A 144,179-nucleotide genomic window follows, 5' to 3' on the forward strand; every position below is an offset into this window, starting at 1 on the left:
AATGCATGAATCGTATACCTGTAAATAAATATGAATTAATTTTCACATTATCTTTTCATTTTTGATTCTAGTGTTAGTAATACGTATATCTACACTGTTTTGTATCATATAAGACAATATTGATGTTGGTACTGACAGACAGACGATTCATCTTGTAAACAGACGATGTAAACTTACGCTTTCGATAAATACGGTACAGTACTGTAAAGGTATTTTCTCTTCCTTGTGATTTTATTAATAACATTTTCTTTTTTCTAGTTTACTTTAATGTAAGAATATAATATATAATACATACATACCGTGCAAAATTTGTTTTAATTGATTGTTTATATTATTGGTAAGACTTCCGGTCAACAGTAGGCTATTTAGAAGAATCAAAAAGTTATAAGCAGATTTTCGAACAACGTGGGGGGGGTCGGCGCCCCTAACCCCACATTGTTGAAAGGTCAACCGTACTTTCTTTGGCTGGAAAGTCTGAATGCTTATCTGTCTAGAAAACTGAGATTTTTTTTTTTTTGACTGATTTGAGTGCTCTTCTGTAGACGATAGAAACCTGTGATTATCCTTTTATCATTATAAAACAGTTAATGCCTATATTGCAAGATGTTATTTAATCAATTCCCTGCTGGTTTAAATAGAAGTAGAACTAAATAGTAAATTTCACTATGCGTGCGAGTATGAAACAGAAACACTTGCACGTATAGAAGAAATTAACAATTACGTGAAACAGTTGTATGAAACAGAAATTGACAGATGCACGAGGCTAGATAAGCTGATAGAAGCAAGAGGCTTTGCAAGATTGAAATTGACATGCACGTGGTGTATGAAACAAAATGAAAATGATAACTAATGCACATGAACAAATAAAACAAATATTCTCAACATCTTTCAGATTTTTATCAGTAAAAATTTAATTCAACTACGCAGTAGTTTCGAAGTCAGTTCAAGCATCAAATCTTACACTAAGAATAAAACAAACACGAATGCAGAGACAAAAGCATACAACTTTCACTTAAATTGCTGTATTTAAACTTTAGTTAGTTTTGTATCGATAGTTGGATATTGGAGATCGTAGACAAACTTTGAGCCATTAATGTCAAAGTTGCAATCGTTTGTGACACAAATTTACATCCAGCGACTCCTTAACCGATCGGGCCTCCGTTCCTTAGAATCTATTTTGATGATTAATACGATGTGTACAAGGCTGACGTTTCGCCTTTCTATCGATTGGTGTCAATGGACTTTCATTATTGATTTCTTCTGCCAACACGTGTTATATCAACTTGAAATCCAATCAAAGTTGCATTCAAAATTAGCGAACAGCTACAAAAATCTCTTTAAAGAGAATCAATCACACATTGTTGCTCAATATTTTTGGTAAAGAGCGCCACTAATAAGTCCAAAGTGGGACATGTAACGAAGCCATACAAATGTATATCGGAGTTGTTGCCAAGGGTAACAACACGTAAAGTGCTTGTTAAAGCAGAAGTTACAAATAAAGAATTTGTCATTGTTGTCGATTTCGTTCTCGAAAGTAACACACTGTCAACTGCTCTGTTGTTCTTAACGAAAACAGATAATTACAGAAAACAAACTGATGAGCGCCAACGAGCGAAACGTGATTATACGGGAAAATGTTTTGCCAAGATGCATGCCAAGAGAAAGTGCAATTATTAATGTAATTTTACGTGCTCCTGAGTTTCTTATACCTATTAAGATGCTAAATAAGATATGATAATACTTTTTTTTGACGAATACCTCTGAAGTTCCACAATATAATGTTTTTCACAATTTACATCAACAGAAACGAGAAACTTCAGTCATTAATTTTGTCTTTTGAATAAGCAGACCTAAATTTGAAATACTACGTGATAGCCTATCAAAAGAGACGTTCATTCTGTAACTTGTTCCTATAGAAAGTGTAATTATTTCGGCTTCTCTACTTTTAAATTTTACTTCCGCTTAGAAAGATCCGATTAGGAATGCAAATTATTTTGTGAGGTTTAAATTACTAGTCCCCCTAACACTTTTTTTTTTTAATAACTAGCTTGATACAACTTTTTCTATTAGTCTCAAGAACTATTTGCATATTCTTAGAATTCCATAAGACACAGCTGACTTTTCGTATGAGAATATCTAACACACTTCTTTGTTCGTGAAACTCGGGCTATTTTAATTTGTAGATAAATTCGTGTGAAGCAGATGTAATGAGATCGCAGAGTATCGAGGAAATAAAGATGTAGATGAGTGTTGGGAATGAGATGTCAGAGATGGGAGCAGGGTAATGGAAAAAGAGGAATTATCGCTTGATGTTGGGATTAATAACTGTTTATTTACGCTGGTGCGATAGAAAGCATGTTTCCGTGAGCTTGGAAGTTGGTTGCCATAGCAACTGGTCTATTATTACTCCAAAACTACTGTGAAAAAAAATGTTTGTTTTTTTTTAAGTAAAAGAGAAAATATTAGGTATAGAAAAATAACTTTAAGAAATGAGAGTTTCACAATCAGTTAACTTGTGGTTGATACTGCTTAGCACGTTTTCTATGTGATATCGAGTGATTTTCGCGAATATTAGCTTATGATTTACAAAATATTAATTAGAAGTGGGCGAAGACGTTCAAAAGACAACCTGATTATGATCCTTTTTATTTATTTTTTATTTTAAATTTTATTTCAAAGATCTTGACAGGTTCGTAACAAACATGTTTTCTGATTTCGCTCCCTTAACAATTCTTTCTTCACAACCCTTAAAAAGTTATATTTATTTTTTAAGGGTTCTATGAAAATTCACCGAAAATAGTTAATCGTAAGACAGTTTACCGAATGGCAATTCATCGAAAAGACAATTTAACGAATAAACAATTCGTCGAACAATAGTTCATCGCGCGACAATTCGTCGAAAGTGTAATTCATCGAAAAAAATTCCCCGATAATTTTTTCGATGAATTATGAAGGAATTCATCGAAAAAGTAATTTTCTTGCGAACTATTGTTTAAAAGTATTCGGAACAACAACGAACGTTATTCAAGATACAGACAACATATATAAGTAGTCATCAAGACATAATAATTATTCCCCGTGTGGTGGCCGGGATAAGAATAGCTTCACTATAGCCCATGCATGTCGAACGAGGCGACTAAAATGGGTACTCAAGGAGGGTAATGGATGGCAATGCTGTTGCCAATGAACCTCTAACTGAGGTTCGGCTATTGCTGTTACCCTCCTGCCATGATCAGAGCTTTAATTGCTCAATAACCTTATTTCTACACTGTCCTCTACAGATAACGGGGAATATGAAAAGCATTCTTGCTTCGCCCATCTAGCAAAAAAAAAAAAAAAGCAATCAACCCCGTGTGGTGGCCGAGATATGAATAGCCCCACTGCAGCCTATGCATGTCGTAGGAGGCGACTAAAATGGGTACCCATTTTAGTCGCCTCGTACGACATTGGCCAGCATTGCCATCCATTGGTAATGGATGGCAATGCTGTAGCCAATGAAGTTCTAACTGAGGCTCGGCTATTGCTGTTACCCTCCTGCCATGATCAGAGCTTTAATAGCTCAATAACACCCTATCCTTACATTGTCCTCTACAGATAACGGGGAATATGAAAAGCATTCTTGCTTCGCCCATCTATCCAAAAACTAATAATAATTATAATTATTATTATTATGTTCTTGTATATTAGAACAAATTTTGTAAGTGTACATACTGCTTCACTGTGTTCACAATGACTTATCTCTAGAAAACAAATTTTGTTCTACCAAATTTTGTCACAGTAACATTAGTCAGATTGTAATCTCAACTGATACAATTAATATAAATCGTGACTATACACTTCCATTAAATTTCATCCAGCCAGAGTGGAACTGAAAATATCATTTCGGAACCTCTTTACGAAAATGTTATAGTTAAAGTAGTCCAGTTGGAACTAAAACTGAACCGCTCAGAGAACTTCTTGTACAGCCAACTTCTTCGAATTCCACAAGTGAGAGAGTTATTGTAATATATAATTTCAACACTTTCTCCCCTTTGTAGCCCCGAATATAGTTGAACTGAAAACTGGAACGGTTTGACAAATTTTTGTAAACATTTTAAACACCAAATCGGTGTAAAATTCATTCCATAAAACCTGTGTGTGTGTGTGTGTGTGTGTGTGTGTGTGTGTGTGTGTGTGTGTGTGTGTGTGTGTGTGTGTGTGTGTGTGTGTGTGTGTGTGTGTGTGTGTGTGTCACATACTTATATTCATACCTATAGTTGACAGACTTAGATTCAAATCCCGTGTATGGCATAAATAATCTCTCTTCAGCTGAAGCCGAGTTAGCAGGCCTCATATAGAGATGATAGAATTTTCCTCCGGAAAACAGACAAACCATTCCCATGAATACACATATTTACAAACAGGAAACAGTTATCGGAGAAAAAAGACAACAGGAAACCATGTAGTTCTATAATTATTCGCGAGTAATGTAGCATATTGCCGACCCACCAACCAATAGATTGATGTGAGAGGATGATGAGAGGGTAATAATAATAATCATTATTTTTACTACTACTACTACTAGCAATAATAATAATGCACCTACTAATAATAATAACTAGTAGAAATGTTAGTAATAAGTGCCTTTAATTAGCAAGGATTGCATGCGATAAAGTATCCATGTCGATATAAAGATTTTTTACATGATCTTTTCTAGATTGTGTAAAGCACATAAAACACACGAAACTCGTATACTGACCGCAAGGAAATCCCTCAAAAAAAAAAAAAGAAGAAAGAAATAAAATGCTTCCATAATTACACCTTTTCTTGCGAATGAGGACTGCTGCAACTTGAGTGCCACGAAAACAAGTAATAAGTAAATAAGTGGGTAGTTGAGCTAGTAACTAAATTGACAAGAAGGTAGTTAAATAAGCAATTCAGTTAACTGGAAGTTGAATTAAAATAGATAAATAAGCAGTTATGTTAACAACTAAATAATTTGGTAAGCAAAAGAAACAAGGCGAATAAATGCAAAAGGAAACAGTTAAACAAGTAAAAAATTATTTCAAATTGTTTGCAACTAAACAAACGGAATAAATTGCTGCATGAATAGTTTAGAGAAGTTACAAAAATAATTAAGTATGCTAGTTACATAAGTAACTGAATATTTAAGTTACGTAAACAAGTTAGGCATAAAGTACACAATCAAATGAACATAAAGTACACAATCAAAAATATAAACAATATATTAGAAGCAATGTAAATAAATGGCATAAAATTCGAAAATACATAAGTTACATAAATGCCAATTAAGCAATTAATCATTCAATGCATAAAACAGCAAAGAATTAAGTAAACAAGTTGCATAAATGCAAATCTAAATAATAAAGTAAATAAATAACCAAAATAAACAAATAAATTACATACATAAGTAGTAGTGATGTAAGCATAGTAAACAACTAAACTTCGTTGAGGGTGGTTTATTGTGACCATGAAAAATGAGTCAACCATTAACAATTATTTTGGTGGGGGGACCCAATTGAAGATAATTAAGCGTCTGTAATATATGCTATTAAACAATATTAAGGACAATTAAAGACAACAGTAGACTACCAAAAATATTATAAAGAATTGGAAGACCAAGAAAGAGATGGCATGAGACCGGAACAGGCTCACTTGGCCTAAAATCCATGTTAGGAAGAAGAAGAAGAAACGATATTGTCATCCTGGTTGGCTGAGTGGCTAGCGCATCAGCTCTCCACCCAAAAGGCTGCAGGTTTGAATCCCTCTGTGAGTGTTTATAATTGTCTATAGAAATACTAGTTGTGGTGGTGGGTGATAGATTGCGTTGATGTAGTTGCGATTCGTTGGTGGATTGAGCGGTGGAAACAAACAGTTGTAGAATAGGTGCCCTCCCTCGATGAGTCTTTGGACTCCCTGAAAGTATTACGCAATAATAATATTAAGAAATTAAATAATTTATTTGTTGAATATACTTAAAAAAAAGCTAATATTAACGAAATTTATCTTGTTCTTTGTCTGCAAAATCATCAAAATTTTAACAATTAAATTTCTTGGTTCATAGCCCAATTGGGCCAAGTTGATGCAATTGGCTTAAGGTTAACCTTATTGGGAAAAGCAGGACAAGGATAGTCCAATGGTCTTTGCAGTGTACCTGCGCACTTGCACGCTGTATCTAGTTGTTTTGTAAGAAAGTATTCATACGTACTAGGATTTTTGATATAATACTAATTCTAAAGATAGTGTAAGATTGTTTTTCGCTTAACGAACCATGATAGATAGACCTTGAACAGAAATGACTGCCTTTATTCATTCGTACGAGTTTACCTCAATATTGAAAGCCATTGAAACCTCTACTAATAGAGCTTTGGTTATATACATGGTGGCCATAAAATAACTTTCCCTCTTTGGAGGCATCTGTAGCTAAAACCAATAAACAGAATGAGGCCAAATTTTATATTGAGACTTTTGAAGGCATGGGGAGATGATTTCCGTGAAAAAAAGATTTAGTACCAAAAGTAGCCGATAGGGGAAATTTTGGCGCTGGAGGAGCCGAAAACAAGCGGATAATTATAATAAAGGCAGATAAAATGTAATAAAATTATAGATAGGAAGTTAGTAATGATGTAAATTTTTGATGTAGTACTATCATATCCTGTACACCCCTTGAGGGTACATATCAGGAATTTGATAATGATGATGATGATGATGATAAAATGGAATAATAACATTTCGACGGTGTAAGCGATAGCCGCGTCACTCATTCCAGCTGGTTCCCAACTTGCATGTCTTGAAGGAGAACATAAAACGGACTGTTATGAACATCCAATCCGACTCCTTACGCTCAGCTGTAGAGCATATCGCACACTGGATGCAATTTGTTGTACACAAGAAAAGTCAGCACATTGAAAATCGTGTGTGGTCCAGGGGACCCTGATTCTGATGAATAAAACATTATTTCCTCTGAGTTCAATCACTACATTAATTTCTGTGTCTCTCGCAAGTTGTTGTTTTAGTTTAGTTATTATTATTCCATTTTATCTGCCTTTAATGTAATTATCCGCTTGTTTTCGGCTCCGCCAGCGCCAAAATCTCCCCTAGCGGTGACTTTTGGTACTAAATCTTTTTTTCGCGGAAATCTTCGCCCCATGCCTTCAAAAGCCTCAATATAAAATTTGGTCTCATTCCGCTTATTGATTTTAGCTACAAATGCCTCCAAAGAGGGAAAGTTTTATGGCCACCCTGTATTTTCATCGTTGAAAAATTTTGTCATATATAATTAATAAGGGGACCAACACGAAACCAAATGTAAGCTGTTGCAGTTCTCTAATACTTAACATTTTTTAATATTAGACCTTTTCCATTATAAAGCTTTTCCATTTGTATTCGGTTGGAGAGATATTGATTTGAATCCTATCTATCAAGCCCAAGAATGGAAACTTAGGAAGACTTTTTTCTCATGTGAAATGACTTAGTGGGTTTTATATTGAAGTGGGAAGATTCTCCCTCAGGGAAACTTTCGAAATATAAACAAGCCAGTCGGAGAATAAATTGACAGACATATACGCCTAGACTTGTTGGCGTTTCTTAACGTAATAAGGATGTCAATCTTATTTATTAAAGTAATACTATAAAGATAACATTAAAATTACTTCGACGATAAGGATTACGACATAAGTAATTCTAATATCAGCTTTGTAGTATTAATTAAATACTGTTAAATGTCTTATGATAATCACTATCTTTGCTTCCATCCTCTCTACATTACGAGATGACTTCCTAGGATGCTCTTCTTGTTCTAGATTAAATATTTTTTTGTTTTCATAACCAATGAAGACACACAATGCTTTTAATTACAAAAGACCTTTGACAACTGCATACGGTGAAGTCAGTTATACCAATTATGCTCTGTCCGTTATACACTTACGGAAATAAAGCACTGATAACCCTTAAGGTTGGAAAGTACATAAACCATACAATATAATGGCCTTATTCAAGCGAGCGTTGTCTAATGTTTCAGTAACCTTCCTTCGCCGATTCTTGTCCCCACTCTCAAATGAGTTTTTCGTAGCGGTATAACCGATGCGATTATTTATTTGAAGATATCATTTAGATTAGGCTATCAGACGAGCCACTGAAGAGTTGAAAATATCCCTTTTAAAGGAAGGGAGGTGGGTATAAATGTCCATTATGTACCCTCTTGGGCGTATAAAAACTACGGAGTGCTTATCTGTTAGCGATTTAGCACCAGAAGACAGAGGCGTTGCTATCATCGCAAAGATGTCAATGGCAGTCGTAATTCTTCTTAATGTGGGAAAGACGAAACTTCATCTATGCTAAATGCATTCGGCGGAGGAGTGTTGCTTACTTGCTGCTCGAAATAATCGTTACGATGCCGCATTCTCGCGAATTAGCTCACCGCATTCGCTAAAGATGTCCGTATTACGGAGCATAAATAGGAGTTTAAATTCTACTCGGCAATGGGAATATCTTGAAGAGGGTTAGTAACTATCATAGAAGCAAGCATGTTCTAATATTCCGTTTGGAGCTAACTATATTTTCACGGGATTACTCGTCTCCAGTTATAACACATACCTCTGAATCTATCTGTGCAAATTGCTCATAAATATCACATATGATCTTTGCTACAGCATTTGGGTTACAATAAGTGTCCGCTTATTACACATGCGCAGATAATTCACGAAATTGTTAGCTATAAACCAAACTGTATGGGCCTAGTTTAATTATGTAAATAATATATTTGCGATGAGATGATGAAGGATTTTAGAAATGTAAACGCTGTTGTGCAAATCATTTGCATAGAACAAAGGAATATATTTATATATACACTCGTGAGCCAAAACATTAGGATCACCTATCGTGTAGTGCGTGCTGTATCTCCTTTGGCCGAGACAATCGTTTGCACCACTCATGTCATCAACTTCACTAGACCATGAATGTGACCAGAGGTATTACGGACCAACTAGACAAAAGAGCTCCTGGAGGTCAATGACTGAGTGATCATTGGTGTCAAACAAATATATTCCGCAGGATTCAAATCAGGAGAATTAGGCGACCAAGAGAGCACGTGGAGTGCTTGGAGTTGTTCTTAGAGCCATCCCTGCGAGCCTTGTAACACGAGCGTTATCTTGCTGGAAAAGTCCAAATCTATCGGGCCACATTGTCACTATGTAGGGTAATGTCTAGTCTGAAACAATTCCCGAGGAAAAAGTAGCAGGCAGGACGTCTTAAATGAGGATGAGAGGACCCAGTAATGTCCACGTACACAATCTTTATGCCAGCATACCGGTACTATCTGCCTGTTTTCGGCCAACAATAAAATCTGGTTGGCTGAAGTAGGTTGGATGATAATAATATTTTGGCTTACCAGTGTATATCGATGTAACACCGCCTATATTTGCAACCTTCCTATTTGAATAGAGAAAGATAATAGACTATGTTCGTACCCAAACTTTTGTATAGTGATGTGCCTTTGTCCTTCCTCACGGTCCAAATTGTGTGCAGGTTTGGCATTATTCTAAACTCAGAAAATGTTGCGCTGACTACATACGCAAAAAAAAAAAAAGTGCCCACTCTTTGAACAGAGAAAAACTAATGTTCGAATGATTGAAATCTTGATCGGTTGCCCCTTCTTATAATTTTTGAATTATACCACAAGATCCATTTTTCATAAATATTTTTTCTTATTTTTCTATCTTTGAGTTTTGTTTTTTATTTCATCCAAAAGGATCTAAAGATGGAAAAAGTTCGCTTACTGCACATTTTGTCAATCGAATTTGTAAAACAATTCTTTGCATAACTTGAATATACCTCGAAAAGTGGACCTCTTTAGTTAATATTATTAAAACCATTTGATTTCGATGTGCTGAAATCTGAGAATAAGCTGAGAGATATCATTAAATTTTCGAGACTCTTCATTCTATAAAACTGAATGTTTATTTAAAAAAACAATAAAGATTGAAAAATGCATTTCTTTCAAGCACAAATCTAACATTTTAAATGATTCGATTTTTCTTTAAAAGAAACCCATTGGTCTCTCTTATTAGTTTATAAATCTTTCAAGCAGTTCAGAACTTTACTTTCAACAGTCGTCAACTAAAAGATGGTTGAAATCCTGGAGCAAAGAGTGTCACTGTTTCCTGTGCACAGATCTTTATTTTTTTTTCCCGCAGTACCATTTGTTTCAGGGTCATTAGTCATGATAGGGCTTCTTCCGACACCGTATCATATGATGGATGCTTACTACAGCTCAGAAATCTACACTTGGGTGATGAATTGCAATCTAGACATGTGACAATTGCTAAGAAAAATAAAAAAAGACTTTCCTTTTGCTTCTTGGTCTTTCAGGTGTCTACCCTCTGGGTAATGTGACACGAAGGATTGAAGGAGAGAAAGAAATGGAAGCATGATAAAGCCAAAATGAACAAAGTAGAAACAAACAAGAAAAATGGAAATAATTTTGAGAAATAGGAAAGGAAAAAAACAGACAATAAAAAAATGGAAGGAGAAAGAGATACATGAAAGGAACGACAGTAGTCTTTCATCTAAAATAAGTTTAATGTAACTTGCCATCAATAAACAGACAGAAGAAATAAAAAATATATTCAATATCCATATCAAACCCTGTGGAGATAGAATTATTCACTCTATCCTAGCCAAAATTATATTTATGAATACTAGCTTATCTGTAATAGAAGCAGCAATTGAACCTAACAGACAATAGAATATGAGGATCAAGAAAAAGACGAAAATTATAAATTAAAAAAAAAAAAAGAAAAACCCCAAAAAGAGATGAAGAATTAAAAAAAAAAATCTTCTTCTCCGCTTTTCGTTAGGCCTATTACGGAGCTTCCTAAGCTCTTCCAAGCCGTACCCGCCCCAAGGATAAGGTGGCTACGCTATGCCTCCCGGTGTGTCCTACGTCTGTAGATGCGTGTGTTCATGGGACCGGTTTACCTGCTTGCGGGAGGAAAAATCCTGCAGTCTGCGCCCAAGACCGGCTAACTTGTCTATGTCTGCGAAAGATCCTAAGCTCCTCATGTCAGCTACGGAACTCAGTACCCCCCAGTTTTTCTCGATATATAAATATATTTTTTCATTTATTTATATTTGCTTGTAATATTTAATTTTATCATCAGCAATCCTACACAGTTCTCTTATTTTGTATAAAAAATAATAAAAATCCATCTTGTAGCACTTAGGAGGGCGAAGGACGCTAGCAGACTGTGTTTACCACAGTGTCATATTGCTACGCGCGGAAGCATATACACGTCATAGTGAGATGCGAGCTATTAGCGTAATGCCGCACTGTCCGTCGCGCAGTTCCATTGTTGTTTATATGCAGTTTGTGCTAGTAGTAGAGTGTTCGCAGTGCTTATCGTGTTTACTCCGTCTCTTTAAATATTTGGACATTACAATTAAAGACATCACATTTGTTATAGTTTTTATTTTAGAACATTATTGGGGTTATGATAATGGATTTTATTTTTAATAATTATGAATTATACGAAACTATAATTTTATCGGTAATAAACAATATTTTTTCATGTTTAATTTTTTTTTTAATTTTTACCATAATTTTGATATTTTATCCAAACACGTATACACTGTACTTACAGTGCGTATGTATATTTCGAAAATTGCAGCACCCCCACGACTTCAAGCCACGAGTCGCCACTGAAGACAATATATAATGAACACAAAGAACACAAAGAAAATAAATAATCATAATCTAGATAATAGAGGCGACGTTGGAAAGATTAAAAATATGAAGAGATAAACAGATATATGGATAGTGAGTTAGAGAGAGAGCATTAAACGAAATAATACGTAAAGAAAAAAGGCAATAAGAGATGGAAAAAAAATTGTTTTATGGCTCTTTTATCGTAGCTTTCTTTCTTGGTTTGGCCGATGAGTGATCACATATCAGGACGCCAAAACCTGCTGATGATATCTAACTTATGAGCAACATATTCCAGTTAGCTCTGCGTGTTCTCGGCTTCTTCCTTATCAACGATCAAAACCGCGGATTGTGTTTTACTTATGCCAGTGGCTCCCTCTTGTTGTACTTCGTTTGTAAGGACTCGTGTTGAACAACAAATCGGGATTATCTTTCATGTAAGTGGACTGATGAGTGGGGAAATAACCATGTTATCTCTGTCCCTGTCTCGACTACTTTTCCCTTAATTAAGGTAATGAAATATGGTGCGATATCCAAAAGATGCTGTGGCAACGTGGAGTTAATTAACCCTAGATAAGCTAGCACAGTGCAGCTGTCTTTTTCCAAACCAGCACTTAGACATGAGAATGATAATCACGTGTACAGACCTTATCTAATAATCATAATGCAGTTACAAAAGCTTAAACACATATGTCTATTATCTCGAGGGTTGCATCGCGTTACGAAAAGTCGACTTCCCTCTCGAGCAAGTCAATCACAATGCAGGCTTTGTTACGAGAATTAATTTAGAATCAGGGGATTTACTCTTGACTTCTCTGCTCTTGTATTTTACGAGATCATTCAACTCTCTATTGTATCCGATAATAAAGGGACGATTGAAGTTCGATAAAAGTTAGAGACTAGCAAACGTAATAATAGCACTTCTATGGCTTGTTGTCGACTGCTTGCAGAGCAACATAACCCTTGCGATTCAAATGCGCTAAACGTTGTAAGAACTCTATAAGCAATTCATTTTAAACATTTCTATTATTGATAATTTTAAAATTAAAAAAGATGATCCTTTTAGATTTTTTAGTTTTATTTTTAAAAGAACGAAACCTGATTATCATAACTATTACCGTGGTGTTCAAAATCTAAGGATAAACTATTTCTGAGGTTTACAACCTTAAATTCAGAGGAATCAGCTTGTGGCATTTTATAACTGACAATTTCGAGTACGAAGTGGGTAGACATTCAAATTTTCGAATTGCACGCAAAGGGATCACGTGATAGCACTCAATAGAATAAAAGGCAAACGGCTGCACTAAGCGAATTGGTTTGTAAGGAACTTTTTCGTGAAGGATTAAAGTTACAAACTTCAATGTCTTCTAATGTTTCAAAGACATCATCTAGATGATTGTACGCGGGGAAGAATTATTGGAAAGCTTTGAGAAGGGCACAGACTTAATGATATTGCCAGAGAGTTTGCAATCTCGTATAGCGTCGAATCCAGGCTGTGGGCAGCGTTTCAAACCTATGCAATGTGTTCCAGACGTTTGATAAGAGGTCGTCCTCGCTCTACAAATGTTTGGTTTTAACAGCAAAACTTAATCGACGCACCACGGCAGGTCAACTTGAAAGCAGGCTCCATCGAAGCACACTTACGCAGATATGTCCGCAAACTGTTGCAAGACGTCTGTGACAAGTAGGCCTGTAGTCTGCGTCTCGACAGTTCATCGTAGAGCACGTTTTTGGTGGTGGTGCTTCCATAAAAGTTGAACAAGACACCAATGGGCTAATATACTCTTTACAAGTGATAGTCAGATTAGTGTTTCCTCCGATTCTAGACGACACTTGATCTGGTGTGAAAGTGATACTGCTTACCATCGCAAGAATGTTCTAAATGGATAGATACGGCGGCGCTGGGGTCCTAGTGTGGAGACGCATTATGCTTAATGGACGCACTGAGCTATCAGTACTGGAAAAAGGGAACTACGACTGGTGAGCGTTATTGTAACGAAGTTCGTCAATGTCACGTTCGATTATTCTGGTGCTGTAGGCGAAGAATTCATTCTCATGGATGACAATGCCACACCACATCGTACACGAGCAGTAGAGATACTTCTTGAAACCAAGGATATTAATTCTATCGAGTGGCTAGCACGCTCCCCATATCTAAACCCCATAGGACAAGTTTGGGATCCAATAGGGAGACGCATTGCTGTTCGAAATCCCTCCCTCCAGAAACAAACAAGGCCTTATCCTTGCTCTGAAGAAGTGGACCAGTTTGCCTCAAGAACTCGTGAATCACTTGCTGCTAAGCATGATACGACGTTGTGAGAGCTGCAACGCAGTTCGAGGTGGACACATTTCCACAATGAAATGTCTCTCCATAGCTTTACATTAATTATTAATTCCTTAACGTAGTTAGGAAATTTGTAACTTTTGCGAAAAACGTATTAAAATTTAATTTGTACGAAATTCATAACACATTTTTATGTAACATAATTTATTAATATGCTGGAAATAAATTGCTGTCCACATTTGCCTGTAGATGTGAAATTGTTTCTATATACTGGAGTGTATAAAAGAGCGAGCTTGTAACGAGAGGGAAAAAAGCTAGGGAAATATGGCTTGTTTTCTTTTCAGTTTTCAATCTGTTCTTACGAAATCGAAAGCCTGCAGTCAGGTGATGGTCCAGCGAGGGAACAAAGGCTCTCCTTCCCTACAGATGCGTCACGCCCCAGTGAGATGGCTGTTACTGAGTAATGACCTTTCTCAGAGCCATTCGTTTCTTCAGCTTTTCTTTGTGACCATTGTATGCGCCTAGGAGTTCCTACCAACTGTATTAACGAGAAAACGGAGTCTTAAACCTATTGAACAAAAAACAAGAAAGAAAGAAAGAACGAAAGGTAAAAATGTTAGATTTATTTCTCATCACAGTTAAATAAATACAATAACTTATAAATTCAAAAAAAAATCACAATAACTTTATGACTTTCTATCCCTCTAGAAGAGTGAGCGAAGCTCATATTAGCCCTAAACTAACTTTTAAGGTAGGTTGGGTAGCCAGTCTTCATAAAGCCTTCACTGAGAGCGTGCGCAAGCTAGCAAAGAATTAAGACTTTTCAGGGGAGAAAATAGATAAACAAATGCTGTCGTCTCGTGGTCCTAGACTCTAACATTCGTATTAATGTCTGTAATATAAGTTCTAGGGTCTTTGCCTTATCAATCGTGTTTGAAAGCATGTGATGGCTTTTGATTATCTTTCTGATATCTTTTCCATTTCTCCATGTTCTAAGTAAACTTTGAAATTTGCAACTATCTAGATATCGCGTCCTGCCGTTTCTGAAGTAAATGCATCATACCAGATATTTATGTTTATATTGTCCAGCAAACTACTAGAAAATGAAATAATCCGAACATCTGTGTTACTTTCTCTGTCTCAAGAAAAGCAGTTTCTTCAAACATTTGTATGTCTACTTCTTCTCCTTCAGAAGATGCTTTTAGTAGTAATGGATCAGAAGGAGTGTTAGTTGCCTTTCCTGCTTTTTTTGTTCGACATCATTCATGGTTACTTGAGAATAGTACTTCTTCAAAATTGAGAGGTTTCTAACAGTTTGAACTGTACAAGTCTTGGGTATGATTGGACGCAATGAAGTATTAGCTGGAAAACTGCATTGAGATCGAAATTTGAATCCTGAAAATTAATTCTAAAAGGTCCTAATAACTGCTTTCCCATTTCATTCAGGGGAAAATGACTGCGAATTTTTAAAAAAAGGCTTAATGCGGCACTGATATCGGTTTAAAAAAATTATATTGGCGATACAAAAGAAAACATTGCAATCCGACGTTGCTCGATAGTATTCAAGAGATACATAACCTCGTCCATTGTAATGCATTCTGTCTATTGTAGCACACATTTTCTCGACGTCTTACAGAAGAAATGCAACACTTAGTAAGTGAAGAAACGTGGCCAGTAGTATCTAATCATTGTTCTGATTTTGCAAGCGGAATGAAGCTAAAATATTCTGGGATTTCAAAATCCAGACTGACAAAGGCTTGGAATGTAACACACCCGATATCACATATATCTACAGGCACATCACGGTTTGAGTTAAGAAATTTAAAAAAAAAATGTCTAAAATGACAGTTAATTGAAATAGAAATTGTACCTGCAAAACATGGGTTTTACAAACCGTTTAGTGTTTTGTTCTGTTTTGTCTTTGTGTTCAATTCGATCTACGAATGTTAAACATTTACAAAAAGAAGACAAACATATCAGAAGCATAATTTCAGAGTGAAACGGAGTTGTGGTAACTAAAGAATTAATATAATAATTGCAACTGACAATTTTACCAATATATTCACCTTCTAGTTTTAAGTAAATCCGTAGAGATCGCGAGCATAAAAATATTTTTAATTTATTATTAATTTATTTAATATTTTACAATATCTTAATGCCCACAGTTACTTCATCAGATAACAGTTACTTCCATGATAATGATGCGCAACGCCAAAGCTTGAGATCATTAGGAAACTTGGAAGTTGTGTTATTCGCTGTTAGGTACATGTAAATAATGAGCGAGTTATTCAGTAATCTAATCCACTATAATGTTGGTAGATTGGTTTTATTTTCCAGTAATGAATACCTGAACAATTGACAATGCTAAACGAAAGAAAATCACGTGATCATCAAATGTTATTTTTCCTGCTTGCTAACGACGCCACAATCACAAATGTTCGATTGCGTGTGAATTCTAAATTTACTTTTAAGCTGTTGTCAGCGCTTGCAATTGTTTTTCAAGTAACTCAAGCGTTTTAAAAGAAAGCCTTGGAGATGATTTGCGATTAGATAGATTTTCATTGAAGGAAACGGGATAAGATCCACAGAAAGCACAGAGATCTTCCGTTCTTTATTTCCCAGTGTTTTGGATTCAATCATCATTGAATAAGAAATTCTATTTCCGATATCCTGCATACTACCTTTTATATTTGCACTGGATGTTATCATTTTCTTGTCTGATGCTTTCCGATCTTCAGCCATTGTTTGTGACTTTTTAATATTTTTTCTTTATTTAACTTTGTTAAGCAAATAGGAAAAATGGGAGATGGCTCAGCAGCTGATTTAAATATAAATAGATGACTGAGTAGTGTTAAAATATACGATAGTTTGTCACTTATTGGATAAACAGCGCTGACTTATGATCACGCATTTCAGTATGTGTACTTTTTTCTTAGCTTCCGGACAGCTGTAATGTATTCTCTCCTTCTCCTCCCCCATCTTGTAGAAAATCACATAAATGGTTCGTCGAACAACTGCAGAATAAGAGTTACAACTTCAAAACATAACGAGCAGTCATGGAAATGACAGGATCGTTTTTAATATTTAGTATCTTTATTAAAAGATTGAGTTATTTGAATAATGATCCGAAATACGTAACTTCATTTAGAAACTGTTCATCCAGATAGAAGTCGTAACATGTGCACAAAATGACGAGAGAAAAAAAAAACTAATCCAATCAGGTACTTCCGCACCGTTACGAAATACCCTTAAATATTTTATTTACTTAATATTTTCGCGTCACCTTAAATAGATGATTTTACTTTTACCGATGCCTTCAATCCTATTTGAAGTTGCTGTATAAGTCCGATCGTTGCACGGAATTATGAAAAAAAAATGTTTAGAATAAAAGGTATTGATTGTGCAAACTCGTGGAATTTATTACTATTCTTAACATGGTTATTATCATCATCATCATCATCACTACAACTACACACTTTCTGATTTGCGTTTTGGAAATCCAGAAAAGCATATCCAGATATTGGCAAACTCTAGAACTATCCATATTCAAGATTTATGTTATATCTGTTAATTGCAAAGGAAAAATCTTTCCGGCTCACACATGAAACGCCGAACTGCACTTTAGTTGCCCCTTGCGTTCCTAGACGACATTCGAATTCAGGTCCTTCCAATGAAAGGAAGGAGCTGGATTCGACATAAGAGTCAACTTGACATAATAGCCAGCATTCTGTCAAGAGTGTTCGTTAGCTTTAAACATGGTCTGCCCTCTCATTGTGGGTCAACTACAGCTTATATAAATAAATAGCAAGTTACCATGCAGGGTCTAATAAATTGGATATATTTTCGAAATATTGAATAGGAAAGAAATCTCTTTGATACACATATATAGATATGCAATCAATGAATTATTGATGACTGAGAGACGTATGGCCCCTTTAAAAGGATGCAAAAAAAAAAAACTATTTTTGCAATGTGCAAGAGTGAGAAATCCTATCCACAATGCAAAAAAGATTAAAAAAATATAAATAAATAAATAAAAAATAAACCTGCATGGAGAACTAGTATGGTACTGTGTACAAGTCAGAGAAACGGAATTCCTGATTATCTAATTAAAGACAAATAAATCAAGTTGGAAACAGAACGACAGAAGAAAAGTTCGACACTCTCGATTCCCTCACCATGGTTGTTCTTTTTTTTATGCAGAAACAGCTTCTGCTGCATTTTCAATCCACGTATGATGAAAACGCAATAAGTATGATGAAAACTTATAACAGTAAGGTAAACTGATAGTAGTTTTGCGTGCAGTACATAATTTTTATTCCCAGTAGGGGACCTGTTCCATCACCAACATGTATCACATCATATTCATGAAAGCCATTTGTTCCCAAATGAAAACAGGCATCGGAAATGCTTAGGAATACGGGTTTCAGGGCTGGTTGTTGGAGCCCAATTTCTATTCGGAGATCTCATTCATCTCGTGGAGAACAAGGAGCTCCACCTTACCCTTAAGTCAGTGGAAATCTAAATAGCATTCGATACTAAATCCTTGTTCTTCAACCTGTGGTCCGTGGAAATTTCTTAGCGATCCGCCAAAAATTTCTTCGTCTCGCAGGAACAACGCTCCAACCACGTATATCAAATTTTCTAACATCTAAGCAGCATCAGATGTCGCACTAGCTAAAAATCGTAATTTTTTAACATTGGATTTAATAAATAAAATACTATCTACATTGGTTTATGTTTCTGTCTTAGCCGTCAGCCGGTCGGCGAAATATTTCTCCTGTTTTCTCCGGTCCGCAGGTGAAAAACGTTTGAAGAACGCTGCTGTAAATCATAGTTTCTTACATACCATCCATGACGAAGTTGATGTGTTTCCTTGCGTGGAATACAGATTCTTATCAGAACCCTTTCTTGTACGAAGAGGGATTAACAAGAGCTACTGCTGAGCCTTGTTCTTTTTTTCTCTAGTACTGGAATCGGTTTTACAAGAAAGATTGACGACTCTTATTCATTAAGAGGTATGGCCAACGATGTCGTCAAAAACTTCGGGATTCTGATTTCAATCATATTTTCTTCGGCGTATTGTATAAGTTCAGCGTGGTCAGTAGAATTCTTGAAAATCAAGAAAAAAAAAATCAAACGTTTTCAAAAACTCAACTCCCTCAATCTTCCGCTGGTTTGATACCTTGAAAAGTTTCGTTAATATAGTACTCTTCTTTGGAGTTCAGTGCTGCGTACGCCAAATTACTGATGAAAATTTAACACATTTGAATCGAGTTATTTCTCGTTTAGTAGGTAAACAAGAGAAATTAAAACGATCTTAATATCTATTGTTGCACCACTCTCCACAACGTAAATATAACAAACATAACCGAAGTATATTAAACAAACGTAAGGAATTTCTTCATTTTCTTTCCAAGCAAAGATGGTGGTGGAAATGTTCGCACACATTGTCTGTGTGTCCGTTATCCTTAAATACTCACGATACATTCGTACCGTGGTCGGGTTAAGGATTTTTCTCCTATTTTATTAATTTTATATGATTTTTCGTATTTTTATTTATTTGTTACGTAGTGCGGAAACTGGTCTAGAGACCAAACGTTTCAAGCCACTTCACACCTCCTATAAGCGGAGAGATGGTCTCACACCTGTTGATGAAGTACATTTCCCACTAAACGATGAGGTCCACGAGCTTCAGTTGATCTCAGAATCAATGTCGTGGGCATTTGGTTTGAAGAGGTGCTCTTTACAAATATTAAAAACTGTTCAGTGACTTAGCCTGGTGTGACTTCAGTGACTTTATATCTGGTCGCCTACGGCCATCTCCCGGTGAAACTGATAAAATGAGACTCGCCTTAAACTGTATAACCCATTTTGCTAATTGTCCACCAGAAGTTAACTAAAGTGTAGAATAAATTCCAAATGTTGAACAAGTTGCGTTAAGCTTACCTCCAAGTTTTAAGGCAGGTACGTTATAAGAATGAAAGAATGTAGAGATGATATAGGATCGGTATTAGTTCAGTAATACAATTTGTAAGCTTTATATTAACAGAATAACAGTTATATATATATATTATATATTTATATATTTATAAATAATAACTCCTCAGACTGAAATTGTATTCAAGCCTCCTTCGATATGTTGATCTTTTTTTGAGGGGGGGAGGGCTGTCCTAGTACACTTTATAGTTGGAAGAAATTTTGATAGGAATTTGAAATGAATGTCCTTATCTAAAGAATTATTTTCGTGATTTGATGGCAGCGGACAAACATTTCACACTTCCAGTTTAGATCGGAAGTATGAAACCGTAATCCAACGTATGAAAGAAGAGGATCAATCATTGAAGTACACCCTTAGTGACATTACAGGAGCAGTCTACAGAAAAGAAAACTTGGGTATGGTCTCCATTAGAGGTAGGACTGATTCAAGAACCATATTTTAAGTTGCTTAAATGGTACACTTGTTTTGCGTGCAGACTCAATTGAATCTATCCAAGTAGAAATTTTGATGGCCTTCATCTTACCTAATTAAACCACTTCATCACTCAAACTCATCACTTTTCTGCTTTCTTCATTTTCTTCTTATATAGGTTCACTGTTGACTTCTTTTAGCAGAAATTTCAAAACTGTCAAAAGGTGCCCGAAAATAACTAATGGAAGCTAAAATTATTTACGCATGACGTTTAAGATCAGCGTAAACATGTAGATCATGGAACTAAGAGAGAGAGAGAGAGAGATTAACCATAAATAAGATCAATGGATGGCAAATACTCAAATGGCCAATGCTCTACTGTATTCGTAGTTAGACATTTAAAAATAAAGTGCATCTTACTTTAGAATCAGATCCTCTTCTGACAGTTGCGGGCCTCTGTGCAAGAGTACAAATGTAGACCTAGGCTCCATATGTCTAAATATTTAAAAGTTATAAATCAAGCTAAGAAAAACTGTTTAATAAAATATGTTCTATCCTCCTACCTTGACAAGTACATCTTCATAACGAAAAAAAATTTTTTTTTTAAATATGTGTAAAGAAATGGTTCCTTTAAATCGCTGAATATCAATGATGCCTGAATTTAATTATCACTGCGCATGTCTAGACATTCACTTAATTGGTAATGAAATAGACATGCATAATTCATAAATTAATTTATCTTTATTACATAAAATATTGCATACTTCTGATCAATCAATATCATTCTGCTGAAATTAGCCTGACTCTATTCCTTTTCGTTAGCCTTTTCCTTTACTTAAACATCGATGATAGCTTGCTTGAAGATAGCGGCTCTTTACCTACTTGAACTATGACATGAATACGCAACAAAGTCAGGTTTCCTCAAATGCTATTTTTCTTTCATAGTAATAAGAAGTATCCACTGATGCATTCGTTTTGTATGCTTAGTTTAAAAAGGTCTTTTATGATTAAACGGTATTAAACTCAAAATGAAAGTCACTTCACGTTTCTTTTCCTTTCTTTCTCTTGTTTCTTACTGTTCCTGATCTGCATTTCGGTTTTCTTGAAAGAGGTTTTTGCAGTGTAATTTCCGTTCAAGAGGCAACTGGCATCAAACTGTAGCTGGATCACATAATAGAGATAAAATAACAACCATTCTATCGAGAAGCTGTAAGGAATTATTTTAAGTAAAGCTTGTTTCCTAGAAATATTTTATAGTCGTTTCGTAATAAGCATGGCATATGATTGCAGAAATTCATCGATGTTCTACAAGTTCTGACAAAATCATTACAAGGTTACGATAACGAAAGCCAATTGAAAAATTAAACCATTTCCTTTGAAACAAAGAATAGTTTCAAAAAATCAAATATTATTATAAATAAATAAAAAAATATATATTTCTAGTAATATAATTATAATTATAAATAAAATAGTGTTAATATGATAAGTAATAAGAATATTCTCTTTTATTAATAAAACGCACTTAGACACCAGTTTTCAAAATTACTAACTTTATTATAAAAACAAACGTGCGAAAGAGTAATTGAAATTTAGACTAATTCAAATACATACAAATGAACCGTGGCATAAACTGGGCATTATAGAGTGGATTTTCATTTAGGATCTGGAGTGAAAACAAACTATTTCCTGATAGAAAAATTCTTGCATATGGATGGAATACATAATTTAAGCGATGAATTCAAGTGTCCATCTATCGAAGACTAGAGGCTGGCTGCAGTAGCTAGATGGGCGCATGTGAGTCGTTCCGTAGTTCAACGACTCGAACCAAATCCAACAGTCACAAATAGCATCCAGGAGATACAGTAAAGGAAGGATATGGACTACAATAGTAGTTGATCACCGATCTCTTCGATTATCTGGTCACCGAAACAGGAGTCCTACCCCGAATCAGCTACAAACTGACCTAGCATCGGCTACAGAAAGAACATTCATATCTGCTTCTACTAAAAACACTCTTAGGCTTCGGTAAGGTAACCAGTAAGCTAGGCGACGGGTGGTCGGGGTCTAGCTATCCCCACACCACATGAGAGAACATTCGAAATAGACTAAGCTTCACGACAACTAGACCCAAGACCAATGAGGGTCAGTATTCAGTATTATTTACTGACGAGTCCCGATTTTCTGTGTAAAGCGATAGCCAGTGTACTTATGGTGAAGGTAGTGCGATGATTTCGGGAGGCATCTGATTGGTGTAGCTCAGTGGATGTGGCGTTTGCACACCACCGCGCTTGGCCGCACGAAGGAAGGCTTGGTTTCGAGTCTAGTCGGCGACTAGAGGAAATTTTTCTAAGCCTTTTTTCGACCGGTTCCCGAGTTAGTCGATCTCTGGCACGGGCAAGCAGGTTTTTCCTCACGGAAACTCGGTTTTTCGTCCTGTAAACTCAAGAAAATCGACCGTAGAACCCACATTATTTCAGACATTAAATATATTGTGTTAGGGTTAGAGACCACGAGATGGCGGCACATTTGAGCCGTCTCTCTTCACTGAGTACCACTTAATTAGTGATAGCCTTGAGCCATCTGTCGCTGATTGGGTACCAGTGGAGATTGAACTGCCCACTCAGTCTCCAAAAGTTTGATAGGGCTAAATGGCCTCGCCTACTCTCGTATACGGGAATAAAAAGGCGTTAGCTGATTTTTTTTTTAGCTGATCTGATTGGGTGATGCACGGATTTGTAATTACGATAGGAACCATGAATGCTGCAACTTATAGAGACGATATCCCGGATCCGTATGTTCGCCTGTATGTTGATGCGTTTGGGGAAACAATTATCCTACAAGACGATAATGCTTGTCCTCATCGAGCGAAGCTCACTGCCCAATATCTTCAGGAAGAGACTGTCGAATGTTTGGACTGGCCAGCCAGGTTTCCTGACCGTAATCCTTTGAGCATATCTAGGATGCTTTAGGAAGACGTGTTGCTGCTCCAGTCCTCACCGAAACCTCGAAGGACTTAGGAGACTTTTGCAAAATCAGCGATTGTTATTACCAACTGAGCTGCAACTTAGTGAAGCTTCGTTATGGGCGCTGTAATTGTTGTGTAAGGCGATTACATTCCTAATTGAGGCACTTGGACAATCGCATTATGATTGGTCATTTACTCTTACTGAGTGTACATTTCACTCATGGAGTGAAATCTAACAGAAATAAATTGTATTTCAAATAGACAGGTCTGATGACACACTCATAGTTTATTTTATGTTAATTGCAAGTTTCCTAGCTTGGAACTAAAGAAATTTTTAGATGCAAACGATGTTAGCCACAGGATCTATGCTTTGTATAGATAAATAAATGCATTTTCAGGTAAATTTCACGATATGAGATGAATGATAGATTGTGAGATTGATTCCTTTTTTCAATAACTAGTTTAATCGTTATTATCATTATTGGTATTTACGCACACTGAATGGATAGTATTAGGTGTCTATTCCACTACAGTGAGTGACATTGCGATTGGCCACATGAGAGAAGCACACAAGTGGTTTCAAAAGGCAGCTGTTATGGCACGTACAAAGCAGAGAGATGATTGACTTCCTTACTGCAGTAGATGACAGTCCAATTGAAATTCATGCCTTCTGATAAATTTATATGTACGAATATTGTTGATGTGAACAGGGTTAGACTCTGAGGTCCTCCTTCTTCATGATGACCGACCACACACCAGTCTGTTCGAAAGAGATGCAATTGTAACCTTTGGATATACTGACCTTTAATAATCAATACCTTCAGCTCTGCCGCCTTCTTATCACCTGTTTGGCCCTCTGAAGGATGCATTCCTTCATTATTGCGACCAGCGGCTGAAACCGGCAGTCCCTGAAGAGTTCCAACGTTGGAGTAACGACTCTTATGACCTCAACGAACAGCTTGTCGCTCAGCAACGACTAAAGCGTATGGAGAATTATGAGAACTTGGTTGAAAAATAAGACAAAGATGACGAAAGATGGGATGATTAAATGATGATGAGTCCGAGTTTCCAGCAGGCAAAACCATACTGACTAACTCATCTGCGCTTGAAAAATCCTCTTACAGTTTGTTTGTATCCTAGATGGGATTAGAACTTCAATCCTTTCAACCAGAAAATATTTTCGATGCTGACTGAGTTACGAAGGATTTAATTGATATTATTTATCTATATTTTTCTTCAGGCCTTTAAATTATTGCAAATATAGCCCAAAGAGGTAGATAATATCACTTAAATTTAAATAACAATTTAAATCATTTAAAATATGGTAAAATAATACCAAAATGCACTAAGAACCAATTAAAAAAATGTGTGTTGTTCGTTCGCCCTATACTTGTGAGACAACAGCTATATTATGAGCCTCATTTATACAATCGGAAATTCACTTCTTTACTATGTGCAATCCATTAATTCAATAGAGCCGCAGAAAAGAAGAAAACAGATGCAGAAGAATACGCTTACTGCTCATAGCTGTTTCTGCAGTAATTCCAAAAAACCCCACCCTCACTCTTCAGATCTGAAAAGCCTTCAACTCTGGATGTAAGCTATATCGTCAACTTCCCCATCGGGGAAGGCAAGTCAATCCACAAATTTGAGAATTCCATATCCACATACTCTTCACAATTTCCCTGAGTGAATGGACTTGCGGCTCTGCAAACAGCTTGAGTTACGGGAATGTTATTTTGATTCATATCAATCTACAGCACTAATATTTTTTCATATTTTTCCTTACTTCCCCTTTGAATATGATGGATGGTCTAGACACTTTGCATTAGCAATGCCTGCATATTAACGCTTCATCTTCTCTTCATTGGTTATTTGGTTATATGTAAAAATTGCTTTAATAAATTAATTTTACATATAACCAAATATAGCAATTTTTACATATAACCAAAATATAATATAAATTAATATAATTATATTAATTATATAATATAATTAATATAATTATATTAATTATATAATATAATTAATATAATTTTATTGTTTTATTGTTTTAATAATAATATTAGTAAATCTTTCACCTTTTATCCTTACAACGTGGTTCACGTTGGAATAAAACGTAAACAGTTTTGTAACCTTTACCCACAATGCCATAGAATAGAAAACAAAAGACAATCGAATCGCGACATGCTGATGTTTCGAAGTTTTTGACGTTGATACAGTACAGTATATATATATATATATATATATATATATATATATATATATATATATATATTTCTTATATTTATTTGAGATAAATTTTTAAAATATTAATTTTTCTATTTTTATTTTTATATTTATTGAATTAGATTGATTATTAAAAAAAACATTTAATAATTATAGATTAATTATAGATTTTCATTTTTTTTACGATTAACGTAATAATAATTTTTCCTTTATCATTAGAAGACGAAATAAGGAAAGTTAAAAGAGAAAATGAAAGAGTATTTTCTCTCGCAATTCCTTAGTGCATCAAATCTATTTTTCCTTCATAAACCATGGAAGTATACTTTTATCTGTTTTATTGGTGAAAGCAAAGTCGCACCATCAATTCTTTAATTCCTCTCGGAACCTTTAAAAGTGGGACTCTGTCTGATGGAAGATGGTGGAAATTACGTAGTGCTTGTACGTGTCAAGAGAGCATCGTTGAAGAAATTTATGACTGTGGGTCTGGCACCACTCTCCGCATAAAGCTGTGTCGATGTTTTCTCTGGGAACAGGCAGTACGCTCCTTTCTCCAAACATAAACTTTACAACGATGCTATTAACTTTCGCTTTCTCTATTAACTGGGAACATCTCATTAACGAGAACCTATTAGCCCTGCTAACGGCTCAAAATTCAGGAGAGGGGATTGTTCTTTATTGAACTAAAATATATCCATTTATAAATAGCTCAATATTTGCACAATTACATGGCCAACACGTGTAGAATACTTGCCCGTTTCTCAAGCTCTGGAGCAGAGTCTACATGAATTATTATAATTAACCTGCAATACACAACGCTTATCTGTTTTCCCTTTTTAATATTTAAATTTAGAAATTAATAAAAAGGTGTTTTAAAATTTTCTACTATACTAATTTTAAATCATTAAAATTAATAAAATATTTAAAATTTTTTATTTTATGTTTTATTTGCTATATAATTATTAAGATAATTTAATATAATTTTATAAATATTCAATTTATATTGAAATAGTGAATACTTTGATAATCCAAATTAAAATTTTTTAAATAACTATTTTAAACTTAGTAAATTACCATAAATATTTTTTTCTAAATGGAAGTATAAATAATACTTAAATACAATGATTATTTATTTTAGTTAAAGATTAATATTCGAAGGTCAGTTAGCCGATCTCACACGGAGATAGCAGGGGGGTTTGCTCCCGGAAACTCGGGTTTTTCATCCCGCATACAGACAAATCGGCCCTTCAGAACACACGCAATTTACAGACAAAAAATACTAGCTGTGGTGGTGGTGCTGGTGGACAGTAGATGGCGCTGATATAGATGATTGGTAGTAGATGATCGGTGTAGTGTTGGAGACTGAGAGTTGTACAATAGGTGTCCTCCCGCGAGTCTTCGGACTCCTTGGAGGTGTCACGAATAATAATAATAATAATAATAATAATAATAATAATAATAATAATAATATTTAATTACGGTATAATCTTCTTTGTATTTCACCCAAATTTGGGAATCTGTTATATATTAAAGTGGGTTGGAAAGGACTGGATAAGTTTTGGGTGTTTGTCGAATGAGTTCATCTACTGTTTATCCACCGTTTACAAATTTTACAAATATTCAAGTCACAGTTGAATTCAAATTAAAATATAAATAAATAAAACGCAGATTTATTCCTTAGTTGCCAGTCAAGATTTAAAATTAAAATAGCTGTTTCACAATGAAAATATTTTAATTAATTAATATTTTTCGAGAAAGAAAAAAATAGAATAAAATATAATAGATTTTTCTATTAAAAATCTATATTTTATTCGAGAATCTCTTATTATTATACCAAAATTAAATCTTTAGAGGTATTTAGATTAGAATAAATAAAAATAAAAAGATTTTTGATTGCATACCTTTTTGTTTTTTTAGACTGCAAATTTGAAAATGCTCTCTGCAGTGTTTTGTTTTCTAAAATTATGAAAAGTCCTTTTTAGGACTTCCAGGGTAACAAATGGCAATGCTGTAGCCAATGAAGTTTTAACTGAGGTTCGGCTATTGCCGTTACCCAGCTATGACTAGGGCTTTTTAGCTCAATAACATCTCATCCACACAGATTTTCTTCATTCAGATGACGGGATAAAGAGTCAAGGACTCAGTCCATCGCCCAGTTCTTTTAAGAACTTAAGAACTTTGTTTTCTAAATGATACGAATAAATCAATCGACCGTGAGATGCGGTAACTGATTCATTCAATCCAATACCCTTGGAGGGTAATGGATGGCAATGCTGAAGCCAGTGAAGCTCTAACTGAGGCTCGGCTATTGCTGTTACCCTCCTGACATGATCAGAGCTTTAATAGCTCAATAACACCTTATCCCTACACTGTCCTCTACAGATAACGGGGAAGATGAAAAGCATTCTTGCTTCGCCCCTTTAAGCCAGTCCTTATCCTTATAAGGACTTGATCTCTAAATCACACTTACTCAGGCAGAGTATTTAGCTCATAAACTTTTCCTCACACAGCAATCCTTATCAGATAGCAGGGATTATAAAAGCATTTTGCTTCACCCTTATAGTCAGCAGCGTCTTGCGTTGATAATTCAGCGAATTTGATTGATTCATTCAATCCAATACCCTTGGAGGGTAATGGATGGCAATGCTGTAGCTAATGAAGTTCTAATTGAGGCTCGGCTATTGCTGTTATCCTCCTGCCATGATCAGAGCTTTAATAGCTCAATAACACCTTATCCCTACACTGTCATCTACAGATAACGGGGAAGATGAAAAGCATTCTTGCTTCAGTCCTTTAAAAACAAAATGGCTAAATTATCAGGGCTGATAATTTAGCCATTTTGTTTTTAAAGTTGAATTGAATAAAAGAAAATACATAAAACAAATTATGTAAATCTCGAATACAATAAATCCGATTGACTGAATTATATATTGGAATGGAAATATCTCGAATACAATAAATCCGATTGACTGAATTATATATATTGGGCAATATTGGAATGGGAATAGAACTATTTTTCATTTGTAATTTATTTAAGAATTTCAGATTATTCAAATGCATACATTTCAATGCTTGTTTCTCCACTTGCAGTTCATGGCTTTCAGTCATCCTTTAGCGATTCTTAATACGGTTAATATCAACGTACGCGCAAAAAACAATTGGAGATGAGATCGAAGCCTTTGGAAAGTGCTTTAATTTCAACTCATCGGATCTCCCCGAAGATTACATTTTGGGGTAATGAACCCGACAGCCTATCCATCTACTGCTGGCTGTACAGTAATGTTCTTTTGATGAGCCAGGCTGAAACCTTCGTTCTGCGATAAGTTTTTTAATCTCTGCGTTTCTCCCTCTTCCCCACACATACACACAGGAATACAAACACACGCACATCTACATTTTCCAATAATTTTTCATAAGTTTTTAAGAGATCCATTAGCAACGCCTATTTTGTTCTTCTAAGACTTTAGTTTTAAAACAAAACTTAATAAATGTTTCAACATTTAAGGAATCTTTTTTTAATAGATAGATGGGGAGCTATACAGTACTGTAGCCTAACCAAATGAAATTCTGTTCTCTTTCAGTTTCTTATATCTAAACTTAGAAATTAATAAAAAGGTGTTTAAAAAAGTTATTCTATACTAATTTTAATTCATTAAATTTAATAAAATATTTTAGGATTTTATTTTGTATTTCATTTGCTATTTAATTATTAAAATAATTAATATAATTTTATTAAATATTCAATTATTTACAATTCAAATAATTACTGTTGTTTGACATTATAAGATACTGATTTTACTTTCGTATAGTTCTCTGTTTGGTATTCTATCCTCCTTATAATTCACCTTTGCTTTTTTTTTAAAATAAAAACCAAAGAACATAAAACAGTAATACGCACGCTATAAAGACCCACTAGGTCTTTATAGCATGCGTATTCTTCGTAGTTCTCATATCTCCTATTCTCCTAGATTCCCTTCTATTGAAGAGAGCATCGTTGAATTCTTGTTTTCTTTTACTCAAGTTTAATTGTTGACTACTTTTGATATAAGCCATTATCGTGAGGGCTATTTGTTTTATGGCTTTCAGGAAAATATTACGGAGAAAACGGTGCACATATGTATAATTCTTACTTGTTGAAATAACTTCTCTGATTATTTAAAAAAAAAATAACCTTCAAGAGTTTCTTGATGTTTTATCGACCCCCTCTATTTTACTATGACGTAATTATAATAGGACAAGCAAAAAAGACGCTTATGTGAGTTTTTAGATTGTTTATTTTATAGTTTCAGTGTTTATTGTATATAATATAGTATATATTATTATATCACTGGTATTACTAGTAATATTAATATTCTGGTATTAATAAACTACTAGTATTAATATCACTGGTATTACTACCAGGGCTGCTCAACTCTTCAACATAGAGAAGTTTAGTTCGTGAATGAATAACGATTGAATTGTAATATGTATGTTGATGAATTTTAGAACATTAACGCTCACTTGTATGTCGATGTCAAAAATGAGACTGGGATCGAATACGTGTAAGTATAAGTAAATAAGCAACCGCGCACGTGTTGCCATCTCGCTCCCGCCGCGCCGGCCGGGCGAGAACCACCCATCCGTTTATTGTAAATACGTCATTTTGACCTACTTGATTGACTTCCGTAACTATTTTCATGACCTTGCTCCATCTTACAGGTCCAATTCATGTCACTGTTCCCACGATTCACTCTTAATTGCGTTGTCATTCAGGATGGAGGTAATCCAAGTTAACCGAATTAAATATTACACGTACAATGATGTCTTATATTTTTCTATCGACCCCCAATCAACCCCTGAGCTCGAATCACCCCTAACAATGTTACATCGATCCCTGGGGTTCGATATCGACCACTTTGGCGACCATTGGAGTAAAGTAATAGAAATGCTGAAACCTTTCTCAAACACGGGAAATCTTAGCCAATATTTAGACAATAGTAATCAATAACTGTCAAACTAATAATTTGGCTTACACCTTGGGTGTATATTTTACATAAAAAAATACTAATAATCCTATTTAAAAATAACAACCCCCCCATAATTCTGTTAAATGTTATGAATATGACAATCGTTTTCTTTATTATATTAGAACTGTCGCAAGTCGACCATATTCTACACTAAAACTCTTTTGATTTCAATGGATGAAACACAGTATGGGATTTTAAATATTTGTAATGATGGATTGTTAGAGATATTAGAAAAATAACATCATTAAATACATACAAGGAATGCACTCTTAGCCTTTCATTTTGTCTATATATAATGTAGAAGTGGTTTAATCCTACATCTTATCAGCCATAGAATTGAACAACACAAAATGTTGTCCAATTCTATGGCTGATCTGAGATATTAAAAGCTTTTTCGAGATAGGGGATTAAACTTACTCTTTTATTTTTGATAAGTGCTTCATTTATGACTTTAAAGTTAGGTTGGTGAAACGAAAACCTTTTTCGTTTTCATAATCTCTGTTAGTGATGAAACGTGCAATATTTCCAAACAAGATTTGAAGTTGTGAACTTATTTTGATGATCTTTTAAAATGCTCGCAAGTTTTCGATGAGTTTATAATTGGATAAGGTTCGTCTGTGGCTAGGTATTGTTTTTGCAGTCATTCTACGTAATACAATATCTTGTTTTGGTACAATGATGGTTAAGTTCAATCAGATGTTCCCTATTGCTTTAAATTGTTTGGCGATGTCTAGACTTCGATTCTTATTTTTCGTTGTTATTCTTATTTTTATGCAGTTGTTTTGATTTTAACCCAAAGAACTGAAGTCTATAATTTATTGTTGGGTTCGAAAGACTGCAACCAGCTCAATTTCATTCACCATTTGATGATGTGGTTTTGAGCCCCTATTTTTAATTCATTTTTATTCTCGGAAAGAGTGGAATAGATATGGTTCTTAACATTCCAGCCCTATAAGGAAGTGTAGGTGAGATAAAATAGAAAGATATCTATTTATTGTATTTCAAGAATAATTATTTTGAGGAATAACTGTTATATATATATATATATATATATATATATATATATATATATATATATATATATATATATGTATATATATATATGCACTGCCACCCTGCGGATGAAGAGAATTAATAATTCAGAGAGGATTTGAAATCCTATGAAACTGGAAAGATGGAAAAAAGTACTGGAAGAGAGAGGTATGAGACTGAGCAGAAGTACGACAGAGTATATGTGTTGCACAGTGGGCGGCGAACAGGAGACAGATCTCATCAGGAAGGTGAGGGACTTTAGATACTTAGGTTCAACAGTGGAAGAAGATGGAGGAGCTGAGAAGGAAGTGGGATGCAGGATACAAGCGGGTTGGAGGAACTGGAGGGAGATGGCTGGAGTGTTATGCGATAAGAGGGTGCCGATCAATCTGAAAGGCAAAATCTATAGGACAGTAGTGAGGCCAGCTATGACATATGCTATAGAAACTGTGACCCTGAGGGAAAATAACATCAGCAGGATGGAAGTAGCAGAGATGAGAATGCTTAGGGGGGATGTGCGGTGTGACCAGAAAGGATCGTCTGAGAAATGACTATGTTCAGGGACGGATGAGACGGTTTGGTCATGTGATGAGGAGGGAGGGAGAACGAATATGTGGGAAGAAGGGTCATGCAGATGGATGTGCAAGGAAGGCCGAAGCGTGGGCGGCTAAAGAAGAGATGGAGGGAGCTGGTATAAGAGGACTTGAGGATGAAGAACTTGGATGTGGTGACAGCCCAAGACAGGAAGGTGTGGAGGAGACTCATCATCAACAGTGACCCCCCACTTAAGTGGGAGAAGCTGCAGAAGAAGAGGATTTGAAATTCTTATTTATTTAAAGGATACACCTATAGTCTTTATAAGGACTGGCTTAAAGGGGAGAAGCAAGAATGTTTTTCATCTTCCATGTTATCTGCAGAGGACAGTGTAGGAATAAGGTGTTATTGATTGAGCAATTAAAGCTCTGATCATGGCAGGAGGGTAACAGCAATAACCGAGCCTCAGTTAGAACTTCATTGGCTACAGCATTGCCATCCATTACCCTCCAAGGGTATTGGATTGAATGAATCAATCACCGCATCTCACCATAATCAAAGGTCCGATACACCTATGTCCTTATAGTCCTTATAAGAACTGGCTTAAAGGGGCGAAGCAAGAATACTTTTCATATTCACGTTATCTGTAGAGGCTAAATTACTTAAATTAGCAGTGAGTTTATTTTAAATGGTGTGTTTGTTGTACACACTAAATGATAAAAATATTTAAGTTCTATTCAAAATTAGAAGTGATATTTTTCAATTATAATAGTTACATATAAATTATATAGAAATATAATTATTTTAATGTGCTATAGCTGATTTTACTTAAAAATTAAAAGTAAGCATAAGTGTCATCTGCTCACTCCTTTAAAAAATAAGAAATACTGTAGGTTTTTTTATTCCACAGAAAATATTTCCGAGTAATTTTCGTATACGCTTTCAAATTGCTTGTTTAATTGTTAACTGAATTTTATTCACTCACCATAAAAACGTTCATTTATTCACAGAATTTCAAAATCACTTTATCGATGCCTTTCAGTCTTTAATAGGATTGCTATAAAAACTGCTATTTAATGGAAGTCCCATGAAAAATGATGTCTCCAAGAACATTATTTATTTTTGTTTCATTTTGTTAAAACAAAATGTCTACGTGCTCCGAACCGAAGTACAACTAGAGCTGTGATCAATTACTTGTCGTGCGCGTGGTAATATTTTACAAATAACACTGGTTTATTGACAGTCAAAAATATTGTACTTCGAAAACACGGAAAAAAATACGTAAGCATCTTGTATGGTGTTTGAAGCGATTAAGAATTATGGCAATTTGCTTCTAGCAATGATTCCATTTATTTGCCTTCCACACAATTGAGATAAATGACAGCAATTTGAAGCTTCGAAGTAGATTTTTTTTTTTTTTTTTTTTTTGTAATTGTCGTTTTTACTAATTATGAAGATCACGACGCAGTTTTGCGGATGTTTCACTATATGTTCTTATACGTTAATTTTCTATAATGTGTGGTGAGTGAAAACAATTCGTCTTTGTTTCAAAATAATAATATCAAAGCACCGACCCATAGTTAATTTGCTGACAGTGTTTGTGAAGCAGTGCAGAAGTTTCGTTCGCTCCAAACGGATATGACGTAAGGTTTTCTTGACAACGAATTCCACTATTATTTTAAATATTGGCATGTATTGCCAGGGGGCGCTTTTTTCTTGCACATTTCACTTCTGAAACCGGAATTGCTAGTATTGTAATCAAAAATATAATTAAAAATCGTTTCAGAATTATCCAACATAATAATTTTTTTACTTAAATATTTTCTTTTATTTATATATGAATTTTATTGATTTAATGACATAGTTTTCGTAGCGTTTCTTTCGTATTATTTCTTTAAGTATTTCGCAATATTCAGTTCTGTGTACTTTCATATAGGCTATATATTACCCACAGGCATAAGAAGAAGAAAAATAAATTATAGACCAGTGATCGGCAACTTTTTAGCTGAAGATCCGTTTTGATGAAAATTGGATTCAATTGAATATTTCGAGAGTTACACCTGAAAACAAGGTACAATAAGAAAAATAAACAGTGAAATAATTTTTCTTTTATTATAAAGTTGAATGAAACAAATTAAGTAAAGTAATTATGTATCATGAATATAATAACAAAATAAATTTTCCTTCTTGTTAATAAAATTAATTATTACTATAATCTTTTTAATACGACTTTGTTGTTGGACTTTTTGAACCAGTTTGTCATTATTCGGTGAATACGCCGTAATTTCAAAATAAAAATCATTATTAATTAAAAAAAAAACTACGATTTATAATATAGAATAATTGTACAGATGCTAATCTTTTATATTTTTGATTTACTTTACATTAATATTAAATAATAATTATCGTGGTATTTAATTTATGCGAAACTCGGGTTTCATCGGATCAGAATAAAATACGTAATTAAGGTGCTTCACTTGGTAACTCGAAACACTCCAATTCAGCCCACCCCAAGTGGTTTGAGGCCCTCTTTCTTAACTGCCTCTGTCACGCATTCCTTGTTGGTCTTTTCTTTCCAACCAATATATAATTAGTTTATTTAATTCACTTACGATCGTTTTCAATTTATAAGATTTACAATGACACTGGTTTTGCAGTGTTTTCTCTATTGTTTTGTGTTCGAAGATGGTGCACGCGTATATTTCTCAGTTTAATAGTCTATAAAATTTTACATGTAATCCTATACTCTGCGATGTCTCTAAGATATTAATAAACAGAAACAGGCAAGATAATTGCAATAAACTTATTTGTAAATAACTGCTATTTTAAAGGATATTTTAAAAGATATTAGTAAATAACTGCCTTTTTAAAATTTAATTCTTATAAACTGTAATTTAAATATTTAATATAAAGTAATATTTATACGAACTATGATAAATTTTGCGTTAAAATTGAAATATTTTGATTTTTTTAAAAAATTATTCCCACACCATTATTTATATATATGAGTATAACTATATTATTCATCAAATTCATAAAATTACAGTATGAGATGAAAAAAGATGGCGGCTCGTGTTGTAGTGTTCAGTGTCGTGTATTATTGATAGTGAATTATAATCGGGTTTGATATGTTTTTAGCGATTTATAGTTATGCTTAATCATTAGGGTTAGTAGTTAATTGCTTGCTACCATAATTAGTCACATATTTTCCTCAGTGCTTTATCTAGTAGGTAAGTTAACCTTTTCTTTCTAAAACAACGGCGATACGCTAGGCTTACTGCCATCAGCATCGCCATTGTGTTATAGAAACTGTCTATTACCATAGTGCGGTGGAAATGGACAGCATGCACTGCTCCGCAGAACAACTTGCGGATCCAACCACAGATGTACCGTACGAGGACCTCACCTTTAAACAGCTCCTGGCCATTTTCAAGCACATTGGAAATCTGCTCCACACAAAATGGCCTGGCAAGGTAGTAGTTCATGAAATCCAAGAGGTTGATGCTGACGATGCTCAGCTTCTTGAACTGCTTCAGGGCGGCGCTGCTGAGGAATCAGCGGCGGCTGATGATCATTCCCGCACTGACCATGCTGATGCTAATTTTCAGGAGGTTCGCGCAAGCAAAAAGCGAAAAACCGCGACCTCTGAATCACCAATAATGGATGTTGTAGTAGAAGATGGCTCTGCTGCAGACTCTCCTACCTCCGCAAGGGAAAAGATCCCCCCGATTATTCTGCGTGAGAAGAAAAAATGGATGACAATAAAGAACATGATGTACAACCTAAAGATTTCGTACAACAATGCAAAGAATATCACAGATGGTGTCAAAATCCACCCCAACACTGTCTCAGACTACCGTAGGTTGACAGCAGAACCGAATTCTAGAGGGGTCCAGTACCATACTTATTCGCTCGGCTCCGAAAAAAATCTTAAGATTGTAATCAGAGGCGTACCTGAGGATGTCTCCATAGATGAAATCATTGCGGATCTGCACTCGAATGATTTACCACCAATCAAGGTCAGCAGAATGACCAGGAGGGACAAGACTCCAATGCCACTGGTGCTGATCGAAATCAGTCAAGCCCACAAACACATATATGACTTGACAACCATCTGTGGATTGAAAATCTCGGTAGAACCGTTAAGGAAGAGAGCTTCTACTGGGCAATGCCACAGATGTCAAAAATTTGGGCATGCCCAGAAAATGTGCAGGGCAGAGTTCAAGTGTCTGAAGTGTGGGGTTGGTCACCCAACGAACACCTGCTCTAAACCAAAATCTACCCCGGCTAAATGTGCCAATTGCGGCGGCCCTCACACATCCAACTACAAAGGATGTTTACATAATCCACGTAATAGGAGGTCAGAAGAGGGAACATTCTCTCCTTCCATTAGCTCACCTACATCTGCAGCTACTTCACAGTCTCCTAAAGTTCAGAATAAAGATTCAGAAGCCCATCTGCCGAAAACTGAGTTCCCTCAAAAAACAACTCTAAAAAGGCAGTCCAGGTCATATGCGGATGTAACCCGCCCTAAACAGACATCCCTAGAACAGCCAGCTTCACGCCCAAATTTGACAGCTATCATCACCGCGTCCCTGGCAAATATGCTATTAGATTTCAGCAGATCTAATCCTTCACAAAGTTCTACTAACAGATTCCTCAAAGACACCCAAGTCATCATTTCAGCGCTCACTAATGAACAGTAAAAAATTAAAACCAGAATCCTTAGAGATAATAGCCTGGAATGCCAACGGCTTAAGAAATAAGATCCTAGAACTTAAAAATTTTGTCCATAGGCATCGGCCAGATGTTCTATTACTAAACGAAACACATCTAAGACCAGCAGACAATCCCAAAATCTACGGATATCAATCATATAGAACTGACAGATCAACCCACAGAGGTGGAGGCACAGCAATTTTCATCAAGAACTTTATCTCACATCACTCCATAAACCTTCCTCCTACCTCCACTCTTGAGGTCACTGGCATTGAGATTCTCACGAGCTCAGTAGGCAAATTAAAAATTTTTGCAGCATACCATCCACCACAAAAATCATTACTATCTTCTGACTTGAATGCCATATTTGATACTGGAGAGCCTACCATTGTGGCAGGGGATCTAAATGCCAAACATCCTACCTGGAATAGCCACTCCACTAACAAAAATGGACAGATACTACAGAACTATGCTGATTTCAACAACCTTCACGTAATAGGCCCTGCTGATCCCACCCATCACAACACTTATGGTAGGGCTGATGTATTGGACATTGCCATACTGCAGCACATTAGACTCCAATACAATTTAATGACAATCAATGATTTATCATCAGATCATAACCCAATACGATTAAAATTAGGAAATCTTGAAAAATTATCTCCACCCCCTCACTCATTTATTCCCTGGGAAAGGCTCTCCAAGATGCTTCCAAAATATATTGGTCCTGTTCCCATCATTAAATCAAAAGAGGAAATTGAGATAGCTGTCAAAAATCTAACAGAACAGATCACAGCAGCCTGTGCAGCAGTTACTACCCCTGTAACTACCCACAAACCCAACCATCTGCCCGAAGATATTATGAATCTGATTAGGGAAAAAAACAGGGCTAGGAAAAGATACCACAACACTAGGGCACCACAAGACAAGCGGATCTTAAATAGGTTAAATTCTGCAGTGAGAGATGCACTCGCAACTCATAGATCTCAACTCTGGGAAGAAAAACTGACCTCCATCTCCACTGATAACCACTCTGTATGGAATCTTATCCGTAAGATCAAGAACAAAAACAAACCTCTTCCCCCTCTACAAACAGATTTAGGCCTCATCCACACTGATGCTGAAAAAGCCGAGGCAATAGCAAATCATCTTGAAAAACAGTGCAAACCTGCCTACGACCACCTTGACATTAGTCATATTTACAAGATACACCGTAATGTCAGATATTCGCTCAATTCTGCTCCCACACAATCCACTCAAATCACACCCACCTCGCCTGCTGAAATATATGCTATTGTTCAGAAATTCAAAAATAAAAAGGCTCCTGGACCCGACGGCATCTCCAACAAAGTTATAAAACTTCTACCTCGCAAAGCTATTGTTCATTTAGCAAACACAATCAACTCCATACTTCACTACAAGTATTTCCCTTCCTACTGGAAACTGGCGTACATAATACCAATTCATAAATCTGGAAAGGATCCCACTCTGCCACAAAATTACAGACCAATCAGTCTCATCTCTAATCTCGGAAAAATTGCTGAGAAGGTAATTCTTACTAGGCTTCAAGATTCAGTACTCCAGTTAAACATCCTGCCTGAGGAGCAGTTTGGCTTCAGACAGTTGCATAGTACCACTCAACAAATACACAGATTGGTGGAACATATCATTACAGGTTTTAACTGGCGTCAATGCACTGGGGCTGTTTTCCTAGACTTAGCCAGTGCATTTGACAAGGTTTGGCATTATGGTTTGCTATACAAGCTTATATCATCCGGTGTCCCAATCGGAATCATTCAACTCATCAAGACATACCTCTGCGATAGGCGCATGCAAGTGAGATTAAGTGGAGTAGTGTCTGCACAGAAACACATCTTGGCTGGAGTTCCACAAGGATCCTTATTAGCACCGATCTTATTCTCCTTATACTTGCATGATATCCCACACAACCCATTATCTTCAATTAAAGCTCTTTACGCTGATGACACGGCGATATTGGCCAGATCATTAAAGCCTCATTTAGCCATCAAGAAACTGCAAGAAAACCTACTACAAATAGAACAATATTTTGCCAAATGGCGACTCCAGGTGAACCCTCAGAAGAGCGTAGCCGTCTTATTCTCTAGAAGATCAGTGCTTCCTAATGAAGATATTCTCCTGTTTAACACAAAAATTCAGTGGAAAACAGAGATCAAATATCTTGGTGTAGTAATGGACAGAAAACTGACTTTCAACTCCCATATCAAGACTCTCTGTGTAAACACGTCAAAAACCATAGCCCAGCTCTATCCGCTAATAAACAGAAACAGTAAGCTGAGCACCAGAATCAAACTTCTCATATATAAACTGATGGTTCGTCCAATACTCACCTATGCCTCACCTGCCTGGAGCCATACTTCAAACTCAAATATCATTAAATTACAACGCATTCAGAACAAGTGTCTCAGAATGATCCTGGGCGCTCCATGGTTCGTCCGAACTGTCCGACTGCACCGGGACACGGAGGTCCCCTATATCTACACCTTCATGCAGACTATAGCAACCAAATTCTTTTCAAAGGCAACTGTGCACCCTAACAGACTGATCCAACTGGCTGCTGACTATGATGCTATGGACTACTCGAAGCACAAAAGACCTAAAGCCATCCTCAAACCCCTCACTGAGGATTAATCTCCTAGCCTGCTGAGGGCGAGCAATTAGCTCATAAACTCTTTCTACTCACAGTCTCTATTAAGATAGCCGGGAATATGAAAAGCTTTTGCTTCACCCGTTAAGCCAGTAATGTTACTAGTGTTACTAAAATTACAGTATTGTCAGTCTACTCATACTCATAAGGTGTTGAGAATGCATATTTGGTTAAATTTTGATATTGATATTAATTCAAAAACGATATAATTTTAAATCAAAACGATATTAGATCACACAATTCTAAATAATAACAAAGATGGATGCGTCTCTAAGATATTAGTAAACAGAAACAGGCAAGATAATTGCAATAAACTTGATATGTACAGGGTTATTCCTTCAGGAAACTTGGATTTTATCCAGCATACAGATACATGCGGCATAGAACACACGCAATCTATAGACAAAGTAGTGTTGGTTGACTGTACATGGTAGATAGGAACATTTGTTTGTAGAAGGAGGATAGCATCGTACACATGTGTGCTGTATTATGTGGAGTGCCCTCCCACGATGAGTCATTGCACTCCTTGGGACTGTTACGTAATAATAACAAAACAGTAATCTCCTCACCCTTATCCGCGGGGGGGATACGTTCCAAGATACCCCGCGGATTCCTGAACCCACGAATAGTACCAAAACCTATATACCTATGTATTTTCTTATACATACATACCTATGATAAAATTTAATTTAAAAGTTAGAGATTAAGTAAGAGTAGGAACAAGTAAGAGATTAAGAACAATCACTAATAATAAAATAGAACAATTATGACAACATACTGTAATAAAGTTAGAATGTGAATGGAATCTTAGCAACCTCATCATGTGTGTAGCTTTCTCCACCTTTGCAACGAGTTGCCCTGGGTTGGACTATCTATGAGATCAGCTCAACTGCCTATTACTAAAAGAAAGAGCCAGCCATCCAGCTTCATTTCGGCGATGTAAAATTACATAGGCAAAGTCGATATTAGATCCAACATTATTTCTAAACCGAATGTTTGTACAGCCTATGAAAGTTTCGTAAGTTGACCTTTCGTACGTTAATATTTTCGGATGGGGTTGACCGCGGATAAATGAAACCGTGGATAAGAGGGGACTACTGTAATAATAAGTATTTGTTTCCAGTGCAGTGACAACAACATTACTAATACGATGATACATCGTATTATGCCATCACGGACACTTTAGAAAACCACGTGTGGATTTATTTTTATACTGAACCTCATAATACGTTTCAACAGGACAATGCCACCAGAAATTTAGGTGCGAAATTACTGAACGAAAAGATTAGTTGTTAAGAAACAACTGCAATAATTATAATTAAATTACGAAATGAAATAACATCTTCATAGATAAGGTTTGAAGTAAATAACTCCTATTTTTAAATTTAATTCTTATAAACTGTATTTTAAATTTTTAATATAAAGTAGTATTTATAAGAACTATGATAAATTTTGCTTTAAAATTAAAATATTTTGATTTTTTTTAAAAAATTATTCCTACACCATTATTTATATATATGAGTATAACTATATTAATCATCAAATTCGCACTCATGAAGTGTTGGGAATGCTTACTCAGTTACATTTCATTTTGATACTAAATCGAAAACGAAACGATATAATTTTAAATCAAAATGATATCAGGTCACACAATTCTATATAATAACAAAGATGGATGCTGCGAACGATAACAAATAAACTTTTTTAAACCTTGGCATCTTGGTCCAAATATATCTGGACCAAAGATGTTGAATGGAGACAAAAATATCTACATTCAATCATCTTTTTGGTTCAACAATGCTATTAAACTAGTTGAATGTTTTTTTCCTTTAAATGATGATAAAATAATCGATTAAATCGATCCCTTCATTTATATAACACTATTAGTTTTTGTATATGTGGTAGAAAATATGTGTTACAACACCAGTTATTTTCCCTGCATACCAGAATACGCAATGGGTATTTGTTTCTATATTAAGGTACTTCAATCTTCTTAGCTGTCAGAACTTGATATTAGACATGTTTGCTTCTGTGTATACATTGTATCTCCATCCATGTTTTATCAAAATTGTAATACAGTAATCATATTTTGCCTATACAATACTCCATCTTCATTCTTTCTTTCTTTCTGTAATCTAACATATCTTATTTGTTTTCTCTTCATTATTAGCAATTATGTTGCAGCACACACTTATCTTTGTTCCTTCTATTATCATAATCCATTCTACTATACTCTGTATTTTAACGACTTTCTTTTTCATATCTACATACAGTATTTGTACTGCTCTGTCCTGTTCTGTTTATATAGTATACTCTCGTCTTGTTCTATCTAAATGTGTACACTGTCTTCTTCTTTTGTTTATTATTCTGTTCTACTACTCAACCGTTTGTTTCTGTCTCCATTGCACTTTGTTATTTTAGGCTAGTTTGTATTTTAATGCTTCCACCTTGTTCTGTCTACATTGCACTCTAACATTTCTTTTTTTGTTCTGTCTGCATTGTGTCGTAACAGTCTATCACAGAACACTACAATCTCTACAATCTAGAACACTACAATCGTATCCCCTACAATTGATGTTCACTTTATTTCAGATTTCATATTATTCTTCCTTAAGATAACACTACATGATTCTTCTATCTACATTCTATGTTTCTTTTCCTGTATAATCATGTCCTATATTAACCTACTTGATGCACATGTAACCCTTCTTCCTTATATAGGCGACAGTGTAACACACCAAACAGTCCTGCCTCCTTTATAACTTCCATGTTGCTGTCTATTATCAGCACGTATTTATTCGTTCTATTTTCAGGTGCACTTCATTACGTATATTTCTGTTATCTACACAGACGCTTATGATTATTGCACTTTTTTTTCTATATCCCGAAGAGGTGATATTTGTTAGATATCCTTAAGACCGTCCCTACCAAAGATCTGACATCTAGATAAGGCGCTATTTATAAGCAATGCATTCTCAGATTACTTAAAGAGCTTCGAGGCAATTCACATTGGGCGATTGCTTTTAGTTTTAATAAAAACTAAAGGCAATCAAAAATGACAATCAGTTTACAGCTGGGCATTGAGCGTGCTGTTACCCGGATGAAATTATGCGCTGCATCCATCTGTTTATCTAAATGATGGATGGCAGCCATTTTCGTCGAAATACAACACGACACCAGGCAAAGTATCGTTCGCTTAGAGAGATGACTCACGTTCTTACATCGTCGCCATCATGAGAGCGTCTCCGAAATAATGGGGTGCAGATGAAGAAAAATACACATCATCAGTAGTGGTTGTGTGCGACCCATCCCGTGCATGTCTACTAATACATTATTTCTACCTATCCCCCTGCTTCGTGAGTAGCGTTTATGCCAGGGCATTTGTCAGCTGTCTCAACCCGGGCGAAGAAAATACGCATTTTGTAATTTCTCTCTGTATTTTGTAGCGCTGCGGCCTTTGCTTATTTCTCTCATAAATTCTCGTGGAGATGGGAGAAGGAGTAAAAAAAAAAAAAATTCTTTCCGACGGGGATAGTGCACAGACTGATAATAAACATAATTTCCTTGTCACTCTTTTGCGTACAGTTTTTACAAAGCTCAATTAAGATGAACAAAAATCGACGCAATTAGTTTTAGATTAGAACACAGAAAAATGTTTGGAGGACGTAAATATGTATGCAGTTAAAAAAAAAAAAAAAAAAAAAAAAAAAAAACTTAATTTGACACCTTTGGTTTTTATTCTTTTAGTTCCATTCATAACTTTAAAAAAATTGTACTCACTTGAGTTTACAGAAATAGGTACAATTAGTGATATTTGTAAGATTATCAAGAACAGAAAAATCTTATAAATAGAAATTTAATAAACAGAAAGAAAGAGATCAATAGAAAGAGAGATAGAGAAAAACGGAATAAAAAAAGATAATGAAAAGAAGAATGTAGTGAGTACAAACTATTGTGCAGTACGATCGCCTACGATAAAATAAAAATAAAAATACGAAAAAATAAATTTAAAAAAATACTAAAATACGTAGGTGGCCAAAGTACTAACGTAAGGTTTAACATGTAAGTTGTTTTTATATAACGCCTACCCATGAAATTTTGTAAATCGATAACATGTTAGTACTTAGGCGACCTAAGCATTTTTTAGTATATTTTTTAAAAATTTATTTTTCCGATAAAGAGCCAAGAGACTATTTTTTCCGGCGACATAAATTATAATTTATGTCGCCGGAAAAAAATAGCCTCTTGGTTCTTTATCGTAGTAATAATAATATATGAGTACACCAGTCTGGCAATTCGTTAGTAAGGGTATATGTAAGTTCGGTTCACTTAAACCTTGATATTCCAGGTCCACCTACTCACTGGTGAGACCTCAATAAAGGTCGAAACCGGTCTGAGTAGTGACCTCTCCTGATAATGTAAAACAGTAATACATCTCTTAGGAGCTGCGTTTTACATTATGAGAAAATATTAAGGATAGTTGCGGGACTTGCTCCACCTTTGCTCCGAGTTGCCCTAGTGTTGTACTACCCAAGTGATGACTTACACTTGGACTCGCCGATAGTTCTTCGGCATGAAACTCTTAGATTTCGATGGATTTCGATCTCCGAGTTTCGTACCCGGCTATAAAATAATACGGGATTTACTATTCCCCCCCCCCCTTAACTTAATTTATTTTACCGTATTTTTATTTTATTTTATTATTTTTTTACGTAAAGCCTGTGTAGCTCAGTGATGAACATTTCCATGCATTTAATGTAACATATAATATTCTAATATGTTCATTTATGGTTGTTGCTTATTGTATGGTAAGTTTGGTTATTTACTCTTGAGTTCTCTTCTAAAAGATGGAACTTGTCGAACAATTCCGTTATTAATCATAATTAGGGTTGTGTAGTTTGTTATTTTTATGTAGTATCATCAGAAATATAGTTTAGGCACACATGATTTTGAAATAGTAACTGTCTCCACTGTTGTAATTAAATAAGGAAAATGCCATGAACTCAAAATTAACCTGTTAGTTCTACTTTTTGTGATTATCCAGTTGGTTTCACATTAGAGGTTTTTGTTTTTACTTAAATGTACAGGCTGTTTCAGTGATATTGCATCTAATAAGGCTTTGTCAAGATTACTGTTGAATTTTTTTCTTCACCACTGGATTTTTTTTAATGGTTTCTTGTGGAGAATACTTAAATGTGTAAACTGGATATTTTATTACTTTACTAAGGTGAAGTTTTGATGTTTTCAAACTATATACTATGTTCTTGGTGCTCAGATGCCAGGAAAGTTTTAATACACCATTTTTTTCCTCCCTCTTATACATTGTGTAGCTCAGTGGATGTCGGGTTTACACACCAGAGCGCTTGACCGCACGAAGGAAGACTTCTTGGTTTCGAATCTAGTCGGCGACTAGATGAAATTTTTCTAAGCCTTTTTGCGACAGGTTCCGAGTTAGTCGATCTCTGGCATTGGTAAGCAGGTTTTTTCTTCCGGGAACTCGGGTTTTTCGTCCCGTAAACTCAAGAAAATCGACCGTAGAACCCACATTATTTCAGACATTAAATATATTGTGTTAGGGTTAGGGACCAAGAGATGGCGGAACTTGTTGAAACGCCTCTTGACTGCATGCCGTTTAATTAGTCATAGCCTTGGGCCATCTATCTCTGATTGCGTACCAGTGGAGGACTAGAACAGCCTCGCCTACTCCCTATACGAGAATAAAAGGCGTTAGCTGTTTTTTTTTTTTTAAAGCAGTAAAAGCGTTAAAGCAGAGCTTCAACGACCAAATGTAATGTTTAAAATAAGCTCCTAGAACGTTATTTTATTTTTTTTTTTTCAAAGGAATTAAATGGTGTTCTTTTAGGCCTAACTTCTTGCAAATCGGTGGGTAGCCACTCGTAGCCATCAGTGAGAGCAAAGCCCATAGATACCGAGGATCATGAAGGTATCGTAATGAGAAAGTGGCAGATAGCTGCCGCCATCTCCTGATTCTAAACCTTAACACTGTCTGAAAGCGTATGAGTTCTATTATTTTCATTCAAGCTACATTACTTATGTGTAACAGAATACCAGAAACGAGAGTTATCATGTTAGATAATACAAGTGCAAACATTCTTCTCTTAATTCCATGTCAGTACGAAGAACGAAAATTGGCCTTGCCTTGCAGAGTGAGAGAATGTAACAATTGAACCTCACACTACGCGACTCATCTGTTACGCTTAATTAGCCGATCTTTATAAATAGGTAGTATGGCTTTTCCTCTCTGAAAATATATTATTAATTTCACCATTAGTTTACACAAACATGAATAAACTGAAGTATACATTCACATTGAGTTGATCTAGTATTCCATAATGCACAACATTATGGAATCAATACTTAAATAAAGAGCCAAAAGGCTTCATTTCGGCGATGCAAAATTATATAAATCAAGTAGATATTAAATCCAGCATTATTTCAAAACCGAATGCAGAAACTATGAAAGTTTCGTACGAAATTTGACCCTAGCGCATATAGGAATACACTCGCCCGCATTTACGAGTTGGCCTAGCGCGGTCCTTATTGGGGACACGATCGCTTGCCCAAGCGTCCATATTTGTGCCTGGTATTGGTCCATTTTGATAAGGCTTCACTGGCCTGACAGCTGTTTCAAGCTGGTTGGTTCTCCTCAGAGACCAGGCAGAAACCTTAAGAGAACAAAAGCTCTCGTTCAGTACTAAGGAAGTGTCGGAGCTGTTTATTTTTCGTAAGCGAACTCTTGGTCGCTTACGAAAAGAAAAAAACACTAGAAAAATTTCCAAAAATCTTTTCCTAATTAAAATTCTTTTTATTTATGTGGTGTCTTGTCTTCTATTTCTACTTATGAATTAGCGATCATTGCGGATGCTCAGTCATAGGTCGTATGCGATGCGTAGTATGAATTCTTAAATCATCTACTCAACTCTCCCCCCCCCCGAAGATTAAATCCTGAGTTTGCCACTGAATGGACATATACAGTCCACATGAAGGAACTGTATAATTCTCTGAATTTAAGGGAAAGGTCACTACCTAGAATATAGGTAGTGACCTTTCCCTTAAAAGTTATTTATAGGAAAAGACCGAACGTGGTCTTTATAGACGGATTTACATATTTATTTAGGTTTCTTAACAGATTGCTGACCCTTACTGAGATCAGAAAGAAAACGTAAATTCACATGTCAGAAGACTCGTAATAATGACTTGAAGACGAGAACATAAAAAATCTTTATGCTATCAGACATGCTTGAGAATGTTATCCACTACATTCTCTAAACGAAATAGCTTGCTACTATTAAGGTCAAAGACTACAAGATTCTCAGATCTATATACAAAAATCGGTGTTCCTCATCCTGTGTGGAAGCAGTTTGAGAAGCATGGAAACATTTATCCTTAAGAAGGGCATTTACCTTTTTTTGTTGAAAAATCAATACATGAAAATGGCCAACCGTGCACTTGTTTACTACTGTTCGATGAGAGGAATAACAACCCAAAAATTCGAATTAAAAAAGAAAGGGTGGTTTCTTCAAGGAACTTTTTAAGTGATTCCTGAATATGCCACTGTCCAATATAATCCTTCGAGGGAATGTTTCAATTCAAACATTACGGAAAGTCTCTTTCAAACATGAAGTGTCTAATCCCGTCGTGTTTTCGTTCTCTGTTTACTCTGGGATAAGATCTGTGATTAGATGCAGGTAGTACCGGAAGCCGACTACGTTGTCATAGCAATAAATCGCCTTTTGTCTTGTAGGTCAGTTAGTTGTTTAAGGCCAGAAGCAAATTGTCTCTCTCAGAGAGAGAGAGAGAGAGAAAGAGAAAGAGAGAGAGAGAGAGAGAGAGAGACCACTGAAGAGAAACTTGTCGATGCATTTTAGTGAAATGAGCAATGCACATTTCACTAAAGTTAAGTATAGTTAAAGTAAAGAAATGAGCAATGCCCATTTCACCTAGAAAAAGTAAATAAGGTTAAAAAAGAACAGAAAACATGCCTATCTAATAAGGGAATATTTTAAAGTGCAAATGAATAAATCTACGTATTTCTGATTTTTATTGTTTTATACTGAACTAATTTTGGATATTTTTTTTTTTTTTGCAAAACCTATTTGAAAAATATATTTTTATTTCATATTATTTTTATTGTATTTTTCTTTCATCATATATTATTTAAATTGCTTTATGTATTACATATTCTAAAAAAATAGAATTTTACATGAATATTAGATAATTATATGATTAAAAAAATTAAATATAAAGAATCACATACCCTTCTTAATATTTTGTTATTGATTTCTGTTTACGAGTTCTTCAGTTTCCGTTATAAATTTTTCTTTCCCAAAATTTAAATTACATTCTTGTACACTAGTTTCTCGAATTTTCTTGTCTGGGATAAACATAAAATAACATCTTTTTATTTTATTTTTTTTAACCCTGCCCTGAATATCTTTTTTTTTTCCAATTAATTCTATATCTAGTTATAAGCATCCGTAGCTAACTCGGTATCAACAATGCCCTTTGACTCGGAAGACATATCTAATCCGCCTAAGACTTAAGATTTTTATCATGGATTTTCATCTGAAGGTGACTTATCCATTCTCATATTGGTGGAGAGGTTTTTTTCTGTGGAAAACTTTGGTGTTTCATCCCTCAAAACATACAAACCTACCCAAGAACACATAAATTACGGCCATAGCAGAAAATGAAGAGAGCTTTAAGTGGCCTCTCTCCGAGTAGTAATCAGGTTTTAAAGATGCCAAATTACTTGGTTTGACATGACATTAAACGTTCTATATCCAGTTAACTTTTTATCATTTTTCCCTTACTCGATAGGGGAAAATCACAGGCAAGTTAACTGGTTCTTAGACCACTGGTTCTTAGAATTAGTAGACTATACTTAACCAGTTAAGTATAGTCCACGTTGCGTGTATTCTCTGGCTGTCTTGCAAGAAAAGTGGCTACTTTTTAAGGGGAAAAATATAACATCCTGGGTACGAGACCAGCTAACTCACCCGCCTTCTATTGAAAAACGCTTATGTAATGATTTTCATTCTTTCATTTGTATCATCTATTTTGCTTTAATTATTAGCATCCCAAATTACATTTTCAAGATATAATAAATTGATTTCCATCATTCAATCTTCACCTGTTGGTTTTATTCTTTTAAGCATGTTCATAAAAAGTAGAGCCATAAAAATGCACATGTACATGGACAATCTAAAGTCTACACTAAGTACCTTCTGTTTAATATTAAAATACGAACCTTCTAAGCCCATTTAAAAACACTTCTCATTGCTGTGAATGCCGTTTCGCGTGTGTTTTTATGTCTGTCTTTTGAAATGAGTTCCGATAAATGCCCTTTCGTTTCCTTCTTAAAATCTCATCTCTGTGATAGAAGAGAAATAAACTACAGCAGACAATCAAATTAATTTGGATATTTGAATGAAATAGCAAAGAAATCCATTACTAAATTAAATGTGTCGGAATTTTTAGACGGTACTGTGCTAACAAGTAGATAAGGTGCCGCTCTTCATGAACAGAACTAGTTAGAACGAATCTATTAAAAATTGGATTGTTTTTCGAAAATGAAGTTGTTATTTCGTCCCAGATGGAGTGGATTCCCTCATAAAATTGAATCGTTTCTACTTCAAGGAAACAAACAAACCATCCTAGGAACACACAAAGCTAAAATACTTTATATGTGATTTTATCGTTTGCAAATATACTGAGAATAAAGATTCCTGCACAGTACACCAGACGTCGCATTTTGAATATTGGTTTTTAAATGATCACAACGGAGATATATAGGGTGTCCCAAAATTCACGCAAGAAGTAATTTTGATAGAAAACACAGGTTTTTAATTAAAAATTGTAATTTCTTATTGATTCATATAGTATACAGTATAGGGTTGTACATGGAATAGCATATCGGGTAAATGGCCTCCACGGCTTTGCTGGAGGCCATTTACCAGATATGCTATTTATCGGGTAAATAGCATATCGGGTATGCTATTTACCCGATACCCGATATGTCGAAATTTTCAATGACCGTTTTGCATAAATGTGCCTGAATTTCGTTGATACAGCGCTCAATTTCCTCCTTCAAGCGTGGGTGGTCGTGGGCTTGTTGGCATAACCCTTAGACTTCAAAAAACCCCAAAGAAAAAAGTCGAACGGCGTTAAGTCACATGATCTGAGCTGCCAATTCTGATCACCAAAACGGGAAATTACACGACCAGGAAATGATTCATGCAGTAATTGAATTGTTTCTCGGGCTGTATGGCATGTGGCACCGTCTTGTTGAAACGGCATGTCGTTCCACATCCATATCTTGCAATTTAGGCACAAAAAACTGGATTATCATGTCGCGATAGCGAGCACCACTAACTGTTATTGCCTTACCAGCCATTTTCGAAGAAGAGGAATGGAACGATGATGCCTCCAGCCCAAAGTCCACACCAAACAGTGACACGTTGTGGATGCATTTGTTTCTCAACAATCACTCGTGGATTTTCTGAACCCCAAATGCGACAATTTTGTCAATTAACGAAGCCATCAAGATGAAAATGAGCCTCATCCCTGAAGATGATTTTGTTCGAAAATCACACATCATTTTTAAAATATTGCTCAACAATGAAAATGCGTTGTTCTTTCGTGTAGCGCTCCATTTTTAATAACCCTGAACTGTTAGCTGTCACGCTGTCTTTTTTTTTTCCTCGTTGGCAACACTTTACCGCACAAATGGCGCTAAATTTAAATCTTGCGTGAATTTTGGGACACCCTTTAGTAATAGCTGCTATGTAAGATATCCCATAATGTTTAACAACAGAAAACAGAATTCATTCACCATCGACAAATTATTTCAGTTTGGAAAGGTATTATCATTTGACGATGCATTAACATCTCTTTTCTTATTTCATAGATGGAGTCCAAAACTGCATCCCATGTCGGTAGACAGGTCATCACTAAAGTTATCAGCTCCGTTGTTATGGAAACGACAGAACATTGCGTCGTTCAGCAAAGAGGGACCCGACGAGAACAGATTAAGGACTTTGCATTGGGATTTTGGAACTTACAGCACCATTAGCACTTCCTTTGTTGTGAGAGAATGGAACAACTTCGTCGGAGTTGACACAAAGCAAGAGAGCGTGGCCTTACCTAACATAAGCTAATAAGCAAATGCAGAACAAGATAATAATTTTAATATGCGTGTTGGACTCAATAAAGGATTGATAATTCCCTATTAGTAAATTTCTGAAAAATATAGAGGACAAAAATAAGTCAATAAACACCAATAAATGAGAGAGAGAGAGAGAGAGAGACTATTTATCGAAACTGAAAGTATGTAGGCTTTATAGAAAGTAGATGAATTTATCGATAACTAGTTAGAAAGAAGAACGAAATATATCGGGAACAGAAATACAGGAAAAAAGAAATAGATAAAAGAAATAGTGAATTATTAGAATACACGTAGATCTAAAGATATCAGGAAGAAGAAGAGAAAATGATAGATAGCTGAAGTGAAAGAAAGATGAATATATATATATATAGAGAGAGAGAGATTTCTCATGTGATTTCCATTGGCTCAACTATCATACTGGAAAATTTTGCAATGGAGGGATCTTAACAGATGAGTTGATCCACTTAACACACTTTTATCTTCCGTTACAAAAGCTATGCAAGGACCCATCTAAAGTTCGACAGAGAGAGAGAGAGAGATCAATAGTTGGCAGGGCAAAAAATCGTAGTTTCTTTTTCCATTGATTTCAAAAAAAAAAAAAAAAAGAGAGAGGAGACATAGAAAAATAGCAGATAAATTAGTAGAATAGATAAAAAGAGAAAACAAATAAAAATTGAAAAAGGAGATGGATAACGCTATGGAGTTCACAAAGATGGATGAGAGAGAGAGAGAGAGAGAGAGAGAGAGAGAGAGAGAGGAATTGTAAATAGACAACTAAAGAAAAACTAAGAACAATATAAATAAGTGGAAGAAACGATACCTTACATAAAAATGAGAGAAATATTGAGACGTTGGAAAAAAGGAACCGATACAACTATACCTACCTTGATAGAAAGAAAGATGAAAGAACAATAAAATAAACATACTCGTAGAGGATTATAAGTACTTTCCGTGACAGAGAAAAATACCAGTCGTATGTGCGGCCCAAAACATAACATAGAAGTGTTCATAAAAGAGAGAAAAAGAGACACACAGAGAGAGAGAGAGAGAAAACAGTTAAAATGATGGAATAGAGAAAGACCGAAGAAAATAGGACGACAAATATAAAGAGATGGAGATCTATGTGGTATGGAGTTCACAAAGATTGATAAAATTAGAATGAAAGAGAGCCAGAGAGAGAAAAAGAATTCTAAGAGATAACGAAAGAAAAAATAACAATATAAAGAAATCGAAAAACGATACATGTATAAATAAAAAGAGATATGGAGACTGTATCACAAAGGATAAAACTATTACTCGATAGAAAGAAAAAAAATGTAAAGGTAGGCATCCATCCAGAGAGTTATAAGTACTTTTAGAGATACAGAAAAAAGGTATCGCATATACAGGTCGAATCGTTGAGTATAGTTTATAAGAGAGAGAGAGAGAGAGAGAGAGAGAGAAGGAGAGAGGAGATGGGCATAGAAAAGTTATGGATATTTTTTTAAAAATATATGATTTTCGGTACTGTTTCCTAATAGACCATTACAGAAAAAAAGAGAAATACAAAGTTGATGGATGCTGTCTCACAGATGGACAGACAGATAGACTTTCCACACTAAAAATCCATACGGAAACCCAACTAAGTGCAAGTCTCCTTGCTGGCCGTGAAATGTGGTCTTTTGCAGGGCATTGGAATGCTTATGAAAAGTATCGCTTACACCATTTCCACACAATGGGATTTTATGGTTGTCGATTTTCTACTTCCATTAGAGTCTTTTGTGACCTAAAAGAAGTTTCAGCGAAGAAACAAACATACCGGAGCCCATTTACTACCGTGAAAATATCACCTTCATCTTTTTCTGCGACGGGGACATTTGCTCTGCCAGTGACAGCTGCCTACCATCAGAAAGGCATATTTGTTGTGTGTAAAGGCCTTTTGGGTCAGACAATGGTTAAGGCTGGATATGCCAAGGAATTTGTTCCAAGTTAGATGCACTCGGTTTATCGGAATCGATCGCACTCGGGGCTCTGATGTTTCAAAACAAACATAAAATAGTACCTTCAATACTCGAAAAACAAACTAATGCTGTAGAGATAACGCGAACGCACTGAGGAGTTCGCAAAAAAAGGGGTTAGAGGTTAGACGACTGCTATATATTCTGCAGCATTCTCCTAATGTGGAACGTCGTGTGATAGCCGTGAATTATAGTTTCAGTAAAGTTGTAGGCGGCCTGACACTGGACTACATATATTTTTAAGGGACCTATAGGGGGTACAGAAGCCTGGGATTTCATTGAATGAAAAGGCAATGCGAACGTTTTAATATAGGCGAAAGTATAGTATCTCAATATCTTGATAATAAACAAACGATGACACATTGAATACACATGTGATGAGTGTTCAGCAAAAAAAAAAAAAAAAACATTTATGCTTCTCATTCGTTCCACCAGGCAGCTTTAGTTGTGATTAGAGTACATTTTATATTTCTGGTTAGGTTATTTGTTAGCAGTTGTGTTTATTAACTTCCCTTGAAATTCGAGAATTTTAATTTTTTTTTCCCGAGAATTTTAAAATAAAGTTCTCGAGAAAAATAAATTTTACAAAATAATTTAAATTTTAAAGTAAACTTTAAAATATAAATTATTGTTTTGTAATAATAATAATAATAATAATAATAATAATAATAATAATAATAAATTAATTAATTATAGATGGAACAGCAATTTAAACTATTTATTCCATTCAATCACTTCAGGATTAAGCCCGACTTTGTTTAATGAAATTAATTAATTAATTTTATACCAATCAAGATCATGAGCCCTTACAGAACTCAGGGATAGGAATGGTGAAGGAACTTACTGATCTCCTTCTTGAACAGTTGCGCACTTTGCTTTTAAAAAGGGCATGAGGATTATGGACATAAGTTCTACTGAAAACAGAGATCAGGAAGATACCGATGGAAGCCGAATATGTGGTAAATATGGAATCGAGTCGGTGAATGATGGATTTATCAATTATTTGGATCAAGAAGTTAAGAATTTTTAGAAATGTGTGGTACTCCCCTATAAAAAGTAGAAATAGTATTGTATTCAAAAGAAAGACGGACTTTTAGGTTTGTAGAGTGGCGAGCAATTGCAAAAAGACTCTCTTTGTTTTGAGGTGAGGCAAAGAAAGATGTGATGTATTCATACCAGAAAAATATGGACTTAAATGTTAGCATATTTAATCCTATCTCAGGATCTGAAAGAATTGAGACCAATCGTGAAGCTGTTTCGAGCCACTTTAGGACTCCATTTATAGGATAGCATCTAGGTAAAATTAGAACTAACAGCCTATTGATTGATGAGCTGCCTAACAGTGAAAATGACTAAGTTGATTTCTTCATTGTTGATGACATCGATGTTGCCATTTAAGACATCAGTTATACGAGACATTGAAGTTTATTTGTATAGAACAAGCTAATTTGCTAATTGAGGAGAGATAAAGCGTACGCTTCTCAGAACAACTACTATGAATAGCATTGAGAACTAGTGATGGGGGGAGGGTCAGAAAGCAGTACCTCCATATTTACAGGAAGACCTTTTATGCCAGAGTCAGTCAAGTATCGTAAAAAAATCAAGACCTATTTTACTTCTGTGGTTATCATTATTATTAATTTATAATTGCCGACGTACTGACAAGAGGTGACAGAGGTGGAAGTGTGTGTGTGTGTGTGTGTGTGTGTGTGTGTGTGTGTGTGTGTGTGTGTGTGTGTGTGTGTGTGTGTGTGTGTGTGTGTGTGTGTGTGTGTGTGTGTGTGTGTGTGTGTGTGTGTGTGTGTGTGTGTGTAATAGATGCAGGACGATCGCCTGCGGATTGATCATTAGATAGTTGATTGGCTTACAGAAAGTGATGATAACAACTGCTCATGCGGATTGATCATTAGATAGTTGATTGGCTTGCAGAAAGTGATGATAACAACTGCTCATGGTTTTCCATTACTTTTTTGGAGGACAAAAGAAGAGTAGCTGATGGTATTGTTTATAATTACAGACAAAATAACTGAGAGCATGCTGATGTGAACTGCATAAATTCTTCTAGATGGTTCGACTATATGAGTGATCAAAAGCCTAAGTTTCGTGGAAAAAATCCTGCCATCTCGATTCTGAGGTCTTTTCAATCAGGGGCTACCTGCTGAACTATGGGGGCTCCTGAGAGCAAATTAATGGACAGAATTTTATTGATTTCCTATTAACTTTCAAATTTAGAATACATGCTAGCGGAATAAGAGAGTAAAAGAATAAATGGACATCGGATTAAGAATCTTTAACAGTCATTGGAATATATTCCAGACTAGAACACGCTTGGATGTTAATATTTGCCAACATTTTTCTAATATCACTACACTGGAATGAATCAACTACATGGGTATACCGTTTTGAAGAAGTAGGAGACAACTTATCCATATTTGCAATCAGGGGCGTCTCGTGCATAGGCACTGCGGAACTGCAACATCCCTAATTTTTCTCGATATATAAATATATTTATTAATTTATTTATATTTGCTTCTAATATTTACTTTTATCATCAACAATCCTATACAATTCTCTTATTTTGTATAAAAAAATAATAAAAATCCATCTTGTAGCACTTAGGTGGGCGAAGGACGCTAGCAGCACTGTGTTTACCACAGTGTCACAGTGTTAGTATTTGCTACGCGCGCAAGAAAATGCACGTCATAGTGAGATGCGAGCTATTAGCGTAATGCGGCACTGTCCCTCGTGCAGTTCCACTGTTATTTATATGCAGTTGCGCTAGTAGTAGAGTGTTCGTAGTGCTTATTATTTACTTGAAATTTAAATTTGCTTTAAATATTTAGACATTAAAATTAAAGACATCATATTGGGGTTATGATAATCAATTTTATTTTTAAGTAATTTTGAATTATACTAAACTGTATAATTTTATCGATAATGAACAATGTTTTTTCATGAAACAAAATAAGAAGGAGAAGAATATATTTTTTAAAAGTAATTTTGAATTATTCCAAACTGTATAATTTTATCGACGATAAACAATATTTTTTCATATTTTTTGTTTGTTTGTTTTACCATAATTTTGATATTTTATCCAAACACGTATACACTGTACTTACCGTGTGTATGTATATTTCGAAAGTTGTAGCACTCCCATGATATCAAGCCAGGAGCCGCCACTGTTTGTAATGCAATTTGTAATGTAAAGCTGGAGAAGAAGTATGACAACAATAGGTCAGTTTTTTCTCCTGATAATGATCAAGCATGATAAAGGCGGAAGCATCGTAGAAAGAGGAATTATCGCTGACCTAAGCTAAAGACTAGGAGGGGTCATTACCATTGAGAGACTAGGTGACTCATGCTGCTTTTGATCTTTTCAAATCCACATTTGCTAATATTGATGTTTATTAGTTTGCTTTCTTTTTCACAGTTGAATACTTAATGGATGTCTTCATTTCAAATGGAAAACTGGGAGATTTTTTTTAATCAGTCCATGCTTGATAAGCCCCATTTTTGCATGCACTTCCGTGGTGGTTGTTGACGAAACAAGATATATAATGGGGGAGAATTTTATGTAGAAAAGTCAGAATTATTTCTGCAGTTCAATTGAAACAAATGTTTGTGTCTGTAGAATGTATAAAAATAGTCAGACTATGGGAGGAAAAAAAGATTAACATAATTCTATTTGAAGTCCCTTTAAAATATACGGGAGACTGAGGATGTTGGTTTACCAGGGATGAAATCTGCATCAAGATATACTCGTAATTTAGAGTATATGGGTGATTGTCATGGCTTATAGCAGTACTTCGTTAACCCTTCTACTATGGTCTATATTGTAAAAAAAGGAAGCAGTTATATACATTCAAGTCACTAAAACAATTTTTCTCTTCGAATTATTTGACTGCAAGAAATCGATGTTCTGTGAAAGAAAGTCAAGAGGTAGAAGGGGTGCTCTTCGGTAGCTGTAAAGGAAGTCAATAAATTTGACGTAATGGAAAACGGAAGTGTTCAGTTACAGAATATTAGATGGAAGACTTGAGGCTTTTGGTATTCTTTGGCATGGAAAGTTCAATCGTATGAATGTGCACGCAGCGCTATTATTGTCGAAAGAATCGAACATTGTGTACATAAGGCAACGGTTGTAGTCACTGTGACTGCTGTCTACTGGCTATTAGGAATGTGAGAGAGAGAGTTGAATGAGCATCATCTCACGTATGAGATGATGCTTGGACGTTTTCAAAATGGATGAAAAAGAGATTTTTTGGAATTGACTGTGTTTTTATATTTTATAAATATAAATAAATCAACTAACGCCTTTTATTTCTTTTATAGGGAATAGGCGAGGCCTTTTAACCCTATCTAGCTTTTGGAGACTTAGTGTGTAGTTCATTCTCCACCGGTACTCAATCAGAGACAGCTGGCATATGACTATCACTCATTATAAGCGGCCACCGATGAAGAGAGGGGCAAACAAGTACTACCCTCGCTTGGTACCTAACCCCTAACTGGATATGTTGCTGTCTGAAATAGTGTGGGTTCTATGGCCCATTTTCTTGAGTTTACGGAACAAAAAAAATCCATGTGTGACATATCCTTGAAAGTTATCTGTAACCTTCTATGAATGTAGAAATAAAAAGTGGGGGTAAGGGGTGTCTGAATCGAAACCTGAAGTAGTTAAGATTTTTCTTGGGGGGGGGCGGGTAAGAGAATGCGACGGTAATAATCATAGCGTATGAGCAAGAAACACTGGCGAGAAGGTAATGTCTGCAATTGAAAGAGAATTGACGTTACACACACATCTTTTAATTTAATTTTTAAAATATCGAAAACTAATTTACAGTTAAACAGAAATGTTAAGACTAAACAATGCGTATTTAGTCATGATATACTTAAACTGGGAAAAAATATATGTTTAGCCATTAAATAATATTTGTATTTTTAAGTATGCATGAAAACACAAAAATAAAAGTAACTAAACAAAATCATAAACTGCAATAGTAATTAAGCTATTAATTTTAAATTAACTAATTAAATTAAATTGCAACTGGATTCTATAAAACAACTAAAACAAAATAAAAATAATTATTATAAACAACATACATATATTTGTATTTAATTCTAACATTTCCAATTGAATACCGCCAGAGGGCAGTAGTTTATATTTCAATAATATTGTGTTATTTTTTTTCGATTACTAGTCTAAAAATTATTGCAGATTTCGTGATGTAATGACGTCGTCTGGCAGTACAACAGAGCTCGTAAAAATGTTCAAAAGGAAACTCAAATAAAAACGTTCTTATTGGTAATTTAAGAAGTAAGGCACTTTTATTGTGTGAATCTTAAGTGTAGCACGTGGTCATTAGCTATTTTGTTACCTTTGTATCTGAATGTTCTTTAAGAAAAATAGTATCCTTCTATCTACGCATGACGTGGTAGGGAGAAAAAAAAAATCAAATATGTCATTTATCATTCTTGTCGAAACATAGCGGGTTTCTGTATGCAAACTAATGGCAAGCGCCATTGGAAAATAGAAGTGGACTTTTCGAGAGGAAAAAAAAAGGTATTTCAGCAGAATCATTTATCAAGCAGCCTTCACTCAGAACAATACTGTCTGAGGTGAAGGCGAAAGAAAGTGGGGCTACAGAAAAGGAAATCACTTTTGTGTAGCACTCAGAGACTTAAACAAGAAAGCCAGAAGAAAGGTGACCAACTTGCACGAACTTCCATTGTTTCCCATCGAACAATGCGCTGTCAATGGCTGCAGATGTAGAAACAGCGACCGTCGAAGAGTATAAAAACATTTCACGCAAGTTTTAAAATTAAATTTTTCAATCATCCTGAACCATGCCCACTTTTGACTATTGACACCTGTTGAATTGTCGTCCTAAGTTCTGGTTATGAATTTTTAACACGTTCTTAAGTCGTTTCAAATTTTCATATTCCTTAATCATTTCACTTAGTTCACTTTATTAATTAAATGCACACGTTAATTAGTTATTCTTGATTTCATCATTCTTAACTTTTTATTTATCTTCTCAATTACCACTCTTCATTTTTCAATATTTGTCCATTTTGTTTCTTTTATATATATATATATATTGAAAATAAACTTTGACTTAACCCTGTGGAACTCACGTTAGTAAAAATTGCAGCCTAGGTCGCGGTATATCTGAGAGATACATTCATTACTAGTAGGTGCTAAAATTCAATAAAACATAAAGAAAAAACACTGCAAATATAATAGATGATGGTACAAATTGAATGGATATTGAATCCAACATTATTTCATAGCCGAATATCCAAACTACAAGAGTTTCGTGCCCAATATATAGAAACTAAACGTTTCTGCAGATGAAAGCATAAGTAACCTTATTGGCAACTCGTAGTAAAGGTGGATCAAGCTCCAGATCACTTTCCTTAGTATTTTCCATAAATGTAAAGCACATCTCCTAGATTAACAGGTATGATAAAAATAAGCCTTTGGCTCTCTATTTCAGTAATACATGATGGTTTATTTATTTTCAGTTACAATCTAGAAATTATTGAACAAAGAATCAAAAAAAAAACTACACCATACTATATTGACACCGAAGGTCGCGAGTAGTAGAGTAGCCACTTTGAACAAGATCAAGATCAAGATAAGATAAGGAATTGTGACGTGATTGGTTGTTTATTTGATGACATCATTGATGTCGTGACGACATGATATTGGAATGTTAGGAATTTCCCTGGGGCATATGTGTCAGTGCCATCAGCACTTGTGTTTTGGTTCACGTATGGAATTATGGGTGATGATAGAAAAAAGGATTCCTGTTGTGATTGGTGGGACACTTGCAACCAGATCAAGATCAAGATAAGATAAGGGATCATGACGTGAAAGTTTGTTGTTATCAGATGAAGATGTGACGTCATTTGTTAGTTGTAAATAAGTGATGTTATTGTTTTGAATGGAAAAGGGAGATATATTAGTGGATCAGGGATCGTGTCGTGATTGGTGGGACACTTCTGACCAGATCAAGATCAAGATAAGATATGGAATCGAGGCGTGAATGTTTTTTGTTATAGAGTTTGGAATGTTTGGAATTTCGCTGGGGCCCTCGTCTGTCAGGGATATCATATGGTGTTTTTGATTATTATTTTAGAAGACACATATATTGTGATGTATTTATCCAGGACCACTTGGGAAAAGTTACACAGGAAGTGGTCTGATATCCTCGGCTACTTGCAAAGAAGAGTTGACTACGAAATGGACCTCAGAGTGTTATATTCTGAAATTCCAAGATGGGGAACTAATACTTAATGATACAGGAGCCAATGGAAGTAAAGTTTTTTTCTATTAGTTGTGAAGAAGTTGAGAGATTTTCACCAAAAATGTACTACATTGATAATCATTTACTATTTTTGAAAACTGAATTACCAGGTATTCGTATCATGGGGAAAATTATTGATAATCATTTAAATTCATCAATGGTAAAATTAAACTTTCAAGATTTTATCCAATTACATAAAGATTCTTTATTTTGGGACATTTATGAACATTTTATGAAAATCGTTTGTGTATATTTTCTGACAAAAGAATACACAGAATGTTTAGGGAGGCATGGTGTAATTTCCAGACTGACACAATGAAACGTGAAAACGTAATGTGTGCTTTTAAATGCTTTTGGAAACATAACGAAAGATTCTGTGCTTTTAATAATTCTCAGAAGTATATGAATTGGTTTCAAAAAAAGAAATATGCAACCCTTAATTTTACTACAGTAATAAATTCCGAATGCTCACCAGATGAAAATTAACTTTCAGATGAGAGTTACATTGTCAAAAACCACATGATGGCAATTCCACAAGCATGGGAAGAAGCTTTGAACAACAGTGCAAATTTAAGAATAAGAAGATTAAGGAACAAAAAAAATAGATTGTATTTTTCACGTTATTTATTTCTGTATGTTAGATTCAGTAAATATAATTTTTAAATAATATTTCATTCAAATAAAATGTGTAAATTTAAATGGACAAATTGGGTGTCGTTGATGTGTTATACAATTTAAGTAAGACCATAACATTTTTTGTTTTTTCTCCTTGTAAAATTTCATGACACAAACTTACCAGAGACTTTTTTTTTATAAATCCACTCAATGACACTGTCAACTCTTGGAAGCAAAAGGAAATGGGTATTAAATTAATAGGCATAATTTTCGTGGAGAATGTTTCATCTGAAAAGTTACAATTTATTTATTATATATGTAGATAAGTCTTTTTCACTTTATTTAATTTCTGTATGTTAGATTCAGTAAATACAATTTGTTAATAATATTATAGTCAAATAAAAGGTAACATAGAAACTGACAAAGTATATACCACAGAGCTAATATTCATTTGAAATAATAAGAAATAATTATTTATTTGTTGTGCTGGCAAAAGAAATTTCTAAAAGAAAATGCTACGGTGAGTTCAAAACCTTGTTTGTCGCATATCCGTTAATTAAAATTACTAATGCTAAAGAAAAAAATAAATAAAATAAATAAATTTCAGTTATAGAAATAGTTTAAGAGCACACGGAATCGCAGGTAAAATTAATAGTCAATATTGGTTTTAAAAAATAAATTTAAGCATTAATTTACTACAGCAATCATTTCCCATGGGAACGAAGAGTTCCAACCTAAACACACGATTTCTCACCTATGTACAATAAAAATGGAGACCGGATAAGAGAGATTACAGAGCTATTATTCGTTTGAAATAAATTCCATTTTCTGAACTACACAGAATGTAAACAAACAAACAAACAAGCCATCTACTTGAAAACAATAAGTACATAAAATCCTTAATCAGAAATGAATCATTTTAGGATATGTGTCATAAGAATTTTACACTAGAAAAACAGTCTACTTCCCCAAACTGATAAAACAGTGCAAAACATCAAAGGAGAATATGAGTCATGAAAAAGGTGACGATTGGATTGTGGTGTGTGATGTATTATCACACCCTCAAGTAAGACCAGGAGAATTCCAATCCCCCAGATGAATTTTTAGGATATGTGTCATCATAATCATGTGAATGCTAATCACTTAGTCATATGTAAGTGTTTGAGAAACAACCAACAGTGGGAAAATGATACCTTTTGAACAATACCATAACAGGATGTGATTAATACAAACAGATTAAACTACAGTTCCATAGTCTTTTTTGTGTTGTGAATATATGTTAGCACTAGTAACTTATAATGAAATAGTCAACATTAAGTTCAAACTTGTGTTTGTGTTCTGTGCTGTGAATATATGTTAAAAATCAACAATTTGGAATATTCAGAAAACCTAGATAGTACCAAGATGTTCCCATTATGGAAAGAACTGTCAGTTTATTTTGTTTAACTTAAACATAACAACTGATAATTGTAATTTCAATAACCACTGCTCCTATATTTTGGTAAACGTAATTCTAATACTGAATAGTTTTTTTTCCATAAGAATAATCATAGGGTACATATTAGAGTATCAACATGGATACATTAGCGACTTTTCATGCCCAATGTGTGTGTGTGTGTGTGTGTGTGTGTGTGTGTGTGTGTGTGTGTGTGTGTGTGTGTGTGTGTGTGTGTGTGTGTGTGTGTGTGTGTGTGTGTGCGAGGGGCACCAGCATATAATTAAATTATTCAGAAAAACTTGAAACACAGCCACTAGACTCTACTCTAAGAATTCCCACCCTTTAACAGGAAAGAAATATCCCTAAATGTATTGGAAAATTAGTACAGCCATCTATAGACAACCAAAGACAAAACATGATGACAATGCCAGATGTGTGTGTCACCCAGGGAAAATTCCAAGATATCTTATCTCAAAAACATCGCCCACAATTCCATAGCCAAACCAAAACACCATGTGATATCACAGAGAGACATATGTTCCCCAGAAATTTCCAGACACATAACGTCACGATTCTTATCACTAAATATCACCCACAAGGCTTTAAGCAAACCAAAAACACCACGTGATGTCCCTGACAGACGAGGGCCCCAGCGAAATTCCAAACATTCCAAACTCTATAACAACAAACATTCACGTCACGATTCCTTATCTTACCTTGATCTTGATCTGGTCAGAAGTGTCCTACCAATCATGACACGATTCCTCATCCACTAGTATATCTCCCTTTTCCATTCAAAACAATAACGTCACTTATTTACAACTAACAAATGATGTCACTTATCTTCATCTGATAAAAACAAACTTTCATGTCACGATCCCTGATCTTATCTTGATCTTGATCTGGTTCCAGGTGTCCCACCAATCACAACATGAATCTTTATCTCTATCATTACCCATAATTCCATATGTGAACCAAAACACAAGAACTGACATCACGGACACATATGCCCCCAGGGAAATTCCTAACATTCCAATCTCATGTCGTCACGACAATAATGACGTTATCAAATAAACAACCAATCACGTCACGATTCCTTATCTTATCTTGATCTTGATCTTGTTCAAAGTGGCGACCCTACTACTGTCGCGGTATCTCTCAGATACAATTTACTGTCAAATATCACAAACTTTTACATAACATGTGTCAAACCAAACTGGCAGCAAAAAACCGTGCGGAATATCATTCATAACATATGAATGCACAGCTACTCATGACCTCCAAGCTATACATTGAATTGAGTAAGAATATTTATATTAAACATTTTGCATGTATCTGTCAGATCAACTGCGAGCTCTGCAGGGTTAAGGAGCATAATTCCTTAATTATAAAAATCAAATGGATATTATATCCAGCATTATATCAAAGCCGAATGAGAAACTATGAAAGTTTCGTGCGAAATTTGACCAGAGAGTTTTCGGCAATGCACTCGCCAGCATTTTACGAGTTGACCTAGCGCAGACCTTATAGAAAACATGATCACTTGCCCAAGCGTTCATATATTCGCCTTTTATTGGTCCATTTTGATAAGGTTTCACTGGTCCGACAGCTGTTTCAAACTGGTTGGTTCTCCTCAGAGACCAGACAGAAACCTTAAGAGAGCAAAAACTCTCGTTCAGTACTAAGGAACTCGAAAACAAGACAAATTCATCCCTTAGACAAAACTACATGATCACTAATCTAGTAGTGTGTTGAGCCACCGTTGGCCGAGATAATTCTTGCGTTCATTTGGACACAAGTCCACTAGACAACGGAAGGTAGTGTATTGTGGTATTCTGGACCAACTATCCACTGAGAGAGTCACTGTCGTCAACTAGCCGATCACCTAAGCGATGTCAATATGACCCGAAGTTCAGCGGAAATGAACGGACCTACTGATGTCCACAAGAACAATCAATCCACAATTTGCATTCCAAGATTCTGCCACCATCCTTCTTTCTAACCAGCAGTTCAGTCAGTTTCGCCAAAAACAGGATGGGTGATTAAAATGTTTTGAGTCATCAGTGCACTTGCTTGGCTTAGCAATTTTATGAGAATTTTTAAAGTATTTTCCAAAAGAAATACATTCTTTAATCACAAGTACAAACAATGCATAGAGTTCAATAAAGTACAGTAACTTCAAAAAATTACTTTACCAATTGAAGAAAAATCGGAACAAAGATTCCAAACAAAAAATAAACGAATTTATATCCATAAACCCATTACTATCCCCAAAATATGTTGAAGCAGAACAGCAGTCAGTGGGCCTTTCATTTATCATGCCAGTCACTGCTCTGCTTTGCTCTCTGTAATCGGTTCCTTTTAAAAGTAACATATCGATAACAGTCATTTTCTATCTAACTTGATCAATCCACATGACTCCGTGATACTATAAATTAGGGACTTTTCAGACCTCCATTGCTGAGTCGATATCGATGATTCCCTTTAGCCGTTAAGAACATGGATTCGAATGCTCTTTAGGATAAGAAGAAATTTTATAAGAGTGTTTCAACTGCTGGTAAGTTAGCCGCTTCCATATTCTCATATGCTGATAGCAAGATTGTTCACCCGCATTGTAAAATAGCCAAATCGGCTAGAAAACACACATAATCGACAGCTGCTTTCACTGTAATTCCAAACAACAACAAAAACATGTGACCATTTCTTATGTATAACTTCAAATTTTATTTAAAAAGCGAATGTTTGAGATGGATTAAAGCACAGAGAAAGTCGGAAACATTGATGATTCAAGGTGAGCAACCTGAAACAGTATAAGGAGGCATTCACCATAGAGTGGAAGACATTTTGGCTCTGAAGACAAAAGACACCAAGAAAAAAAAGATGGATATGTGTTCTTATTTGATTTACAGGCATATTTTTCTGGAATGCTGACATAGAATGAACTTTAAGGACCTCTATAAGACTCGTCTAATGCAGATGACTTGGCTGGTCTCGTACGAAAAGTGGCAGGACTTTCCTTCCGGTAAACTTGGGTGCTTTTTGCCTGGAAATATGAAAAGTGGACAGAATTAAGAGAAGATACACGTTAACAAACATAACACACTCGCTTCATAACCTTAGTTGCTTCAGCCGTCATTCAAAACAAACCAACCACCCTTAACGATCTGATGTAGCCTAACTGCTATAAAAACTGATAAGCACTCTTCTAACGACCTCTCTTCCGAGACAAAGAAAGTGGGTGATTCAGATCGTGCAGAAGGGCAGTTCCATTTGGATATTGGATTACTTTTAACAGTTGCCAAAAATTTCGACAAAAACTTATCAATAGTTTGAGGAGTATACTTCACGTATACTTTCAAAAAAGTTTGGAAGTTATTTTTACGAAAGAGATGTTTGTGCGGTCTGCTATAATGGGATGGTCAGTAATGAGCACTATTGCTGCAATTGGGCAAAATTCGTAGGCGACTCTACCAAATGAACTACTCAACATACAGCTGGCTGCAATAACACAGTGCATTGCCAATGCATTTTTAATTTTTAATCATTCTTGATTTATTCAGTGTTATCTGTTTTTAATCGCTCTTGATTTATTCAAATCTGATCCAGTTTTGCCACTCCTGATTTCGTGAGAACCAGAAATAATCCTTGAATTATTCGTTCGTAACTTTTGGCTATTCTTTATTCGTTTCAAACTTATCCAATTTTAATCGTTCTTGATTTCTTTAGCCCTTATGCAATTTAATCGTGTTTGATGTGTAGTTTTCGTCACTTTTGATTTATTCAGTTCATATCGAATTCGAACTGTAGTTTTTGCTGCCCTTGATTTATTCAATTTTTATCATGTTTAATCGTGTGTGAACTTGTTTTTGATTTATTCAGGCCATATGGAATATAATCGGGTTTGAACTGTAGTTTTGCCGCCCTTGATTTATTCACTCCTCACATTTAATCGTGTGTGAATTTATTTTTGATTATTGAGGCCATACGGAACATAATCGGGTGTGAAATGTAATTTTTGTCGGCCTTGATTTATTTACTCCTCACATTTAAATTTGTTTTTGATTTATTCAGGCCATATGGAATATAATAGGGTTGGAACTGTAGTTTTTGCCGCCCTTGATTTATTCACTTCTCACATTTAATCGTGTGTGAATTTATTTTTGATTATTGAGGCCATACGGAACATAATCGGGTTTGAAATGTAATTTTTGTCGGCCTTGATTTATTTACTCCTCACATTTAAATTTGTTTTTGATTTATTCAGGCCATATGGAATATAATAGGGTTGGAACTGTAGTTTTTGCCGCCCTTGATTTATTCACTTCTCACATTTAATCGTGTGTGAATTTATTTTTGATTTATTCAGGCCATATGGAACATAATCGGGTTTGAAATGTAATTTTTGCCGCCCTTGATTTATGCACTTCTCACATTTAATCGTGTGTGAATTTATTTTTGATTTATTCAGGCCATATGGAACATAATCGGGTTTGAAATGTAATTTTTGCCGCCCTTGATTTATTTACTCCTTCTCACATTTAATCGTGTGTGAATTTGTTTTTGATTTATTCAGGCCATTAGGAATATAATCGGGTTTGAACTGTAGATTTTGCCGCCCTTAATTTATTCACTCCTCATGAAATGTATCGTTTTTGGATTGCAATTATCATCCCTCTTGATTTATTTTTGTTTTTCATTTGTTTCACTTCTTTTGATTTATTCACTTATTATCAAATGTCATCTTGTTTAAACTGCAGTTTTTATAACGCTTGATTTATTCAGTCCTTATCAAATTGATCCTTGATTTGATTGCAGTATTCATCGGTCTTAATCCCATCATCCTTTTTAACTTTCATCAACTTTGAGTTGTCTGTTGTTATCCAATTATCATCGCTCAAATTTTTCATCACCTATCAGCTCTCATCTCTTTTGGGTTGTTCATTAGCTTCGCATTTTATCAAGAACGACATCGGCGATGAAGTTTTTATCGTTGTAGAACTCAATCGCGAATATTCATCAGGAATGTTAGCCATTCCTGAACTTTCATCGCTGTCATCTCCAGCCGAATGCACAAAGCACTTCTCTTTTAGGTTGTTGTATTGAAGTCGTTATGCACGCGTATCCAATTTAATGGCACAGAAAGTGAAAACATAAGCATTTTGCCTTTTCCAAGTGTACATCATTACTAAGTATTTGTATACGTCACGGGTGGCTATTTGAGAAATTTATGTGAAGAACTCTGACTCCAATACTGGCATAAAGTGTTTGGAATGTTGACTCTGGGACTACAAATTACCAATGTCGGCCCCTCATAAAATTTAAACGTTCCCATTAAGCACGCCAGAGCACAGTAAGTGAGGACATTCTCTTATCGGAGAGAGATTAGCACCACTAATGTCGCACGCTTGGGACAATCTGTAGTTCAGAGATTTTTTTTTTCTCACACTCTCTAGACAGGAAGTTCTGATAGAAATAATAGAAGTCTGTCGGGGAAAAAAAAAAAGAAAAAACTAATATGCGCAGTTGGAGAGAGAAGGTAAATTGAATGATAGGGAACTCTGGGCTGCGTTGCGACCAAAGCATAAAAATCAGGAAATCTTAGAAAGTTTTTTTTTTTCCCTGATGTCCATGTGCCCTATTCGTGACCTCTTTGAAATCTTCATAGACAGTCTTACTTTCGTAAAAAAAAAAAAAAATGAAAATATGAAATTGAATGCGATAAATTTTAATATTAAAAATTTTATATAAAAAATATCTAACAATGGAGGAAGCCTCCATACCCAGTTGGTTTCAACACAGTTATTTTGATGGAAAGGCCTGGAATCGAATCCAAGCCAAATGTATGACTAAACCTTTATCAGGGCTTTTCAATCAAAGGTTGGGTTTTTCGTTCCTCAAAACGGACAGATCGTCTATGGGAACACATATCTACACATAGAATACTATTGGACAACGAGAATTCACGCTAGTCTGTAATAATTCCCTAGTAAAGCAACATTGCTACTCTTCCAACCACTAGGTAGAAACAAAAGACACATGTTAACAATAGAAGTAGTGAAAATGTCAATTTCATGAAATAGCTAAGTTTATTTTCATACTAGGTAAACATGTAAAAAATTGCCGAATATTAAAGACACACATACAAAACAAAACACTGATTGTAGCAATTTCTTTTACTGTATCATCTATATATTATTCTAGATAAATGACAGAAGCCCCGCAAACAGATTTGAAACATGAAAACAGTGTAAAGGGCTAATGATCAACAGGGAAAAATAGAGACTGTGATAGGTCGGATGTGCATTTAATACCATGTAGATTTGGAAGGTAAACAAAGAAGAAGAAATGTAATAAAATAGTATACTAAGCGAACACTCTCTCTGCAGTGCAATGATGAAAATGGGTAAGTGGATATTGTATTAGGATAAAACAACAAGGAAATAAATGACTAATTCGCTAAGAGATGACTGGCATAAGATGACAAACGAAAGATTTATAAAAAGAGCAACATTTAAGATTCCTTTAGTAGTAATGTGATTGCAAACGAAAAAAAGAAATGTTATTCTATTTATTTATTTATTCTACTAGTTATTCTACGATTTAAAAAATGCTGAAATTAAGTTAATTGCATATTTTTGTGAAATCCTATTGAAGCTCGTTGTCATTCTAAAGGAGAGAGTATGTAAAAGGAAAGAAAGAATTTGAAAATGATTTATATATATAAAAAAACAGAGAAAGAGACAAATAATTTGAGGTGGACCGAAGGGGAGAGAGAGAGAGAGAGAGAGAGAGAGAGAGAGAAAGGAGATGAACGAATTTAAAAACAGAAAGTAGAAAAATATGGATAAAAAAGAGAGCATCTGTTGACACACACACACACACACACACACACACACACACACACACACACACACACACACACACACACACACACACACACACACACACACACACAGAGAGAGAGAGAGAGAGAGAGAGAGAGGAAAAATAAATAGAAAAGTGCCATGGCAAGAGACAGAAGGTAAGAAGTAGTTAGCAATAGAAAAGAAGACAAAGAAACATTTTGAATGCCTGTCTGAATGGAAAATAAGTCTCTTACGAAAAGAGAATTTATATTTCCTTCTTTATTTTCGAGGAAAATATCAACACAGTAGAACAGCCAGTTCTGAATCGTAAACCATCAATAAAATAATTTTAATGCAAGTCAAAAATGAATTCTTCCAGAATAACGTTTTGAAACTGCTGTTTAATTCGAGGCAACTGCATGGATATAAAGCACTTTGCTTGCTCAACCTCATCGAGCCGTCAGAGGGAGCCACGCGCATTCCTTTTATTTATTACCATTCCTCGCCTGCAAGAGAGTGATAAATATAAGAGCGAGAGTAATGTAAGCAATATATCAGGGGTGCAGGGAAATCTGTCTTCGGCCCAAAAGGGGAAGAATTAAAAGCAGCTCTGAACACGGTTCGAGTCCTCTAATTAGCGGGTATTAATGAATGTAGCGAGATGGCAAACGAGGACAAATGACTCTAAATCACTTCTGATAGCGAGTCGCTATCGACAGTGCCATCTGACGGACTCGCTCCCAACTACACGTTCAGATGCGAGTGGGCCACCGGAAGGTCAATTAATGCCAGATCCCCTCAGCGACACCATTTTTTCGATGAAAATCTCATTCCCGGAAGTGGTTCCTAAACGCCATTAAAACGGTGGTGATCAATTTTCGATGCATCGCAGTGTGGAAGACACGGCTGACAGGGAATACGATTGTTTCCTGCAGATCATTAATCAGGGCAGCCCTACCCGTGTAAGCAAGGTTCTGTTATCGAAAAGCAGAGCTCAGGAACGCAGAAAGGAAGTAAATATGCCGACACATACATACCTTCGGGTACGGTAGGGCCATCCATGTGACACGCTAACCATTGAAGAAGTCTCAAACTCAAAATAAACGAAATTCATTCAGAAATCTTTGCAATATTTATTTATAACTCTGTGTGTGAAATTAACAATGAAAGGAGTTACCCTATTTACCAGTGGATAAAATTAACAATCACACTTAGCGTTACTATAGAAACTATGGATAGCGTTACTATAGAAACCTGGTTAGATCGGTAAGCCACTGAAAAACTCACATAAAAAAAAGAATACGATAAAAATGGGAAAAAAAAAACTTCTGGACATCCGATATGGTGTGTTGCTATGGTAACGTATACACTGTTGATGCTAGTGATTCCTAAAAACCTGCTGCTAAGAACCCTTCTCCAAGAGAAAGTGGATAAACGAATGTATCGTTTATATGCAACCGGTAAAATTTCTCATGTTGACAAAAATAGTTGCTAAAAAGTCTAAAAATTTACGTCAATTATTTATGGCTGTTACCATGGTAACCCAAACTCAAGAGAAGAAACTATAGATTGCTGTTTATAGAGAATTGTGAATTGTTACCCTGACAACCGATTTGAAAACTGCTTCATACCATCTTGAATAATCTTTGGTGAAAAAGAAATGTAAGAAGATTCTTGAATTATCATTAGAAATACTCGTATCAAGTAGTAATAAAAAAAGGTTGCCATGACAACCTCTGGAATGTTGCTAAGCGACTTCGAGAAAGATGTTGAACTTTTTTAAGAAAGGATATTTTTCGGACACCGTAAGGGGATCTAACGAACGTTTGTGGATGGGAAGGTAGGGAAGACAAAAAAAGCGCTCGAGGCCAAATCTTATTAATCGCATTTCAGGTACTCAAAATATTGGATGACGCAAATCCCACAGCTGCCTTCATTGTGGAAACGCAAGAGACAAAAGAACAAGCCGTTCTTGGGAACTGCTGCGGGGCATCGCCACATCTAACATGATAGATGATGCTGATGAACTCTTAATTTTCTCGTGAGCATTTTGCATTTCACTCGACAGCCGTATTTTGTAGAACGGAAGCCACTCCACGTCACCATTAACGATGATAGATGAGCGTACAGAATCATTCAGATGAACTCCAATGGTAGCTTCGGATTACAATCGCGCGCTGTACAAGTGGCGCAGTAATTGTCGGCGGATCTGCACTAAAGAGAAGCAATTTGGTGGTCGAAAGTGTGCATTTAGCATAAGGGATTCCAATCCCTCTCTTGCTTCCCTTACTTCGCCACATCTTCCCTGTTTTATCTCTTCTCACCTGTTTTTCTATTTTTTTATCCTCCATTTCATCTCTCTTCTCTTCATCATCACATCTATTTCCCCTCTTTTTTTTTCCTTTATTACTTTTCCGTACTCTTCCTTTCTTTCTCTCTTTATTTCGCACTCCAATTCATCATTGTTTTCATCTTCTTTCTCTTCTTCATCGTCACTCTATCTCATTTCTCCTTTTTATTTCTTTTTTATTCCGTTTCCTTCTTTCTTCATTCTTTTATCTCATTCTCTCTCTCACTCTCTCTCTCGCTGATCTCCATTATGCTCATGATACGCTCAACAGAAAGCCATCGTCCTTCCATGCTGGAAACACTGGAATTCAAATTCCACCAATAGCAAGCAACAATGCACAAACACTGATTTAAGTCCTCAGACTATGCTGATAAAATGAAACTGGTCAATTCGTATTATTTTTCATCGCCTTCGGAGTAATTCGCTTGGGTATTTATTGGACATCCTCACTTCCGGATGCACATGGAAAGGTCTTTTTTCAGCTCGCATTTAGTTCTACCATTTTAAATGGACTGCTCTATTTCAAACCTTGCTTATATTTTATTAGATTCGAACCATTTCTCATCAGAATTTAAAATCCCATACTCCTGGCAACCAAGAGGGTCTTTGTATCTATACGGATCAGCAATGTGACACCTTTTTGCATCCTCTCTCCCATCGCAAGATGTCGATCTTCTCCAAGTTTATCTTTCCATCGAATAGTTATCTTCTCCACAGAATTCCAAATGCTCTTCAAGGTCTTTTCAAACCCCCCTAATAATTTTAAAGTCTCATCATGGCAAAGTAAACACTGATCTCTTTATGGTCATCTGTTGATACAGTAATGTTGATTTCTTGAAACATGCAAGCATCACATCAATACAAGTATACAAAAAAAAAAACAAAGAAAAACACAACATATCTTTCAGCAAATCATTTATAGAAATGGCTGATACATAATTCTATCACACTTCCAAAATGCTTAATCAAGGCATTTCCGAGTTATACCTATTAAACTTGTAGAGTCGAACCTCTTGTAATCCTGTTTTTAGAAATGAGACTACCAACGAAACTTCCTCTGTTTTTTCTGCAACGCACACACACACAGACAGAGAGAGAGAGAGAGTCTGTCGACGGGTTTGCACTAACAGCTCTTCTTAGCGGTTCTACCGATAGTTCTAAAAACAGCAGAACATTATACCTCAAATCTTTTTCTTTCCTTTACTTCTTATTTTTAGTTGTTCTTCTCTTTGTCTTATAAACTTCTCACAACTGTTCACTTACAGTTCTCAGTTGATATTAGAAGTCATGTCGACTGCATACTCTCAATTCTCTTCCATCTCACTCCAACAGGATTTAGCTATCTATAATTTAATTAAGTTTACTTCGAATTCATTTGTTTAATACCACTTAATTAAATAGATCGTTAGTAGAATCCGTCTTCGTTACTTCTTGACTAGCTAATTATCAGATTACTAAACAATCGTTTGATTTTTATTATGTACTTGCGAAAGTTTCTAATTAGAACAAGCACTCGAATTACTGCTAAAAAAAGAATAATAAATGTTGTTTTTTAGGTGTCTGCATGTCTGATGAAATCCAGAATTTTACCTTCTTGGGAATAGTCAACATAATCCCATTACATAAATGCTTAACTACTCTAATATCAAGCAGTCTCCTTAGCTCATTTGGTAACGGCGAGATCCTTTGTCTGAGTTTCATCCCTGCTAGGAGGCGAAAACTTTGATAAAGAAATAAAAGCCTTTTGTGAATTAGCTGGCCTCACACGGAGGCGATAGGAAGTGACTCTCCCATGTATTGTCTCTTTTCCCGCTTATTTGAAGTGGACTCCTTTGTTTTATCTGTTCTTTCTGGTCTCTCTTGAAGAACTCTTGTTCCCTTCCAGCCCCGATGCTATTAGTTAGAATATTTGAGGGCTAGAGGTTCTTTCCTTCACAGTTTAATTTCTGGATAGGCTATTTGATGATTCTTTAGCTTTGGTTCAAACTCAACAGACCAGTTTCCTATCTAGGTAAAAATAATATCGTTCCGAATCTGGGGAAGGGAGGAGGATGGAGAGAAAGAAATACTGATCGATGTTTTGGACGATGAGTTTGCAAGAAACGAACAATCTTTATGGGACACGAAATTTACCACGCCTAAAAATGTAGATGTTATGACTAACAGATCATAACATCTTTCAGATATTTCAATACCTTTACCTAATGGTAAAGGTATTGAAATATGCGTAAATATCAACATAAATGGAGTAGAAAGGATAAATTTGGAATATATATCCACGTAAGGAGCAAATGGAAGATGTAAGTAAAAAGTTGGAAAAAGCAAATGAAAAGCCCGAACGTCAACCGTTTAAAAGTCAAGTACCTAGTCATAGTGATAGTGCAGCCCTTGAGTTAGACTTCGGAACCATAAAATTAGCGAATGGCTTCAAAATATATGGGTTCCATGATAGATAGTCTGGCTAATGTGGAGAAGAAAGAGCATTTTGAATAAGTCTGGCATATGCTGCTATTTAAAACCATGAAAGGTATTTTATGCAAATGTTAAATCGGGTGATTATAGAGAGTATAATGGCATGGATGCGAGTGTCAGATTCTCAATGACAGTCGAATGAATCAAGTAGAAGTCGTGGAAGTGGGTTAACATCAGATGAAGTATGAATCACCAGTATGGATTACCTGAGGAATGCATATATTCGAACAGAGATGGAAGCTAAACAGCCTGTCAAGTAGAAAATGCAGGCACGTGCTTTGAAATGGTATGGACGTTTCCAGAGAATGAGAGAAGAATGATTGGTATTGAGAATTATGAATTTGGCATCCCCTGGAAAGAGAAAGACCAAGGACCTGCGTGAAGGGGATTTTCAAGCATGAAAAGTAATTCTATCAAAACATCGGTTTAATGATGTTTTGATAGATTTAACAGCCACATCAAATTCATAGGTGCAAAGACATCCAAAGCCATAGCTCAAATCTGCTCGGTGATCAACCGCCGCAGCAAACTAGATACACGTAGATACTAGATACCCATAGATTACAAATACACTGATCCACTGAGAATCCCATACATCTTTCCGTTGCTTCATGAACTAGCTGAAATGTTCTTCTCAAATGCAGGCATACACCCAAACCCACTTATCAGACAAGCTACCAACTACAATAAATCCGAACGCCACAAACACAAAAGACCCAAAGATAATCCTGCTCTCTAGCTGAACACAGCTAACTCCACAGTCCCTAAAGGACGAGCGTAGTGCTCACAATCCCCCATTCCCAAGTTTCCTTACACAGATAAAAGGGAATATGAGCCTATTCCCATAATGTTGTTGTTGCCGTTGTTTCGACAAAACTGTTTTGAGCGAGTAAAACATGTGAGAATTTTGATGAATGAAAACTCTCCCATCATCTCTTTCGTCCTCAAGACGGATTAAGTTCCATGTGGATGCCTTCCACCGTTCTCTGTCTAAAGCAAATCTTTTCATATGAAAACAGCTTTGAAAGTCCAATGCAGTTCTAAGGACTTTATGCCATGTTAATCTTGGTCTTCTGCTGGGTCTTGTACCCTCCATAGTGCCCTGAAATACCAGGCGAGGAAGTCTGTCTGGTTCCATTCGCACAATGTGGCCCAACCAAAGGAATTGGTGAAAACTATCAGACGTTATATTTTGCCAATAGCAATCAGTGAAAGGAAGCAATAGTTATAGTATCATAGACTATTCAACAAGGTTAGCTTTGACTCGTAACTGCAAGTAGAATGACATACACATAGAATGATATATTTGATGTGTGTATCAAAATGGCGAATTGCACAATGAGATTCGTTTGTGCTGTCAGACCACAGAAGATTCTGCTGAGGAAAAAGTGGAGAAACTTTTTCAGGTTAATAGAAGGTAGCTGACATAAAAAAGAAATAAAATTAGTCCTTAGAGATCTAAACATCAAAGTGATAAACAAATGCCAGACATGTCGAAGTGTTTGGGAAAAATTTGCAGAACGAAGGAGAGCTAAAAATGATAATAACCACCTGCTATATTTCTCTTCAAGGTATTGACTGAGTGATTGTTGACAGCGATATCTTCATGCTAGTTCAGGAGATAAGAATATACAATGGATTCGAAATAGAAAGCGAAATCCATTTAATTTTGATTAGTGTAAAAACGAATATCGTATTGAAAAGAAATGTGTGTAAAAGAATCAAAGTCGAGTTGCTTTCAGAGATGAATTGCCAGCTTAAAGGGAGAAATATTATTCAAGAAAAAATTGAAAGTGCTGAAAACCAAGATGAAAACATTCGCCATAGTGAAAAAGAAGAAATCATCTATTTAGCCAGAGTGATAGGCAGTGGAGTTGTTTACAGTAATAAAAATAGATTTAGTTCCTAGCAAATGAGTCGTCAAGGGGCGCGAGAAAATACAGAAAGAAACGTGACAACGCTAAACAAAATATCATCAAAGTAGCTATGAAATTAAAAGAAAATGATAAAAAAACACTCTTAGAAATACAGGAAAGCGTATTGGAAAATGAGGTAACACACACACACGACGGAATAGATTTATGATATTTAGGAGATTACTGAATGAAATAATTGTGAAAAAGTGATAAAATATTCAAGAGAAATGCAATCAAGAGTAAATATTAATATTTGAGGAAGAAAGAGCCATCAGTATTCTGAAACGTGGAAAGACATTGGCAGTACACTATAAAGAACAACACAGACTATATTTTAAGTCAGCATTTGGAACTGAAAAGATACAAAGATAGTTTAATGGGAAATCCGAAGATCAACGCCATTTTTACTCTTTTCTCATCATCTATATGGATCAGACAACGTAGGATGCCGATATTAAACCTAACATCAAAACTGGAGATATTCATCCTGGCTCTTTACTTCATGCAAATGATGTTCTACTCTTAAATATGCCTACAAGTCTCCAGGATGCTTTAAGTAAATTAAATAACAGCCGTAACAAAACTGAGATGAAAATCATCAATAAAATGACACTGCGAAAATATGCAGGAACGTGAAAAATATGCTGCATCCTGAATGAAAAAAAAAACAATAAAATGAGTTAAAAAATTTCAATTATTTAAGCACAGTTTTAGTAGAAATGTCAAATTATGTTGGGAGAAAGGGAATGGAAAATAAGCCAATCTGGTATGATGAGAAGCCAGTTGAATAAAATTATACACATTAAGAGAGAAATTAGCCAAAAACACTTAACTAATCTCATCCATGACGGTCTTCAAATTAAATTTAACTTATGGAATAGTTAATTAAAGACTAGAGCACGCAAATAAGGACATTTTGAGAAACATTAGGTGAGCAAATGCCATCAATGGCAGTATCATATTACAAATGAAGATTGTAAAATGATATTCTTCGTATTCAAAAATGTCCGAATAGAGTTAATCTTAAGTAGCATGGTCTTTTAACCAGAATGGCAAGGAAAACTCAGTCAAACATGTGTTTGATGCCAGGATGGCAGTAAAATAAACAATCCATAGGAACATCAAGATCGAGATGGATGTTTGGAGAATTTGAAAATATTGAAGTTTTGACAAATAACAGATTAATTCGGAGGAGATTATTGATAATCTGTTGCTAATATATATACAACACAGACTATATTTAAGTTATAAGTTAGCATTTGGAACTGAAAAAGATACAAAGATAGTTTAATGTGAAATCCGAAGATCTATATATATATAGATCTTCGGATATATATATATATATATATATATATATATATATATATGTTAAAGATACCAAGCAATTTTTAAACCTGGTTTTACTCTATTTCCCAAGTAAGCAAACAGACAAACACCTTTACCACGAGTTGCCTTGGTCTTGCACTACCTGTAGGATCAGCTGGACTTGCAACGCTTGCAGGCGCAAACTTGACTTGTTTGTCTGTTTGCTTACTTGGGAAATGGAGTAAAACCAGGATTAAAAATTGCTTGGTATCTTTAACATTTACTATACCGAAGGTAAAATACTTTCTACATACATATATATATATATATATATATATATATATATATATATATATATATATATATATATATATATATATATATATATATATATATATATATATATATATATCAGGGACGAATATTCCTGGTGTGCTAGATGTGCGGTGCACACCTAGAATAGAATAGAAATATCACCGATTTTATATTTCTGCATTTATTCCTGTTAAAGTTTCTGCCAAATTGTTTCCTGGCTTCACCTGATTCCTAAAATTCCAGTATACTAATTCTTCCTGAAGACAACACTTTTCGAGGCGTAAATGCTGCATCACGTTCGAGTTAATAGCCCGGGTGTGCTGTCCCAAATACGGACACCTTTGACTCCTTTGAACAGTCGTACAGTAAGTCAAATTCTTAGCGTTTTCGAGTGGCCTTAAACCACCTAGAAGATGAGGCAAGGTGTGTGCTGAGGCAATAGCGCTCTGCGATCAGTGGCTGTGATTGGTTATTGTATCAACCAATCCAACTGAACGTTGTCATTTATGAGTTGCTGCTTTTGTTTTGTGAGTTTCTGTTTTTGCGTGCGTGAAGTGTGAACAGACGTATTTGGGACACCGATATAGACAAGATTTTAATATATAATTTTCTATAAATAATTTATTACTTTTTACCATATTTACTATGGAAAATTTTCGCAGATTGTATGATTATAGTCGAAGGAGGTTGGAACTTGTGTATAAATAAGGAAAACGTGTTATTTCACCCAATCCTTGGTTAAATCCGGAAAAATAATAATGTCCCAAGTGATTACATTTTCCTATTTCTATTCGTATTACATGCCTGTATTTTAAAAATCATATCAAAATTCAAATTATCCGTGTCTCACTCGAGTATTTGCCAATGATAATCTAATCTCGCCACGAAGCGTAAACCTTTTGTGCTTCTCACATAAATGGAGAGCGTGAAGCATAGTTATTGTTCACTTGACCTTCATGCTTTCCATATTTAAAATTATATTAATTGATAAATTAAAGTATTCAAAGTCATCCTACAATTAATTGCATTGGACTAATTAGATGAGTGCTTATGCGGTATGCACTTTTAAATCTTTCATACATCAATAAAAATGTAATCATACGCTCAAATTGACGTGAATTTTGTAGCGTAGTTTGCATAAACCACAACACACCCACAGAAATGGGCACTCGACATATATATATATATATATATATATATCGAGCATATATATATATATTGATATGGATTAAAACCAGGTTTATATTTAAAATACCTTGGTATCTTAAACGTATATTATACCCAAGGTAAAAAACTTTCTACATCTATCTCTCATCCTGAGATTTTTATTTAATAAGGTCAAAGCACCTTATGGTAACTTGTATTGGTAAAATATTTATCACCTCGGTATTACTTAAACCTTGGTATTTCTAAGACTGGCTCCCACTGATGAGACCTCAATAAAGGTCGAAACCGATCTGGGTAGTGGCCCCTTGCCTTTAATGCATAACATTATACATCTAGTCAAGGAGATGTGTTTTGCATTAAGGGTGAATATTGAGAATAATGATCAGATCTTATTCCACCTTTACCACGAGTTGCCTAAGTATTGCACTACGTGCAAGTCACCCAGACTTGCACTACTTACAGGCGCAAACTTGACTTACTTGTCTGTTTGCTAACTTGGAAAATGGATTAAAACCAGGTTTATATTTAAAATAGCTTGATATCTTTAACATATATATATATATATATATATATATATATATATCTTTAACATATCACTTTAACCGTAACACCCACACACACACACACACACATATATATATATATGTGTGTGTGTGTGTGTGTGTGTGTGTGTGTGTGTAATATATATATATTCATTTTTAATATAAACTGACTATAAACCCGAGAATTTTAACAAATTGAGATTTATTTGCAAACGCAACGTGTTTCGTCGAGATTGACTTCATCAGGCGTTAAGAACATAGAAAGATATTAAAAAACACTGAAACAAACATTGAGACACTCTAAAGCTATACAATTATAAAGTTATGATATTCGACTGTAAATTACAGTTATTATGAACTTGAGCTATAGTCCGTGTTAAAGTTCTATTGTTGTACACTTGTGCGTGTGTGGAACCACGCGATCTCCAGTATCTGATAGTAGAGCTGAAAGAGTTAGGCAAATTATAGCTGAGATTATTGTTCATATGAAGAGGGTCCAAGGTGATTTCTTTTGACTCGACAATGCGGCGTTCTACCTCATCGTGGCAAATGTGTAGGTTTGAAGTTGTCCAATTTACTTCATGTTGGCGGCTTTCGTTGTTCGTTTTTATTGAAAACAGGACATGGCCTGATAGGGCAGTAGCTCTGGTTCTCTGGTAAGCAAAGTCTCTCTGGTGTTCCTCGAGAAGTAGGAGGATAGATTTCTCCGTTTGGCCATAGTAAGGTTTTCCGCACTCACATGTGACTTTGAATACACCTGGGAATTGTAGAAGGTTGTGAGATTGTTTGTAGTTGCTGAAACTTAATCTTATTTTTGGAAGAGTCGAGAAGCACGTTTGTATGTTAAATTTCTATAAGATTCTACTCGGTTTTTTGGATAGTGTGCTGATATATGGTAAGGAGATATAACCTTTGGAGTCGTCTTGTGTCTCTACGTTGCTACGTTGACGGTGGGATAATTGTTTGTTGATACTTTTTAAAGAGTAGCCATTGCTTTTAAAGATCCATTTAAGATGTTGTAATTCGTTTTCTATCCAAAAAACAGGATATGTCCTGTTTTCAATGAACACGATCAACGAAAGCCGCCAACACGAAGTAAATTGGGCAAACATAATATATATATATATATAATATATATATATATATATATATATATATATATATATATATATATATATATATATATATATATATATATATATATATATATATATATATATATTAAAAAATCTGAAGAGAGAAAATTGTTCATCATTGCAATCCATGACCATGAACAAACTTGTCACCCAATAACAAAGGATGGAAGTTAGCCCATAAAAATGCCAATTTGCTGAGTAACCCTCTATTCCACACACGCTATCATATACGTGTACTTTGGATATGCCAAATACAAGAGGAGAGATTTATTCGAACATTTCCGTTGTACGTGTCTGGAAGTGGGTGATCCAGGCAAAGAGATCTACAGTAGCAGAAACCATACAAATAATCATTGACCATTGGATATCCAAATTGTGATAAAGATGATCGTTAGTAAACCTTGTAGATTATATTAGAAGAGGAGTAAATCAGGTGGATGCTCGTCTGCAATCCCGTTAGTTTTTAACAGGACCACTGAATTTTAAAAAAGTGCAGACTATCATAACTAATATGCTTATTTGCTGCAATTTTTAAGTGAATCCACCCACTAAAAGTTATTAAGTTATAGTACATTAGTACTGTCGGTGGGTGGGTGGATTTTAGTGAGGCTGGCTGATGCCTAAGGTACATCATCTGAAACCGAATAAACATACTGTGATAGTAATCACTCTAAAATTTGGTAATCGTGATGTTGCAAAAATACGTGTAGGGCATGGTAACCAACTAAACGAATTTCCATAGTAACTAAATGCAACTTGATAGTACTAAGAATTTTGAAAATAATAAAAGTGTATTCTTATTCTAAAAAAAACAAAAAAAAAATTTTTCAATGTGACGTTTCTTTATTAAAAAAAAAGAAAGAAATTCAAGCGGTTCTTAAAATAACTCAAATAAATAAATAAATAAAACAGGCAAATTCAAAAACAATGGTCATATCCGGTAAACTATTCCAGGGATAAAACCTTTGGAAAAACAAAAATGGTTTTATGATCTTTCATACTCAGTGGGAGGAAAGAGCCATCAAAATAGTTTTAAGCCAAATAATTCAGGTTTGTTTCCCGGATAGACATGCAGGCTCACTTTATGTTGTTATGTCTTTGTATTATATCGAAAATAAATATATATTTTCGTATGAATTACAAGGCCCATTGCTCAGTGGAAGTGGCGCTTGCGTCCTTCGCTTGCAGCTTGAACTTAAGTTCAAGTCTATTCGCCGACTGGAGGAACTTTTTTCTAAGCCTTTATTCTACCGGTTCTCAAGTAAGTCGATCGCTAGCACGGGAAAGCGGGTTTTCCTCCCGGAAACTCGGGTTTTTCATCCCATAACACAAGGAAATCGACCGGTAGTCCCGCATTATTTCAGACAGTAACATATCTAGTTAGGGTTAGGTATGAAGAGATGGCAGCACTTGTTTGCCAGCCTCTTCATCGGTGGCTGCTATAATTAGTGATAGACATGGGCCAACTATCTCTGATTGGCAACCGGTGGAGATTGAACTGCCCACTCAGTCTCCAAAAGCTAGATAGGTTTAAAAGGCCTAGCCTATCCCCTATAAGGCGTTAGCTGATTATTTTTATTTATTTATTTGTATGATATTTATTTGTAATTTCAAGTGGTGTTTCTGTATAAATGCTTTTATCATTTGTTTCCATTTTTATATAAAAATGACTTTTTAAGCGAAATGAAAGATATTACAAATTACACATAATAATAATAATAATAATAATAATAATAATAATAATAATAATAATAATAATAATAATTTCACTCGGTTTCGATATCATGTGCAGTCTACTATGCCGACAGAAAAATATACACACACATACCATCTACTACATTGTTCTACTTGGCCATAGATTCCACCCAATACAATGCTCTCAATATACAAACAGCTGTTCGTTCAAGTGCAAATTCGCTCTTTGCTTACTCTACTGTAGACTAAATATGGATGAAAACAAAATACCGTTTGAAGCTTGTAACTTGTCATCTATAATAAATTAAGCCTAAAATGTTTATTCTAATGAAAGTGGAAACAATCTGCACTGAACTGACAATAACGAGATAGAATTAATAACACAATGGACAAAGACAATACTGCAGGTTTGTACGATATCCTCGCACTTCTCCAAAACACCTTTTCCTTTCGCGAATATGCTGAAGTGTGTTGTTCCGCTAGGGAAAATAGTTCCAACGATTTCTTCAGTGCATTTTAATTTAAGTGTAAATTAGTGCAACGAGCTAGTTAATTCAATTAATTAGTTAGCAAGCTCTGTTAATGCAAGTTTCTCGTTCTGTTAGCGGGCACAAAGAGTGTCATTATCGTCCTTTTCTGTAATGGCATACATTCCACAGAGCATTGCGTTAATTACAGAATTCGGTTTGACCTATCGGAAAATAACCGTGAATTGGATGTTGCTAAAATTAAAGGCAGAACAGAAATCGGGCTGTAGTAATTAAAGAAATAAGGAATGAATAGCTCCAATATATCATCCCAGATAATTCGTAACCATTACCTTTGGCACCCAAACCTTCTGTTCTAAATGCGCTAATAGATTGAAGCCGTAGTTGGAAAGACATGCATCAGACTGGCTGCTGCAAAATGATTTCGGCTGGAAGAGAATTAAACTCGTTTGCCTCACCGAGTGGCGAGTTTTTATTATCGCGACTGATGAAGTTAACGTTTACAAATTGTCTTATCATGAACATCAACCCATTAACTTTAAAAATCTCAGTTCTTACAAATGGACTGAATTCAAATTACTTTTATCTCTTTTAGATAGCATTATTAAGTTTAAAGCTTTTTATTTCGCGGTGAAATAAGCACTGCCGTGCCAAAATTATGAATTCATTATTTAAATGAGCCTAGATATAGATCATGACTAATATTTGCAATAAAAGTTTTAGATATTAGTCTACAAGCTATAATTTCTTAATGTAACAAATTGCATTTCATTTAATATGAGTAGATTTCGGTAGAAAATGAATGTAAAAAAGTTTTTAATTAAATAAAGTTAGACTACCAATTAAAATAATATATAAGTTTCCTTTAATTGAGCCTTACATAGACATTTTGTGTTATGTAATTATAGAAATAAGTGCATGTACATATCTTGGCGGGAATTTAATGGTTTTATAAATTTATGTGGATTTCACATGTTAATTTATTTTATACAATTTATTTTATATATTTATATATATATATGTATTGTATATATGTAGATTTCACATGTTAATTTAATTTATGTTTGTGTGTATTTTTCACGTGTTAATGTAATATGGATTCTTCATAAATGTACGTAAATTTGACGTATTCATAAATACTTGCTTAAACGTTGTATCCACTTTTCTATAAATCAAATTTGTTTTCTGGAAAAAAAAATGTACATTACTTTTTAAAAATATTTTTATGTAAATATAACATTTTTTGCTCACTAAAAGTTGCTATTGCTAATATTTAAATATGTATCTTATTAATGTGTAAATTTATATTCCACACTACAAAATCGCTGATCACGTGTTAGAAGGAATCAGCCTAAAAAACAAAACAAAACACGCAAGGCATACTAAATTCAGTATTGCGTAGTTGTCATCATTTCAACATATGCGTATCCAAGCGAGACTTGACAACTAGCAGGAAGATCATTTAAAGAATTTAACATCGCTGTTTGGAATGTAAGAAATGTTAATTCCTCCGAGTGTCGGAATACTCACAAATTAAAGCATTCTAGATGTGTTCTCAAGACAGTTTAATTAAGATAAATCAATTACGGACCTTGTTTCAAACCTCAGCGTCCATCTTCAAGACTTTGCTAATTGTGCGTTCACATTTCCATCCATTAGTTTAAATTAACCGAACGTTAATAGGAGCTTATGAAATTATGAGTCATTCATCAACTGAGATCTTTGAGGAGGTCTCTATAGCAGGCCATTACACATTGTCGTAAATGCGGTTCGACCATTTGTATTTGTCACGCTAATGTCCATTAACAAAAATAGAAACATGCCAGGATTGCACAGAAACTATTTTTTTTATTTTTATTATCACACTATCATTACGTTAATAATTTCAGTTCATTTGTTATAGTTACGAAATTGCAGCATGCATTTAAAATAAAGAAATTATTTTCAAATTACGTTTTTATTCAAATTCATCTCAATGCTATGGCATAATACCTATCTTGCAGTAGATCTATAATCAAAAGGTCATGTGATCTAAGCTGCTTTGTGAATTTCACAAATGCTAATCAGCAGTCTATATACGTAGTCTTACGTCAGCAGTAACATGCGAGCGAAATGTACAACATCTGCCACTTGAGCAATGCAGCAGAATTGCGCTCATGACACAAAATGAATCTAAGCTTGCATTTATGTTGAAACAAATGCGCTCTTTTCACGCTAGGTATTCACGAAGAATATGAACACAGTTTGCGTGATGTTGTTCATTAAAATACAGCATCCTTATGGTTCTTCTAACCAATAAAAAAAAAAGTTTGTTTTTTTTTTACCCCGTATATCTTTATGCTTCGTCCATTGAAAACTATTACTAATTACATTTTCTTAAGTTTTTGTAAAACAAACTAGTTTATGTTCACCCCAAATAATTGGATATGTTAGCACTTGTTCATTTCACTAGTGTAAAACACAACTGGTGTAGAGCGCATGCGTAAAATTGCGCAAGCCACTATGTACATTTCTTTTAATGAAACGTAAGCACGCGCTATTTCCTGAAATAATGACTCGCGCTTAGTTTCATTGTTAGAAGTAGCGCGGAAATGAACACAATAGGCTTAATTTACGAATGTACACTGCCTAATAAAAATTTTTAGAAATCTGTTGGCACTCATATTTTACTTCTTTTTTTTTTTTTTTTGCCTATAATTTTACTTGTGCATTAAATGGGATTGATTTTAAGAGGCTCTATAAATCCCAACTAACAATATATGCTAATTGGCTCTAAAGAATTCTGATACTTCATATCATTACACAAGTAGTTTATGCGTTAGCAAGTAACTGCGTCTCTAATCCCAGTAACCAGCTATAGAGTTTCATTGCGTAATTGCTCGAATCCTTTTGCCTAAGTGAGTTATGGCGAAGCCTGCACACAGGAATTAAACACTCCTCTAGCGAAACGATATCCGATCAGGCTACGAACACCTTTTCCGAAATTGGTTTGTACGTCACAGATGGGAGTCGACTTGCAATGAATAGCTAGCGTGCTTTCTCATCATCCCTAATAGGGTGCTTAAGATAATCCTGAATACTGCTACCCATCTTGCGAACGAAGAGGATTGTCTTTCTCTCTCCAGTGATCTAGTCACAATGCCGATCCAGTGTTTCACCGTGTCATCAAGAGCAAATCGCATTAGAGAGACAATAAAAGAAACAAGTCGAATTTTTATTGTCATCGGTACTCCTCCCAGACATTTATGTGTAGGGCGTTTTATGGCACACAAATATAGCAGAATCGCCTGCAATAAATGCCAGAATTTCAAATGAGAACTCGCACGTTAAGCTATCTTAGAAATCCTCTTCATATAATATTGAAGCCTTTAGCGTAACGTGTTTTAGTTTATTTGCTATCTAATGACCAATTATTTCTACCTCGGATTAGTAGCTTAGCCTCTTTTTCAAACTCCAAAATTAATATGTGGTTTAATCATCATTATTCCCACTTTTATTTGACACTACAAATTGAGTTCTAGAATAATAATAAAGAAAACCTCCAGTTATTTATTATTATTCTTAATGAAATAAGAAGTGACATAAAAAGATGGAACAACAGGTGGAAAATAAATTTAATTTATTAATTAATACAAAATTGTTTCAACTATAAAATTAAATTATATGGAAAATAATGCAGTTGCTAATAAAATTTGAAGACGAATAATAGCAAACCACTTAATTCTGTTACTGAAATGTACAACATTGTTGTTGTTAATTTTATTATTGAAATATACAACAGCAAATCAAACTGAATCCATTGTTGAAAAGAGCAAACCAAGTGATGTGGAATCCTTTGTTGAAATATGCAACATAATGCCATGCTGAACTAATGGTTAATTGAAATATACAACTACGTGCACTGAATCCATTGCAGTAATGTACAACAGATAGTTAAGTTAAATTAATTGACGTTTGCAACAGTAGTTCGTGATGCGTCTATTGTTAATAGTAATACGAAGAATACTTCTACATAGCGCTGAGTTAGCGCATTATATATGATATTTTAGTAAAATATACAAGTAGAGGACGCTAAATCTATTGTTAACACGTTTAAGAGAATAATAATGTTTGCTTTATTAAAAAACAATGAAACTTATTTTCAGCCTAATAATAGAAGAAATATACAACTTTTTGTATCTAATTATACAAAATAAAACACTTTCCATAATAAATAAATTAAGAATTTTTATCGATAAAATGTCCTAAAGACAGTGAAGTTATCACGTGGTCATAAAACGAAATTTCTACTGGCTGAATATTAACCAATCAGATAAGGCCAATATAATTAAGTAATATTATAGAATTTAGAGAGGTCATTACCAGTCTAATGGCTCCTGTGCGTGTTCTTTATGACTCTTTATTTGTTCTTAATGTATTTTTAATTAGAAATTCAAGTTTCATGGTGAAATTGATGCACCAGTTAATAACAGAAGATCCGTATAGTGTCTACACTAGTGTTTTTATTGGGGTTTTGGGTCCCTAAATCCCCTAACTTATCCAAAATAACGATTACGACCTTGGGAAGTAGTGTACATTAGCAACTCAAACTTTGGAATATCCCATAGTTCCTTTAGCATCCCCCTAAAGTCACATCACTCAACGTTCGCATCTTCCAAACTTAATAGAAGACCGCATAATTTTAGTACGTGCCCTTAAGGAGTCGTAAACAGAAGATTGCGGAAATAGAGGGGAGAGTGAGAAGAGGGGGAAGATTTCATCAGCTGTTCCCTCCGGTGACTTGCAAACGGCCAACTTGTAGGATGGGAATTCTTGGACGTTGCTCCAGCGCTCATTGAGGGTAATCACCCCTTTGGGACAAGCGATTACGTGTTACTGTCCACCGAACACGTCTTACAACACACTGTAGAGATGAGGCCATCCCATAATGTACTGGGAGATGTTCTGCCACATGCGTGTCGTACATGCTCGTAAGACTAAGGAATAATCAAATTCACTTGGACTAGAAGTTTCACGAAACAAGGAAGGAATATCTAACTAAATAGCAAATGCAACGTCCAGCCAAAAGCACTTGTGGCATACTGAATTAAAGATTTATTCTCCTTTCCAATCCTGGCTACAACGAATAAAATGTACCGCAATAAGTTGTACACAAGAATGGAAGAAATTATATATCTCGGTTCTATAGCGCCATCTATCTCTGGAATGTCTTCATTTTAATTAAGCTTGAGTTTTAGTGTCCTTTAGTGACTGACTAATACAAGCAGGATGGGTTTTTCATCTATTACACTATTGTTGGATTTAAATTATATAAGATTTTTATTAAAATATAGTTTTGATCTACGATATTTCTGGAGATATAACAGTTCGAACTAATGTTTATTGTGTTTATGTGTAATGTTTTGTTTAATATCTTTGAGAGGCGTGACGCCATGTATAATCTTTTAAGATGATTAATATTAAATATTTAAAAAGTTGAGAAATTTTCTTAAAAATAATAATGTATCTTATATTTTAGTTTAAATTTATTTAAGTTTATAAGAAAAATAAAAAAAAATTATTTTAAAACTTTATAAATTAATAATACACCTTTAAATATTTTGTATTACAATATTAATATTTCAATAGAAATATTCTGAATTTGTGCTTATCAAAAGCATTCTTGCTTCGCCCCTTTAAGCCAGTCCTTATATAAGGACTATAAGGACTGAATTTGTGAGATAGATGCGGTGATTGATTCATTCAATCCAATACCCTTGGAGGGTAATGGATGGCAATGCTGTAGCCAATGAAGTTTCAACTGAGGCTCGGCTATTGCTGTTACCCTCCTGCCATGATCAGAGCTTTAATAGCTTAATAACACCTTATCCCTACACTGTCCTCTACAGATAACGGGGAACATGAAAAGCATTCTTGCTTCGCCCCTTTAAGCCAGTCCTTATAAGGATAAGGACTGAATTTGTGATTAGCTGACAAGTTTCGTTAGTCGTAAAAAATTGATCTGTTGATTCATTTGTTGGTGTTGAACATCAACAAAGTTCGTTAAAAAAATCGAATAACAGATTTATACAACCGATAATGCGTGTTCGCCTTCTGTGGTTCACGCTCATCTGCCAGAGGTGTGAAGTAGGTAAATGTTTAATAAAATGACCAAACTTGATTTAAAATCAAACCTTGGTTTTTGTTGCATTGCGTAGTGACTTTCCTGCCACTTGAAAAATATCAATGGTTGAATGTTATTTCACTTGGATTCGTCAATATTTCGATCTTTACTAACAAAAAATCAATAAGACAACTGGCTACAATGAAAAAGGCCCTTATTTATTCCCATTCATTAGAGGATTATGAACTGTTTCTATTCTTAGTTTAAATTCCAATCAATTGTTAAAACTTCATTATTGCATTTATGACGTCACTTTTTTCACTCATTTCATAAATTAATTCATGACACTTATTTATACTTTTCCTAATAAATCCTTCAATTAATTATTCGGTATATTCGTTCCTTTAAACGCCTACTACAGGAAATCACAAGGTTAAAGCTTTGATCATTTGTTTTTGGATATGATATTGAAGACTGGTTTATTCGCTCATAATCAAATAATAATAATAAAATATTTGCTTATGGACGGATGAAAAAAGAGAGAGATTGAAATGCATCTAAAAGGAGTCACCACATAAACTGACGGCATTAATGTCGCAAAATAATCTTTAATACCAGCGGTGTTGTAAAAGGGTTATGTCTGTATTTTAATGAGGTATTCATTCACATTCTCCTTTTCTTTTATTATATAATACTGGACGGGGAGTGGTGACTATTACAAGGTATAATAGGATTTCTAAACCAGTTCGCAGGGGGAATAAACAACCATGAACTAAGAATATTGACAGGGAATAGAAGAAATAGGAAAACCTTGGAAGGGATGTGGACAAATGAAATTTGAATGGAGAGATGATTAGCGTCCGATACACCGATGCTCTCTATCTATCTCTAAACCAGTAGCGCACTCAGTGTTTAATCTTGGGGGGGGGGGGGCAAGTTGAGTAGACGATTTGAAAATACACACTACGCATCGCATACGACCTATGATTGAGTATCTGCAATGATCGCTAATTCATAAGTAATATAGAAATAGAAGACACGACACAACAGAAATAAAAAAAAATGAATTTTATTAATTAGGAAAAGATTTTGGGAAAATTTTCCAGTGTTTTTTCCTTTTTCTTTGGGGGCCATGGCCGATTGGCCCTCTGGGTGCACCACTGCTCTACACTATGTGGATATATATAACACATTTATATTACAAATTTCACTTTACGTAAAATCTTTGTTCCAATATAACACTGTTCTGTTATATAGCAACATAGAATATTAATTGTAGACCTGGTTTGCTGATTGAATCTCTTCTTTCCTAGCAAGAGACAGAGAATTGGATCCCCCTGACATACAAAACTGTGAATGTGATAAAGTAGTATATGAAATTCTAAAGGACTAATATTTTATATAATTTTAAGAAAACGATTTTTAGAGTTACTTATTTATATGAACTCAATAACACTATATTACCGAAGTTAGTCCAACACAGATTTATTAAATGCTATTTGAAATTTTTATAGAAAAGAAAGTAGAATATCCCACACTATTTATAATTATTTATACCGTTATTATTAATTAACATTCTCAACATACGAGAAAGTCGTATGTGGATCAAGATTCCAAATACCCTTGGAGGGTGATGGATGGCAATGCTGTAGCCAATGAAGTTCTAACTGAGGCTCGGCTATTGATGTTACCCTCTTGCCATGATCAGAGCTTTAATAGCTCAATATTAACACCTTATCCATACACTGTCCGCTACAGATAACGGGGAAGATGAAAAGCATTCTTGCTTCGCCCCTTTAAGCCAGTCCTTATAAGGACGAAAAAGTCGTATGGGTTGTTTGTTTCCATAGCAACGATAATTTATATTGTTGCTCAGACCTTTCTGCTTGCGTACATCATGTAGTAGAAGTAGGCAAATATAAAATAATAATAATAATAGAATTTTGGTAATTATTTTTAGCAAATATGATATAATAGTAAAATATCGTATAATTATATACTAACTTTGAATATGATTGGTAAGCCCTTTTTTACCTGTATCATGTGTTTAGTTGTTTGCCATCTAATATCCACAAAGCATTATCTGTGCGGTTCACATTCTCAAGGCTGAGAGTTTCTGAGTTCTGAACTCATTCTCTTGAGACCACTCCGTCATTTACTTACCGTCGCCTGGGTTTTTGTAGATTCCCAAGTGTTATCCCTTTGGAGATTTAGCCAACGATGAATCTCCAAAGGGACCGGCGGAAGGTCTACGTCAAGTCTGTTCTTCGTATTTGATTAGTCGGCGCCTGCCTCGATTTCTGGGTGACTATAAAGGTGGAAGACCATTAGGTTTTCTTCGCCACCCCCATGGAATAGGGGAAGTAGATGCTTGTGGTACCCAAGAGATTACAAAATTCTGCCACCTACTCACGTGCAGTTTTCGATATATAAATCCATTATAATATTAAAGTATATCCGCGTATCGGGGGTCATAACGCTCGTTTACAGGATTTATCTTCAAAAATAATGTTTTGCCCAACCATTTTCTGTTAAGCTATAACGATTGTGAGAATAATGTTCACTGAACCATTTCAGTCAGGTTTCAGTTGATATGGTGATTAGTGTTGTACGATGTTAAGTTCTGAAAACCACTTTTGTGAAGATTAATATGAAAACTATATGATTGAAACGAAACGTTAGTTTTGATAAATATCAAATATCTGTTTCCGTTAGTTTCAATAAGATTTTCAAGGCGTTGTGGCACTGCGGTTTGCGATTTTTTAGTCATTTGTTCTGGGGAATTTCTGTTGAAGTAAATTTGGAAAACGCCCAGACCACTCTAAGCAGTCAATGCCATTTTCGTTCCTAAATATCTTTCCATTTCGAAAAATGGCATAGAACCAAGATTTATCGGATTTTTTTTTTTGTTTGTTTGTTGGTTCTGTAGAAAGCTCTCAACTGGAGCGACACCACTGCTGTTTTTAAAATTCGTTATTCGCTATTGATGGCGTTGACATCTATCGGACTTAATGAATCAACGGTTTTAGATGAAAAGCATTTAAAGAATATTTTGACAGAGTATTTTATGGTTCAATACAGGTGTTTCTTTGAGAGTCTCCTAGTCCGATTTCCTCTCTCTCTCTCTCTCTCTCTCTCTCTCTCTCTATGTTCAATACGTAAAATCCTTCAATTTTCCGTATTGAACTCGATTGTCAATTAACATATAAACCAACGTTCACAAAGATAGATTGAAGAATAAAACCGCTATCTTGGCAAGCGAAATGCTTTACTTGCCTGAATAACAGATTAATGCATTTTTCTTTTAAAACTGACTCTTGAGGAATGAGAGAGAGAAAACAGAAGTGAGATCACTTCCAACTACTTCATCCGGGTATTGATAAGAATGTCTGTAATTCAATCTTGCATAATTTTATTTTGTGAAACGTTTTTTTTTTTTTTTCTATGATAAGCAATAATTATTGGAATTTTATTTTATGGGTCGTTTATATGCTCATCAGACTGTGGATAATTTACGAAAAACATCAAATAGTGATGGGTGAGTTTATAACCTGAAATCGATTCCTCATTACGGTGTCTAAACAACCAACGAAAAGGTCAAAGGTCATCGTTTATTCTACACACTTTTAGAAATATCGAATAGATTGAATCAAGTTTGTTGATTGCCTGCTACGCATTTCGATAAAACGCAGAAATCTTATTGGAAAAAATAGACGTACAGAAATTCGTAAGTAATGAATAAAATATGCAAGAACATTTGAACTCAAAGGAAGGCATATGTTAGGGGACTCACTGCGGATCAAGAGTCAACATAAAAAAAAAAGTAGATGAGATAAATTTTATAACAATAAAATTTAACTAAAACTTACATTATATATATATCGTTTTAAAAAAATGGAAAATATTGGGAATTTTTAGAGATTTCGACAGTTTGAAAAAACTCGCAGACGAACCGAATAGCTTAGAAATATTTAAAAAAATTAAGAAAATGTTAGGTACGTCATAAATGCATAAAATGTATGTAGATATTAGTCTATTTTATCATTTTCTACCATAAAATATACACAGAGCTATTATAAAAAAAATTAACATTTATCAAAACTTACGCACACAAACACTTATAGGCCGCACATGGCCATTTGCAGTCGAGAAATGTAAACAAACGTAAAGATGCAGTGGTAAATTATAACTGCATAAATAAGTGTTATTAATCAGTTAAATTAATTAATTAGAATAAAATAAAATTTTATAACGATTCCTTCATTAGTGTATAGACTAGGCTACCATAAATCAATCCTATTGCTGCTTCTTCGTTATCAATGCATGAATCGTTATACCTGTAAATTGATATGAATTTATTTTTCACATTATCTTTTCATTTTTGATTCTAGTGTTAGTAATACGTACAACATCTACAGTGTTTTGTATCATATAAGACAATATTGATGCTTGTACTGACAGACATACGATTCATCTTGTAAACAGATGGCGTAAACTTACGGTATCAATAAATACAGCACCGTACTGTAAATGTATTTTCTTTCTCTTCCTTATGATTTTCTTTAATAACAGTTTCCTTTCTCTAGCTTACTTTATTGGAAGAATATCCATCCATCCATCAGCGGCTTCAACAGGCACCGAAGTTCCCATAACTTTACCAGTATCCTTAAATTCCTCAATCATAATTCGAGAATAAGGAGGTCACCCCTTTGCCTCTAAGTATTTTTGTCTGTAAATTGCGTGTGTTCTACTGGCTGATTTGATTAATAACCCGAATTTCGAAAAATCTTCTCCCGGAATTTCGGGAGAAGATTTTTCCCGAAAAATCTTCTCCTCTGTATGAGACCGGCTAACTCACCTTTAGTCGAAAGAGACCAGATAAAGGTTCCTCAGGTCATGGACAGGAATCGAACCTAGATCTTTCAATAAACAAAGGGCTTCGTCTATACCGACTGAACTACAGAGGGTCATATTGTACAAATATAGTACAGTATACAATGCATACATACCATACAAAATATGCGTTAATCGACTGTTATCGGTAGGGCTACAGTTCACCAGTAGGCTATTAGTAGTTAAGTTTTCGGGAAGTTATTTGACTTCCGGATTTTCAAACAACGCGGGGGCTTGCGCCCCTATCATTTGATAAACTATACCTTCATAGACAACATCACCCTGCTGGACAGCAGAAGATAATAGATAATTTTCCAATAATAACCACAACATAGACACCAAAGCCACTATCGCAAACCGTCTATCTTCTATTTGTGTACTCAATTTTGGAAATGAAAAATGCTCTCTTGTTTCTAAAATCCAAGATATCTTCAGGGATAAATAAAACCGTATTACAGATCTTTTAAATCCATTTTGAACAATTACATTTAGTTAAAATTCTCAAAAGTAATTAACTTTCTTAAACTAGGCAACAGAAACGATATTCAAAATTACAGACCTATAGCTAACCTGCGCGCTCCTCTAATATTTTTGAAAGAGTAGTACAGAAAAAACTGCCTACAGAAGTATAACAATCTCCCAAAACAATATGGTTTCAAGAAAACAAACAAAACATCCAATGCTACTAGGAAATATGACCGAACACAATAAACAAAGTACTTGATAAAAACAAATTTTGCTATCTTTATACTCATAGATCTTGACCTAAGCAAACTTTTGACACACTTGTGAACCGAATTATACTTTGTTTAAAATAACAGGGACTCGAACTACTTTGTTTAGGAATTATCATCAGACAGAATATCCTACTAAGAAAACCCTGGCACTGACTATAGTCAGGTCATAAAAACACACGCAACATGAAGTACCTCAAGGTATAATGTATACATAAATTATATGCACAATGAAAACAGCAACAACAACAAAAAAAAACTCACGGTTCATGCATCTTGAACTACTACTACCCATTCATCCCCCCCCCCCACATCGCACATGTAATTTATACCTTTACATAAACTGCCACCTTAATAGATTAAACATACAGAATACCCAAATACATGTCTCTTCGACAAATTTCTTTTATGCTAATAACAGTGATTGAACTCATATTTTGTTAAGAAATTCATCTATTTTAAAGCACAACAAAGTCATTCATCTATCAAGCTTGGGAAAACTACACAGAAAAGTTAAATCAGTGGTGTTTTGGAGGCCTAAAATAGATCGTACTTCTTATAGATATACACAAATTCAGCACTTAATAGCTAACACCAGTAATACTACCTATTAATTACACTATATAAATACATTACTCTAATTACACGGTATAATTACATTACTTATTAATTCTTAATAATGTTTATTTCTAACTGCGGCAACACATCCTATTACGTAATCACTAGCTACAACCAGCCATATGGTGCGGCCCTCAAAGAGCATCTTCTAAAACCCACCACACAACTAAACTAAAACTCCAGAATACGAACTGTTGAAGTTGTGCCAGCACACCGCATAAAACACAATGACCTTCCAAAGAAGGTAAACAACTGTTGAGTTTCAAAGCACAAACGTATTAAATAACCCCGTCTTTTTAACAGCAGTTATTTAATGATTCATCCAAGATTAATATTGGATGAAGAATAACAATAAACACATAATTTTCGTCACATATACGAGAAAGATTATATATGTCTGGTGTTTCTTTACCGGTGAAGGAAACTGTAATAGGACTACCTCCAAAAGTTGTCATTCAGACCCTGAGTACGTCATCTAACCTTCGGAAGATGAGCGGCACTCATGGAGTGAGAAAGGAAGTGTCCCACCAATTCGATGCCCAGGAATATATTTTATATTCCTGGGCATTGATAATAATTAAATCGACAATTTAATAAAATCACATTGTGATTTTATTAAATTCATCAGAAGGTGGCTGTAGGTAATCCTGCACAGTCCCGTTTCGATTTGGCCCTCCTCGATTATTTTAATTGTCTAAGAAAGGCTGCTCTTTATTTACGTGCAAGTCCAATTTATATTGGAAACCATATGGTTTGCAATACATTTATTCTGATTTGATGTCAGTTGAAGATGAATCCGTTGTCAGATGAATCCTACCTACCAAGAACATTAGTGTATTACATTTAAAACAGTACCACCTCCACATATGGATGAGCACTGCCAGTGATCCCCCAGAAAGGACAGGAAATATCCGAAGACCACCAACCATACTAAATTACCGCAAGATACCGAAGAAAAATATAAATAGAATAACAATCCCGATGTGTCCCAACGGCATCTCCAACATACAGAACAGTGTTGCTGTTCTTGGAGAATAGGTAATACGAAAGCTAATAGAAATCAACACTAATCCTTAAAAGAAATGCTCCATGGAGATGTGAAAGGCTGGTGTTACTGAGGTCACAAATAGTTATGCAATGGATGGTTATTTCCCAAAACTTCAAGTCAAGAGGAAGACTAGATATTCAGCAACATCGATCATTTACAACATCGAAATCCTCGCCTAGAATAGGTGGATGAACAATGACATCCGCTATCCCTTGCGTAGATTTGTCCAAAACACGAATGTGGGTAAAGGGAAGCTTCTGGTAAAATTTGCAGCGTCCCAGAAGTGATAAAAATGTGTTTGTTGAATAAACAGAACATTAATTTGATGTATTAGAATTACTCTCAAAGAGAGCGTTGTGCAGAGACTGAGCAACGTCGTTCATTTAGAGTGGGCCCACGCAAATAAGAATTGTTAGCCGTGTTAAGAATTAATAAGGTGAGAAGACCCTCCTCCTTTAACTATATCTGTTGGAGTGTCATAGACGATAGCGTGTTGGCTTCATCAAGCTCCATTTCTGAGACTAAAATGGATTTGCAAATGTTTTCAAAGGAGCAGTTCCTATTTTATTCATACAAGGACTTGTATTAATTGACTCAAGGGTCGGTAGAACTTTCTCCTGGGTGTATAACGTAAAATAGAAGTGGGTAGAAGCCTTTCCAGTGACGATATAATCCTAGAAAAAAAGAAAAAAAAACAGTGATTATTTTTCCCCTTTACTTAGGCTTTACCAGTTTTTTTATGCTTTGGGTTAAGCCAGACATTTAGCATCAAAACGTCGTCTGCAAAGTTGCGATAATGTTAACTACGATATACGGATATTGTAAAATGATATACCTGAAATGATAAAAAATAGAATGATATATTAACTAAGTTATTCTAAGTGTACACTCAATTATAGCTAATGCAAGAAATATACCAAATGAATCATATAAGTAAAGTGGATATTAAATCCAGTATTATTTCAAAGCCAAATGTAAAAACTATGAAATTTTCGTAAAGTATCATATATCATAAAGAATCATTTATATATATATATATATATATATGATTAGTACTATTATCTCGGGGTTGGGATATGTTCATTTTTCTAAATTAACTGACTTAAAATCCGAGAATTATAACACAATGACATTTATTTGACAAATAAATGTCATTGTGTTATAATTCTCGGGTTTTAAGTCAGTTAATTTAGAAAAATGAATATATATATATATATAATATACATAAATAAACGCTATTCTTAAATATAAATAGACTCTATTCTTAAAGCTTATATGTAAGTAAAGCCATCTCTAACTGAACCTGAATCACACAAAAATGATTACTAACATCAAGTTGCGCTTTAACCTTATCCTTATAAGGACTGGCTTAAAGGGGCGAAGCAAAAATGCTTTTCATCTTCCCCGTTATCTGTAGAGGACAGTGTAGTGATAAGGTATTATTGAGCTAATAAAGCTCTGATCATGGCAGGAGGGTAACAGCAATAGCCGAGCCTCAGTTAAAACTTCGGGGCGAAGCAAAAATGCTTTTCATCTTCCCCGTTATCTGTAGAGGACAGTGTAGTGATAAGGTATTATTGAGCTAATAAAGCTCTGATCATGGCAGGAGGGTAACAGCAATAGCCGAGCCTCAGTTAAAACTTCATTGGCTACAGCATTGCTATACATTACCCTCCTTGCGCTTTAACAAATAAACTACTGGTTTCTTATTATTTTTATATATTAGAAATAAAAGGGTGTATTATTATAAATGTTATTATAAGAGTACACTTAGTTTTGGCAAATAAAATAGCAAATTATTATCAAATTATTAAACTTAAGAAATAATTTTAGATTATTTCTTAAGTTTAAGTTGGATTATTTCTTAAGTTTAAACACTCACAATGAAGCACTTAAAACACCCCTAGCAGCTTATTTTATTCACTGTAAAATTAAACTATCTATACTTCTTTAAAAGCCTCTTCTCCTTCTATTTCTCAAACTTTGAACACCGCACCCCTTAAGCCTATTTTCGTATGCAAAGTTACACAAGTCAGATATGGATTTGGTTAGCTAGTTATGAATCTTTTCCACTGTTTCCTCATCTCCATGGAACTCGGGTAATATATGTGAGCAAGGTAGTTCTTTCAATTACTTATTATAAAAGCATATGTAAACTATTTCATTTTGTTAAAATATGCTAAACAATTTAGCTACTATATATTTTATAGTAGCTAAATGTGTGCCTATATAAAATGGCGGTACACTTGTGCCTATATAAAATAGGCACAAGTGTACTGCCCTATGTTTGCTTCCCCATTACTAGGCAGACTGAAGAAGGATCGTTCTAAGTCGCTTTTATAGATTCGTCTAATTTGAGAATTATAAAAAGAGGTAATCTACTCTTGTGTGGCAATTGGGACATCATCAAAAGTAAGAGGGTATGAAATATGATATTTCTTCAAGAAATATGACAGAACTATGCTTTGATGGTAATGAAATTTACTAAATTTATCTTCATTGCAGTTTTTAACACATTGGAAAATCTTAAAGCAGGAATCATTGGAGCCCTACAAGATTTCACTATTTAACAAAAGAAATGAAGCGTACTGTCATCAGAAAAACCATGAATAGGATTATTAGTTAGAGAGAGAGAGAGAGAGAGAGAGAGAGAGGGTCATTGATGTAAAGAAGAAAGAGCGTGAGTTAGAATACTGAATCCGTACTCTAGCATTGACCCTAATATCGAAAAAAAAAAGCTAAGGAATGAATGGAAGCCATCCACGATGACACGCTAAGAACGACCAGAGAGGAAACTGGACATTCGATCACACAGGAGCCAAACCATAAAATAGTAGCTTGCTGAGAAGGCCTTTGATGTCAGATACTATCAAATACCTTAGAAATTGTAAGAATGGCACATGAGCTTCTCCAAATATTTCCATTCCTGTGCTCATAGGTGGATTAGGTTAGAACGGACGCCTGTTGTAGAACAATAATGGTGAAATCCACACTAATGATAATTAATTATCTGATAGGATAATCATCGTATATCTCCAGGTAGTGAGCTTTTTCATCACTTACAAAGAGTATTTAGGTGACACGGTAATGGGACGATAGTTTGATGGCTGTCTTTTATCTCTCTTTTTAGGGACAGACTGGATAAAGGTTTAACTCCATACTGCCGATTAGATGCCAGTGAAGTATAACAGCTTATATAGGAGATACACGACGAGTATCAATCCTGGAGCATAAGGTTTGGGTATAGCTGGAGTGGCATTATCTGAACTTGTTAGAATCAAGATTAATGAGGATATTTCTGATGTCCTTCTGGCGAAAGATCAGAGAAAGTATGATACGAGAATTTCGTGCTATTGCGGGTGGTAATTTTTCTTTGATCGTGTATGGAAGAGGTGGAGTGAAAAAACTATGCCAAGAGGTCTGCTATATCATTGGAGGATGTGACCATGATACTATCGGGATGTGAGAAAGGTGGAAACAATTATCAGACCATGGAATGTGGTAGAAAACGTCATCCTAGTTGGCATCGCTATAGTGCTAGCAGAAAGCTAACATTGGCTGCGGGGAAGATCGATCTGTAGAAGAGGAGACTTAGGCAAGGTTTTGGTTAGAGCTGTCAAGAGAAGAAGCTATCTACAGTATATTTGAGTTAAAAGGGTTGCGAAAAAGTCTAATGTTGGAAGACGATAAAAAATAATCTGATATTCTGGTTGGCACGTTAACAATTCGAGTTCAATTATGATTCAGTGTCTTCCTGCTTGATCTGTGAAGTTAAAGAAGGGACGCCAGTTTGTGTTATGAACATTAAAGTCTCCTAAAAAAATAAAAATGATAATTTCACAGTTTGGGATAATTTTTAATTCTTTTAAAATGTTAAAAGAATTAAAAATGTTAAAATTTAAAAAAATCGAGATTTCAGATATGAAAAACTTTGGCAATAAAACAAACTCATTTAAACGAATTAATTTCACTCATTATGTACTATATTTACTTAAATAAATTACCGTACTTTTCTGACGATAAGAAGCACCGGAAGATAAGACGCACCCCAAATTTATGAGACGATTTTTAGAAAAAAATATTTTATTATATAAAGATATTTACAAATTCTTACTTAATTTTTATTTATTGTTACAATCATTTATATTAGCAATATTCAGTTCATCTTCACTCTCGGTACTATCACCAGTCTCGTTAATGTCATCATTCGTATTACTTTCGTCTGAACTATTGTCGTCACTCCCTTCAAAACCTGCGTCATCTTCGGTACCATCCATCGTATTACTTATCCCACATTTCTTAAATGACTTTATAATCGTCTCTTCTTTCACAGCTTCCCATGAATTTTTCACCCAGGTACATACTTCTGAAATTGTTGGCCTTTTCATACGTCCTGTTGCTGTAACATCGTGATTTGGCTTTGCAATCCATTTGTTCCACTCTTCCCGCAAAAAAAGTTTGAATGGTTTATTAACAGATCCATCCAAGGGTTGTAATTGACTTATAAGGCCTCCAGGAATGACAGCTAATTCTGTATTCATTTCTTTTAGAAGCATCTTGGTTGATTCTGTTTTACGCGCTCAGAATTGATCCCACACTAACTTCCCAGGCTTTTTAAACAACGCACCTGGACGTTTTGCCCATATCTTTTTTATCCATAATTTCATTCCTGTTTCGTCCATCCAGCCTTTATCTTGAACGTGGATAATAATGCGACGAGGAATTTCATCTCTCGGTAACGTTTTTCTCTTGAAGATTAACATGGAGGGTAGTTTTGTTCCGTCCGCGCAACAAGCTAAAACTACAGTGTAGTGAGTTTTTTTGTGATGTGTTGTTTTGATCTCTATTGATTTGGTGCCTTTTGAATCTACTGTCCGATTTGAAGGAACATCAAAAGTTAGAGGCACTTCATCCATGTTCGCAATTTGATTAAGCTCAAAGTTAAATTTCCTTCTCGCTGATATGACAAATCTATGGAATTCTATTATTTTAGCTTCATAGTCAGCCGGCATTTCTGGGGCTAGAGTGGCTTTTGTACGCATGCATAACCCGTGTCTTTTCATAAATCTGAAGCATCAAGACGGTGATCCGGTAAAATCTAAAATTCCATTAGCAGTTGCCCATCGTTTCGCTTCAAAAATTACCATTTTCGTAGAAACAGATATTCCCATGTTTCGATGATTTGTTACCCACTTTTTCATTCGTACTTCTAATTCTAGCCATTTTTCTAGGTGGGAACGGAATGTTTTCTTGTGTTTACACAGCAATATTAATTGTTCCTCTTGTTTTCTCCACTCGCGAACCATTTTTTCTGTTGGTGGTGGACCAAAATGTCTTTCTGCTGCTGTTTTCATATTGTTTTGCATAATTTATCACATTTATTTATAACTCACGATATATGAAAGTCTTTTTTTTTTGTTAAACTCATTTTTTCTAATTTTAAGATAAAAATTTTAACGCCTTATAAAAAATAATTCCAATGAACCGTACAAAAGCACATGTTTACACACTAATGACTACTGACGCTCTAAATCGGTAATTCATCCATTTAGACACAGTGTAAAGATTTTAATGTTACCTTCGGACCATAAGACGCACCCCAATTTTAAGTCGATTTTTCTATGTAAAAAGGTGCGTCTTATAGTCAGACAAATACGATATTTCCTTATAAATATTATAGATAATAACTAACTCTCTTAAATCAATTTTTGCTAATATTAAAGGAGTTGGGGTGACTTTTGTAAATTTAGGTTACCATATGTAAACTAAAATTACATTCGTAAGTTTAATTTCATTTTGAAATATACATTTAATATTCTACATCAAAAATTAATAATATAATTAATTTTTGACAGAATACACCATAACTTATCTGATATAAACTTGCTTGATTATGGCAACCTTAAAGCAAACGTAATTTCAGCTAAGATGTGTTTACCAGCTTTGGTTTGATATATACTGTACTGAAAATTAGTAATTAATAATTTTTCTTAGGAATATCTTTTAATTAAAGATACTTTTATTATGTTTTACGTATCAAAGTTTATCAATATTTGAGTAGAAAGTATGTCGTCTGTGAATTCTTTCTGGGCACCCAGAAGCGCACTTTTCACCAACTGACATTTAGCTCATGTTCCATGCTAAGATATTCATCTCTGTTACAAGAGCCTCGATAAATCCTTCGAGGCATGTTAATGAAAATTCGAAGCCGCAAACAACACCCCCGGGGGTAATTAAGTTTAGAAAATTAATAACTCGGAACAGGGCTAAATGTTGTCTAATTAAACCGGAGGGATTAACCAGTGTCTTGGGTAATTACGTGCTGCAAAAAGGTATTGTGAAGTGTCCATATTTTATCTGATGAAACGAAGTATTCGACCCAGATAAGTAGCGTGGTTGCTCGAGACACAATTTCCCTCAAGAGAAAGATGATGTTGCGGATATAATGGAAGAAAAAACTTATCACGCCTTAAACACCAAACAATGAGCCGTTTAGAAGATATTTCTTTAGGTTTATTAATCTTCGCATCTTTTTTTTTCTTTTAGTATCCTTTACTTTTTCATCACATAGCAACAAGATACCAGAAGATTGGAAGCGATAATCAACCGAACTGGTTTGATTTGTCGAACATCGATGTATATGCGTTTAGGTACTTTTTTCCTATTCAAACTTCGTGTGTGTGTGTGTGTGTGTGTGTGTGTGTGTGTGTGTGTGTGTGTGTGTGTGTGTGTGTGTGTGTGTGTGTGTGTGTGTGTGTGTGTGTGTGTGTGTGTGTGTGTGTGTGTTGCGTTTTCCTCCCAGTAGTAACCCTACTAGGAGGCAATTTATTCCTACATGCTCCATTGCATACAATGCATTCTGACTTTTACATCCTATTTATATTTATATTTTTATATATACATATATCTACATTATATAATTCACATAATATCAGTAATTTATGTTACTTTACAACGACTAGTAGTTAATCTTATTTAATTTAAATTAACTAGTTCTGAGTAATACTTTTCGATAAGTCTCTGTTTTGACACTGGCCACTTGTCTCCAGAAGTAATGGCATTTGTAAAGTAAGTGGTCAACAATCTGTTGAAATTGTGAACTTCAAATACATGATGGTGATTCCAGGTTATGGAATTTGTATAAGTAGTGTCTTAGTTTTGCATGTCCCGTTAGTGGCGTGGTTAAACCTGACCTGAGAAAATAATGTGTGTGTGTGTGTGTGTGTGTGTGTGTGTGTGTGTGTGTGTGTGTGTGTACCCCCCCCCCCCCCCACCCCCCCCCCCCCCCACCCCCCCCCCCCCCCACCCCCCCCCCCCCCCACCCCCCCCCCCCCCCACCCCCCCCCCCCCCCACCCCCCCCCCCCCCCACCCCCCCCCCCCCCCACCCCCCCCCCCCCCCACCCCCCCCCCCCCCCACCCCCCCCCCCCCCCACCCCCCCCCCCCCCCACCCCCCCCCCCCCCCACCCCCCCCCCCCCCCACCCCCCCCCCCCCCCACCCCCCCCCCCCCCCACCCCCCCCCCCCCCCACCCCCCCCCCCCCCCACCCCCCCCCCCCCCCACCCCCCCCCCCCCCCACCCCCCCCCCCCCCCACCCCCCCCCCCCCCCACCCCCCCCCCCCCCCACCCCCCCCCCCCCCCACCCCCCCCCCCCCCCACCCCCCCCCCCCCCCACCCCCCCCCCCCCCCACCCCCCCCCCCCCCCACCCCCCCCCCCCCCCACCCCCCCCCCCCCCCACCCCCCCCCCCCCCCACCATTTAACTCAAACGTCTCAGATAACTGCCTCTTCTGCTACCAATTAGGAACGGTCCGGCATATCTACTTGGAATGCCCAGTCAACACTAAATTAATCAGTTTGACTCGGGAAACGGCAGCTCTTACCTGTGGTAATCTTCATACAGAAGAGGAATATTTCAATCTCGTCCATGTGGAGTCAAATAACCATTCATTCTGCAATTACCTTTTCATCACCGCAAAAGCGGTAATATACAACTCCTACCTCAGACATACAAGACCAGACAGCACAGCAACTTCACAGAGAAAGGCAACTGACCAACTCACTGCAGCCTTCCAACAAAAGGTGAGATGTCGGATCCTACATGAGCATCACCACCATAGGCAAAACAACATCTTAGATCTTTTCCACCAAGAATGGAATCCACGGAATCAACTCCTGGCTGAGCAGGGCGACTGCATTATAATCCACTTTCCAGCATAGAAGTGACACCTTTATCCCCCCCCCCACCAAAAAAAAAAAAGAAAGGGGGAAGAAAGAAGGATTGTTGTGCTTAACAGTGCGAAAGTTAATCAGCTGGCACTCTCATGTTAATAGATAATATTGTGCAATAGTAACTTCTATGTTCTTCCACATTTATGTTCTTATGTTAAAACAAGATCTTATGTTATCATGTTAAAATAACTCTTAATGGCTTTAATTTATTTAAAAAAAAAAAATGTAATTAGCCTTATAAGTGACTTCGATGTAACATACCTCAACAAGAGTATGAGCATGTAACCTCTCTGTCTGACTGCAGAGAAAACCAAAAACCGGTTAATCCTGTATATAAGATTGTCATGTTTACAATAAAAAAATAAATAATAAATAAAAATAAAAATAAAAAAATCTTTCTGAAGGACTATAATTGCTATTGCTATGTGAGATGACTGCATTAACTGGCGAATGGTACGGAAATGATATTAATTGCTCGAAACGTCGTACATTGAAACACGTGAAGAATTTCTTTGGCATTCTCGTGCACAGGAACCTGTAACAAACTAATATATGTACAGCATATATATTTAAGTATACGTCACATATAAGTCCTTTTTTGTATGGTCAGTGATGATGCTGAGAATTCCACGTATTGTGATTTATACCAGACATTTGAGTTATCTGACTCAGTGCAACAGATCATTCTCTGATACTGCTTGTCATAGCAGTTGGCTCAGTTCAACAAGAAACTACAACAAATGGAAGTGCCAAAAAAAGATATAAAGAAAGAGAAGTTTCACTTTTAGGCCCAACAGATCATAGAGCACCTCTTCCTGGTAATGTGGGCATTCCACAATCTTTGCTAACCAATAAAAAGGATTCATCAACTTTATTACAGTCAAAGAATAGTGATGTTTTTACAACTGAAATAACAGAAGAAAGGCATACGCATGTTTTAACAGCATTACTTTTACATATTGCAGAAAAGATTTCTTAGACTTGTTCCCTGAAAGAAATCTCATGTGCCGTAACCTTACTGCTATTATTACATTTTCTCAGAAGACTGATAATGATATGAGCATGTGGAGTTCAGATGTAGAAAAAGAACGAGAAGAGCTAATGAAATATTATTTTGGAGCATATACTAATGCTACATTACTGGAAACAGATGAAAGGTATCGTTACTTTGGATTCAATGTTGAGGATCTTGGCTGCTGTAAAGTTATCTCACATCGCCTGTGGGGTACAAGGACATTTGTAGGATGTTTGTTTACCAATGCTCCCATGAAAAGTTCTGAAGTAGAGAATATACTACATAAACATAATTTAATCTCATAGCTTAAACTGTGTATATACTTGTAGAATTCCTTAAATTCCTTTCCCAGGAATATTTGTGTTTTCGGAAATGTTCATTTAGGCAAAACATTTGCCACCTTAAAAAAAAATGTATAATTTCATTCCTGTTGGGATGAAGTTTATTAATAAAATCTTCGTGTTCCAAAAAAAAAAAAAAAAAAAAAAAAAATTCAATTTCTGTCATTAGTCTTTCCTGTAGCTGTCATTCTGCTATCCCTCACGCACAGACACTCTGTCTATCTATCTTTTTTCTTTCTCTCTCTCTCTCTTCATGGAGTAAAATTCAATTTGTCGTATGAATTCCTTATAGCTTTCATTGTCTTCTCTCTCTCTCTCTCTTTGTCTGCCTATTTATCTCATTCCCTTTGTTTATCTGTTTATCCCTCCTCTCTCTGTGTCTATTTATTTATCTCATCTCTCTCTATGCATCTGGTTATCATCCCTCTCTCCTTCCCAATGTTTTCATTCATTCGTTCCAATTTAGAAAAAGGAACCGCAAAATTATCTCTCTATATGTATATTTTTCTTTGTTCTACATCTATTTCTTTTTCCTCTTTTGGTATGCATTTGCACTGTTATTCAGTTGACGATAATGATAGTTGGTTGAAATAGATTGTTTTGAATCCAGTCAAGGAGGCGAGTAACTTCCATGAGGGCTGTTTAACGGAAAGGGAGTGAACCGGCCGATACATATTTAGTCCTACTTTTCCTCTAGAATTTTTTTCTTACGTACAATCTGACGAGAAAATATATGTGAATTATAGACAACACGCATGCTTCAAAGCTTTATTTGCTTTGGTTAATTTAAACAGTTACCATTCTCTTTTTTTATCTCTAAAAAAGTCAAGCTGATTAATGTTTTACCTTAAAGTCATGCTTGTCTTCTCGAACTGATTAGCATATTTTTTCTTTTTTGTTGTTTTCGTCATTTCTTATCTTCAAATAAAAAAACAGAAAAAGCTCCATATATATTATATATCGAGAGCGTTACTTGTTATGAGAATGTTGTGTGAGGTAAGTGAACAAATACTTAACCAGAACATTTCTCCTTCAATCACACAAAAGTGTTTGCCTTTAATACCAAGAAGATACAATTTATGTTCCGAAATGTCACCAGCCTCCATATAGCTCAGATTAAACTTAAATATTTATAAATATCTTTCATCTGCACTAACAGAAAGGTAGCTAAGCAAGAGACAACACACAACTTTCCAATTAATCAGCGAAACGGATATTTTATTATTATTTTTTTCTAAAAGAAAATTAAGCACTATGCAGAATATTCATTGGCCAAATAAAGTTGCACACGAAATAATTTCAGTTTAATCACAAGAAATTACTAAAGAAAAATAGATTAAAAATTTTGTGACTGTTTTCACAAACATAAACTAGATAATAGGACATACAACCTTTTTTTAACTGTATACATATATATTTGGTTTCTAGACCCTATTTTTCGTATTGTAAGTTTTATTTGTTTCTACTTTCGCATGGATTTCAATCCCTGTGGATTTCTATATCCTCTTAGGTAAGTCCTGAAGGCCTAGGGAGATCTTCTGTATTGTTCGGACAGCTGACTAGTTCCAAAAGGGAAAAGCGAGTGGCTTTACTGTCGTTGAGTTGTAAAATAAGATTTTAGTTTATCAGAGGACAGTAAAGAGAGGGGGGAAACTAGCTTCTGCTACGAATGCAAGCGGCCCGAGATTTTTCAATCGCAGATAGAGAATGAGAAAAGGACATAAGGGGAACGATGATAGGGAAGGGAGGTATGCTGAACTGAATAGAGATAAAGAGGAGACAGCAGTGAAAAATCGAAAGCAAAAGAAAAAAAAGGAGTGCATTTATAAGAAAAAAGGCTCTCCCACATATGTGTACATGTGGGAGAGTTCTCTCTCCCACACACTCGCTCTAAACGCAATAGGATGAGAGTTCGAAACTCCCGGTGGGCATGGATGGTTGCGATTGTCTTTAAGTGGAAGATGAATTTGAACTTCATCGAGACCATTGCTCCGTTTGGAAACCATTCCGCTTAGGTTTTGTATTTGTATACTGGTCTTGGACAAAAAAAATAAATAAATAAAAATAAATAAATCATGTTAAACCACAAAAGCTGAGAAGTTGATTAGACGCAGCGCCACCTGCAGTCCCGTCCAAAGTTCTTAAATATAAATTATAAAAATGAATCTTTCAAAAAAAAAAAAAAAAAAAACGTTGAGTTCTTCATGTTGTACATTCGATAACTGAAAAATTCTCTTGTAGAATAAAATCTAATTTCTGGGTCTTAGAAGCACAAAAATATACAAGCAATTTTTCCAAGATCTCTTTTTTATTGTTTTTTTGTAACCGCTAAAAACCCAAACAAGTTTCAGCACAAATTTTTCTTCGGTCATCCATTATTTGGAGCTGCACACATTGATGTAAAGAAATAGATAAGCCATTCCTTATCTTTCTATACTTCAGATATCCTGTTAAATCCCTTTCAGCCGCCTTGATCATTAATCACGCAGCCGACCATTGTAAGAGTATCTTTCTTCCCCCTTTTCCTCTCTCCGTCTTCGTGAAGGTTTTTCTGTCTCTTCCACTCCTTGAGCATTTTGAAAGAAATTAGAGCAACCTCACTGAACACAAGTCAGCAAAGGATTCCCCTCTACAGTCCAAAAATACCTTCGTATTGAAAAACAGCCACTGTTTCTGTTCAAAAGAAATGCACAAATTTGTAAACACAGTCGTATTTGCCTTGCAAATGTTGCTTTTTTTTTCTCCGGAGCAGGAAAAAGTGAATTGGTTTTGTTTACATCGTTGCTCCTTTGCTTTCTTCATAGACGCTAAAGATAAAGATAGTAGATTTGTTTCAGTTCTTATAGTCCTTATAAGGACTGGCTTAAAGGAGCGAAGCAAGAATGCTTTTCATCTTCCCCGTTATCTGTAGAGGACAGTGTAGGGATAAGGTGTTATTGAGCTATTAAAGCTCTGATCATGGCAGGAGGGTAACAGCAATAGCCGAGCCTCAGTTAGAACTTCATTGGCTACAGCATTGCCATCCATTACCCTCCAAGGGTATTTTGGATTGAATGAATCAATCATCAATCACCGCATCTCACGGTCGATTGACCCTAATCCATCCCTGCCTTTGTTTCAGTTCTTAAAAGAACTGGGCGATGGACTGAGTCCTTGACTCTTTATCCCGTCATCTGAATGAAGAAAATCTGTGTGCATGGAGTGTTATTGAGCTAAAAAGCTGTAGTCATGGCTGGGTAACGGCAATAGCCGAGCCTTAGTTAAAACTTCATTGGCTACAGCATTGCCATTTGTTACCCTGGAAGTCCTAAAAAGGACTTATTCCTTTGTTTCAGTTACTTAAGCCTAAACTTATAAATAGATACTTGATTCAGTTTTCTAACAGGTGTATTATTAATTTTTAATAAAAAAGAACAAATATTGTTTAGTTTTTTAAATTAATTAATATTTTAAACTATATTTTAGTGTTTAATAATTTTATAAATTGATTATTTAACAAACTTGAGCGAAAATCGAAAAAGTAATAAATTTAAAAGTTGATAACAATACATAAAATCTGAAATTTATTTTAAAAAAATCCCTAGATTCCTAAGTAAACAAATTAAAGCTCCATCCAATTTTAAACAAATTAGGGGGGGGGGATTTTAAAATATTTGTTTTATATTTGTATTTCTAAAAGAAACAGAACTGATTAATGCTAATTTCTCTGTTCATAGGAAACATACTTTAAACAATATCTGTTGGTTTCATTTTTCAATTTTTAGCAATAGAATTGTTTTTTAGGCTCATGGACAAAATGTCTTTACTTCTCTAATTTTCATTTATTTTAATCTCATTTCCTTAAATAAAGAGTTTTCAACAAAGAATAAAGTAGGACTTTCTTAAGAAATGCAGTTTTTCACTTCAATCCCTTCTAAAAAACAAAGACTAGTGTACAAAGAAAATACATAAGAGAGATGCATCGTCATTGTTTTGGTTTGCTTTTAGGGAAATTTAATCAAGCTTAAGAGCAGAAAGAACCTGTTTTGTTTTCTTAAGAGGAGAAAAAAGATTAGTTTTCTTAAAATATGACTTTAAATAAAAAAAGAAGTTGTGTTTTTCTTAAAGATCTGTGTTTTGTCTAATTTTTAGTTTTTTTAACCTAAGATTCTACGATGCACTCATTTGTATCAGACATAGTAATTGTACATATAATATAACATGCAAGGGTTTATTATTCTATTCTAAGTGGAGATTGGAAGTCAACCCTCAGAAAGCTCAGCCGTTCTTTTCTCAAAAAGGCCAGTGTCTCCTGTAGGAGATGTGTTACTATTCAATACTAAAATTCCATGGCAGACAGAAACAAATTACATGGGTGTAATTCTAGATAAAAAGCTATCTTTCAATCAGCACACTAAGTCTGCGTGCACAAAGGCATCTAAAGCCATAGCACAGATCTATCCGCTAATTAATAGAAATAGCAAGCTCAGCAGCAGAATCAAATTGCAACTATACCAGATGACGATCGTCCTATTTTAATTGGTCCATTTTTCGTTCTTGAGATTCGTTCGTAATTTGTTCAATCCACTTTGCCTTGTTATTGTGCCTCTTAGAGTTGTCCCATAGGTTTTTTTTCAAACCTAAGTGTATTTTCTTTGTCTGTGGTATTTATATTTATATTTTCTTTAAGATTATCATTCCTGCAGCAATCAATTTTCTTGTAAAACTGGTGCTGATTTGCGCGAAACATTGATTTTGCTTGTACTATTCAATGCGTGCACTGTATCTTCTTATTTTAGCTGCAACTGCAACTATTTTTTGCTTCAGTTCCTCTAATATTTCATCAATAGGTCGTGTTCCAGTATTATATCTCTTTATGAGGTTATTTCGGATTTTCGTGTTTTTCAGCTTCTTTTCCTTAAGGTTTTTCAAATTGCTCACGTCTGCTCTGAGTTTAAGAATTTTATTCTCCAGTCGACACTTCCATTTTGGTTCTCCTTAGCCTTACTGCTTTTGGGTTCACTAATCTTATATCTTAATTCAGATGTTACGACGTAGGCTATTGAGTACATAAGTTGATTCGTTTGCCCAATAGTCCAGCAGGAATAGTCCTCGCAGCTTTATTGGCCTCTTGAAGGAGTTCCTTCAGTTTTTTTGTTGAGGTACTTGTCTCATTACTGGAAGTTTAACTCGTTCCTGGTTGCTGTTCATTTGCTCTATAATTTTTCTTGCGAGTTCTTGTTCCTTATCTGATAGCTTCCTTTCAACTATTTGTATATTTTCAAAATTTTCAGCATTCTACACGTTGGAATCTGGTTCTGCTCCATTCATATTCTTGGTCACTTCAGGGTCAGTACAGTCTCGTTTTATAGCTTGAGGTTTCAGTGCTTCCAACTCAAGTTCACTAAATATCTTTCGTTTGATGATGAAGCTGGGTTGCTGCATCAGCCTTTTGAATGAAATTTCCGAATTTGGGTGTCGTTCAAGCCAAAGTTGGAACAGTCGTTTCCGAAAACTCCTAACTGATGGGTTTGAACTGTAGAAGCACTGCATGACTTGTCTATTTTCAGTCATGCTCCACTTTTTCCTGGTAAATACTTTCGAGTTCTGTGGATCTTGCTCTTGTAGCCCACTTGTCACTGGCTGTCCAGGAAACCTAACATCCAGTGCGGTCCTTCGTAACCCGCGCGACGACCGATGCGGTATAGAGTTCTGAATTGTCTTCACCATTTTTAACTGGGGGTGGGCAGGTCCATGAGATGAAAAAATAGGAAAATAGGAAAGAATCACCCCTAGCCCTCGAATACTCTAATAGCATTGGGGAAAGGAGCAAGATGAAAAGAAATAGAGTGAAAGAAGAGTAGGGACCAGTCTACAGATAATATAACAGATGCATATTACACGGAGTAAGGCGTGGTCCAGCTTCAGGTGCCTCGGGTTCACCATGCCCATACTCACTAAACTGAGGCCTTGAGGATATATATATATATATATATATATATATATATATATATATATATTTGATGTAATTATTGATGTAATTATGCAACCCGCACTACAAATTTCATGTCAATTTGATTGTATGCATGGGCATCCACAGAAAATTTTCCATGGGGGAGGGGAGACAAAGGCAAAAGCTTGGAGACAAATAATTACATCAATAACTTTTTATAATTATTGATGTAATTAAATAATTTTCCCAATAAACGTCTTTTTAGCATTTTTGATGTAATTATTTGTAGATATAAACTATAAATACATTATTTTAATTTTACATCGATTTTAATGATCTTTAATTCTTGGGAAAAAAAGTATTTGGAATTAATACAATTTTTAGTATAATTTCATATATAAAAAATTGACCGGCATATTTTATTAAAAATCAACTAATTAATCCTAAAATCCTAAATCAAATTATTTCAGTTTAAAAGCAAAAAAAAAATCATAAAACTAACAAATAAAATAATATTAAATTGCATACACTTACCTTTTAAAAATGTATTTTTCTGTTTAAATTTGTTTCACTATAAATTTACAATTCACACTTCACTCAGTGATTCACTAGACATAGAGGGCAAATGAACTCGTCTCGCTGTTCACGAATCAGAAAAAGGTGAACAAAAAACAGGAACGCGTGTTTTATTGCTGCAATAAAACATGTGTTCTATGGGTACCCTGCTGTGAGCCAAAACAGGCCAACCCATAATAAAATTTTAAGACAGAAAAAGCATCCCATTGTCGAAGGTGTAAGGTTACATATCTCAATCACTTTTACGATTATAATTTGTGAAATTTTTTACTCGATCCAGGGGGGGAATTCCCCGTTTGCCTCCTGTCTGCAGATGCACATGACCGTATGATTGCATTTTTATCGATGTATGAAAGTTTTGAGAGTGAATAGTGCATCAGTGCTCATCTTAATTGATCCAATGCAATTAATTGCAGGATAATTTTGAATACTTCCACATAGAGTGGGGGAACAATCTGTTTGTGTTAAGATTTATTAGAAAAAAAACAATGAAGAAGAAGAATGCTATAGTTGGTTGGTATATTTGAAATACTCAAAGATGAAAATATATGAACCATCATTTATAAGACATGCTAGAATAAGAAATGAAAAGAAAGAATAAGTGTGAGTAGAAATACTTTCATTAATACCAAACGAATTATTAATAATTAACATTTGTGATATGTGTGTCCTATAAGTTGCTGGGTAGCACAAATAGCACGATCCTATAAAGTGTAGACATGAATAAGTGAATTTATGATGGCATAATTAAAAAAAAACTTATGTGGAGACAGAGAATGGCAGGAATAAATATTGTTTGATGGAGCAGCAAATCATCTCGTAAAATTTGTTGCCCATGTTATGTGTATTTCTCTGGTTTGTTTATATATTTCACTCCGTTTTCCAAGAATTTCTTTTGTTTACTGAGACTCAGAGTACATAACATCCGATCATTATCGGAATTATCCACACTTTCCGGAACCCTACATTCATTTTTTATTTTTTTATTTATTTTTCTTTTTAGTATCAGCAGTTCGTCTGTCTTATCAATCTCAGATCTGCTGGTATTTTTTTGTAGATCAACAATGTCTTATACTACACAGAATATTCATTTTTATTCAGGAAGAGATATTTTTTACTGTCTGTGGTTTCTGAAGAATAGAATAAAAATGTCTCTGTACCGTTAAAGAACTTTGCAACCTCAACAATGCTACACTGCATAGCAAGAGAAACATTTAGTTTTTTTTCTAACATCCACTTTCAAATTTTCAGTTAGAGAAAACATGTGTAACAGCTGTTTGTAATACAGCCATCGGATACAGAAAGCGCTCAACTCATGACAAGTGACAACGTTCAATCACAGACGCTAGGTGAGCTAAAATGTTAGCTCACCTAGCCACACCTTCTCAGCGGTTTAAAAATACTTCAACGCTACAAATTTGACCCGTTGCGCCCTCTTTACATATTTTCAAAGGGAGCAAAGGTGTATGCATTTTGAAAGCACACATGGGCTATTAATGCAAATGTGACGCAATTTTTACACGTCGAAAAGTGCCCTCTTCATTAAGCACTAATGCTTCATTATCCTCGTGAAGATGGCAATGAAGCATTAGTATATTATGTTTAATTTTTGGAATCACACAAAGTCTGCAAACAATTAGGGGAGTCTTTAATGGGAATAATTGCACAAATATAATATTGGTGATACTGATATTTCGTGGTTGAGCGCCACACACCTCCTTATAAGGACTGGCTTAAAGGGGCAAAGCAAGAATGCTTTTCATCTTCCCCATTATCTGTAGAGGACAGTGTAGGGATAAGGTGTTATTGAGCTATTAAAGCTCTGATCATGGCAGGAGGGTAAAGGCAATAGCCAAGCCCCAGTCAGAACTTCACTGGCTACAGCATTGCCATCCATCACCCTCAAAGGGTATTAATCACTGCATCTCACGGTCGATTATGCTTCCATCTCTCCGTGCCACACACCTGAATTGTTCTCCCCTTATATATAGATATATTATATAAAAAATGAAAAGGTGAGTAAAAGTAAAAGATGAGCTAAAAGTAAAAGAGAAAAACTTTATTGTTGTTTATACAGTATATAGTGTATATGAAAATATTAATTTTATTATGAATAAGACATTTAGTGAGATTACTCGTGCTATCTGCATGCTTAAAAATAATAAGGCTCCAGGAGTGGACTGCATACCGATGGAGCTCCTGAAGAATGGTGGGGACGTCCTGCTGGAGCAGCTGCACCTGCCCATCTTGATGATCTGGCAAGAAGAACGGCTGCGGACTAGTGGAAGGAGTGTAAGAATAAGAAAGGAGATAAGGCTCGATGCGGCAACTATAGGAGCATCTCACTGCTGTCGACTGGCTACAAGGTGCTGTCTAACATCATGCTAATGCGCTTCACACCATATGCAGAAGAGTGCCTTGGTGATTACCAGACGGGCTTCAGGAGGAACCGTTCTACAATAGACCAACTCTTCATGCTGCGCCAAGTTTTAGAAAAGTGCTGGGAATATAACCGGGAAGTTCATAATATTTCCATAGACTTTTCTAAAGCCTATGACTCAATAATACGCCCCAAAATATCGCAGATGTTAGAAGAGCTGGGAATTCCTCGAAAACTCTGAAAAATGGTGAAGGTGTGTGTAGCCGGTTCGAGAGCAAGAGTGAAAGCAGAAGGTGACCTTTCGGACCTGTTTCAAGTACAGACCGGTGTGAAGCAGGGTGATGGGCTTTCTACGATTCTCTTCAATCTAGTGTTGGAAAAAGTAATTAGAAACACAGAGCAAGTGGCAGGTGGAGTCGATATGGGGGTGCAAGTTAGGATTCTTGACTATGCGGTCGACCTGAACGTCATGGCGCATCAACGGGACGAAGCAGTGCCATTGGTTTCTGCTATTGAAGAAGCTGCAGAAGAAGTTGGCCTGACGATAAACTCCGAGAAGGCAAAATACCTTTTTATGAGTTGCCATGATGCTCAATATCCATAGGGAGCTGCACAGTTTGAGAGGGTGAAGATATTTAGATTCTTAGGTTCTTTCTTGACTGAAGATAACAAAGTTGAGGCTGATGTCTAGAGTCGGGTAAATGCTGCGTATGTGGCCTATTATCAGGTACTTCCCCTTTTCGCCTCGCGGTTGCTGTCTTGGACTAAAAGGTGGGACTATACAAGACTTTGTTCAGGCCTGTTCCCCTCTACGGTGCTGAAGCGTGGACTCTCACTGCGAGACAAGCCGCTCACCTGAGAGTATTTGAGAACAAGCTGCTACGACGTACCTATGGAGGGTCATGGCAGACGGAGTCTGGGGGAGGCGGTCCAATGCTGCCATACACGCTTCATACAACTCGGCAGACGCCGGGCTCGCAGCTCCTTCAGTGGTTGGGGCACCTGTACCGTATGGACCCCGAAAGGACTGTGAGACAAGTGTGAAAGGCAACCCCGATCAGGGAGGCCGCTAGGGAGACCGATAAAGAGATGGGCGAATCAGGAGAACTGGGTACGGTCCTCTGCGACTGTCCACCACCTTCTGGTCTCCAGCCAGATAGCCTACAGGTCTTCCTTCTCCTGATTCGCCCATCTCTTTATCGGTCTCCCTAGCGGCCTCCCTGATCGGGGTTGCCTTCCAACCTTGTCTCACAGTCCTTTCGGGGTCCATACGGTACAGGTGCCCCAACCACTGAAGGAGCTGCGAGCCCGGCGTCTGCCGAGTCCACGCTTCAACACCCTTTACGGTGTTGAAGCGTGGACTCTCACTGCGAGACAAGCCGCTCACCTTGGAGTATTTGAGAACAAGCTGCTACGACGTACCTATGGAGGGTCATGGCAGACGGAGTCTGGAGGAAGCGGTCCAATGCTGCCATACACGCTTCATACAACTCGGCAGACGCCGGGCTCGCAGCTCCTTCAGTGGTTGGGGCACCTGTACCGTATGGACCCCGAAAGGACTGTGAGACAAGTGTGGAAGGCAACCCCGATCAGGGAGACCGATAAAGAGATGGGCGAATCAGGAGAAGGAAGACCTGCAGGCTATCTGGCTGGAGACCAGAAGGTGGTGGACAGTCGCAGAGGACCGTGCCCAGTGGCAACATATGGTGCTTGACGCCAAAATTCCCCCCGTGGCTGATAGCACCTGGCTAATGTAATGTAATATATGAATAAGTCCATTCTTTAAAAATGTAGGTTTATCCTAATTTTTTTATATAAATCAAACTTTACTATGAATAAATTATTACTATTATTATAAGTAGTAGTAGCAGTAGTATTTATTATTATTATTATTATTATGATTATTATTATTATCATTAAACCCGTACACCACATCCGCTCATCCTAATATGTTGACACCCACAACAGACTCTGGCAACTATTTCACTCATTCACCACTATCCAAGCAAAAAATCTAGTCCTAACACCGCTGCTAAATACAATCCTGCTCAGTTTCTGAGCATGGCCCTAGGTCTATCTCCGCTAAATCTGTTCTTGTAAAACCCCTTCAATAACGTATGCCCTAATCATCCCCGTTTTCTCCTTAATGTCCTCATAAGGTTCATTCCATAGACCTGACATCATATTGGTCACTGGATCCTCCAGATCCTCTCCGCCTCCTCCCCATTCCCAAGAAACCCAGGTGATCAGATCTGAGCGCAGTAGAGATGGGGTCTTACCAAGGCTTTATAAAGAAGAACAATAACCTGCTTGTCTCTGCTCGTCAAATTATTCTTCAATAACAAGTGATCCCATGAGCTGATTTAGCCACTATTGCAATATGCTTTGTAAACTTTAACTCCATATTCACTAACGCCCCCAAATCCCTTGCTTCATCAATTTCCTGGAGTACAGGAAATTGATGAAGCAAGGGATTTGGGGTTGTGGTACACAGCTGGTAATCTTTTGATCCCAAAATGCATAACCTTACATTTTGCCATATTAAACTGATATCCGTGCTCCTTTTCCCAGACTGACAGTCTATCCAAATCATCCTGCAAAATTTTGACATAATCTGTATAAACCTTTGCTCTACTAAATTTTGCATCATCCACAACAGACCTTTTTTTTTAGATCCTTTCCTAATATCATTAATGAAAAAATTAAATAGTAGTGGCTCAAGAACAGAGCCCTGTAGTATGCCACTAGTCATAGGCCTTCTACTGGACTCTACTCCTTAATAAACGACTCTCTGATGTCTCTCCATCAATCACCCTCATATCCATCTCACCAATCCTATATCCATCCCCATGTGCTGCAGTTTACTGACTACAATTCCATGTGGTATCCTGTTAAAGGATTTTGCAAAGTCCAGAAGTATAACTGTAAACTCATTACCTTTATCCAACTCAGCTGTCACTGTATTAAAAAACATGGGCAAGTTAGTGAGGCATGATCTACCCTTCACAAAACCATGCTGCCCTTCCCCCCCCCCACCCTTAAAGTATCCAATTTCCATCTACCCATTCCTTTATTTTGCTCTTAACCAACTTCTCCAACAACTCTTGATATGTTGATCGGTCTGTAATTTGCTACGTCACTCTTGGAGCCTTCTTTATGCAATGGAACTATTTCCACTCTTTCCACCCTCTCGGGACTAACCCAGAGCTGAGACTTCGATTAAGTAATATGGTCAAGGGCACTGATAATTCCCTAACACTTTCTCGTAAAACTCGAGTTGGTATACTATCTAATCCCTTAGCTGTATTAACATTAAGGTTCTGCAATATACTTTGCATCTTCACTTCATTTACCTCAGTTTCCATATAAGCCTTTGTCTCTTGTTACTGCAATATCTCCACCTGGATGAAATACTCTTGCAAAGTATTCATTATTAATTCTGCTATTTTGCTAATTCAGTTACCTCCCTACCATTGGTATTCATTAAAACCATTCTGCCATGAACATTCTTCCTTTTACTTGCAACATACCGAAAGAACTCTTTACGTTTACACATTTTACTCTTTACACTTTAATATAACTCCCTGTTCAGTCTTCCAATCGTATATCACTCGAACAGATGACTATTCTGCCGGATTCACATCATTAGTAAAAACAGAAATTTACCCATTTCTCAATTTATGTTAAATAACAAGGTACCTACTATCTCGCTCCTATGAACCTATTTCTTTCATGACTTCCCTCAGAACACTACTCCATGCCGTTTATCAACCAATTTCCTGCCAGTCTCATATGATCATCAGTTTGGTAAATAGCCTTTCTCAGAAATGCTTTCAAAGTCTTTTCTGAAATCGTGAAAGAGATAGAAATAATAAATCACACCATAGTCGTTGCATTGATCTATTTCCATGATGTCACAAAGTCAGTGAGGTCATAAAGGATGTACAGGGTGTCCCAAAATTCACGCAAGATTTAAATTTAGCGCCATTTGTGCGGTAAAGTGTTGCCAACGAGAAAAAAAAGACAGCGTGACAGCTGACAGTTCAGGTTTATTAAAAATGACCACAGACAGCGAAGAAAGTTCGTTGAATGGATTATGGAACAACAACAAGTGGATGCTTATTTTTCGAACAAAATTATCTTCAGCGATGAGGCTCATTTTCATCTTGATGGCTTCGTTAATCGACAAAATTGTCGGATTTGGGGTTCAGAAAATCCACGAGTGATTGTTGAGAAACAAATAAATCCACAACGTGTCACTGTTTGGTGCGGATTTTGGGCTGGAGGCATCATCGGTCCATTCTTCTTCGAAAATGCGGCTGGTAAGGCAATAACAATTAATGGTGCTCGCTATCGCGACATGATAATCCAGTTTTACGTGCCTAAATTGCAAGATATGGATGTTGACGACATATGGTTTCAACAAGACGGTGCCACATGCCATACATCCCGAGAAACAATTCAATTACTGCATGAATCATTTCCTGATCGTGTAATTTCCCGTTTTGGTGATCAGAATTGGTCGCCCAGATCATGTGACTTAACGCCGTTGGACTTTTTTCTTTGGGGTTTTTTGAAGTCTAAGGTTTATGCCAACAAGCCGACGACCACCCACGCCTTGAAGGAGGAAATCGAGCGCTGTATTAACAAAATTCAGCCACATTTATGCAAAACGGTGATGGAAAATTTCGACAAAAGAGTGCGTATGTGCCAGCAAAGCCGTGGAGGCCATTTACCCGATATGCTATTCCATTCATAACCCTATACTGTATACTTTATGAATCAATACGAAATTACAATTTTTAATTAAAAACCTGTGTTTTCTATCAAAATTACTTCTTGCGTGAATTTTGGGACATCCTGTAGAATAGTGTTCTCACGTAGAGTACTGAGTCAGTTGATGAGCAAAAATGAACCAAGCAAGACAGTAGTTTTTCCTTCATTGCTTCAATGTTAACAAACGAGATGTAACACTTTCCTTTACAAAATTATTCTGCCGAACGTTTGGTCCATCATTTGACCAGAAAATCAAAATTTATTCCAATGAATAAATTTTGAATTTTGATTGTAAAAAGTAGTTTAAACTCAACCATTCGCTGAAAGCGTATGCTGACGTATGACGTATGTCTTTTGTGTCAGCAGGGAATTGTTCACCAGGATTGGGGTAGAGAAAGGGATCAAAAAGAAAATTGTTGAGCTACGTGAAAACCATGACAAAGTTCAAACGACAAGTCAATCGGGTTCGTGAGAGAACAACACGAGTGTATTGACTTTTACAGCCATCGAAGAGACTGCATTTAAAATTGTAGAACATCCTCAACCAGGAATACCTACAGTCCGGACTTAGCTCCAGAGCCCAACAGGACTTTAGGGACGTCTGGCTATTTCTTAACATATTAAGGGTTTGAGTACGCAAACAGGTCTCAACAGAGGCGAAAAGCGATTCAGAAAACACATTGAAGAGTTCATTACAACAGTTTTGAACAATTCTTATGCGGTGGAAAACGTGTATGGAAGGAAAGATTATGTTCAGAAACCGAAATAAAGTAGAAACTTCAAATCTTTGGAGATTCAAATCTTCAACGATTTGACTCTTGAAAGATTCAAATCTTTCAAGATTAATTTAATCGAAAATGTACCTAGTTTTATACACATTAAAATATAAGAGTAGTGGATATTCAGTACGTGTAAAAGAAATAAGGATTTTTGCAAGATTAATGCATTCGTAACCACATCTTCTTTAGCTAGTGTGCTGAAGTTGAACGCTGCTGTCTCAAGAATATTTCAATGGAAACCTCGGTTGCCGTCTTCAGCATGTGATTGTAGACATCAAGGACGTTTAAGGACGTTTTCAAGCTTCATATTTGAGAACTCCTCATGTGGTCACAGAATAGAGCCATAACAGTGTGTTTCAGTCTTAAAAGCTTGTAACACGGCCGTCTTTGCGAGAGTTTTCTCAAGTTCAACCTCCATAGGACTCAGATTCCGATGTGCCTTTTCATAGCCAGAAGATTTTCATTGCTCACGGTGCAGAAGATATTTACAAATGAATACAGTACCGCATATGGAATAGGGACACAAAATGGATACTGAGCCACTGAGTACAACTAACGGAAATAAGAAACAAAGCGCATGCGCGGATGTTTCCACAACCTTGAATGGGAAACAAAACTACGTATATCCCGTATGTGACAGTTATTACACTTGTTAGACCCGTCCAAATTCTCTGGCTTCAGATTAACCACCTCCATGTGTTGAGGACGGAAAGTTCCTGCTAATTCTAAGAAAAGTAGAAATTATTCATATGGACTCTAATAGAAATAGTATAATCGTAGTTTATAAAGAAAAATTAAAATACTTAAGTGAAATAAAATATAATGAAATAGACTTAAGATTTTTAGAAAAAAAATATATTTTAAGTATCGTATTATAGTTTATAAGATACTGTATTCATATTTTATATATATCTCCTCTCTTTTCTATTATATTCGTACAGAATGTAGATATTATCTGTTAGCAAAATTATTATCCCCCTTCTTAACAAAGAGAAATTAACTTTCTGAGACTCTTATACTGCATAAGGGTTGTGGGGAATGGAGGTGTCAAATTATAGAATAAGGTATTGGAAAAAATTATAAGGTATTGGAAAAACTGGTAAGAGCTTTACTGGGTAGAGGAAAATAACATTATCTGTGAAGGCCATTCGGATTTGTTCTCGTTAACCTTTTTGATAAAGTAACAAGAGTGATTGATGAGGGAAATGCATACACTGTAATTTTGTGTATGGAGGGGCAATATCAGGAAAAGGAAAGTTACTACTGGAGTTCCGCAGGGCTCTGTGCTGGGACCACTACCTTCTTTTGACTTTCTACCAATGATATTGTCTCTGAAATTCAAGGAGATATTCTGTTGTTTGTGAATGACGTGAAGCTGGGGAAGGTTACTGAGAGTACTGCTGATGTAGTGGCTCTTTACGGGGATCTCAATAAGCTAGAAAGGTGGGCAGATGAATGGAGATGCCAATTTAGTGTTTATTAATGTAAAATTTCGAAGGATGGGATCTTGAGATTATAATGGATCAAATTTGAAATTTAAGGGACGTGTTGCAAAGATGATTAAGACAATTCACAGGATTGGTGCAATATTAATACGAACATTAATCAGCAGAGATAAAATCGTAGTGATTCCATTGTATAAGGTCTGATCGGGTCCCATCCGGATTACTGTGATCAAATCTGATCATTGGGGTTTAGAGGGGAGAAGATACTTTGGAACGAGAGCAGAGGAGGTTGATAAAAAATATTTCAAGCCTGAAGAATATTAGGATCGATTAAAATCATGTAATCTGTAGAGTTTGGCTGAGGCGATGGGGATGATATGATCAAGACGTTTAAGTTCTTGAGAGATATTTCCTTCATGAATACGAAAGAGGATTTTCAGATAGTGGAAATTTTTTTTGCGAGTGGTGGGTGATGAATGCATTGCCTGAGTATGTTGTGAATGCTAAGCGTGGGAATGATTTAAGCTTCAGTATGATAGATATGTTGCAGGTAGGAGAGATTTTCCGTAAGTATACTTATTTCATAAGTATACTTATTATGTAAGTATATTATGTTACATTGTAATGTAACATAATATATATTCTTATGTAATGTGTGTAATTATTAATATAGTCTAAATCTCTCTCGATGAGTCTTTGACTTCAGGAGAGTATAATAATAAACAATAGTCCAACATCACAAAAATGAGAAGGGTTCGCTTCGTTCTAATGCAAACCTTTATGAGTTTCATTGAGTTTAACTATCACGGTAGCAGCATCTCATTGCTTCTGTGTTGAAAGTTAAATAAATATCCACTTAAATCGAGCTGTTTATTTTAAACGTGTTTTTTTTTTAAAGTAAAGCTGACTCTAAAAATTCGGACGATCCCTAGACTACTCCATGGTGGCCGAAAGACCGTTCAACTCAGCGTTGGCTCCACTCAGTGATGGACCCCACTCACCACCACCACCACCTCCGAGCAGAACCGCTCATATTCTAGGGAAAAGCGCCCACCGACGAGGCCCCTTACGGGCCACGTCGGAGAACACCCTCCCCAAAAACTCAAAATGCTCCCATAGTGCAACCCCCCCCCCCAAATCAAGCCCCTCACCGGGAGCAGAATTCCGGAAGAAACCTGAGAGAGAGCGAACTCACGAAACTCAGCGTCCAATTAATCGCCTCTTATGACATGCTTGGATTTGCATTGGCGCTATTGGACAGTGGACAGTGTAGGGATAAGGTCTTATTGAGCCATATAATGCTTTGATCATGGCAGGAGGGCAACAGCAATAGCCGAGCCTCAGTTAGAACTTCATTGGCTACAGCACTGCCATCCATTACCCTCCAAGAGTATTCACAGCATCTCACGGTCGATTTTCTTTATCTCTTCCCATACTACCGTCCTTAGTCCTTATAAGGACTGGCTTAAAGGGGCGACGCAAGAATGCTTTTCATCTTCCCCGTTATCTGTAGAGGACAGTGTAGGGATAAGATGTTATTGAACTATTAAAGCTCTGATCATGGCAGGAAGGTGACAGCAATAGCCGAGCCTCAGTTAGAACTTCATTGGCTACAGCACTGCCATCCATTACCCTCCTTAATATACCTAATATGAAAACTAAATATACCCTATTAATAAATAGGGTATATTTAGTCGCTTTAAGTACAATACTTAAAGAAAATGAGACGCATTAAGAATGAAAACTCTCACCACGTGTGAAATTTCAAAGCTGCGCGTGTGTATTAATCACCGCATCTCACGTTCGATTCTATTGTCATCGTTCATGACCTTGTCCGAAAACCTCTAAATGAGAATTAGCAGTTTAGAAGTGTCAATGGGAATGAGAAGATCCAACGATATCCATGAATGCAATCCCCATATATATAAAATTGTTTATTGAATGCACAGAAAATTTAAAAACAAATAGCTTAATTTAACTCCTTAATTAATCACTCATTAAATATTATATTAAAATACTAATTTTTTTCCATACTAGCATAACGCATAACGGTACTGACTTGATCGGTGAAGTATAAATGCTTTTCATATTCCCCTTTGTCTGAGATGGAAAGTTCTTTGAGTGGAGAAATTATTGAGCTTTAAGCTCGCCCTGAAAGAGCAGTGAAATTAACTGTGTTCAGCTGAGCATAGAATTGATTTGGGTCTTTTGTATTTGCAGAAATCTGCTTCATTGTAGTCCGAAGCTTGCTTGATCAGTGGGTTCGGATGATTAATTGTCTTATTGAAGAACTTTTTCAGCTAGGTCGTGAAGAAGGCAGGTAGCGTCCTTATATCCTTATAAGGACCGGCTTAAAGGGGCGAAGCAAGAATGCTTTTCATCTTCGCCGTTATCTGTAGAGGACAGTGTAGGGATAACGTGTTATTGAGCAATTAAAGCTCTGATCATGGCAGGAGGGTAACAGCAATAGCCAAGCCTGAGTTAAAGCTTTATTGGCTACGGCATTGTTATCCATTACCCTCCAAGAGTATTATTGATCACCGCATCTCACTGTCGATCTATCCTCGGAAGGTAGCGTACTTATTGTCCTTATAAGGACTGGCTTAAAGGGGCGAAGCAAGAATGCTTTTCATCTTCCGCGTTATCTGTAGAGGACAGTGTAGGGATAAGGTGTTATTGAGCTATTAAAGCTCTGATCATGGCAAGAGGGTAAGAGCAATAACCAAGCCTCAGTTAGAACTTCATTGGCTACAGCATTGCCATCCATTATCCTCCAAGGGTATTAATTAATCACTGCATCTCACGGTCAATTCGGTTCATACCCCAATTTCGGGAGGTAGCGTGAATTTTTTGTAAGTATATTTAGACGATAGATCATTTTCATTGCCTTCTTACCTATTGTAGAACTGAAAATGGAGCCTGAAGGTAGATAACGTAGAGTATGAATAGATAAATATAACTAAACCATAATTATTTACAAAACGAATACGGTTAAAAAAAAAAAAACGATTGGTTATTTTTACTGCATCATACTATTTAGACTGAACTGTTCAAGGAGTTGTCCTGGTATTGCACTACAAAAGGATTACTATGAAATATTTTTCTCTAAAAAAAAAAAAAAAGCTAATAGTTCTTTAGTCTTTTTCAAGATAAGGTCAACTCTACGTGTAATTTAACCTGCAGAGTATTAAGCGTTTTTTTTTTTTTTTTGGCTAGTAAAAAGATATAAGTTTTCCTGCGTTTGTTAATATTAATACTGATTTTTATCAGTATCAGATGAAACCCGAACTGTTTTGTCTTTTCCCAAATCTCCTTGCTAATTACCAGTCATTTTAAGGCGTACTTTTTGCAGCCTTACTGCTGTTGCAACAGAGGTCGAGCAGTTAAGCATCTAAAGGTATAAAAAGCGTGAAATTAGTGGAGATTCAGGTTTAATTATAATGGTTATTATTTAAGTATTAACTGCCACACACACACACACACACGCACACACACACACACACACACACACACACACACACACACACACACACACACACACACACACACACGCACACACACACACACACACACACACACACAAAAGGGAAAATATTAACTACTTTCAGTGTCTACTAAAGTGTAGAAGGAATGGTAGAATATTAAAATTACAATTACAGAGAAACGTGATGTAAGAGAAGACTTAAAATTAGCTTGTTAATTATTTCCTTCTTCCGGTACGAACAAAGAGAAGTCTGATAAGTTGTCATTCCATATTAAGAGAATCTCTGCACGCTTCTCTTCTCGGTTACCATGGTGATAAGTAGTTGAAACTTCGTTTTCTTTAGATGTGGGATCTGACGAAGGAAGCCATTCAAAGACAAGTGCAAACGGTAATAATGTAATTATACGAGAGCTTTACCTCTGTGTGCCTAATTCTTTGGTTCGGGTAAGAATACTGACCCTTTTACGGGTTTCCATAAACGGGAGTGTTATTAAGTATCAATCAAAAGTTGTTAGCTGTTAGCTCGAAGTTCAGTCTCATCGCAAGCGAACGAAGATACTTCATTTATTCAAGAGAAAGAAAAAAATGAAGCAAGCAAAAATGGTCTGGTGGGTGGCATGGATAATGGAAGAATCGATGGAGAACTACTTTATTAATAAATAGGGTATATTTAGTCGCTTTAAGTACAATACTTAAAGAAAATGACACGCATTAAGAAAGAAAACTCTCACCACGTGTGAGATTTCAAAGCTGCGCGTGTGTGTGGAAAAAAATGTATTATACGCGGACTAAAAGCCGCTTCTCGAGAACGTAATTCAAAGAATGCATAAAAACAGAGATTTGGTAACATTTGCGATAATGTTTTGACATTAATTCCAACCGCATGCTAGAAGCCATTAGGATTGGCTGAACAGTGAAAGAGAAGCAGGATTTGCCTTTGCTAATGCGATGAGAGAGAGAACGAGAGAGCAATGACATTCTGAAAGCTATTACTACCATCTCGGCATCCGGATATTTTAATGTCCATTCGTTTGGTTTTATTACACCGATCTATCACTGTCCAGCATGTGCTTAGATGTCCGTACAGCGACATGTTCATTTATTCTCCCATTGCTAGGGTTTGACCAATAAACAGTTGATTAAGTAGACTTAATTCTGACTGATTACTACTTAAAACTGTTTAAAACTCAGACAGTTCAAATTAAGTTAATTGAAGGATAGACTAAATGAGTGACACCTTATTCAAATATGAAATATTCATTTTATCTAATATAAAGAATTCTTTCTGCAAAAAAAAATATTTCTATTAATTTTTATTGCAATAATTATTTTAATATAAAATATAAAAGATTTAAGATAATTTTCCTACTAAACGTTATTTATTTTTTAAATACTTAATACAGTTATATGTTTTTTAAATCTTTCTGATACATATTATCAGTGTGAGATGTAAGGACTATCAAAAGGTTGCGTTAGTCTCAAGTTATGTTATAATTTCAAAGCACTGTATTCCCAAATTCAAACCCATGAAATAAATCGAATATGGTCTACGTATGCTGCTATTGCTGAAATATTTGAAATGTGAGTTCTATAAACAAATCCAACTGCAAATAACTTATTTGCATATATTCTGTGAAAGAATTAAAACAAAATATGTAATTTCTTATCTGTTATAACTTACTTTAAAATCAAAGGAAAATATCTGTCTTTCAAAAATATTTTACAAAAATTTAAATTACACCATTTACTTACTTGAATATGGAAACATAATATGTTGCTTTGACTTAAATGGAAATAAATGTATATATGATATTAATTTACATGATATTAATTTATAAAAAAGTAGTTACTATGTGAGGTCAATAATATTACATACATTTTAATTTATAAAAAAGTAGTTACTATGTGAGGTCAATAATATTACATACATTTTAATTTATAAAAAAGTAGTTACTATGTGAGGTCAATAATATTACATACATTTTAATTTATAAAAAAGTAGTTACTATGTGAGGTCAATAATATTACATACATTACATACAGAAGTGATAAAATATAACACAAAATAACTTAGTGGTGAGAATTTATGATGTCCCATTCAATGACAGAAAAAGAAAATCCAAATCCCTCAATTCGGCAAGAAATTTCAAACGCAATACGACATGACCTTAGTAAACAAATATTATTTGGAATACACCCAGCGTCACACATGGTGGATTCTGAGATTAACTGTTGGATGACTAAGATAACAATACATCGCCTTAGAATTTCTCTTTCCGAAAGTCTTATCTGCGTCTCTTTGCTAAGCCTAGCAACAATAGAAGACTGCATCTGACTGGGGTATCGTCTATCACACGCTCTTTCAACGCGATACTCCCCGGTACTTAACCTTGGACACAGCATGGCTATCTGAATAGTCCCCGGAGAGCGGGTCTGCCTGCCGCCTGCACCAATATCGATTCTGTATTTCCCAGATAATATTTCTCTGCCTAGAACTAATGTACTGGGTCTCCAATGGCCACAGACTTTGAAACACGATGATACCTAAGATGATCATCCATCTTTCTCCTTTTCTTTGCCTCTCCATCAGTAACGAGGCGAGCGAGGGAAAAAAAAAAAGAAGTAAATATTTCTTAAAAATGTGCGAAGATTATACAACGTTTCTTCGACTAAAGAGAATATAAAACACCCTTGCGGTGGCCGATGTCGCTGGACTGGAATTGTTACCAATTTTTCCCAATGGAAGAACACTTCATGCGGTAAGTTGTGATCAGTAGAGTGCGCTACTGAAAACATTTTTTTTTTTACTTTTTTTTAGTTTTTGTTATTTCTTACATGCGATAAAGTTCCGATTTTCTGAGAACGATTAATAATTCTGTGTTTTCAACAATAAAAATAACTGCATCACAAGTTTCGCGAATGTTTAAACTTTGTTCTACAGTAGCGCCATCTATCAAGTTAAAAAAATCTATTAACATGACTGCGAATATTTTTCTGAATTATCTAGTTAAACATTATTATTGCAATAGAGGCATACTTATAATAAAATTTAATTTCTTTAAAAAAAACAATAAAAACCTTAATAAAATAATTAAATTTAATAATTAAAATTTTTTTGTATATAAAATAAATGTTAAATTAATTTATAAATCTAATGTTTTTGAACATATAAGAGCTATATAAATTATAGCTTCTATAGACGTTAATTATGTATATATATATATGTGTGTGTGTGTGTGACTACCTACTATTAACTCGGAGGTTGGATATGTTCATTTTAATACAAACTGACTAAAAATCCAAGAATTATAACAAATTGAATTTATTTGAAAACGCAACATGTTTCGTCGGGATTGACTTCATCAGGCGTTAAGAACATACAAGGCTATTAAAAGACACTGAAAAAAAAAAACATTGAGACACTCTAAAGCTATACAATTATGATGCTATAATATTCGACTGTAAATATGACTACAACTATTAACTCGGAGGTTGGATATGTTCATTTTAATATAAACTTACTAAAAATTCGAGAATTATAACAAATTGAGATTTATTTGAAAAAGCAACATGTTTCGTCGGGATTGGCTTCATCAGGCGTTAAGAACATAGAAGTCTGTTAAAAGACACTGAAAAAAACATTGAGACACTCTAAAGCTGTACAATTATAAAGCTATAATATTCGACTGTAAATTACAGTTATTATGAATATTGAGCTATAGTCCGTGTTAAAGTTATATATATATATATATATATATATGGATTAAATATGTATAGATGTTATATATAGATATATGGATTATATATATATATATATATATATATATATAGATATATGGATTATATATATATATAGATATATGGATTATATATGTTATATATATGGATTATGGATTACGAATTTTCACATGAGTTTTGGCTTGCGTTTATTATGTGTCTTGAAGATCATGCAATTTTGATTCAGTGCAAAACACTTCAGAGTCATGAAGCAGTGCTGATAAGGCTATAACTGCACGGTAAGCATTTTTTTTTTTTAAGATTCACATTGACAGATATGGAACAGCAGCCAAGCGAGACAACGCTTGAAGAAGTATATCTGGAATTTATCTGACTAGGCGAACTACTCAACAAAAATTGGCCAGGAAAAGTGAAACTTTATGATACATTTCCCACGGCAAGTGTCACAGACGTTGACGCCGAGAATATGGAAGATCAGTCAGAATCGACAAACTTCAGATTTTCAAGAAGTCCACGTACGTAAAAAGCGGAGAATAGATGAACCACTAAAAGACAACACCATGGAATGGTCAAATTTTGGACTCCACTGCTTTTCCTAAAGAAACGGTAGCTCCCATTATATTAAGAGAAAAATAGAGATGGGCAGCTTTAAGATCAACAATGTCCAACTGACACATTGGCTATGTAAAGACCAAAAATGTGGATGAAGGAATAAAGATATATCCTACAACGGTGACAGACTACAGGCGACTAACAAAAGAATTGGACAATAGAGGTATACAATATCATACCTTTTCGCTTAGCTCGGAGAAAAATTTAAAACTGGTCCTCCGTGGCGTCTGTGAATACATTGATACAGAAGATATAGTTGCTGATCTTAATTTTCAGGATCTACCTGCTGTTTAGATCAGCAGAATGTACAGATCCAACAAATCTCCCATGCCGTTAGTCCTCGTAGAGATTCATAACATATATAAAAATATATACAACTTGAAAATAATCTGCGCGCTCATTGTCACACCAGAGCCACTCCGAAAAAGGGCATCTTCTGGGCAGTGCTATAGGCGTCAAAAGTTAGGCCATGCGCAGAAATTATGTAAAACTGAATTTAAATCTTTGAAATGCGGGGATAGCCACCCAACCAACATCTGCATATAACCGAAAGCAACCTTCGTCTAAATGTGCCAACTACGGTGGCCCCCCCCTCCTGCAAACTACAAGGGATGCATTCGGCACCCAAAAAATAGACGGATGGAACCAGCCAAAGAGTCCTCTTCCTCTAGTACAAAAACACCAGAGGCCCCTGCACCACAGCCAGAGGCTCAGCGTCCAATCAGAGACCTTCAAAGATAGAGTGAACCAAAAGCAAACAAGACGTTATGCTGACGTGGCTCATACAAACAAATCAGCACCTACAAACCTAACAGTTGTTATTGCAGGCTCTCTAGCCAATATGCTACAAGACTTCAGCTTGTCAAACCCTTCAGCAACTACCACCAAACGATTTCTCCGTGAAACACAGGTCATCCTCACAGTGCTAATTGATGAGTAGAAACAAACTTATTCCAGCCTCTTTGCAGATCATTTCATGGAATGCAAATGGCCTAAGAAACAAAATTATGGAGCTTCAAGACTTCACTGACAGATATCAACCAGATGTTATATTAATCAGCGAATCTCATCTAAGACCCTCAGATAACCCTACAATAAGGGGTAACCACCTATACAGAAATGACAGATTGGTCTACAGAGGTGGCGGAACTGCCATCTTCATTAAAAACTACATCAAGCACAATTCTGTGAACAACCTTCCAACCACTAATATTGAGATTACGGGCGTGGAGGTGTTCACCAGCTCGGCTGGCAGACTGAAAATATACTCTGCTTACAACCCACCCCTAAAACTTCTATTACATTCTGACCTAAATGCCATTTATGCGTCAGAGAACCCACCATTATAGCCGATCTGAACTCCAAGCACCCTGCATGGAATTGCAGATCCACCAACAAGAACGGTTGCATCCTTTCCAACATCATAGGATCACACAATGTTGTTGTGACATGCCCGACCGAACCAATTCATCTTAGTACGTCTGGAACTGCGGACATCCTGGATATAGCTGTCCTTGTCATCTGATCACAACCCAATACTACTTCAGATGGGAAGACAAGAATACCTGTCTTCTCCCCCTCAATCCTATATATCGTGAGAAAGATTGTCGGAAGTGCTCAGGGATAGTATTGGCCCAGTTCCTCACATTCGTACAAAAGAAGACAGAATCTGCAGTTACAAGCCTCTCCCAACTAATTAATTCCACCATAACGGTAGCCACCTTCTATAAATATGTCCACAAGCCTGCCTGGTCGTCTGCCTGAAGACATTATAAACTTGATCAGGGAAAAAAACAGAGCCAGGAATCGATTTCGTGACACTCGTGCGCCACAAGATAAAACAAATCTAAACAGACTTACTGGGACTGTGAGAGATGCACTCAAGGCACACAGAGACCATATATGGGAAGAAAAATTAGCTTCTATCTCGCCAACTGATCACTCTGTCTGAAAATTACTAAGAATTATCAAAAACAAAGGCAAATCTCTTCCCCCAATACTCTCTGACCAGGGCCTTATACACACTGATTCGGACAAGGTGGAGGCCATGGCAAGAAATTTGAAAGAGCTGTCCAAACCTGCATATGGAAATCTAGACTTCAATCACTTATACAAAATTCACAGACAGGTCAGACATTCACTCAAATTTTCTGATACCAGTACTGACCATATTGTACCCACATCATCTGTTGAAATATATAATATTATTAAAAACTTAAAGAACAAAAAACCTCCTGTACCAGATGACATTTCAAACAGGGTGATCAAGCTGTTGCCTCGAAAAGATGTAGCGCACCTGACTATTATAATAAATGCAATCTTAAGATTTCACTATTTTCCTTCCAGCTGGAAACTGGCTGATGTATTCCTATACATAAGCCAGACAAGGACCTACACCTACCGCAAAAGTATCGTCCAATCAGTCTTATCTCCAACATGGGTAAGGTTGCGGAGAAGATCATCCTCTCACGACTCCAAACCTCAGTAAATGAGCTAAACATCCTCCCTAAAGAACAGTTCGGTTTTCGGCAACACCATAGTACTACCCAGCAAATCCACAGAATTGTGGAATACATCACCACCAGCTATAACTGGCGCCAGTGCACAGGAGCTGTTTTTCTAGACCTATTCAAAACATTTGACAAAATCTGACATTTCGGACTTCTATACAAACTTATCTCAGCCGGTATCTCACTAAACATGGTTCATCTAATCCATTCATATCTTCATAATAGATCAATACAAGTCAAAATCAATTGTTCTACCTCATCCCAGCGCCATATCTTTACTGGAGTGCCGCAGGGATCCCTACTAGCTCCATTGCTGTTTTCTATGTACGTCGGACATCCCGCACAATCCGATGTCTTCCATCTTGGCCCTGTATGCGGACGATACAGCAATACTAACCAGATCTCTCCGACCACATTTCATTACCAGAAAGCTTCAAGAAAACCTTCTAAAGCTGGAGGGTTGGTACTCCAAATGGAGATTGGAAGTCAACCCCCCCACACACACCCAAAAAAAGCTCAGCCATTCTTTTCTCGAAAAGGCCAATATCTCCTGCAGGAGATGTATTACTATTCAATACTAAAATTACCTGACAGACAGAAACAAAATAACTGGGTGTAATTTTCGACAAAAAGAAGGCATCTAAAGTCATAGCTCAGATCTATCCGCTAATTAATAGAAATAGCAAGCTCAGCAACAGAATCAAATTGCAGCTATAGCAGATGACGATTCGTCCTATTATCACCTACGCCTCTCCAGTCTGGAGCCACATCTCTAATACTAACATTATCAAAATACAACGAGTAGAGAACAAGTGCTTGAGAATGATTCTGAACGCCCCATGGTACGTTAGAAACAATCAACTTCATAGAGATACAAATATTCCCTATATTTTCTCTTTCCTACAATCTTTAACATCTAAGTTCTTCCTAAAGACGTCTATACCCCCCCCCCAACAATTTGGTCCAGCAAGCTGCAGCATACGAGGCAACCATATTCAAACATAGAAGACCAAAAGATATTTTATCCTCCTATAGCGATGCATAATCTCCATGCCCATTCAGGGTGAGCAAACTGCTCATAAATTTTACCCTCACTCTAACCGCAACAGATAGCGGGGAATATGAAAAGCATTTTGCTTCACCCCTAAAGACATAAATGTCAATTGTCAGTCAATCTTATATATACATGTTCGAAAGTCTAGAACTATTAGAACTATAATTTTATAACTATTAAAAACATAAGAACTATTAATTTTGCATAAAAATATCAAAGAAATAAGAACTATATACAGAATATAAATATGATCATTTTTTACGAAGAAGTCAAATTAATATTCACAATAAAAACCTAATTTTCTTAAAATTTAAAGCCCATCGTCCGCCTTTGCCATGAGTTGTACTTTAATGTACTGCTTTATTATCATTTGGGAACATCCAAATGATAATACAGAACTTAAACTTAGATTAAACTATCTCTCATTCAGTAACCAAGTTACTACTAACGACTTCAATTTTCTCTTCAATTTCCTGCGCATAGTTCGGTGAGATATCGGTCGGGATCAGCCTTCATTAAATGCTTCTTTCAATTGCTGCACACAGGAAGTTCTGTTTGTCTGTACAAACCTTCTCAGACGACAGCGATCTCGTTCCAGACAAACTGCCCTAGGACCACAGTTACGCCTTTTAGACAAGCAATGTGGGTTATTTTTCCACTGATTAAACACTCCGGATATTGCTCTTTTGGGAAACCAGTCATCTCTGCTGTTTTCAAAATCGTGGCTCCACCCACAATAAGCTCTTTATCAAACTCCGGAGAGCACTCACTCTCCAAGTCAAATATTTAATTCTCTTCGATCCCAAAAGTCCAGATGTAACAGTATAAAGCATCTGGACTTTTGACAAGACTTTTCTGCCTACGTCTGCAATATTTTCTCTAAGATTTAAATCCCCGTCCAGCATCGTCATCTCCACGATTTCATTCAGTCCTGTTCTATTAGTGTAATGCGTATCTTGTAATCTTTTAATATCAATGTGCATAACTTTAAACTTTTCTATGTTAAACTTTTACCCATTTTTTTAGCCCATAAAGAAGTCTATCCAAATTAACTTGTAAATCTCTTGCTCCATTTATTAATTATTGCCATCCCTCTATTCCATGCTTTTACTTGAATAGACTCCGTCACATACCCAAGTTTTTTCTATCCATTTGCATTTCTCTTATCCATGTTATCACCTTCATATCCATCCCTGTTTGATCTACTTTATCTACAAGTATTCTATATATTATCTTATCAAATCGCATTGCTAAGTTCCTCTGTATCATGGTGTAGCCATTTCCTTTGTACAGCTCAACAGACACTTTATTATACAAAATGAGTAAATTACTAAGACATGAGCGCTATCCTTTACATGCAGTTCTTTCCTGTTCCATAAAATAACCCATCCCTAATCCTTTCCTGAATTCTGCCTTTTCCAACACCTTTAAATCCGAACTAGAGATACTGATCAACCTATAAATTTGTAAGTCTGTCTTGGAGTAACGTTTATATAATGAAACTGTGTGCGTTTTTTCATTACCTTGGGACCCTTCCAGAGCCCCGATTTAAATGCAAATCATCATTCATATATTAGTTCTTTCACCAAATTCATTGCAGACATTCATAAACTGAATAGTCATTTTAATTTCTTTACAATATTTCTTGCGCAACCTTGATATTGTACAATTTGCAACACTCTTCTCCTTAACACATAGCTATCGTGTCTTAGTAGCACATTCAGGATCTGCCTACTATCACTATTTGCTTTCACTGCTAACACGTCTTTCATGTTACCACACAACCGTCTTTGGCTTCCTAAATCATTAACCCCTCCTACTGCAGACAATCTCTTCTAGTCGATTGTTCTTGAATCACTGCCTCAGTTAAACTCTTAATCATTCTTACTAGAAAACAAACTTTAATTACTCTAGTATCTTTGCCACCAGTAATCATTCGATTGTCACTTAGCACTATCTCTCTCTCTCTTTTAATACTTCCTATTTATTTCTTTATTTCTTCTCTGTCCATCATTTATTCTTTGTTTGTTGGTTTGTTTCTGTATTCGGTCTTTTGCATTTCCCAATTCAAACATTCAAACTCAAGGCATTTATTAAACTTTCTGTGCTCTGTAACACTAATAAGATTCGGTATTGTGTGTTTTTCTTTTAGAAACCAACTGAGCTACGTAGATTCAAGATGAAGTATATACATATACTTTTATCTATCACATCCGGGTATGGTTACGTACCCGGATGTGGTTATGATGACGATCGATTGCCTTCGCTAGGACTCACTAGAATCATAGAATGCAGGCAGATTAAATGTACCCATATGGATGTGCATCAAGTATAAATGACGATATTTGTAAGTATATGATATAAATGTTGAAGTGCTTGTTCCATTTTAGGCTGTAACTATGCAGAAAGAACAAGTTTGAAGGATCAAGCAGTTCAAATGCAAAGACTAACCAAAGATTGCTTTCATTAGTTTTTTAAAACTTGAATAGATGGGGCAATTCCAAATACTCATCGGAATGGGTTACGAATGGGTAGCTATAGCTGTATCAAGGTCAGATTAAAGTGGGTATTGTACTGCATCGTCTCCAACAACTTCCACGTTTTAATTCTTTGATGATAGTGGCTCACTTGTAACGATGTTATGAAAGATAGTAAGAGACTTTGTTATCAAATACTGAAATATAAACGTGACATAAAAGCATGAATAGCGATGGGAAGAGATGCCTTTAATAGAAAATGGAATTTATTCAGAAAAAAATGGATAGAAATCTAAAGAAAAGACTAATAAAATTATTATTATTATTATTATTATTATTCGTGACACCTCCAAGGAGTCCGAAGACTCATCGCGGGAGGACACCTACAACTGTCTCAACCACGACATCGAACTTCTACTACGAATTATCTCTATCAACGCCATCTACCACCCACTTCCACCACTACCACAACTTGGACATTGAAGAAAGAAGAAATTAAGATTTTGGAAAGCTTTGAGATGTGGATTTGGAGAAGGACGGAAAAATATCAAATGGACAGATAAAATAACTAATGAAGAGGTCTTAAAATGAGTAGAAGAAAAAAGAAGTCTGCTAAGGAGGATAAAAAGAAGAAAGGAAAACTAGATGGGACATATTCTGAGAGGGAATGGCATCATCAGAGATGCCATCGAAGGAAAACAGACGGAAAAAGACCCAGAGGAAGGGTAAGAAAAACAATGCTAGATGACATGCTGAATGGACACAGTTACACGATCTTGAAAGAGACGGCTCAGAACAGAAGAGAGTGGAAGGAAAGTTTTTGCTCCTAAAAGAAAAACCTGCTCAATTGCAGAATACTCAAGAAAAAGAAGAATAGACTTCCTAAAAATACTCATGATTTAGTTTGCTCAGTAGAATGAAAAAATCAGTGTTTCTGGATGTTTCGCACTGAGAACTGCTGTGTCACATCACAGCAGTTCTCAATGAGTTAAACAGTTTGGTATTTGATGGGACTTTGCTCCTTAAAACTTTATTTTTTGACCTGTGTTGTCTTCAGTTGATGATCGGTGTCTTTGTACCTGAGTGTTGTTTGCTATCAGAAGACGCAACCTCAGTATTCCTATTCCGGTTTTCTTCTTCTTGATGTTCATTACCCCAGAATATTCTCTTAATCATTATTCAAAATACCATGGTATTAATATGCAACCCCTATAACTGTGTAATGGGAACAAGACAGAGCTTTATGATCTACGTTTGCGAATTAAATATTGTTCAATGTAGAATAATTATTCACCTAATTAACATAAACTTTAAGAATTACTTTCCACTAAAGGATTTTACTAAATCTCATACAATAGAACAGCTTTTCTCAACTTTTCTAAGCCCAAAGGACCAGTAAAATGCCTACAACAATTCTACGGGCCACTAACTTATGTAATTGTTTAAAAAAACCTGTGTGGGGATTACCAACATTTGGGTAAACATTTATAACATAATAAATCTAAACGCATGTTTTGCATACATATGGAAACGTAATTAATTAAATTGGAAGTAAAGATTAAAAGTGTATCATCATTGAATAAAGTTTTAATTTTTAGTAAACAAATAAATAACATGATATAATTTTGCTACTACTTACTTTTAATGAGATGGTTGAGTTTCCCGGCCCTTGCAGAGTTGCTGAAACAAATTCGCTCAATATTGGTCAACTTCAGTCGAAGATCGGCACACACACACACACACTGAGACGATTTCTGTATATATATATATATATATATATATATATTTTTTTTTTTAATTGACGGAGCGATAAAAATCCTTTCTCAAAAAGATAGGTTGTAGAAAACTGCATGATGATCTTCAATGCTTCTTCAGATAATTCGGGAAATTCGCTTCTCAATTTTAAATACTTTATATAAATAATAAAAATCAGTAAACAACAAGCAGTTGGTTGAAATGTGGATAACACGTTTATTTCAAATCTGACAAAACAGCAACGGAAGGCGGAAGCAATAAAACCATATTGTTGTTCACTTCACTTCTGGTTTATTACTCATCATTCTGCCGCTATTTGTTTTTGTTTTTTTTTAAGTATCCATTTTATTTCAATAATTTTTACTTACTTATTCAATTTTAATTTGTTTTGTTTGGATAATTAAAACAATATATATTGATTTATTTAAGTCTGCCTGCTGACCACAGGTTGAGAAACACTGCACTAGAACAACACAATAACCATATTGCAGATGACGTCATACAGTACCTATATCATATAGTTACAACTGAGAATTCGGACCCTGTGCAGTAAATGCAGTAGGTTGGAATGAAAGTTATGTTCGTATTTTTATTACCGACTGGAACTCGAAACGGATTTTGGACATAGATGCATAAATAGGATTAAACTTTGTGATTACACTATTAAGAAGGATAAAAAGAATAATTTCGCTGGATGCAAGAAAGCTTGCAGTTTCGCCAAGAAACAGATGATTGTAAATAATAGTAAAATAAGTAAAATAAATAAAAGTAAAGTATGCTAGTTGACAATGCTTCTTAATGATTTAAAAAAGTACATAATTAACTTTAAAAAGAAAAATATATATTTTAATATCTTTAATATTATATTAATTTGTAAATATTTTGATTTATTTTTCTATAACAAATTTTTTTACTTAAAATAGAATTTATTCCAACACCTTTATTTTTTAAAGAAATACTTTATATAAATAAGATGGAAAAATTTAATCTACTGACTTTTTATTTCCTTGTCTGTAATGAATTAGCATTTCTTTGTTTCTAATAATTATAAGAAGAAATAATTATTATTTATTATTTATATTATTTATAAGAATATAATATAATAAAAATAAATATTTCCTTGATAGCTGTTGAAAGATGTTTTTAACCGTAATATTTAGAAGGCATGTGAGATTTGTGCTTCGGAATATCGCAGGCCTGTCATCCGGTCTCCAAGTAATTCGAAATATAATTCGATATAATTCGAAATCTCTATCTTCTTCAAGATAGAGATTTCGAATTATATCGCTTCAGTTTTAGAATACTTTAGGGAATTAATTCATTTGTTACTTCATTTCGTACCGTTAGATTTATATATCGTCCATGAAAAGACACTGAAAGGTTCCTTATTGCGCTTTCATCCATTCTCTAAGAAACCAACTGTTACGAAATACACAAGAATAAAAAACTCAATCGAATTCCATCATCATTCATGGAATATGACATGTATATTTAAATGATCCAGTGAAGTGATGAGACCGGTGGACCAATCTTGGTATGTACTCAATCATACTACGGATGGTAGTGTTTTGAGGTATTCTAGACAACTAAACAAAATGACATCCTGGATATTAGCAACCGAGAGAAGCATTGACGTAGACCGGCAAATGTTGCGTTTCACATGATTCCACAGATGTTCGATAGGGTGCCAGAGGAGCATCAGAATGCTCGAATATGCTCTACGAACCATGCTTGCGCAATGCTGGCCTTGTGACATTGGGCTGCCTTTGTTTTGCTGGAAGAGTCGTGCCGTATTATCATCATGTACGGTAATACCTAATCCGAAAGAAACCCCTGTTAAGAATTAGCGGTCAAGTCGTGGAATGCAACATTAGTGTGTTGTCCACGAGAGCAATCCCCATACAAAAATACCGCCACTGCCGGCCTGTTTCCACTCGCATCCATTCACAGTGACAGGGATGGTCATAAATTTATGCAGTTGAGCAGTAGCGAATTCCCCATGCTTGCTGCGCGAGCTCATTAATTGACAAAGAAGTACTATTTATTTGTTAATAATTGCATGCATTTATAAGCATTCCATTTAGGTTTTTATTTTTGTAGACAGAAAAGATCTTAAGCTTGCGCGGCAATAATTGAGTTTCGCGTTGTGTATCGAAGGCCGATGCTTGCTCGTCTAGTCAAAGCTACCTTGGCTTGTTGGGTTGTAGGAGCTTCCGGGACCTCGCTGCAACATTGTGATTTCATGCGCGAGCATAGCCATTTCCGCTCCCTTCACGTCGTCTTAAACACAGGACATACGCAGTCAATGTAGCTCTAGTCAGTGAGCTTCAGCCAGCCTTTACAAGTGTGCGTGTTGTTTGGGAAAATTAAGTTACAACCAACGTTTTACGAAGATGTTGTTGACCAGTTCATAAAGAAGAACCGTAGGGTAGAATTTGTATTCAAATAACTAAATTGAAAAAGATAGAATATCATTTGTAAAATAAATGTTATATTTGTATGATTAAATGTACATACATTTCTAAATATATAGTTTTAAATGGTCAGTCTGATTAGCAGAGTAATTCATTATTCTGCTAATCAGACTTCAATCACACCTCTCACTCCCTGAATGATAACAAGAGCAAGCTTGAATTTCAAGACCAGCATTCGCCCCTGCTGTTGAGTGTATAAGTAATGTTGCATTGAATAGTGGGAAGCGTATTTTTGTATTCCAAATGGACTTTGTATTAATTATTTTGCTTGACCAACTTATTTCTAAATAGGAAAGGTTGCTTTCTACTCCAAACGTGTGTCTATACACTCGTTCTATTGGAAAGTGTTCATTGAAAGGACTATTTTGGTATACGAGATTAAGAGAGATAATTGTCTTTGTCAAACAGTCAACTGATACGAAGTTATTTTTTCTACTTTTATGGTCACATAAATTAACTTCTCGAGACTTTATCGGTCAGAAAAAAAAATCTTAACCTTCCAACACCATGTAGAGAAACAGTCTTCACAGAAGGGAAGCGAGAGTTTCTTGCGGAGTGTACAAGAAGTAAGAAGCACAATCAATTCTCAAAAGTCCAAGACGTAGCAATAGCGATCGGGTTTCCTCAGAGACAGTCAAGTTATCAGTTACGACTTCTCTATCACCTGCAAGAAGCGTTACTTCCGTCTGTGTGCGTCTTGAAGGCCACTTTATTTTGTTCTCTTTCGTCTGCCAAATCAGAGGCTAGCCAAGTGACTCTACACAAAGAAGAGAAAAAGCAGCGGCCTCTAGAAATCCGGACTGCTAGATAAATATCTTCTATCCACTGAAATGTCTTCTGACGTCAGCCTGAAGCTACGCAACTCATAAGTTTCACCCGAGAGCTTGGAGTTGGAGAAACTGCGCCTTTATCGTCAGAAATTGACCATCAAGGGTTTGCTTATCATTATTTCTAAACACTCGAAAAATTGTCAATTAGTCAGTGAGTGAAACTAACTCGATAGAAACGTAATGTTACGTGATATTTTTATTTATTTTTTCTTTTCTTTTAATTTGATATCAGTTAATATCCTTCAGCAATAACAGATAACTCAAACGACAAAGAATTCACCTCAATTCAAACTAAACATTTTCGATAGCAATTAAAATTAATAAAATTAATTCATTGACAGGTGAAATTCTTTTAATGTTCTTATGAGCATTGAATTCCAAACTGAATTTAGAATTCATTTAAATCATTTATAAAAATTTTTAGAATTATAATTGTAATTTATTTGTAATTGTAATATTTTAATTGTAATATTTTTTTAAAAATATTTTTAATATTTTTAAAAAAAATATTTTTTTAAAATATTTTTTATAATTATAAGAATTTATAAAAAAATTATAATTATACGAAATTTTCGTAGAAAAAAAAATAATTTATAGAATAAGAAAACATTTATAGAAAAGGACAAAAAACTTTATAGAAAAGACAAAAATGCATTTAGAGTAAAAGAGAAAAACGATTATAGAAAAGACAAAATACATATATAGAAAAAGAAAAAGATATAGAATAGATATAGAAAAAGAGAAAAACCACTACTGTGAGGAAGATCCACTTACTTTAATCTTTCCTATAAGGCCTTATCAGCGAACTCTTCTTATTTTATGACCCCTATGCTAGTAGTACTTAGAGTACTCGAGGGCCACGATCTTTTTATTTCTGACCTTACAACTATGCTCTCACTATAAACCTTACTATAATTCTTCTATAATCTACTCTTTCCCCCTTCAATATACCCTATTCCTCCTATGGGTTTAAATTCGGAAGAAGGCGAGTTCAGAAGCCTTAAGGTAGCAGCCCTACCACTGAACTATTCCATCGTCAGGCTAGTCCCCTGACATGGAGAACATAATTCTACTAGTAAGCTGACAGAAAAAGATAATCGGATTGAATCTATAGGAAACGACGGTGGAATGGAAAAGGGAAAACGAAAATGGAAACGACAAAATATAATACACATAGCAAACTGGAATGTAAGAGGAATAGCATATAAAGAAATAGAATTAGACCAATTATTAAATGAAAGAAATTTTAAAATAGCAGTAATCACTGGAACAAAAAAGAAATTAAAAGGAACCATGAGAACTGAAAATTTTAATGTGATATACTGTGGGGTTGACAGAGACCAAAGAGCACAAGCATGATTTGGATTCATAACTCCCTTTCAAAACAGTTGAAACATTATAAATTATGGAATGAAAGAATAATAGAAACTAGAATAAAAATAGATAGAGGCTATTTAACAATAATTGGTTTATATGCCCCAGAAGAGGGAAGAGAACAAGATAATATTGATTTTTATAATCAGCTAAAAAACATATATAATAAAATAAATAAAAATGATTACCTAATTTTAGCAGGAGACTTAAATGCAAGAACTGGAAACACGAAAATTAAAAATAATATATGAATTCATGGAAAACATTCTCTAAACAGGAATAGTAAAAAATTGATTGTCTTTGTAGTTTATAATAACCTAAAAATAATGAATTCCTTCTATAAACATAAAGACATACATAAATATACTTGGGCAGCAAGAGGATGGAAATCAATATTAGATTACTTTATACTAAATGAAAAGACATCGAAATCTTCACTAGATGTTAGAGTTCACAGAGGATATGTAATAAGCAGTGACCACTTCCTTGTTAAAATAAAATTAAGATTACCATCTGAATGGCTACAAGTAACAAGAACAGAAAGAAAAATTGAAACATTTGTTTATAAAACTAGACTATTGAATGACACAAATGTACAATGGCTATATGAACAAAGAATTAACCAATATCTAGACAAAATAAAACAAAATGAAGAAATAGAAATAGAATGGCCTAATATAAAAAAGATACTAAATGCAGCAGCAAATGAAAGCTTAGGAAAGACCAAAAAATTCAATAAAAGGAAAAAACTGAAGATCTGGGATGATACAATGAAAGACATAATCAAAAAGAAAAAAGAAGCCTATCACAAATGGTTAATCAGTAAAAGATTAGAAGATGAAATAGAATATAAAAGAATAAGAGCCATAGCTAAAAGAGAAGTCAGAAAAAGACATAGAGAATCATGGAATAAATTTGTTTCTAATTTAGAACATGATTTATATAAAATAAGACCCAATGTATATAAAATTTTGAAACACTTAAATTCAGATACCAAAGAAAACATAAAATTAAACAGTGAATTGAAATTAGAAGAATTTCTAAATTACTACACAGAATTGTGGACAGAAATATTTAAAAAAAGACATCTGGCAATTAACGAAAATGAAATAACTAAAGAAGAATTAGAAATCAGCCTGAAAGAAATAAGAAATGGAAAAATCACCTGGAGAAGATAAACTAGGTTCAGAACTATATAAATGTGCAGGAACTAGATTCAAAGAAAGACTCTTATCATTTTTAAATAAAATTTATTCAACTGGTATCCCCCAAATAGAATGGAAAAAAGCAATTATGATTCCTATCTTTTAAAAAGGGTAATAGAGATGACCCTAAAAACTATAGAGGTATCAGTATACTAAATTCCTGTTACAAAATATATAGCAGAATCTTAAATAGCAAACTAATAAAATATGCCGAAAACTTTATTTTGGAAGTACAGAATGGATTTAGAAAAGGACGATCATGTATAGACCCGGCCTTTTGCCTAAAATTAATAATAGAGAAAAGAAGAGAATACAATTTAGAAACATATATTGCATTTATTGACTTTGAAAAAGTATTTGACAAAGTTAAAAGAAACATTATTTAACATATTAAAAGAAAGACAAATACCAAATAATATCCTAAAAGCTATCACAGGTATATATGAAAATAATCAAATAAAAATAAGATTAAATTACGAGCTATCATACACGAGAGAGATAAACCAAGGGGGGTTCGACAGGGATGTCCCCCTCTCAGCAACTCTTTTTAATATCTATTTATAATGAAATAATAATAAAATGGAATAAAAATTTACATCAAGGAATTAAACTTTCTCCTACAGTAAACTTGAACACTCTCCTCTTTGCAGACGACCAAATAATAATTACAAATTCTGAAGATAACTTACAGAAAGCTATTTTAAATCTAAATAAGATATCCAAAGATTATGGTATGATAATATCAACAGAAAAATCAAAAACTATGGCCTTTAAAGGACAAGATCCAGCAAGAACTAAAATAGTATTAGATAACAAGACCTTAGAACAGGTGAATTCATTTAACTACCTAGGATGTATGATCACTTATGAAAATGAAAAAGATATAAACATAAAAATTGCAAAATATTTAAAAAATAACAGGTGTAATTAACTCTATATTTAAACCAAACCTAGTTCAAAAACAAACCAGCCTAAAAGTATACAATACATTAGACTTACCGGTCTTAATGTATGGAAGCGAAATCTGGACAATAAAACAAAAAGACAAACAAAGATTAACAACAGCTGAAATGAAGTTTATGAGAAAAACTGCAAAGTATATCCTATTTGATCACAAAAGAAACGAAGATATTATGAAAGAATTAAACCAAGAACCAGTAATAGAAACAATTAAAAAATATAAACATAAATGGATGGAACACTTTCAAAGAATGCAAACAGAAAGATTACCAAAACAAGCCTTAAAGTACAAGCCATTAGGAAAAAGAAAACCAGGACGTCCTCTTAAACGATTCAACGATGACTTCTAAGGCCGAACAGGCCATGCTAGGCCTAAATCCTTGATACGTATGATGATCATGATGAGAGAAAAACGTTTATAGAAAAAGACAAAATAAATTTAGAGAAAACACAAAAATACATTTATAGAAAAAGACAAAACCGTTTATAGAA

The 144,179-nt window shown here is 35.4% G+C and overlaps 1 protein-coding gene across 1 annotated transcript; it reads left to right on the plus strand.

Annotated features, from left to right (window-relative positions):
* The first annotated feature begins 35,495 nt into the window (after positions 1-35,495).
* LOC150097230 (uncharacterized) lies at positions 35,496-105,457 on the plus strand. Its single transcript, XM_090407624.1, is given in 4 exon segments — positions 35,496-35,867; positions 102,287-102,390; positions 104,643-104,937; positions 104,940-105,457. Coding segments are annotated over 4 exon segments (1,122 nt in total). The 3' UTR covers positions 105,291-105,457.
* The last annotated feature ends 38,722 nt before the right edge of the window (positions 105,458-144,179 follow it).

Source organism: Typopeltis vanoorti, chromosome 17, assembly GCF_054136105.1.
Source record: "Typopeltis vanoorti isolate ZY-2024b chromosome 17, IOZ_Tvanoo_1.0, whole genome shotgun sequence".
NCBI lineage: Eukaryota > Metazoa > Arthropoda > Arachnida > Uropygi > Thelyphonidae > Typopeltis > Typopeltis vanoorti.